The 108,626-nt window shown below is 51.7% G+C and overlaps 4 protein-coding genes and 1 long non-coding RNA gene across 7 annotated transcripts; 2 read left to right on the top strand and 3 right to left on the bottom strand.

Annotated features, from left to right (window-relative positions):
• Nucleotides 1–16,675: 16,675 nt before the first annotated feature.
• TF (transferrin) lies at nucleotides 16,676–31,077 on the top strand. 2 transcript variants are annotated; one of them, XM_013186329.3, is made up of 17 exons: nucleotides 16,676–16,873; nucleotides 19,002–19,165; nucleotides 19,367–19,475; nucleotides 20,651–20,842; nucleotides 21,055–21,190; nucleotides 21,593–21,648; nucleotides 22,978–23,147; nucleotides 23,272–23,458; nucleotides 24,120–24,274; nucleotides 25,449–25,542; nucleotides 25,956–25,985; nucleotides 26,723–26,881; nucleotides 27,874–28,018; nucleotides 28,965–29,029; nucleotides 29,295–29,479; nucleotides 30,204–30,390; nucleotides 30,837–31,077. In XM_013186329.3, exons 1-17 carry the CDS (start codon nucleotides 16,831–16,833, stop codon nucleotides 30,872–30,874), a joined length of 2,115 nt encoding a protein of 704 aa, XP_013041783.1. In that variant the 5' UTR covers nucleotides 16,676–16,830; the 3' UTR covers nucleotides 30,875–31,077. The 2 variants fall into 2 exon arrangements, with proteins under 2 accessions (XP_013041783.1, XP_013041782.1); XM_013186328.3 differs by having other exon boundaries at nucleotides 25,953–25,985.
• Nucleotides 31,078–33,736: 2,659 nt separating this feature from the next.
• On the top strand, nucleotides 33,737–41,499 carry SRPRB (SRP receptor subunit beta). Its single transcript, XM_048077304.2, has 7 exons — nucleotides 33,737–33,895; nucleotides 33,993–34,087; nucleotides 34,206–34,283; nucleotides 35,870–35,952; nucleotides 36,371–36,507; nucleotides 37,125–37,179; nucleotides 39,036–41,499. Exons 1-7 carry the CDS (start codon nucleotides 33,784–33,786, stop codon nucleotides 39,250–39,252), a joined length of 777 nt encoding a protein of 258 aa, XP_047933261.2. The 5' UTR covers nucleotides 33,737–33,783; the 3' UTR covers nucleotides 39,253–41,499.
• A 996-nt stretch (nucleotides 41,500–42,495) lies between these two features.
• Nucleotides 42,496–43,258, bottom strand: LOC125184458 (PHD finger protein 7-like). The gene is made up of 3 exons (XM_048077306.2): nucleotides 43,127–43,258; nucleotides 42,818–42,909; nucleotides 42,496–42,627 (listed from the first exon to the last, which is right to left on the bottom strand). Exons 1-3 carry the CDS (start codon nucleotides 43,170–43,172, stop codon nucleotides 42,496–42,498), a joined length of 270 nt encoding a protein of 89 aa, XP_047933263.2. The 5' UTR covers nucleotides 43,173–43,258.
• Nucleotides 43,259–49,839: 6,581 nt separating this feature from the next.
• Nucleotides 49,840–79,357, bottom strand: SLCO2A1 (solute carrier organic anion transporter family member 2A1). Its single transcript, XM_013186315.3, has 14 exons — nucleotides 79,059–79,357; nucleotides 68,309–68,446; nucleotides 65,843–66,005; nucleotides 61,330–61,545; nucleotides 58,781–58,879; nucleotides 57,033–57,166; nucleotides 56,197–56,278; nucleotides 55,333–55,497; nucleotides 54,794–54,983; nucleotides 52,485–52,644; nucleotides 51,619–51,788; nucleotides 50,989–51,053; nucleotides 50,712–50,832; nucleotides 49,840–50,589 (listed from the first exon to the last, which is right to left on the bottom strand). The coding sequence occupies exons 1-14, from the start codon at nucleotides 79,146–79,148 to the stop codon at nucleotides 50,469–50,471; spliced, it is 1,914 nt and encodes a 637-aa protein (XP_013041769.1). The 5' UTR covers nucleotides 79,149–79,357; the 3' UTR covers nucleotides 49,840–50,468.
• Nucleotides 79,358–81,555: 2,198 nt separating this feature from the next.
• LOC136791427 (uncharacterized) lies at nucleotides 81,556–95,570 on the bottom strand. Of its 2 annotated transcripts, XR_010833451.1 has the most exons (4): nucleotides 90,178–95,570; nucleotides 86,124–86,235; nucleotides 82,869–82,992; nucleotides 81,556–81,750 (listed from the first exon to the last, which is right to left on the bottom strand). It is a non-coding gene; the product is annotated as an uncharacterized lncRNA (long non-coding RNA). The 2 variants fall into 2 exon arrangements; XR_010833452.1 differs by lacking the exons at nucleotides 86,124–86,235; nucleotides 90,178–95,570 and adding an exon at nucleotides 83,606–84,451.
• Between the last annotated feature and the right edge of the window lie 13,056 nt (nucleotides 95,571–108,626).

The raw sequence follows: 108,626 nt of genomic DNA, 5'->3' as shown, positions 1-108,626 counted from the left end.
GGGGAGTGATGGAGCTCCTGGTGGAAATGGCTCCTTATTTTAAAGTCAAAGCAGAAGATCTGCAAAATAAATGAAAACCTCTTTGTGTCTAAAAGAAGCAGTCAGTGCTCCTTGGATTCCCTGAGGAGGGAAAAGCGACACCAGAGTGCCACAGGGCAGCCATACCCAGGGTTAAAATTCTCCTAGGAAGGGCCAGGAGTAAAAAATATTTATGGTCTCATGCTGGAGGAGCCTGGAAGCCCTCCTGGCAGTGCCATAGAACCACAGAATGTCCCAAGTTGGAAGGGACCCGTCAGGATCACCGAGTCCAACTCCTGCCAACTCTCTGTCACTGCACGCTCCCACCAGGACAGCCTTGAACGCGCCTCTGCCTCCCGGTTTGGGTTTCTAGTCCCACGGTTTTCCCTTGTCCCCCTGCCTCCTCCCGCCCTGCGAGAAGGGGCTGGGCTGTGGCTGAGGCTGGGGACCTGCAGTGCAGACACCTGCCGTTTTCAGGCATGAAAGCACGACTGAGCTGGTGCATACACCGATACCTTTGAGCAATGCCACAAGGCCTTTGCTGTCCTGAATCTGGCAAGAGAAAGGAGCGTGGCTGAGTCCTGCACGTTGCTAAGGCTGCCCCTGCTTGTATCATTTGGGGCATTTTTCCCCCTGTCTTTATTTCTTTGCTATTTTTGCATGCTTTGCTTAAGCAATGACTTTTCTGCATCACATTCTGCCTACACGCGGTCAGCTTGAACAAGTCATTTGTGCCCTAGTGGCCTGGAGCTTGCTTGCCCGGGGGGACTGAAAAGATGGAGAGGTGCATGTGTGGTTCCCCAGAAGTGGCATGGGACAAATCGGCCCCCAGGGCCCTATCGGAGAGGACATCAGGGTCTAGGACATCCCCTCTAGGACTGCAGTCCTTCCTGCAAAACCCCTAATGGGGAGAAACTTCAGAGAGAGAGAGAGGGAGACGAGATTTCCCCCAACAACAAACTCTTTGTGCAGCTTTGTTTGCTTTTCAGGCCAGTTTCCAGACAGACCTATTCATGAAACGGCTCGTGATAATTTCTACATGACTTTCCCCAGGGGACCCAGCACACTGTGTTATCAGCAGCGTGCAAGTTTGCTTTCCGAATCATTCTGAAATCTATCACCCGTGGGGCCTCCCCGTCCATTCCTGGGCAGCCACCATTTCATTAGTGCCTACTCAAAAAGTGTATTTATTCGAATCTGCACTCTTTGGAGTGAGTGAGGCGTCCTATTTTAATTGGTTTGTATTAACTTCAGCAGCTCTCTTGGGAAAATTAAGTCAGTCCGCGCTGCGGTGAAGTGCCCATCGATACTCCTTCCCTCCGAAAGGGTGCTGAGGGCCAAAGGGAGCCAACATGCCAGACTGGGAAGTGGACACTGGGCTGTGTGGGGCGGGATAGGAACAGGTTATGCTCTTGTGAGCATCTTCCCAACCTGCTGGTGTGAAGGGCCAAGCAGAGGGGACAAAGCAGGGCCTGGGCAGCTGTCAGCCAGAGCTTCTCTTTGGTGCAAAGGCTGCCCAGCAGCTGGATGTGCTCAGGTCGCGGTGAGAAGCACGCTGCTGCTTCTGGCTTTACGTTCTTCGGCTTGCGTTAGGACTTTGGCCCAAACAGTTCTCTTATTTGTTCTTTAATCTTGGTCACCTTATCAAAAGCCTTTGAACAACGAAATACATCTCCACGCACCTTGTGAACAGGCAAAGCTGTTTCTCTTTGCTTGGCTCAGTTTCCTGGCCAGGGACCTCAGAAATTGGTGTGACCCCTCCCAGACCTGGACTCTTCTCTGGAAGCCCTTGAAGCCAGGAGCAGGCAGAGATGCCTGGGACGAGCTCGCCCTCCTCAGCCCTGCTCTTCATCCCCATGGCATTCGGCAGCATCCCGCCTCGCAGGGCCGTGGTGTGGGTTCACCCTGCGGGTTACACCCAGTGTCCTGCCCTGCGTAGTATGGAAAAAAAAAAAACAAAAACACCAGAAATGGAGCATTGCTCCACTGGTGGCTTCAACCAGATCAACCAGAGCCTTGGAGGATCTGCGTATAACCTGGGAAAGGCTGAAGATGAACAGGGAGAGAAAAATGGGTAAGGGAAGGACTAAACACAGCATGGCAAAGAAAGGGGGACAGAGGAGAGAGTGGTGGTGCAGGAAAAGTAGGGTTCTTTTAGTCGGAGCTCCTTCCCCAAGGGGCTCTGGTGCAAACAGCTTGTTTTTTTTTTTTTTTTTTTTTTTTGGATCTGCTTCCAGGAGCTCTTTGGTGTCTTTCGGACTCTCCATGGTCAGCAGGACTTGGGCAGAGCTGGGTCTGACCCGCGCAGAGCTGGGTCCAGCCCTGGCCCTGCCCCAGCCAGTGCCTGGTGCACACATCAAAATAGTGGAAACGGTTCTCAGATGAAACCCAGCTAGAGGAGCTGTGTTGACCAAGGGAAACCAGGTGGAACAGGCATTTACGGAGCAAATGCCTTTTGAAGGAGCTCAGCGTGCAAACAGGGCGGGGGCCTCGTGCTCTGATGCCACCTTCTATTTATGGAAAGCGTGACAAGGAGCCCAGATAAATGTCGGTGTCTCACCTGGGAAAAGAAAAACAAACAACACCCTGAAATCTAGGAGAGATTGTATGGTTTCTAGGAAAGCTGCAGCATTGGTATGTGAGTGCTGCCCCAAAGGTTTGGGAGGGCACAGGTGGTCTGGCACACAGAGTGCTGGGGACATGCTGCCCACTCCGCTCCCTTAAGCGGCTCCCCCTGACCACACCTTCCCAGGGGAGCAGTAAGGCACGAATCGGGAATGTGGGTCTCAAAAACGCAGGGTGGGAGAGGTTTCTTGCAGCCAATTGTGTCAGGAATTGCAAGCAGCTTGCCTCTGGCACCCCAAGGTGGCAAGGGGAAGCAGGTTTTCTCAGTAGCGCAGACTGGCTCCTTATCTCAGCGGGTGTTTGGGGGCAGCCCTGGGAAATGTCTGCTCTTGTGGTGTCCTTGAAGCGCCCCCGTGTCAAAGCAGGGCAGTGGTGGGCAAAAGAGGAGCGCTGGTCTGCTGGGTCTCCCCGGGGAGCACCCCTTGCACACCTGCCCTGCCGACGGAGATGGCTTTGCAGGGTGATGCTGCAGTTGGCATCTTGATTTGCCGAGACGGGCGGAAGAAAAGCGTCGGCAGTGAAGGAGGGTGAACGGGGAATGTCTGCAGCACACCCCCGTGAGCACCCTGCAAGGAGGACATCGCACCAGGATGTGTGCTTGGGAGCAGGCAGCAAGGAGGGCTGGGAGCAGAGGGGGGGCGTCAGGAAGGAAACTGAAGTGTTGGGTCGGGAATCTGCACCACCGGGGAGCAGATAATCCCAGTCTGAACCCTGGGTGTGGGGAGTAGAATGGATGCAGGATGTCAGAAACATGCTTGAAACAAGTCTCAGTTTGGCTAGGTAAGAGCCCAGTAGTGTGTTCACTGCAAGAGGGCTTCCTTGATATTTGTTTCACAGCCCGCTGGCTGAGACCTCTTAAAACATTGGTTCAGTTTGCATTAGGGATACTTGCAGCCATCGTGAAATTTAATTATTGTGTGGGTCACTGTCAGCCAGTGCTGGAAGTGTCTGTGGTTAAATCAGACCTTTCCATCTCCTCTTCATGTGTTCCAAGTTGTGGGGCGTGAAAGCTTGCTCTGCTCTCTCCAAGTCCCTGTTGTACACTAACAAACGTCAGTTCAGTAACAAAAAGGACTCCGGTGTCACGGTTTTGCAGTTGTTTTGTGCCATAGATCATGACAGCAGAGATGCCTTCTTCTCATACACTGAGAGTGTCAGTTCTTGTGTGAGGTTCTGTAGGAGATATTGTGAATTTGATTAGGGAGTCCCATGAGCAAGGAGAACAAGAGGGCTGGTGCCAGTGCCTTTCAAGGACTTGGCGAACAAGGAAAGCACTACAGGAAAAGGGAAAAAGCAGTGGGTAGGTAGAAGGATGAACATGAAAAACCTATCCTGAAAGCCAAGAGTTTCAGGAGGGATAGAAGACCTCCCTATGTGAAAGGCAAGGGAAAGATGGAAAATATCAGGAGCTGTCATTGGACACGACCAGCACGCCTCCGTGCTGCTAGCAGTGTGCATAAACTCCTATTTTGGCTCTTCTGCAGCAATTTCCATGCGGCAGGCACTGCATCTTGTTCCTCTTTCATATGCAGCCACAGCTGGCCACAGCTCACTGCGACTCCTTCCCCGAGCAGAGACCTCAGAGGGCTTCCAGCAGGCGTCACGTCTCTGGTCTCTGCTCCCAGCAGCGAGGAGGAGCTGGCTGCTTTCACAGCCGTCCCTACAGCAGTGGCGATTAAAAAGCAGTGAGATTAAAAACTCGGGACTTTTTGGTGCTTGTCCCTGTAGGGGTCATCAAAGCAGCACGGAAATCACAGGTAGGTGCCCCTGGGGACCGCCCCAAAGCTCCACGCCCTGGTGCCATGCTCAAGATAACCCCACTGCCGTTTCTGCCTGTGCCCTTTGCCACACCTTGCCCCCACGCGGGTGTCTGGTGGGGTTTTCACAGACTATGTTTGTCTTCAGAGTGGCTGCTTCCTTTGATACTTCAGCCTTTCAGAGGGAGGAGTTCTTCCTTTGGGCAACACTTACAAATTTAAAAGTTTGAAAGTCATCTACCTTTTTTTTTTCTTTTTTCTTTCTTTTTTCTTTTTCAAAATGAGGGGCTTTATCATTCAGGTTTGTTTAAATGTAAAAAACAATGACAGCAACAATAACAAACCTTAGGTAGGTAACATTATAAAAATGGAAAGGAAAATAGCATCAAAGTTCTTCAGTGGCTCAACACAGTATCTCCAGACCAGAGCTGTAGGAGAAAAGCCCCTGAGATTTGCATTTCCCATCCCTGGCTGTGATGGAGGTACCATTTGACATGTCCGAAATAATTTCTGGGCAAGACAAAGAATCTGAGGGCCTTGGAAGCCTGCAAGACGTTCACAGGAAGCCCCACTTCGCCCCTCTGCTTTTCCTCTAGCAGATGCTGGTCTGGCTCCTTTGCCACCGACCTCTTCCCCCTGAGACCAAGGGCTTCTGGAGTCAAATCCCCAGAGGATCAGGGTGCTCGGACCTGAGCCCGGGGCTGTCTGGGGAGCTGTGCTGCTCAGCCGCGATGGCTGGGCACTACGCACCTCCTGCTTACCCAGCTCAGATCAACCCAAAGCCAAACTCTCCGGTTCAGACAGCTCTGGGATTTAAAAGGTATAAACCCTAAATCTCCCCAAATCCATCAGATGTTGCCGCAGTGTTCTGGTTGAAGGAGGGTCTGGGCTGTGCAGGTCCCACCAGCTTCTTGGTCTGGTCCTCGGAGCTTCCACCAGGGAGTCTGTGGCACCTCAAACTATGTATGATGAGCTGATGCTCTGTTCCTACAACCCACTCTGGTGCACTCACAGCGTGCCCAAAATGTAGGGGTCTGCTGCTTCTCCCCAGGGCCAGGACTGTGGACTTGATATTTTCCTATGAAAGCAATTGCTCCTTTTGGAGATGTGGTGTTTGCAGAAGTATTTTTATTTTATTTTATTTTATTTTATTTATTTTATTTTATTTTATTTTTTCTGGTTTTGCATGGAAAGATGCTTCTTTGGGGTGTGTGGGGGTGTCATGGTGCAAATGGGGAGCATTTGATTAGAGCCCCAGCTGTAGGTCAGGCTCCTGCTGGGGCTCCCAAGCGCTCTGCTTGGTTCTGCTGCAGCTGGGGCTGCAGATAAACCCAAATCCCATCCTTCAGCACGGTGTTGACACAGAACACATCCAGGGCTTGAACACTGGCCAAGCTGCTATTGGCTTCTCCAAGACCAACAAAACCTTACTGTACAACACCGTCTGAGGCTTATCCTTGATTACCACATACGACTGCAATAATTAACCTAATTCAGATGCCGGTGCCCTCCGAGACACCGTGGGCTGTGGTTGTAGGATGATGAGCCAAGTCGCAGAAGGCGGGTGAGCCTTCGGCCTCTGCAGCACCACTGTGGGCGCCCACCCTCAGGCCTCCACAGGCGCCGGGGCCTGGACGCGTGCGTTGTGGTGGTGCTAAGGCGGCGGTGGGCTGCGGCAGAGCGAGGTCGTGGCCATCGTGTTTGAGCAAGGGCTGTGCAAACAGCGCTACGTGCCGGGCCAAGGCTGCCGTCCAGAGGGACAGCTTCAGGTCCAGAGTCTATGTGTGAGGAGAGCCCTAACCCGACGGATACAGGAGAGGGTCGGGGCGCTGCGAGCTGTGGTCTCGAGTGAAGGAGGCAGAGTGGGTGCTCAGGGGCAGGCCGGTGGGGCAGGAGGAGAAGAGAAGGATGAGGTGCTTGCAGCAGCCCTAGGGATGTGGTGAGGAAGAGGAGCACGATGTGCTCATTTCCCTCCCGCACACCCATGCACAGGTGCTCTGCGCCCACACCATTTCTGTGGTTGCTTTTTTTCCTTCTGCCTCTCCTGACGTCTCTGATGTCCTTTCTTACCTTGCTCCTGGGCCTGGAGAGCTCTTTTACTTCTGGCGGGGTCTGAGGGACCAAGGGTGTAATCACCATGCGCTTGCTGTGCCACAGAGTCCTGCAGAAAGCCGAGGAGGGTGGGGATGGAGTCCCTTGTGGTCTGGACACCGGGGTTTTCCCTCCGGCAGGGTGAGGGCACTTCTGTTTGCATCTCTGCAGCTGCTGGTTCTGCGTGGGGAGTGGGGTGGGTGCACATGGAGGCACCCTGCAGGGCCACAATTGCTCTTTGCAGCTGTTAAAACATCCCCTCCTCCCCCTCCTCCAGAAACAGGCAGTTCAGAAAGGCTGGCCGGGGCTGGGGCAAGTGTATTTGCTGAGCAAGCACCGCTGTTTGCACACAGGGGGCTCATTAGGCTGCAGTTTGGTTGACCTTTGTTCCAGGGATCGTGTATTACAACCCGCACCCCCTCCTCTGATCCGCTGCCAAGCCTTTGGACCCCTTTCTCTGATATGACCTTCCTCTGGGCCGTTTATTTCTCTCTCTACTGCTATTCCTCGACATCTTCTGCAATATGCTGCCTCGGGGCAGTCGGCAGGGTGCCTTGGAGGAGCTGTAACATAAATGTGGGTATAGCGTCAGTGCGTTTGGTCTGCGTGGGTCTCAGCAGCTCTGCACAGCGCAGTAGGCCACAGGCAGGGATGAGCAGTGGGGGAGAGGGAGAAGAGCACTTGGCCCATCAGCCGTTGCCTGGCTGGGGTGCAGCGAAGGGCTTCCCTCCCCTTCCCTGCCTGGCGCATCAGGGGGTCAGCCCAAATTTACCTGCCTCAGGCAGGATCCCCCCTCTCATACCCCAGCTCAGATCCAAAGACAAGGATGTAAACCGAGGCTGAGAGGAAGCTGGGGTGATGGGGACAATTCGGGGTCTGGTTTCATAGCTGCAAGTCTCTGAGGTCAGTTGGTTGGTTTTTCTTTTCCCCAAAAATTCCCAGTGAAAGCCGATATTTAGAAAAACAGCTAATTCTCTGCAAAACAGGACTGCGGGAAGCAGTTTGCAAACTGGGAGAGAGCAGGGCACCCTGACGGCCAGCTGGTGAGGTGGAGAAATGGGCTCAAGCTACCTCTTCCCTCTCAGGAGATCAGCCACAGGAAAGTGACTTTGGCAGGCTCAGCACCCTGCTGAAAGCCTTCAGGGGATGGTTATACCCAAGGCGTGGGTTGGGACATTGCTCCCTGCCTGTCCCCTTGAGCAAGAGCTGGCCACAGCCCCGACCTGTCTCCCCATCAGGGTGCCCCAGCCTGGGGGCACTGCCCACCTGGGGCACATCCCCTGCATTCTCCTCCCCTGCCTTTCCGCCTCCCCTCTTTTATTTTTAAGCGGTCACCTGTGACCAGAAGAAACTGCACTGTGGCTGCTGGATAAATGAGTGACCTGTACTTTGGTGCTCACGGGTACGGTGGATTCAACCCCAATTTGCGCTGCGATAAATTAACCTCTGCTGGGTCTGGGCTGAACTGCTCCTGGTGCCTATGTCTCTCCATAAAATCCGGACAGCTTGACTTGTAATCAGTTAATTCTTCAATTCAGACCGCAGATATTGGGAACAACCCACTATCACCACTGTCATCAGGCAAGTGGGTGCCCTGAGGCACCACGTGTGTCCGCTGCCACAGGGTACGTCGTGCTGCCTCTGCTGAAGTGAGGTGGGTCGTCCTCAGGAGATGTCCACCCCCTTCTGCCCACCTGGGTGCCAGAGGAAGGGCAGATTTAACTTTGGAGGGCTCGAACCAAGTGAAAGGATCCCTTCTTTTTGCTTCTCCAGTTTATTACTTCCTCTGTCACAACACATTGAAGTTCTCCTAATCAAAATACTACACTAGTAAGTAAAATAAAAACAAAAATGATTGCTCTTCTGATGTAAAATGCTCCACTGCAATGTTTGCTTGGTGTGCACTGCTCTTACATGTCTGTTGTTATCCCTCATGGGAGACAGGAAAGGAGACGTGGGCTGGTGGTTCCAGCTTCCCTGGCACCCACTGTCATTACACAAGTGTGATGTCCTTGATGAAAGGCCAGCCTGGCCCTTTCATGGGGATTTCCCACCTCAAGGGGAATGTGCAAGAGGAACAAGTATGTTGTTTGCAATAGGATCTTTGCAAAACCTTTCTTGCTGTTTGTTCATGTTATTTCTCCAAGGCTTGTTTATAGAAGACGGTGGTGATGTCAGCTCAGAGCTGTGGAACGCCTTCAAGAGCCAACACTCAGCAGAAACATTTGGTTTGGTGAGCAAATCATTACTTCTGCACCCCAAAAATAACCACCCAGAATAAAGTGGGCCATAAAGGGACTGAGGCATGGTCTCAGTGCCCTACAGGAGAGTCAGGGTCTTGCACAGATGACTGCACACTGGTGTTTCTCCAAGGCTTTCTGCATTTTTCTGCCCCTGGGATGTGGTCCTGGTGCACTGTGGCCATGGTGTCTGACCAGGTTTTCAATGGTAGGACAGTGCCAGGGCTTTCTGCCTGCAGTGGACACCACTGGTGGGTGCAGATGGTGGGAGAGGGTGCTGGTGACCAGAGGAACGTGTGCTGAAGGACTGGTGGAGGGGAGAACAATCTCGGCTTGGGTATGGCAAGGCTATGGGCACAAACCTTATTCACTGCCAGCTCCCCAAATGGATTTAATTTCTCTTTTCCTCTGTGATTAGAAGATTAGTGGCATAAAGCCATTTCTCTCCATGCAGTGACCTTTGTCTATAACATAACCGATCATTATCCTATGGAGCAAAATCATGTTGCCCCCACCTTATGCAACTTCCAGTAAAGCATCCGAAGTAGGAAATTCTTCTGGTTCCTTCCTTATTCTTGCAACAGTTTTGGGGAGCTGTTAGGGCCACGTCGCACTTCAGCTGGGCTTTGCCATCGCTTTCCCCACTGCTGAGCCACCCACATCAGCAGGGCACGTCCCAGCTGGGAAGGGGACCGATGAATGATGCTGTGGGGGCTCTGCAGGAGGGCTGCTGCGTCCTACTCAAATCAGCCCAAGCCAGGGAAGCTTTCCTTGTAAGACAAAATCAATTGCCAAGTTGTTTTCTGTCTGAACATTTTTTTTTTCTGATTTTTTTTTTTTGGGGGGGGGGGGAGGGAGGGGCAGCTGGGTTTGAATGAAAATAAACAATGAGTCAGTTGTGAAGTGATGCCCCTCATAAGAGCAGGGATGAGGGATATGAGGAAGCAGGAGAAAATGCACATGGTGCAGAAAAAAGAAGAGAAATTATTGTCTTGATTCAGATCAGAGATTCGGGCAAAAGTATGCATGGAGGTGCCCCCTGCTAGCCCCAGCTCTACCTCTGGGGCAATCCTACCCCAAACCACCTCTGACTCTGACCCCAAGTCTCCTCTTTTCTGCTTCACCATCCTACCCCAGAACTCTCTCCCTGGTGCCAGCCCCAGCCAGACATGTGCCCTCAAGCCCCTGTACCTCTCTGTAGGATTTCTGCTCCTTTACTCCCACAGCTGGAAATGCCAAGAGGATTAAAATGCCAAGGGGGTCTAAAAGCCTTCAGGAGGGGATTTGAAATCTGCTTAGCTTGGCCTTCCGCTCCCTACTCCCTGCTCCTCCCAGGGCTCTTAATATTCCCAAGAGTTTTATTATTTACCATATTGCAAAACAGCATTTTCTGGAAGGGACGGGATGGTTTGAGAGCCAGGGTTTGGAACTAAATGATCTTTCAAGGTCCCTTCCAAGCCAAGCCATTCTGTGATTACATGACCTGGGAGCGTCGTGGTAAGGACAGGAGGAGCCGTTCCCCTTGCCTGCCTGTGCCAGGGTTTTATCTTGAGAACATCTTGAACGATGACCAGGAAACTAATGTCTGTGCCGTCGGGAAGAAAAGGGGGGATTGAAGGGTCAAACCTGCCCGTGAGCAGGTCTAACCAATAGTGACAGTCTGCCAGGAGAAGCTATTTAATACATAGGTCTGAACAAGGAAAGCACACGTTCCTGGAAGCATGGTTAATCTTGTGACGCCTCTTCAAGGAGTCTGGTCTCCCAAAGCAGCGCTGATGGTCTGGTCTCCACCGTGGGGTCTGAGCATCCCAAGCCAGGATTCCTTGCTTGCCTCTTGTGGCTTCACATTCCATCAAATGGAGCGTTTCCACGAAACCTCTTTCTACTTTGTATCTAGCCAATCTGTAAAATAGCTCCCAGCAGTTAATGAAATAATGAAGACCATTCCTCACTTTCTCCTTTGCGTCAGTTTTTCCAGAAGAAAAGTGCTGCTAGGTTTTCAGGGGCAAGTATTTAATCACTGGTGCCACATTTTGACTAGGCAAAGGGTCAGGTGTTTGCACAGCTCGTGGCTGTTGAACTGCTCTAACCATGTTTGAGAATCTCAAGCACAGAAGAAAAATTAATTTAACTAGAGTTCAGAAGGTTGCCAATAAAGGCTAAGCCTTGCTGTTATTCTGAAGCCAAATTTCCATTAATTCCGTTCAATGCTGATTCAAGATGACAAAATGGAAGGGAATGCTGGCCAACCTATTTTTTGTTGGTTTCAAAACCACCACTACTAATCAACAAGAAAATGGAGCGGCCGCAAGAGTCTTTACATGCAGCCAGGGAAGGTGGCTTCAACCAGGACACGCGTAACAGCATGTAGTGGCGGTGGCAGGTTAAAAATGGGCTATTGTGAGGCTTCGCGTACAGGCGGGCGTTTGGTATTAATGATTACCGTAAATTAGCTAACTGGAAAGGGCTTGAACAGCAAATGGTAGAGTTCATCTTGACCCATTGGTGACCTGACCCTTTTCCCATTCATTGGATGCCCAAACCTTGTTTCTGGCCAGAGCGGCTATCCCGTGGCTGAGCACAATGCCTGGGCCTGGCTCAGCCAGCCCAGCCGGGCTGCCCATGGGCTGCAGAGGGTGATAAGAGGTTCGGTCCTTGCTCCTTGGGCTGCTTCCAGCAGCGAGAGCTGCTCCAGCGGCCATTGAGTGCTGCCAGCCCTGGGATGTCCCCCTGCTCCTTTGGCAACCAAGGGAGCTCCAAAGCATGGGAGCCGGCAGGGTGTCCCCTTGTGCTGGCCGGGTTTCCCCTGGGAACAGCGTGGTCCTAGGCAAGCCGCTCTGCTTGAGCAGGGATTGGGCCAGATGGACCCAAAGGTGCCTCCAGCCTCAGCCATTTGGTGAGTTTGTGAAAGAAGCCGCTCTCCCTCATGCTCTTCCCTGGTTGCATCCTCCGTGATGGCCCAGCATCTCCTCATGGGTACCTGCCCCCATGGAAACAGGCTGCTGCCCTGCTTTGTGGCCGTGAGAGTTGTGCCACCACCTGGTTCATGCCCCAGGGCAGAGCCTGGGCACATGGGCTGCAGGAGCAGAGCCAAAGGTGGCCTTTCCTGATAGCGGTAGACTTTCCTGATATGGTAGTCTTTCCCGATTATCAGTATTTGCTGGTTTGTTCCCAGAGATCTTTGGAAACTACTCAGGAAACAGGGGTGAATGTTGTCAGGCTCCAGCAGCGTTTTTTGCAAGCAGGTCTTCACCAGGAACGATTAACCCACTGCACTTTTCTCTGCTCCCTTCCAAAAGCCCTCCAAGAATATCGCAGTTCCCAAGGTTGCCCGGAGTTGCTGTAACCCCTTTAACCCTTGGGTTAATCAAGCAAACTGGAATCTTTCATTAGGACGAATGTCACTAATTACGCATCCGAGAGGCTAAGAGAGTTTTGCATCGACCTCTGGCTGCCAGAGCTTAAACCACTGCTGACTTTAGCGGCAGGAGTTGCTGGTGGCGTGTTTGAGAGAGGAGGCAGCTTCTCCACCAAGAAAACCTTGTTCCTCCTGATGCTGGCCCGGCTGGCATTTGCTGGAGAGGAGCTGTGCACGGAGAGGCTGGAGGCACTGTCCTGCGGAGCTGCTGTGCAAGGCAGAAAGGGTTGAAGTGCTGGTATCTGCCAGCTGGGCTGGTGTTAGCAGCTAGCCAAAAATGCCAGCCTGTAATGGTATGACATGGTAAGCAGCTCTGGAAAAGAGGCTACAGCCCGTAGCTGGGTTTAATGCTCTGAGCCGGAAAGAGCTGCTTAAAATCGACAGAGAGCTCTTTGTTTGCTGTGTGCAGTTTAGAAATTAAGCAACATTTAGAAGCAAATATTGATTCAAAGAACATCAGCTCCCACTCTCCACTGGCCAGTTGAGCTCATCCCAGGTAGAAAACAGCATATTGCAACACAGTCCAAACCTGACACCAAATATTTCTCCTAACCAGTGGGGAAACTGGTTTGTGGTGTTTCTTGAAAATAAACTAACCACAATGACTCTGGAGCTGGAGCACAGCCTCAAAAGTGGCCCCTAGGTCCAGAGAGGGGCTGAAAGCATGTTTCTGGAAAGGCCAAAGGATTCTCTTGAGGCTTTGGGAGCCACAGGGAGCTCCAGGCCGGTCCCAGTCCACTGCTGGCCACAGAGAGGCTTGCAGGGCTGATGCTCACGTGTTGTGGTCTCCAGCTCCTGCAAGACCAGGGGGACAAGCGGGTGACCCCTCTTCCAGGAGGTGCTGTGGCGCTGGGCAGGAGGGCTGGGCTGTCCCCCAGATGCCTGTGCTGACCAGGTATGCCAGCCCTGGGGAAGATTTCTCCCTTCCCATTCCTGGTACCTGCACGTTGTCCCCACCTCCTGAGGTGGGCGCCTTTGCCAGCCCAGTGCCTGTCTCGGTCTCGTGTCCTACCCTGGAAACCAACAGAGGAACAGGGAAAGAAGGTCTGGAAGAATGGTTTCCCATCAGGCTACTCTGCTCACCTTCACCTGCTGTGACATGAGCTGTGGGAGAAGACAGATGAGAATCCGAGCCCAGCTTTCATGGTTGACCGTGTTGGTATCTTTGTTATGGGCAGGCTCCAGCCTTGCCTAAGCCACAAACTAGGTAACCCATTTCTAGAGGGAAACAGCCAAGCCCTCCAGATAAGCCTGAAGTCCTGGTGTATATTGCCCTCTGCCCTCAGCTGATCCCACCTCAGGGTCTGGATTGATTCCCTTTTTTTTCCCCCCCCCCTCATTTTCTATGCTTTTTCTCCTTAATCTTTCAAGGTGAGACAGGTCTTCATGCAAATGCCAGTCTGGTGACCCCTGGGAATGACTGCTTTAGCTCTGAAGGCCCCCACTGCTGGGGAGGGACATCCCTGTGGAAATAGCTGCTCCAAAGAGTCGGGTGGGCTGGCTGTATCGGTGTGGTTCCCCTGCCTGGTTAATGTTTTCCCCACATAGCTGCACAACCCGAGCTCGCGTCCAGCTGTGTTGGCTGCAGGGTGAGCTGTGCTGTGGGGAAGGGCCAGCACTGCAGGGATGCTGAGCCCTCTCCCAGCCAGTTGTGCCAGCTCTATCTTTATCCCAGCCCAATCACAACAAACGTTCTCTCCTCAGGACACAGCCAAAACTCCAGCCTGGCCTCATCTCAACCACAAACCACAGCATATCCATGTGGCCTTAGAGTAATAATTTTTTCCATGAAGGGATGTAGAAATAAGTGTTATAATTTTATCTTCAATTTTACCTAACTTGGGGCCAAGCTCACTTCTTCTCCTGGAGGTCAGATGTGTTTATGCATCACCAATTGCCTGCAGTTGGTCAGAGGCTGTGTAAGTTGGTATTTCTTCATCATTCATGTAATTTTTAGCAGCATCCTCTTTCTGAAAACAGAACAGTCGGGATCTGTAGAGTTGCAACACAACGAACTTGTGATGCGTAATAATAACTCAGCTTGTCTCATGAAGACATACTGTAGAAGACTTGATGCTTCCTGAATAACAAAGCTAAAGCCCAACGTGCACTGGCTGAGCTCTCTTCTTTCTGATAAAGCTGCTCCTGCTTACACGAGCCTGAGCCTTGACCTGTTACCTTGAAAGACAAAAAGAATTTCCATCATTAGTAAGAATTGGCCCTCACTGTTTAATCTCAGCTTAATTGGCCTTTCATACAATTAGGCAAGGAACAAGGCAAAAGTTCTCTTTTTGCACAAAACCATGCAACCAGGCAGTGAGGTATGCATCTAACTAGAATTTGTTGAAAGGTGTGTGTGTATCTCTGTACAAGAGAGAGGACTCTCTGTGTCAATAAGTGTGCATTTTCTAACACAAAATTTGGAAAGGCAGGGGTCTGATAGACTGTCAAGGGAAGAGGTTGGTTGCACCAAGACGTTTGCCCCTTCTGGGCTCCAAAGGGATGTCATTGCAGCTGGAGGCCACCCAGAGTATTTTGCTCTTTGCACCCAAGGCTTCCCTTGGTGGGAGGCACGCTCCAGAAAAGGGCATCTTAGAGGCCTGCTGGGACCTTTGGGGACCCAGGTCTGGGCCTTCAAGCCCAGGTGGCCTGGAGGACAGAGCACTAGCCTGCTGTGCCTCTGTCATAGGGCACCCTAAGGTGAGTTTCTTCTCCCCTGAGCCGCCCTGGGGCAGGCTGGGGCAGCAGATCTTGGCCGTGGAAGGCAAGGCCACCCAGGGAGCAGCCACAAGATGGAGAGTGGAAACCCAACATGGAGAAAGGTAGCATCCAAAAGAGGCGTAGAAGCTGCTCTGTACACGGCCAGTGACGTTTGGAGTGACTGGAGGCTGGATGTCTGGAAATCCAGGAGGTTACTGGCTAAGCAGTAAAGGAGTACAAGAGGTAAGCAATAAAATCTGTTGCAGTCCGAGCCTTTCTCCTGGATATTACCTGCAGCCACTCCCGTATGACAAGGGAAAGAGGTGTGGAGTGAAAACCACCCCGGCAGCACTGCCGTCCCCTGGGCAGGTACAGGGATCCTTTGGGGATGGAGGTGGGATGTGCGAGGCAGGGGGGGAGTAATGGGGTGTCCGGGTACAAAAAAATGCTGGGAACTGCTCCACTGAGCACGGAGCTATCTGAGCATGAGCAGAAAGCAAGGGAATACAGCCTTTTCCAGCAACTGCTCCTCTGCTGCTTGAATCGATCCTTTAGGATTTCCAAGCTTTCTTCTGCATCTTTCCACTTTCTCTCTCAGGTGGCAAACGCTCTTCCTATTGCTGTAACCACTTAGTTTGTGGAGTCAAGATCTCGAGCTTGCTGGAGTAAATACAGATGGGAGAGCACAGTTTTTTAACAGTGAAGGAAGCTGTTTAAGAGAGAAACTGCCCTGTCATGGGAGCAAATCCTTTCCCCCCTCATATATGGCATGTTGGAGAAGCTCTGGACACAAGAAGTGCTGCCCTTCTGGGAAAGCAGGGGATGAAGGGATGAGAAATGGGAACTAGCCAAGCTGAGGGAACCACTGCAGATGCTGCTGCAATATCCCTAGGCTGGACCCATGCAGGGGCATCCAGGAGACCACAAAGGGAGACTGGTGCTCTGGAGATCAAACCCCAGAGCCGGACCCCACCACGACAGCACTTGCGTAGCTGGTGTCTGGTGGACACAGCAGCAGGACCAGCCCTGGCCAGGGATGCTGCTGGGGCACGTGGGCCAGCTGGTGTGGTACAGGGGCTCCCATTTCGTGTGCATCTGTGGAAGTCATCCTGCAGCTGGTCTTGTAGTCTGTACCAAAGATGGAGACATGGAGCTTGTAGCAGCATCACGAAGCCAGACATTCATAAACCTAGCTGTGCCCCCCGATCCTGGCTGCAGAGAGGGAAACAGGGAGTGGTGCAATCGGGTAGAGAGGGTTTGCAGAGGAAGGGGACCCCTGAGCTCAGCATTTCTTCCCAGGATCATCACAACAACAGCTTATGGAAGATGAGGTGTGGTGTTTCCTGCTGGCTGCAGGGTGCTATCGAGCTATCCGGTTGCGGCCACTGGCTTTCTCTGCCTGTGCAAGGAGCTTGCCAGACCATCTGGGAGGAACATTTACTGCCTTCGAGCCCTGCTGCCACTGCCAAGGGAGTGCAAAGGAGAAATCAAGCCAAAGGGTGTTGGGCACAACAGTAAGTTACTGGCAAACACGTGAAACTGAGGGCTGGATCCAGCAGGGACTTTCTGAGATTAGGCTGTGCAAGGCAGGGGGTAGCCACCACAGAGAAAACAGTCCCTCCTGTGGCATTTCAGCCTGCAGGGGAATTCATATGTCACGACTTGGGAATTTTCCATTTGGAGCCCCTTGTAAAACAAAAAGCACCTTGCTTGCTCCGACTCCTGCCTGCGAAGGGGTTCAGTGCCAAAGAGTGAAAGGCGTCCTAAAAATGGGCTGATCCAGGGAGGGGGGCGATTTAGCAGCTATTGAGAAACAAGGAAGGACAAACAGTGTTAGGTCATTGCTTCTGCAAACACAGCCAGGGCTGCTCCTCTATAAAAAGGGGAGAAAGCAGCTCCAGAGCCATCACAGACCCGGAGGGGACGGTCTGTGACCACGACCACCGCAGCCCCTCCTCGGCACCCGACTTCCCACTCCAGCATGAAACTTGTGCTCTCCGCTGTGCTGTCCCTAGGGATAGCTGGTAAGTGTGTGCTGAAAGCAGGCTGGGGGGGAACGGAGGACCACAGGACCACAGGCTTTCGCCCTAGCCCAGGTTGTTTTACAGAGTCACCTGCAGCGTGTGCCAGACCAGGCAGCTCCTAAGTAAAACCTGGCAGCTGAGTAATTAAAACCTACCCGTTTTGGCAGCTATGGATACCTGTAAATGAGGATGCCTATTCTGAACACTGACGACAGCAGCTCAGTGCAGGGTGAGAGGAAAAGCCCCCCTCTCCCCCCCGGCAGCTGCTGTGCCAGGAGAGGAGCATCCCCATGCGTGGGGTTAAACCAGCGCCAGCCTGCCCGTGCATTGGGTTAAACCTGGGGCAGCTGCAATAAGACAGCTTAAATAATGAAAAGACCCCTGGGAGGAGCCTCCACAATCTCCCTCCGCTGCTCCCCAGAAGTTTGCATAGGGACTGCAAAGTGGCACCGCCGTTCCTCATCTCTCTGCTCGCTCCCAGGGTGCTGCTCCCCTCGGGGGCCTCCGAGGCTTCCTGCGGCCAGGGGGGAGGCTGGTGTCCCCCAACAGCTTGCCCTGTTCCCAGCCCTTCTCCGCTGGGCTTGGGAAGCTCCTGGACCGCTTTCAATAAGCGGAGCGCTGTCCTGCTGCTGCCGCTGTGCTTTTTCTCATGCATTTCACACGCAGAGCGTGCCGCTGCAGAGCTGGCACTGCTTGAAGCACGGATTCCTCTCCTCTCTCGATTCGGTCAGGCAAGCGGCAGCGAGCCATGGTAAGGATACTGCTGCTGCCTACACCCAACACGGGAAGGAGGGAGCAGCAGCTCCCTTCTGACCTCCCATAAAGCGCGGCGATGACTGATGTCCTCTTGGGGACATCCCTCCTCCCTGCTGCACGGAGGTTGCCCAAACGCTCTGCCACAGGGGCTGCAGTACTGGGGCTCCCCTCGCCTTCCCAGTGCTCACCAGTGCTGCCAGGCTGAGCAGTGCCATGAAGCAAAGCAGTGGTGTGCTGGCCGCCACCACTGCTCATGCCACGGCCACTGGCCAGCACCGGTGGAGGGGCCCTCAGGAGGACCCAGACCAGCCCCTGCCCAAGGCGGGATGGTTGCCAGCCCCACATTAAGCTGGCCATGGCTTTTTTTCAGCCAAAAGGTGAAAAATGTAGATTTAGGCAGAGAGAATTAGGGCTACGAATTCCCTGTGTGGCCAAAGTCAGAATTTCCACCAGGAGGAGCAGGCGGTGTCTGCTGGTGGAGTTATGGCTCAAAAAGTCGAAAAGAGAGAATGTTTCAGAGGTGAAAAAGAAAATGGAAACAGCATGGGTTAATTGGAAGATGCATGTGAACAAAATGTGCCTGCAGAAAGGGAAGTGTGCATGTCTTGGTCTGTACGATCCTGCCAGGAAGGGGCAGAGCTAAGGTGCAATGTGCAGCAGGAGCTGGCCAGAACGGCGGTACGGGGCCAGTCGTGCAATTTAACTGCAAGTTTCCAACATCTCTGGTGCTTAGGTTGCTGAAAGAGGCAAGAGTCTGCGTTGACCTGCGGTCTTTGCTTGATCAGCCTCCCAGCACAGCCAGGCAGCTGCATTTACTGGTGGGGCACCCTTAGAAGAGGGGTCTGTGGCTGCGTGCAGGTGGTACGGCACCTTGGTTGCTGCCTGTGCTGGAGGAGATGGGGAGTAGAGAGGTAAATATATCTGATCTGCTGGCCACCAGGGAAGCTGTGTGTGGCAGCATACTGAACATAGTCCGACCGGATGAGAGCTGCTCTCCCTCTGGGGTTATTTGCAAAGAGACTGCTTCAGGGGACAGTCTTTTCTTTTTGTTTGGAGTTTGGTTTCTATTGGATTTGTTCTCCTGCCCCTGTGGGTGTTGCCGTGAGCTCAGGCTGCTGGAATCACCATTCTGAGCAGGGACGTCCATTACCCAGGGACGGGGACAGTCCTTCCAGTTGCTCCTGAAGGTCCACCTGTCAGGTGAGAAGGAAACTCCTCTCCTGTGTGACTTAGGAGATATGCAAAGGAGATCCTGCTGCTCCCCCGAGGCCATGGCTGCAAGGAACCAGAGATGGTGTTTCTCCCCCATTGGTGCCTTTCTCCCTCTCTGAGATGACTTTTATTATTATTTTTTTTTATTTTTTTTCCACAGCTCTGTGTTTTGCTGCTCCCCCCAAAACAACCGTCAGATGGTGCACAATATCCTCAGCAGAAGAGAAGAAATGCAACAGCCTAAAGGACCACATGCAACAGGAGAGAGTTACATTGAGCTGTGTGCAGAAAGCAACGTACCTGGACTGCATCAAAGCCATCTCGGTGAGTGGGCAGCAAACAGCTGTGCTGGGCACTGAGGAGGTTGCAGCAGCACCTTCCACCTGAAGAAAGGGCTTCCTTCAAGTCACTGGTAAACCTGTGATCCTACTGTGGAGAAGGACTCACCCACAAGGATCCAGGAGAGACTGCCTGGATGTGTTTTCCCCTCATTTTGTTTATTGATTGAAATCTCTTGCTCTTTAGAATAACGAAGCAGATGCCATTAGCTTGGACGGTGGTCAAGTTTTCGAGGCAGGCCTTGCCCCCTATAAGCTGAAGCCCATTGCAGCTGAGGTCTACGAACGAAGTGGAGGTAACGTTCTCATGTAGCATTTTTAAGCCAAGTGGTGGTAGCAAACTGGTGGTGCAAAGGCCTTCCTTTCCACCTAGTGCTCCCATGTTGTCTCTGCTGGGTGTCTGAGCTATTGCCCCTGGCTTCCAGATCCCCTAGGGGAAGGGAGGGAGCCAGTTATGCCAAAATGTGAATCATCTGTTGCTGCCCATGACCACTGGGTCACTGCAATGGAAGGGGACAGAACCAGTGCCCTGCTAGTGCTGGTAGCTGTGCTGAAAGTCACCAGTGGCGCAGTGATGCAGTGGCCATGGATGGAGATCACCGTCAGCAGAAATCCCAACCCTCCCAAAACGTGGCATGAAAGTTGTTCGGAAGAGATCCCAGAGATATTCTGCTGTCAGAGACCTTGAACAGCGCAGGTAAAACACAGCAGTCCCCGCAGCTTGCTGTGCAGCCATTGACCAGACCAGCTTACAGCCGCAGCAGCACTGCCATTAGTGGTCGTGGAGGACTGCCTTGTTGAGATAACCAAGGCAAGAGGTGCAGGCAGTGCACAGAAAAATGTAGAGGAGCATAAAGAAATTCTTCAGCAGTCCTGTCTGATAAGAGTTTGCTCTGGCGCTCCATCTCTGCCAACTCCCTGTGCTGTCCTCCCTCTTTCCCTTGCTCCTCTGGGGAGCCAAACAGACACTGTTTCTCTGTTTTGTCTTTATCACCTCGAGCAATCCCAACATCCAAAACTCCCAATCTCTTTTGACCAATCTCTTTTCTCCCCCTCTGCCCAGGAGGTCAGTCTGCTTGTATGCAATATTCAGGATCAAAGCAACACGGGTGGGTCATTCCTGACCATGTCTAAAACTCGGTCACTTTATTCATATGTAATGTGATGGAGTTGGTATAATTTTAAAGACTAGACATGGAATTTCAGACTTGTAACACTTACATGAATGTTCCAGTGGGCAATGGTGTTTGAGAAAAGACTTGTTTAGGCAACCTTATATGTATATGTCCATAACATATGTCCAGTGACAGAGCATTTTGCATGTGATAGTGTTTTCAGGATGCTTACGGCTACTTGCTGTAATGTACACCGCTGGTTCAATATCGGCAGTGTAGCTCAACCCTGAGAAAATGGGAAGACCAGGCTTGTTCAAGCAAAGCTATTAATTACCTCCCTCCTTCTCGCACTGCAGGCTCCACAACCAACTACTACGCTGTGGCTGTTGTTAAGAAAGGAACAGACTTCACAGTAAGTGACTTGCGAGGCAAGACCTCCTGCCACACGGGGCTGGGCAGATCCGCTGGCTGGAACATCCCCATCGGGACGCTCATCCACCGTGGAGACATCGAGTGGGAAGGCATAGACTCAGGCTCAGTCGAGCAAGGTGACGTGGGGAACAGCACGAGAAATGGGCTGATGTTAAGCCAGGGGTGGTGGCGAGGTGAAGGTGGCGTTGCCTGATCTTCTGCAGAGGTTCAGAGGCAACTTGGAGAGCAACCGAAGCATTTACTTTCTTTCCATGTTCCCCCCCCCAACCCTTCCAGGTCCTTGTAAAAGGGAGTTTTAGAATAACCATTGCATGTTTCTCCCCTGCAGCGGTGGCCAAGTTTTTCTCTGCCAGCTGTGTGCCTGGTGCCACCACTGAACAAAAGCTGTGCCGTCAGTGCAAGGGGGACCCCAAAACCAAATGCCTCCGCACAGCGCCTTATTCTGGATATTCTGGAGCTTTTCAGTGAGTGAAAGTTATTTTTCATTATACCAGGGACCGCTGTGCTGTAATCAGGGGTCCTGATGAGGTGGAATTTATAGGACTGGGACTACTGGTAATTAAAGATCCAATTAGCAATAACTGGCAGGCAGTTAGCAGGAGCTGAAAGAAGGAGCTCAGCTGTCTGATTTTGCACAGACCTAAGGATATGTAGCATTAGCATTGTGGTAAGTCTAACTGGGTCTCTTGAGCATTACTTCTTTGCCATTATATTTACTTCCCTGCCAGCACAGCTTTTTTGGGAAGACTGCTGCTCTGCGGTTGCAGTTTATGCCAAAGTAATTTGCTGAAACAGGAGACAGGGAGCCGTGATGTCTGTTGTTTTTTGTTTGTTTTAACATTTCTTCTGTCTCCTCTCACCTACAGGTGTCTGAAAGATGGAAAAGGAGATGTGGCTTTTGTAAAACACACAACTGTTCAAGGTAGGCCTACAAACCACTTGTTTCTCCTTTGCATTCCAACCTCTTGCTTCCACTCCGTCCTGGGATTAGTCTACACTGTGCAAACTTTTGTTTCTCTCCTAGCTTACTTCATACTTCAGATCTTTTAAACTCCGGAAATACATTTTGCACACTGGATTAATTACAGGACTAACTTATCCTTGTTACTGAAAAATATGATTGTGAGCATTGTGGGGTCTACTTCTCCGTTGGGATTTTTCTTTGAGGAAGGAAAACCTGCTTAAGTTCAAAAGCATTACCATTGGTGCCATATTGCAGGGGCAGCCGTAGCGTTATGACAGCAAATGCAGGGTGAGCATGAGGTGGGTAGAGGAGCTCACCCATTCCTCTGGGAGCTTTGGTCCACAGCAAGAAATTACTACTTGCACCTCTCGGAGAGGGAACGTGGCCTGGCACTGCCAGGACTGGCAGCGAGCTCGGCGGAGGGCCACCAACAGGGCCACGTGGCAGGAATGCTTGTCTTGCGAGGAGAGGCTCGGGGAGGTGGGCTTGGTCAGCCCGGAGAAGAAAAAGCTTTGGGGGACCTCAGAGCAGCCCGTCTGTACCTACATGGAGATTAGCAAGGAGGTGGAGCCAAAATTGTTAGAGTTGGACTATGGAAAGATGAGAAACCATGGTCATAAAGCAGGGTTTGTGAACCAACTGAAAAGAGAGGTTCGGACCAGACGCAAGGAGAAATTGTTTCCCTGTAAGGACAGTCGGGCAATGGGACAGGCTGCCCGGGACAGCCGTGCAGTCTCCATCCTTGGAGGTTTTCAAGATCCAACTGGAGCAACCTGGTCTGCCCTGCTTTGAGCAGGGGTTTGGACCAGAGATATTCAGAGGTCCCTTCCCACCTGAATTCTCCTGTAATCCTGTGCTCTCTGACCTGGTCTCTGTTTTCAGCCTTGATACTGGCTATCTGCTGGCCTTCACAGACCATGTGCGGGGCCTGACCTGTGAAATCTACTTGTAAGGTGTTTGTAAATTTATTTGTATTCATATCTATATGCACGTGCCTGGATGTCCAGGCACTACTGCCACATAAATAAATACTGATGGGCTAGTTATGGCAGCAGCAGAGATCATCTCATGTGCATGCGGATTCTTTCCGCGCTGCCTTCGTATGACCACAGTGATCCCATCTCTCCTAACACCTTTGCATTATTGCAAAGAGGTTTGTGCAACTTGTCTGCAGTGAAGAATTCTTTCCTGATATTCAGCTGGAATAAATCAACGACAAAGTTGCCCCATGCTGGGCCGTTGTCTATTTTTGTGGAGATGCAACTCATGGTTCCCCTCTTCCTCTAGAAAATGCCCCAGAGGAGAAGGACGAGTATGAGCTGCTGTGTCTGGATGGCACCCGTCAGCCTGTGGACAGCTACAAAACCTGTCACTGGGCCAGAGTGGCTGCTCACGCTGTTGTGGCTCGGGACGATAGCAAGGTTGATGACATCTGGAGCTTTCTCTCAAAAGCACAGGTACCTGCAAGCTCTGCTTTCCTTCCCCTGCCATCCTTCTTCTGTCCCATGGCTTTGCTTGCTCTCTCCAGCTTTCCGAATGTTTTGGTGTAGTTATTGGCTGATTATTTTCTCCCTGTGGCAGAGCAACTTTGGCGTGGGCACAACCAGCGACTTCCACCTCTTCGGGCCACCTGGCAAGAAGGACCCAGTCCTCAAGGACTTGCTTTTCAAAGACTCTGCTATAATGCTGAAGCGTGTCCCAGCACTGATGGATTCCCAGCTCTATCTGGGCTTTGAGTATTACAGTGCCATCCAGAGCCTCCGGAAAGGTGGGCAGGATGTGAGATATGGATGTATTGCCAGTGGGAAATGCATTGAAGGGACATGATCATAAAACACGTCTGGGGAAAGGAAGATGACTTTCCAAGTATAGACAGTATTCTCCATAAAATATTTCCTGTGAAAGGTATTGGCTTGTGTGGTTGGTAGGGAATCGGCATGGTCAAAACTGCTGCTCAGAATAGCTGTTTCTGGGATGTAAGAGTACAGGATCAGGAGGAACATCCCAGGACATCAGGCCCAGCATTGGCCATTTGCAGGAAACAGGGTCCTTTACTTTCATCCGGACTCATCAAGCATTTACTGATGTCCTAGCTGGCTTTCTGAGTCAGATGTCCAACAAACGACCTCTGAAAGCCATTTAACATCCACAGTTGGGCAGAGGTCTCTGTGGTAGGCTCAGCCACCATGGCATTTATGGAAGGAGGCACATCGACTTCACATAGCTTCAAAACATGTTATTCAAATGCTGCCTCACAAAGCCATGACCAGGTGGTGCTTCTCCACCTCCCTCTGGTCCCAGTCCCGAGGCTGGCTGTGCGCAGATGGCTTCGTGGCAGAGTCCCCCTCACCCAGAAAGCCGCCTGCCCATGGCCCTGTGGTTCAGCAGAGCTCTGGGCTTATTCTTTCTTCTCTGGCCGGTTTTTGCAGATCAGTTGACTGTCAGCCCTAGAGAAAACAAGATTCAGTGGTGTGCAGTAGGCAAGGATGAGAAGAGCAAGTGTGACCGCTGGAGCGTGGTGAGCAACGGGGAGGTGGAGTGCACCGTGGCAGACAACACGGAGGACTGCATTATTAAGATCATGGTAGGGCTTTTTTCCTTTTCTTCTCCCCGGGATTCTTTCAGCTGGAGAGAGGCATTGCCTCTTTCAGCCTGCTAAGAGATCTAGGGGTGGGATTTTACCCTAAAATGCTGGGGGCTTTCTGAGAAATAACAGCAGGCAGAAACCAACCTTATCACAGGGAAAAGGCTCAACTAGCTCTTAAGATTAACATCTCAAAGATTAACATCTTTGAAAAACGTTATTAGACAGAGTTCTTCTTTGATGTTTCCTAAAAAAGAAATAATTTTCTGGTGTGAAGTAACTTTTTATTTAGAAAAGGAAGGTGACTATAGTAAAATATAAAAAGAAGAAAGTGAGAAATAGATTTTAAGTTCAAATAAAATGAAATGGTTGTACTGGCCAGAAGCCTTAAAAAACAAACAAACAAACAAACAAACAAACAAAAACATAATTTGTTGAGAAAGGTTTTTTAGACTGACTTGCTTGCATCAGTCAATCCCCTTATTTTCCTCTGTACTGAAAAACAAACAAGTTTCTGGGATCCAAACAGGGAAATCTTCTGCAGTCAAGAGGTCTTGTTCTCTGATGCAACCCAGAGTAGCTGTAATGTCTTGCTTAGTCTCCTGCCATTGGATCTGGCAAATCCTCTGAAATTCTTCACCTCTAACAACCAGTTTTCCCTCAGACTTAGAGCGTGCCCTGCTTGCTGATCCAGCCTGCAATGCAAGCGCTCTCACCTTCGAGTTGACTGTCCCAGCCTACAAAGAGCAGTTCTTCTTGCCATTTTGGGGTCACACAGAGAAAGGCCATTGCCTGCTCAGGAGAGGATGGGTTCCGTGGTGTAGATGATGTTAGTTCAGAAAGTTGGGTCAGTACTGTGGAAACAGCACAAAATGTAAACTCCAAAGGACAGGTGGGATAAGGAAACAGGCTGGGAGATGCACCCATGTGAGCCTGCGAGTGCCTGGAGGTGAGAGCTGCTGCAGGAGGTGGTTACAGCACACGTGAGAGGTAATTTCAGAGCACCCTCTCTTTGCATCAGCAAGAACTTGTCTGGCCGTGTGCTACCCTCTCAGGCCCCTTTGCCCCCAGCCTGTCTCCTCTCATTTACTGCTTCTTTTAAGATCCAGTTTCCAAAAAGAGCTGCTCAGGGGAAATACGGTGTCATTTCATCACCATGCGGTTTTCATTGCAGAAAGGTGAAGCGGATGCCATCAGCCTAGATGGAGGTTTTGTCTACACTGCTGGCGTGTGTGGGTTGGTGCCAGTGGCGGGAGAAAGCTATGAGGGTAAGTGCAGTCCTGGTGCTGGGGAAGGGGTAGGTGCAAAAGCATTGGGTTTATTCTGAAACCCAGAAAGCAGCCTCAGTGCTGCATCCCGCAGAAAACACGTGGTGTGCAGGGCAGCTCTGCTTGATGCTACATGCCTGAAAAATCAGGATTGTGATTTGGATTGTGCTCCAGCTCCTATGTTCTTCATTTTAATCACGATGCTCCTGTCCTTTAGCACTGGTCTTGGTGAAACTAGTTGTCTTAGCACTGAGGAATGGACAGAGGCTGTTCTTTGTTCTGTCAATTTGCTCAATGCGACCTTAAATAGCCACTTCTAGAATGAACTTTCTCCAGCAGATAGTGAGCTTGATTCATTTTTGGATTTGCCATATGTTTTATCTAATATCTTCTTTTTTTCCCTCCCCGAGAAGACGACCAGTGCAGCAAAGCAGGACAACCAGGTAATTACTATCAACAGAGGGATAGACAATTGTCCATTCAGATATAAGAAGAAAAATACATATACAGTCATGAGCTGAGAATTAATGGCCACTCTCCACACAAAGAGTTTTGTAAGAGCCACTGTGTACAAAACAGATGTGAAAAATTTGGGTGAGAAATTAACACTTAAATGGAAACTCTGGGTCTGCAAGCAGATACCAAGGCAAAGCATATGGCAGCAGCAGAGATTTGTGCAGGTCTCACTGTGACATTGCCAGGGCTGCTAACAGAGGAAGAGGGACTGGGCTGTAGCATTGGGGGATTGTTTTTTATAGAAATAGAAATTTGATATATTTTTTTATCAAATAATTTTTTTAAAATCAAATAAATTTGATATAATTTTTATAGAAATACAAATAGAGAGAGGAGGGAAGGTTTTGTCCTTTGCTGAAGAGGATATGAAATCCGGAGGCACGCATTCTGTACATCTTACCACAGCCTCCTTGCATACCTGAGTACCAGTTTTGTGGGGGAGAAATGTCAGGGGTAATAATTTCCCAGGAGCATGGTGGGAATAGATGCATCACGTCTACAAACTGTTCTCCTGTTGCTGTGTGGCCAGTCCTTCATAAGGGCAAAATATTTCTGCTACGCTGTGCATAGCTGCCCTCTCCTAAGTGTAGCTGACACTCTGGTAAGGAAGCACAGTGGGATCCTTGGGTCAGTCCTTAATTCTCCTCTATTTTCCTTCCAAAAGCATCATACTTTGCTGTGGCTGTCGTGAAGAAAGCCGACAGTACCATCACATGGAACAATCTGCAAGGCAAGAAGTCGTGCCACACTGCTGTTGGGAGAACTGCTGGCTGGAACATACCCATGGGCTTGATTCACAACAAAACTGGGAGCTGCAATTTTGGTGAGTCAAGACGTACATCCATTTGTCTGAGCTAGAAACCTGCAAGCAAAAAAGTTTTGCCGTGCCTCCTCTGATCTACAAAGCTTCTTGTGCCTCGAAAACTCTCACTTGGAGAAGGAAATGAGGATGAGTCTGTTATTTAAGGTTTCAGTGAGCAAAGTTTCAGGCTGTTGGTGACTGATTCTGACTAGGATATGGCACATCAGCTGCTTTAGCGGGGGGGGGCTTCGTTTTCTTTTCACCTTTCTCCCCTTCCCCTTTCAGCAGCCCAAAAGACATTCCCAAAATGGGAACATAGGCTGCCCCAGGTACAGGGGGGCTGCTCCTTGTGCAGGACGCTGTGCAGGAGTAAAGGATGGATTTCTGAATCCCAGAAGGGCTGAGAATAGGGGATAGAGGCTGCTCTCAGTTCAAGAAACTTTAAGGGACTGATCTGACTCCCTTGAGAATAGTGAGTAAAAAGTCTGCATTGCTCAGAAGATCAGCCTCTATATCCAACTTTCAGTCAGTGAGAATTACAGTCCAACAAAAATAATATGGAGATATTATGGACCAAGGCAAATTAAGCATGTAATTATTAACAGCAAATCTAATCTCAAGAACATACTATTGTTATTAAGATTTACACTCCGCCTCTCCATCCTCCTACCTGCCTTTCCTAATGTCCCTTCTTCTCCCTGAGTTCTCATATTGCTGCCAACTCCAGTCGTGCCTACCCAGAAAGGCTGGCTCCACGTGAGCTGGGAATGGTTTGCACAAAACACATTCTTCTTTCAATGCCAAGATCATCAGTCACACCAAGGGATGAGGTTCCTAGTCAATGCATGATGCGTGTGATGTGCTGTCTGCTGAGGCACACTCCTCCTCGCATCGCAGCCTGTTCCCAGTCCCCGCTGACTGCTCATATAAGATCACCTCAAGAATGTAATTATGAAAAGAAACCCCAGTTTTCCAGTGCAGGAAAAGTAAATTTCTTGTATTCCTGCCCTCAGATGATTACTTCAGTGCGGGCTGTGCTCCTGGTTCTCCTACCAACTCCCGCCTCTGCCAGCTGTGCCAAGGTTCAGGGGAAAACCTGCTGGAGAAGTGCGTCGCCAGTAGCCACGAGAAATACTATGGATATACTGGAGCTTTCCGGTAGGTGGGGAAAACGCTCAGGTACCTGGGGCTGATCAGAGAGGTGATGGGTAGATCGTGCATGGGATATAGCCTCATGCTGACACTAGTCCACTGACCTTCTCTTTTTCTCCATGACACTGCTGCAGGTATATAAGCCTGTAATATTACTTACGTACTCCATATGATTTTTCTATATGCAGCTGTCTTCCCACTGTCTATTCTCCTTTTCTTCAGTGTAGGTGCAAAATGTTCCCATTCTGTAAAAATTAATGTCCTGGTCCTTCCAGGCAAACTGAGAGAGACATGAGTGTTTTGGCCAGACCTCCTACAACAACAATGGTGCTACGCTTAATTACATAGCAAATTATGTAAAATAAAGAATGTTAAAAGATGGGAACCCAGAAACAATGTTGCCACTGGATGCTCCCTGTTAAAAATGCTGCTTGCCTTAGTTAAAATGAACAATTCCCTAAAAAGAGAAGGGACCAGAGGTCAACCCCAGTGCCATCTCCTCTGAACCAACCAGTAGCAGATCAAGTCTAAGTAATTTGTATTGGGCACAAACTTAAAAAGAGAATAAATCTTTTTTTCAGTTACATCTAATAGCAAAGAGACCCTGCTGCAGGATTTGCAGTCATTTTGGTGCAAGTTTGACTTTTTACATGTCTATTGAAAGGTGCAGCTAGGCACTGCAGAAAGCAACGCAAATTCTGAACTTGGCTGAACTACTTTCTGACAACAAAATACGTCAGTTACTTAGTATGCTAAAAGGATGCATGTGTTTTTCCAGGATGTGTTAAAAGACTATGTTTCAGATATCCTTAAAATATTCATGGCAGGGCTCCTAGACCTGACTGTGTTTAGAGACTAATTTCACAAAGTAAGATACAGGTCAGAATCCAACCTGTGGGAAAGGACCAGGACTCCGGCACCCACATCACTTGCCTTTCTTTGTACTTCACAGGTGTCTGGTCGAGCAGGGTGATGTGGCCTTTATTAAGCATTCAACTGTTGGCGAAAACACTGATGGTATGTGGTTATCCTCTTGCATGGGACTTGGCAGGACTGCTTCCCCCATCTGTGTTATTTTCATTTCCAAAACATTAACTTCAGCTGCACAATTATTCTGGTGGCCTATTAACTACAAACTCCATATGGCCTCTTTTGTACATGCAAAGTATCTAAGTGTCAGTGCACACACGTGCAGGGACAAATGCTTTGCTTGGGTGTTGAGAGGGTGATTATGCCTCTACTATACAATATCTCTGAATCTCCAAACCAATTCTCTTCATAGGCAAAAATAAAGATGAGTGGGCCAAAGATCTGAAAACGGAGGACTTTGAGTTGCTGTGCACTGATGGGCGACGGGCAAATGTCGAGGGTTACAAGACCTGCCACCTGGCCAAAGTTCCTACCCATGCTGTGGTTGCACGCCCTGAGAAAGCAAGCAAAATCCGTGAGCTGCTGGAGACACAAGAGGTTAGTGGTACTGACAGTGGGAGGAATGTTCTGGGGTGGTTTTTACACAACATGTTTGCGTTTTTAGAGCAATGATGCTCTCCAAGTCACTGAAATGTGGAAGATTTTGACTTACTGATATGGGGTCAGAGCCTTGACCCTCAGCTTCCCCCTCCCTCCATCCCTTCTGAACTGCTCTTACAGCTGTGTTTTGGAGACGCCTCTGGGGTGCCTGATCTCTGACCCAGCTGTGTCAGGCACAAAGTAGGCAGCAGGCCATCCAGCCCCCCTGGAACACACACAGTCCTCCAGCTACTGCTGTCAGCATAATCAGTTTATGTCAGCTCTTTTTGATTTCACACCGACAATGCTGAGATTTTCTCCACCATCTGGATCTGTTAAGAGACACTTTGGAAGTCAGCTCCTTTTGCTTTCAGCTCTTGGTGAAGGCACAGAACCTGCTGGCAGCTCCTGCCAACGGGATCTGCATATAGTGAAATACTAAAAAAGAAAAATTTTTTGTTTTGCCGGTCATGCCACAAGTGTGCTGCTTACCACTGAGAGCCCTGCCACCTAGTCACATGGACAGAAGATTCAGTCCTAAACTTTTGGAGCTTGACTGGGGGCTCCCCAGGACAAGGAGTTTGTGGTGAAGAAGTAGTACTAAAAGCGAGGCTTGTACGAGCTGAATCTTGCTTTCTTTCTACTTTTTACATACACTTACCTCTTCATGCCTTTATTTCAGAAACTGTTTGGAGCACGTGGAACCGAGACAGAGAAATTCAAGATGTTTCAGTCTCAAACCAAGGATCTTCTGTTTAAAGACATGACCAAATGCCTGGTTAAACTCCAGCAAGGAATAACACACAAGGAGTTCCTTGGAGATGAATACTATGCTTCAGTTGCTAGCCTCAATACCTGCAACCCATCAGGTAAACGTAACAGCCTCAGGACAAAGTCAGTGAATCGCAGTTCTTAGCATCAGCCATATGGACAGTTATTTCTGTTGCTGTCCATTCAAATTTTTTAAAGAAAAATGAGGATAACTCATAAAGCTGCCAGTATACTTCTCCCAGAGTTTCCTGAGCTAACTTCTGCCAGATTGGAAACTTGTTCTGGCACCAATGAGAATGAACAATTTTTAATTACCTTTAGAAAACATGGAGTTTGAGAAGTGGTAAAAAGAACCCACCCTGTCCTGTCAGCCTGTGTTCAGTGTGATCTGTGGTTAATGCACACTTCTGGTGGTATGGTGGATATGTTTTCCATGGTACGACAATGTTGGCATGGTTGGCTGTGCACTGGTAGGATGGGAGCGATGTTGCGTTTTCTGTTTAAATGCAAGGTCTGAATTCCTCCCTGTCCTTTCCCTTTTCAGATCTCCTCCAGGTGTGCACCTTCCTTGAGGACAAGTAACAGGATGGGAAGGGTCCTCATTGAAGGGGGAGGAAACCTAGTGCCGTGACTCCTTTCGTGCCCTCAGCTCCAACACCGACCCACAGAGGGCCCTCTGCCTTCGCTGCTTCCTCTGCCCTTCTTCATCACTCTGAAAGTGGCTATTTGAAATTTCACGGTTCTCTGCTGCTGTCACAGCAAGGAATAAAATCTCGAAGTCTAAACAGGTTTCCTGAGATTTATCAAAGTAGTTATTATGCCCACTCCTTCCCTGGCACCTCTTGCTGCAGGCCAGTGGCAGACTCCAATCTGGCTATTGCCATTCAAGGCTATTGCTGCCCAACAGAGAAAATCTTTTCAGTATTTTCTAAGGCTAAATGGATTAAAGGTGTCCTAGAGTCTTATTAACAGACATCTTTTATTATCTGTGCTTCCACTTCACCCAGATTATCCCATTATCTCCCCAGGAGACAACAGCTGTCCATTGTGTTTGGGATATAGGAAGAGAGTGTTTATGTGAGGGAAGCTGAAGGATAGAGTGTAAAAAACAACAACAACAACAACAAAATACAAAAATATAGTGGTTGTAAGACGGAAGGTGTGAATAGAAACCATTCCATCTCATATCTCGGCTGGGTGGATATGAATAGTGCAGAAGCAGAGTTATTTCCACCAGGCAGTACACTTAAAATGCAGTATATCGCTGTGGAGAGCCCAGGCTTAGACTTCCTTTCTGAAAAAAAAAAAAGTAGGACCTATTTAGAAAGCTGCATTTTGCTGAGCTTCTGCTGAGCTACAAAAAAAAAAAAAAAAAAAAAAAAAAAAAAAGGCCAGCAGGTAGTAACCCTCTTGTCAAGGTAGGCATAGAAGAACTGCTGAGGAAAAAAAATGCTGAATTCCCATCTTTGCAGAAATTAATATTTTGATGGACTTGCAGAGATGATATTTGAATGTGTATTACATGTATTGCAAGACATCCACTAGCCTAACTAAAGATCACTTTTGAAGACAGAAAGTTAAAGTGGAAGCAATGGTATTCAGTCCCTCACACTTTTGTAGGTTCAAGTATATTGGACAGATGGTTAGTTTAATCTGTTCTTAAGAACCAGCAAAGAGAGACAGTGTCCCTAAAAGAGCCTGTTTCTACAACTAACTCCTGCTACAGGTGGAAAGCTTTCCCCGAGAACAAAACTCCACAGCCTTCCTGGGCAGTCTGTCCCACTGCTTGCCTGTCCTGAGGGGAAGAGGTTTATCTCATATCCAGTCTGAACCTCTCTTGTTTCAATATGCTTCCCTTGCTTCTTGTTCTGCACCACTGTGAAGAGCCTGGATCCATCTTCCTGCCACCTGGAAAAATGTGGCAGCTGGTGCCAGGTCTGCCCTGAAGCCATCTCTTCTCCAGCCACAACAAACCCTGGTCCCTCAGCCCCCGGGATCATCCTGCTGGCTCTCTGCTGAATTTGCTTTTGTTCATCGAGGTCTTATTGAATTAGGGTCCCAAACCTGGCCACAGCAGCTAGGTGTGGTCTAACAAGTGCTGGGTAGAGGCCAGCAATCACCACCCCAAGCCGGCTGTGCTCCAGGGATGCTGCTGACATCTCTGCTGCCTGGGCAGATGCCGGCTCCTGCTCAGCCTCTCCCTGCCCAGAGCCTTGCAGCCTTTCCAGCAGAGCTGCTCCCCAGCCTGCATTGTGCTGGGGCTCATCCCTCCTGGGGCAGGACCAGGCCTTCATCCTCGCTGCATCTCGTTGGGTTCCTGTTGGTCTGTTCCTCCAGCCCACCCTAGTCCCCCAGCATGGCAGCACTTCAGCATGTTCCCAGTTTGGGGTAACTTTCAAACTTTCTAAGCCAGCACTCCATCATGTCCTTCAGGTCACTGATACAGCTGTTAGAGACAACAGCTCCCAGGATCGAGCCCCGTCGTCTCCACCTGTGACCTTTCTCCGGGCAGAGTGTGACCCCACCACAAACGACCTGCTGAGCCTCATCATCTAGTCAGCCTCGTGTCCTATTCTGTTCTAATTATTTTCACAGAATCACAGAATGTTACGGATTGGAAGGGACCTTGAAAGATCATCTAGTCCAATCCCCACTTTTTTCAGGTCCTTCTCCCAAAAGCTGGGCACAGGACTGGAAGATGGCTGCATGCCTCGTGTGCCTCAGCCCTACCCATGCCTACCACCGCTCCATCACCTTCTGGTGACAACCTGGGAGCGGGGAAAGCCTTCAGGGTGCCAGCAGCAGCTCTGCCAGGAGCGGCTCTGCCTGCAGCCACCCTCCAGACCTCCGGCAGAGCCGGGGGATGACGCTCCTTCAGTTTTAACCAATTTGGGATGCTTTTTGCCATCTCCCCATGGCAGCCTCTTCCCTCTGCTTCCCCACCTATGTCCCTTTCCCCCTCTGGGCATCCCTGCCCCTCATTGTGGCCTTCCAGTACTTGAAGGGAGCGTGTAAACAGGAAGGGGAACGCCTGTTTACATGTGTTGATAGTGACAGGACAAGGGGGAATGGTTTTAAACAAAGACAGGGGAGATTTAGGTTAGATATTAGGAGGAAGTTTTTCACTCAGAGGGTGGCGAGGCACTAGAATGGGTTGCCCAGAGCGGTTGTGGATGCCCCATCCCTGGATATCATAGAATCATAGAATATCCTGAGTTGGAAGGGACCCATAAGGATCATCGAGTCCAACTCCTGATGGAGATAGTCAAGACTAGGTTGGACAAGGCCCTGGGCAACCTGATCTAGCGGGTGGCAACCCTGCCCAGAGCAGGGGGGTGACACTAGATGATCTCCAAGGTCCTTTCTAACCCCAGGCCATTCTACGGTCCCAAGACTACAACTCCCAGGAGCCCCCGCGGCAGCGCGGCGGCTCAGCACCGGGAGCAGCGCGCGCGGCGCGGAAGCGGCGCGAGGCGGGCGGGCGGGCGGCCATGGCGGGGGCGCTGGAGCCGTACCTGGACTCGCTGCGGCGGGAGCTGCAGGCGCCCGGCCCCGCCGCGCTCTCCGTGCTGCTGGCGCTGCTCCTCGTCGCCATCACGCTCCGTGAGTCGCGGGGCGGGGGCGGGCCGGGCCGGGGGGGGGCGGCGCGGGGCGCAGCGCGGTCCCCGCGGGCTGAGTCCGGCCGTGCTGTGTCCCGCAGTGCTCTGGAGGCTCGCGCAGGCCGGGAGGAGCGGCCGCAGGGCCGTGCTGCTGCTGGGGCTCTGCGACGCGGGGAAGACGCTGCTGTTCGCCAGGGTGAGTGCGGGCCGGGGCGGCCACGCGTCCTCCGCGCTCGCTTTGCCCGCCTTTAACTTCCTCTCCTCGTTCGGTTGTTTTTTCTGTTTTTTTTTTTTTTTTTTTTTTCTCCTCGCAGCTGCTGACAGGCAGGTACCGGGACACTCAGACGTCTATAACCGACAGCTCTGCCGTCTACAGGGCCAGCAGCGACAAGGTGAGCCGGCTCCGGTCGATGCTGCGGTCTGCCCGAACCCGGCCTGGTGCTTGCTGGGCTTTGCAGGCCTACAGCTTGGAAGCAGTCCGGTGCTTGGCCTGAGTAGGAAAGGATTCCTTTAGGCAGTGTGCAGCCAGGAAAATATTGGCAGGTATTAGGGGCTCCTTGTCTGCAGAGGTGGTTTTTTTTTTTTTTTTTTTTAACAAGAGGAAAAGGAGCAGCTTTTAAAGCTGAGTAAAACATGCAGCACTGTGGAGAGAGGGCTCTGGCATGGAGCAGGAAGATTTGTGAGGAAGCGTTGTTCGGTTGTGTTGAGTTTATTTGCTTGGCCTTAATTTCACTCCCAAGAAAATCTGCCCTTAGAAGGTTTGCAGGCTTAAAAATGGCCTTCAGCTGAACTTCATCTGGCCCCCAGAAGGGGTTGGTTATTTCCAGATGCTAGGCTGCTGCAGTTATTTTCCATTTATGATGATCTCTTCAGTTTCAGAAGTGTTTCTTTTTCTTGCTGGGTGCAGACGTGGCAGCGAAAGCATGAGCTGACAGCATGTTATCTGCTGGTGAATTTTAAAGGTAGATGTTTTTCTGCCTTTTCTGTGGCAATCTGTGTTAACAGTGGTAATAATAAGGGGTTAAAAACTTAGTAAAAAGAATTGCAGGGCTTTTTAGTTTTTTAAATGTCTCTTTAATATTGAGCAGTCAGATATTTGGGGTGATGGAATGCTGTAAGACAGGCTGCTGTTTTTCTGATCAAAGGTTTCCATTAAAAAACGAAAGCAGTGAGTAGACAGGGTCTTGTGTAGCGTTCTTTCCCCTCTCAGAAACAGCACGTGTTATGCTGAGAACAGTGACGTGGCCCTCTGTGGTCACATCTGTCAGGAGCCTGCGAGAGGCATTCGTTCTCTTTAATGTCACTACTTTGGCTGGCTGGCTGCCTGTGGAAAGAGAAATGATTGCTGCTTTTAATTCAAGAAGTATCTTGCAAGGCTGCTTTTGCCTTATTTCCTAAGAAAGCTGTGTGTATTTAGGTTGGCTTGCAGTCGGGTAGTTTGTGTGCCTGAATAGATGTCTCAATTCAGAGATTGTGGCTGATTCCGTGCCAGGGACTGGCAGAGTGGGAGGCTGTGGTTTTGCTGTGCAGAGGTATACTTGCCAACAGAGGCGGTGTAAATCTGCCGGTGTACTGAGTGAGGCAGCCTTCCTAAAGCTCTGCCACTCGCACTGTACGCGTGGTGCTCGCAGGGAGGGTGCTCTGAAGGAGGAGAGGGTGGAGCGTGCTCGTTTCTGCACGGTTGTGCTCCGTCCTCGCAGCTCTGCCAGGCGGTTTGCTGGTGTCGCTCTCTCCTCACCGAGTCATGGCCATGAGTGTTGTTTCTCAGCAGTTCTAAGACAGCACCTCAGCCTGTCATAATTGTTTGGGCCAATGAAGAGACTGCACCCAGGGGAGAGTTATGTGCTTCTGTCCTGTAGGGGGTCACTCCCCACTCCTGCCCCAGCTGGAGCCCGCCACCAGACTGGTTTTCCCCAGGCTGTGATCGCCGGTCCCCCAGGTGCAGGGGTTGCTAACACCCTCTCACTTCTGTTCCCAGAGTGCTAATGTGACTTTAATCGACCTCCCAGGCCACGAGAGCCTGCGGCTTCAGTTCTTGGAGAGGTTCAAGGCTGCAGCCAGGTAAGGTGCAGGCAGTTGGCAGGGGAGGAGGAAGTGGGGGATGTTCTTTATTGCCAGGGATGAGCCAGGTGAGGGTGCCGTGAGCTGGGTTGTGTGTGTGTGTGTCCTGAGAGTCAGCTCTGCTTTGGGGCACTGGGGGTTCTGCTTCCCCCACTTGCCTGCCTTTGCAGTGCATCAGGAAGCAAAGCAAACGCAGCAGGGAGGGTTTGGGGATGCGGTATGTCTTTGGGACAGAGAGGGACAGGTTTCCTGCTGGGTGTGAACACGGGGTGTATATCAGCCCCCATGTCCTGACCCGCTTTTAGGTTGAATGAGGTTGGGTGTGGAAACAGCTGTCTTGGCCTAGGCTGCAATATCTGCAGGGGAAGGTGGTTGCAGAGGTTCATGCCCAGCACCTGTTCCCTTCTCTCTCCTCCAGAGCCATTGTGTTTGTGGTGGACAGCGTAGCTTTCCAGCGGGAGGTGAAGGATGTGGCGGAGTTCCTGTACCAGGTCCTGGTTGACAGCACAGTGCTCAAAAATGCGCCGGCGCTGCTGATAGCTTGCAATAAGCAAGGTATTGTGTGAGCCCTGAAGGTGGGAATGGTGGTTATTCAGTCCCTGAGTGACGGTTGGGGTTAACGCCATACGTGGTTGCGAAATCACGACTTAGGAGTCGTAATTTCAGCAAAATGAAGGCTGGAAATTAGTTGTAGACCTGGGCTACTCAGCAAGAACATTTCTAGCCGCCTCTGGAAGGGCTCTTAGGTCAGGTATGTCAAATAGCTTTTCAGAGAGGCACCGACTGGAGAGCTACAGCTCTTCAGACAGGTTTAAGTAAGGCACGTAGCTTTTTGCTTGTGCGGAAAGCTGCTAGATTTTCAGATCTCTACAGCTTTCCCCATTGAGGTGTGGATCCTCACAGGTTGATCAGAAGCTTTTTGCCAGAATCAGGTTTGGTGCTTTCAGATAATGAGAGAAAACAAATTCTCTGGCTTATATCAGGCACTCGACTTGCCTGCGGACACGAAGCTCCTCTCTCCGTTATCCTAGCACAGACACTGTTGTTGATGTGCCATTAGGTCTAATGACAGCACGGTATAAGCAGGCCTTGCCGTAACTTTAGGAGCCTGAAGCAGGTTCTGATCTCTGACAAAACCAAAGAGCTAATTTCCTTTTCTTTTCTCTGTCTAGATGTCACAATGGCAAAATCAGCAAAACTTATTCAACAGCAGCTGGAGAAAGAGCTGTAAGTGTGAAATTGGATCTTAAACCCTCTGAGCTTTTCTTTATTCTCCTCTCTGTCTCTTCTGCCAATGTTCAGTGAGGCCCTTGAGCCACATCTGTTCTTTGAAGATAAAGAGCATTCTGTTTTGTCTGTGTAGGTGTAATCAGGATGAGAGAAGATTGCTCCTTGCTAAGGCACTAAGATCTAGGACTGCTGCAGTCTTGACAAAAAAAAAGAAAAAAAAAGGCAGTGTGTTCCTTGCTAGAAGCTGTAGTGTGGAGAACATCCCAGTCCTTACCTGAAAGTCTCCAAACAAATGCGTGTTCCTGGAATGCAGTTGTCTCGTTGCCCCCCTCTTTGGCCAGTAGATGGCAGCAGGGTGATTTGTACCGCTTCCTCTTCACTGCTGAGTGCCTAACCTCCCTTCTGTAAGGCAGTTGAAATCCTGCGGAGAGATTGCTGTTTGTATCTGTGCCTGATGCAGCCTCTTGACTTCCCTAGCCTGGCTTTTGGGAACTTAGAGGCAGTCAAATCACAGTGCGTGATCCCTGATATCACGGTGCCTCCCTCTGCCCAGATGACCTGTTGAACTAGTGAAGGTCTTGAGCACTGTGGGCCTTTTAACTTCAGGCACTAGCAGTCAGACAAGCAGCTCTCACAGTCCGGCTTCATTCCCTAGCACGAGAACAGGTTTTTGCCTCTTCAGAAGTTCTGCTTCCCTCTCCAAATTGACGCTCGTGGTTGGAAGTCATGCCTCGCTGAGGAATTGAGCAGCAGCACTTCCATGTGTTAGCCCTTCCCACCAAGAGCACTGTTTCGCAGGGGACGTGTGCCCTGTGACAGCTGCTCTCCAGCCTGGAGGGCAGAGAATGGAAAACCCCAGGACTGTGCAGGCTGCAGGCTGTGGTAGCTGGTGTCCAGCCGCATCTGTCCTTTGAGGGCAAGTCTCCAGTTCCAGGATGTCGTTCTGATGGGGTTGTCGTGCAGGGAGGTGTCTCTTCTGGTGTGAGCGTGGTCTTGGGTCCCTGCATTGCCCCCACCCATTGCAACTCAAGAGTTTTTGACTTTTTTTTTCCCCCTCAGCATCCTAAATTAAGTCTAGTACAGTCTGCAATGCCTCCAGGTTCATGTTTGCATCAGATTCGCATGTTTTTGCTGAGGAGGGGTCAGACCTGGGAATGAATGAATTTACTAATGCACAGCTCAATAATTCTACTCCCGCTAATGTGCTTAGTTTGTATCAGTCTGCTCTTGGCAGGCTGATCACATTGATGGGTAAGATTCGCTTTGTGCAGAGAAAGAGTTGGGGCTGTTAAGAGATTCTGTTCCTGTTGGAAGGAGGAGGGAGACTGTTGGAATGCTGCTTTCTCTCTCAACAGGAGATTCTGGGGAGCCTGCATTGGCTCACAGCATGGAGGAGAAAGCATAAAACTCCCAGGAAGTGTGCGTGCAAGCATGTCTAGGTTACTTAGTGTTTTCTGACCTCCCACTCTGTACAACAGCATCCATCACTTGCCACCGTGCATGACTCCTGGTGTCTGCCATGGGGATACTGGGGAAATTCAGACGAGGACATCGATGTCCAGCTGTTGCTGTTATTGTAGAACAAAACCAGTTTAAGCACCCTCTCCTAGAGGGGCCTTCTGTCATTTGTCTTGATCTCTTGAGCCTCTCAGTTGTGTCTTCCGGCAGCTGTTTTCAAGTGGCTGAAGTTCCTGTGTCTCATGGGGCAGAGTCATGGGTGTGCCTCTGGGACCTTCTGTCCTTGGTGTTCCTGGTGTCCTGCTGACAGCTGAATCCCGAGCATCTCAGCAGCTGTGACATAGGTAATCTGTTCTGGTTCATGGTTCTTGATCCTGTCCTTTCTCTCTCTGCAGCAACACCTTACGAGTGACCCGCTCTGCAGCCCCCACCAGTCTGGACGGTTCCGCCGTAGGGGGCCCCGCTCAGCTGGGGAAGAAGGGCAAGGACTTTGACTTCTCCCAGCTGCCAATGAGGGTGGAGTTTGTGGAGTGCAGCGCCCGTGGCAGCAAGGGAGAGGAGGGGGATGCCGACTTCGAGGGCCTTGAGAAGTGGCTGGCCAAGATCGCTTGAACAGAGAAGGGCAGGGCGGTAGGGAGAGATGTGGGGAGGCTGGGTGGGTGGGACACTTGGAGAGTGAAAGGAAAGAGATGGTTTGAGGCACTTAAATCTCATCTTGTAGAAGATACTTCTGGAAGTTTCTTCTAGAAAAAGCTGGAAACGAGCATTGCGGTGTCTTCCTCTGCTGCTTATGGCCTTGGGAGTAACGTAATATCTGGTGTGATTTCTCTGACTGTGTCCATCACACTGCAACCTTTTTTTCCTCTCCCTTCTTCCTTCATCTTTCTCTGGAATGCTTACCCTATGGGCTTCTGTGTTTCCTTGAAATGTTTGGTCTTTTCATTTGGCAGCTGCCAGGCAAATTAGGGACGAGAGCACTGCCAGGTGAGTCTTCTAGAGACTGGAATCTTTGTCCTTTTCTGCCTTGGTTTAGCGTCGCATCCCTGTTACTTCTGCTTACTTACCTGCTGCCCTGGCAAAGTGCACAGACTCTCTGTTGGGCAGTTGCTGAGGCGAGTAAAAAAAGCTGTTTTCCTCTATCTCCTACCTCCCCATTCTTCCAGACTGGTGCAGTCCAGTTTCTGTGGGACTGGAGCGACTTAATAAATCCCAAAAGCAGGCTGGCTCATTTACCTCTGTCACTGTGCACTGCTGGTGTCTGGCTGCGGTGCCTTTGTCTTTGGGTGATTTCTGTTGGATGGTTCTTGGGAGTTTTTCTTTTAAATGAGGGCTACGTCCTGAAAGCTTGTTTCACTCTCCTCTGACAGACACGTATGCACGCTTTCCATATGACAGTTACAGAAGGGTCTTAGCTTCAAGCAATGAGGAAGATGCATTTTTAGATAGATGCCTACATTGTTGGTGAGATCTGTCATGCCAGCTTGTTTGTTGTGCAGTCCCCTGCCCGTCTCCTCCCTAGTGACTGCAATAAAGAGACTTTTTTGTGTTTGTAATCAGCAGTTGCAGCGAAGTGAGAGAGAACGTTGGGCTGATAGCACACTCGTGTGTGAGCGCGATTCCTCCCTGCAAAAAGATGCTTGGTGCAGAAGGAAATGTGATTTTTTTCCGGTGCTTGTTGTGGTTGAAGCCGAAGGTGCTGCTGTATGTGTGCTCTCATTCAGAGAGCGCTTGTTGCTCTGGCTCTTGCAGCGGCTCGGCTGGCTATTTGGAGGCTGGAAGTGATGGTGGTGGTATCTTAATTCAGCATGTGTTAGACCTGAACTTTCCAAAGGACCTTTGCTCTTCTTCTTCCTTGCTCTTGCCAGGAGTGTTGGTTATCAAAAGGGAAATTTTGCAGCAGCATTAGTGCTGGCCAGGTGGGAGATGAGACCCTGGTGTCACGCTGGCTATTCAGCTTCCCTTTCCTGAACAACAGCCTTAAAACCCAGGCAGTCACCCTGCCCAGCAGCTTTGTGCTCTGTTGGGGTGCTAGCTCAACATGGCTCTTCTGTGAGGATGATTGCTCTCCAGGATGCCCTACTGGATTTGCAAGGTCCTATAGCATTGAAGCTTTTCCTCCATTTTTCTTGTTTCCTCTTTTGTTTTAGGTAAGGAGGGACTGAATGGTTCCTGATAGACCTTTTCTGTCCTCTGCAGACATCTCTGGTTTGATGCTTCCTCAACTGATCTGTTGTGTTCTTCTCCCTTCTTTCTGGGCATCCTCTGCCTCCCTGTAGCATTATCAAGTGTTAGTAGCGATGGGAAGAGGAAGAACAGCCTTTTCTGCAAAGACCTGTGCTTGCGATGGAGCTGGGCCTGGCGTTTCTAGTCTTGTGAACCCGGTGTGTCTTCATGGGCACCTGGCCCTTTCCTCTGCAGCTGGGAGTGCTTGGGAGCGGCCCTGAGCAAGGGGCTGTGCCCTCCTGTGTAGGGAAACCTCCAGGCTGGCTGGTGACTGCAAGGGAGAGCTGAGGTGAGGCTGATCTCCAGATCAAGCCAGGAGGTGTCGGGTCCGTATGGGAGGTGGGGAGGGTTATATTTATGAAGTACCTTACATTCTTCTATTTGCAGCCAGACCATTGCTGCAACTTGTTTTGCTTGAACTCTCTCTGCTGGAGCCCTTTCACATGACACGTTATTTCAGTCCATAATGCTGAAACAAGAATATTGCTGTCTTTGGGTGGTAACTCTGCATAGACCCTTCTTCCAAAGCAGAGGCTGAGCACCAGCTTCTGGAAGGATAAGGTAGTACGAGGCCACAACTAGTTTTAAGTTATTCTTTAATAAATATATTCCTTAAATAAAAAGTGTTTGGCTAAATGTTTGTTCTCCAGTCCTGATTTGGTTGGTCTGTATTGGCCTCTGCCCTGACTCTTCTCAGAGTTGTTCAAGTGCACACGTGCTGAGGCTTTGCTTTTGCTCAGCACAGCACTGGAGGTCAGCCTTCCTGCTTGGTGGTCAGGTCTGTTTTGATAAATAACAGTTGTTTGTTTGTTGTTTTTTTTGATGGGTGGGTGTTTTGTGTATTTATTTCTTAGCCTGAGTGTTCAAGAAGCAATAATCATGTAGACAAAAAAAACACTTTATTTGTACAAATGTACAGGAAAATGCAAGCCAGCTGCAGCACACTGTGTGCTGAGTGGCTGAGGAAGAGAGCAGAATGGGAAACAACTGAGTTGTTTTCTCATTTTTGTCAGCTTTGTGCACTGTGTTTTTGTTCTTACCGGTAAACATTGTTCCCAGGCTGGGGGTTAGGCCAACCACCTGCCTCTGCTCTGTAGGGACAGTTTACAAACATAGGAGAACAGTGGTGGGTCCCTTCCAGCTGGGGAGGAATCATTTCCTGCCCAAGCTCTATCCCTACCAGCATGACTCTATCCCTCCATCCCAATTCCATCTCTCTGTCCTGGCTCCATTACCCAGGCCCATTTCTGTCCCTAAGACCCAGCTCCATCTCCCCATCCAGTTCCATACTTAGTCTCACCTCCATCTCCTATCCTGGCTCCATCAGTCCTCCTCTTCAGCAAGTCCCAGCTCCTTCGCCCTGTCTCAGCTCCATCCCCTCATCTTGGCAGGAGCTCAGTGCCATCCCTCGCCTGCCCTTGGGGATGGCTTTGGGCAGGGTGAAGGCTACGAACAGACCACAGCAGTTGGAAATAAGACCTTTATTAATATAAAAACATGATTCACCAGCCCGATGGCCTTCTGTGCTGAGAGGACTGCGTGCTCTCAGCCAACGGTCAGGTGCTGTGTGGCTGGGAGGTGCAGCTGAGCTGCAAGCAAGCCCTGCTCAGCACCCTCCGAGCCCTCAGTGTGTTACCAACGCTGTTTTGCCCCGAAACACATGACGGCGTAGCCGGTCTTCGCTACCCGCCTGATATCTGCGGGGAGGAATCTGCAGAGTCCCGCCTTGTCAGCGTCTCGCTGGGACAGCCCCTGGGCTGGATACTGGAAGACAGAAAAGCCCCGGAGCTGCTCAGGGCAAGGAGATAGGGACCATGGTGGGGAGGCTGTGCTGGGAGCGCAGCAGGAGGAGGTGACAGCCAGCGAGCACTGCGGTGGGGATGACACAGTCCTGTGGGCTCCAGGTGCCAGTTAAGGGGTCGGGGAAAGGCGCTGGCAGCCACGGGGAGCTCACCAGGCAGAACACGTGGGCACAGACCCCATCCACCTGCTCCATCGGCCCGCAGCTATCCATGTGGGAGTCCGAGCGGCGGCACAGCATGCGCTCTGGGGGAGGCAGGGCGGCAGCCATGGGTGCGAGCGTCCCCCCACTGAGCACCTCCTGAGGACCTGGCAGGTCTCCCCGAGGGATGCCCGCAAGGGCCTGGTCGGAGGCTCCTGGCAGGGCATCCCTGGGTGTCCCCAGCCATAGCGGCTCTGCACAGCCCCAGGGGGTCCTCAGGGCCCTCCACCTCCAGGGAGCTGCTGGGGCATCTGCTCTCACCGTCCTCCTGTGGCTCGGGGGCCTTCTCCTCCTCTATGGCAGCCATGCTGCGCAGCAACACCTTCTTGTCTCGCTGAGCTGCCAGGAGCTGCTGCTTCCATGCCTGGCACTCTCTAGAGACCCAAAGTCCCTCACAGACTCGCCTCTGTCACCGGTGTCATTGTGTCCCCTCAGTGACCTGTCACTATGATGCCATCAAATGGTGGATGTGGCAGTGCCCAGGAGCTCCCCCAGCCTCACAGACGCGCCCTGGGCTTCCAAGCCCATGGTGCAGCCTCTTCATCCCTGTGAATGGCCATGGTGGCTTGGCGTAGGCTGGGTGCCAGGTGCCCACCCAGCTGCTCTCTCGTTCCCTCCTCAGCGTGGCGAGGAGAGAAAATACAAGGGAGAAACCCTCGTGGGTTGTGATGAGGGCACAGGGAGATGGCTCACGAGCTGCTGTCAAAGACAAAACCATCTTGGTTTGGGGAAGACTTGTTTGATGGGCTTCCAATTGATCAGAGTGTAAAGCAGTGTGAATTAAAAGCAACCTAAAAACACCTTTTCGCCACCTCTATTCTTTGGCCTCCTCCCCTGTGCATTGCAGGGCATCAGGGAATGGGAGTTGTTTCTCTCCCATGATCTCAGCCCTCTCTCTCAGCTCTGTCACCCAGCACTTTCTCAGCCTTTCTTAAACTCGCTCTCCTAGAAGCGCAGCCACTTGCGCTTGGTGGCTCAGCTCTGGCCAGCAGTGAGTCCCTTTGGAGCTGGTGAGGACTGGTTCATCTTTCGCATGGGGCAGCAGCTGGACTCTTCTCACAGAGGCCACCCCTGAAGCCTCACCCCATCTACCAAAGCCTTGGTAACCACATAAAGTCAGTAAAGCTGCTGGGATGTGCCGCTGGAACATGAGGCTGGGAGGTGAGTCTCAGCTGTGAGAATGAGATGTTGTGGTGGTTTTACTCAGGTGGGCAGCTGAGTTCCACCTCAGCCACTCTCTCGCTCCCCCTCCTCAAAGGGAAAGGGGGAGAAAATACAATGCAAAGGGCTCAAAGGTTGAGATAAGGATGGGGAGATCGCTCAACAATTATTGTGACAGGCAAAACAGACTCAGAATAGGGAGACAGTAAGATTTATTGCCTATTACTAATAAGCTAGAGAAATGAGAAGCAAAGGAAAGAAACAAAATAAAACAAAAAAAAACACCTTCCCCCCACCCATCCTCTTCCACCTCCTCCCCCTGAGCGGCACAGGGGAACGGGGGAATGGTGGCTGCGGTCAGTCTATAGCACTTCGTGTCCACCGCTCCTTCTCGGTCACTCTTGTCCCCTGCTCCACATGGGGTCCCTCTCACGGGATGCCATCCTTCCCAAACTGATCCGGCGTGGGTTTTCCATAGGCAGCAGCTCTTCAAGAACTGCTCCAGTATGGGTCCGTACCACGGGGTCCATCCCTCAGGAGCACACTGCTCCAGCCTGGGTCCCCCACAGGCAGCAGCTCCTGCCAGACCCCCTGCTCTTGCATGGGCTCCTCTCCACGGGCTGCAGCTCCGGCCCGGAATCTGCTCCAGCAGGGGTCCTCCACAGCCCGCAGCCTCCGTCAGTGCAGGTCCACCTGCTCCACCATGGTCTCCTCCACGGGCTGCAGTGTGGAACCCTGCTCCACCGTGGTACTCCATGGGCTGCAGGGGGACAGCCTGCTTCACCAAGGTCCTCACCACATGCCGCAGAGGACTTCTGCTGCGTGCCTGGAGCACCTCTCCCCCTCCTTCTTCTCTGATCTTGGTGCCTGCAAGGCTGTTTCTCACTTGTTTCACTCTCCCAGCTGCTGTGTGACCACTATTTTTTATTTTATTTTATTTTATTTTATTTTATTTTATTTTATTTTATTTTATTTTATTTTATTTTATTTTATTTTATTTTATTTTATTTTATTTTATTTTATTTTATTTTATTATTTTTATTTTATTTTATTTTATTATTTTTATTTTATTTTTTTATTTTATTTTATTTTATTTTATTTTATTTTATTTTATTTTATTTTATTTTATTTTATTTTGTTTTGTTTTATTTTATTTTGTTTTATTTTATATTTTTCCCTTTCTTAAATGTGCTCTCACAGAGGCACAAACAACATCGCTTATTGGCTTGGCTCTGGCCAGCAGCAGTGCCCTTATCTAACATGGGGCAGCTTCTAGATTCTTCTCACAGAAGCCACCCCTATGGCCCCCTGCTACCAAAACCTTGCCATGTAAACCCACTACAGATGTAAGGCTGGGACACAAACTAGCAACAATATCAAGTCCGGGTCCAGTCCTGCCCAGCCTCTTCATGAATGATCTGCATGACGGAGCAGATCATGCCCTCAGCAAGTCTGCTGCTGATCCCAAGCTGGGAGGCGATATGGATGCACCAGAGGGTGGTGCTGCCCTCCAGAGGGCCCTGGGCAGGCCGGAGAAATGGCCTGACAGGAACTTCCCGGAGTTCAAGACAGGGAAGCTTGAAGCTGAGGCCCTGGGGAGGAAACCTGGAGACCGCAAGGCTTGCTGGAGTTCCCACAGCCGGAGAACTGGGTCCAGTTCTGGGCTTCCCCAGTACAAGACAGCCATGGGCCTACTGGAGGGAGCGCAGTGAATGGCAGCCAAGCTGGTGGAAGGACTGGAGCATCTGTCCTCTGAGGAGTGCTAGAGAGAGCGATGACTGCTCATTGTGGAAAAGGCCTGTGGGGATCTCGTTGAAGTATATAAATATGTGAAGAGAGGGTGCAAAGGAGATGGAGCCAGGCTCTTCTCAGTGGTGCCCAGTGTCCACCCGGCTGCAGGTGGCCCTGCTTGAGCAGGGGGGTTGGAGCAGGTGACCTGCAGAGGTCCCTTCCAACCCCAACCCCACTGTGTGTCTGGTGGTTTTGCAGGGACCTGAACCAAAGCGCGGCCATTCAGCCAGGCCCGAGCACCGGGGCAGCTGTGAAGGAGGCTGCCAGATGGGCTTGGCCAGCCTGTGGTCTGTGTCTGAGGCTGGACGAGCTCCTGGCTGCTGTCACCATGCCACCGGGGGATGGCAGGGTCCCCAGGTGTACAGACCACGCACACTGCCGTGCCAGGCCCCGCTGCTGGGCAGTGCGACCAGGCCTCTCCTGGGGACGGACTGGTGGCGGCAGCCACAATTATTACGTGATTAACTGTTTGGTGTTCCCGTTACAAGGCAACTGCCTGCAGTCATTCGTGCAGCAAATGGGGGGTTTAACACAGCCTGCTCTCAATTCATGTGCCCACCCCACAAATTGTTTGAGAATGCCCACTGTGGAAGGGAGAGGACAGATGGACAGGAACGGCTGCAGGTGGCAGGCGCCCATGGGAGATGCGGGGAGCGGTGGCAGGAGCTGTTCCCATGGCACAGGGAAGCGGTGGTGGCCAGAGCTGCTTTGCAGTCAGACAGGCACATACAGATCCGTTGCACGAAATCTCTCTTCTGACGCCACACTTTTCTGGTGCGGGCTGTTTTGTCCCTAGACAGGGACTCAGCCAAGCCTGTAGGTACAGGGCAGGATGTTGCAGTGGGCTGGCCCCAGTCCCAGTCCCCAGCCCCAGTCCCCAGGGGGCTGGTGGGGAGCAGCACCCTGTGGCCACCCATGTGCTCTAGAAAATGCTGCGAGCACCTCCAGCTTGGAGAAAAGTCTCTTGTCTGTAGGGGGAAACCACACTCTGCTGCAGATGGGCATCAACAGTGGGAGGACAGAAGTGACAAGGGAGGGCTGGCACAAATCTCCCCGGGGCGAGTGGTGGGATGAGCTCCTCCTGAATTAAGCTGTCTGAGGAAGGCAGAAGAGCAGTGACGACATTCAGGGCAGGGGAGCCATCACTCTGGTGTCGTCCATCCCCTCCAGAGAAAGGAGATCATCTGAGATGGCTGTGGTCACTAGGGGGAGCGGGAAGGATATGGTCCTGTGACCTGGGAATAATCAGGGCTCTTTGGGAGCTGGGGAGGAGAGGGTGATAGGACTGGGTGAACTGGGAGCACAGGGAGGGAGGGATAAGGCAGGGGGATATGGAGCAATGTGGCTGTTGGATCTCCGGGATATGAGAGCTGCATATGTTCTGCAGCACAGTTGGAGGAGTCACAGTTGGAGGAGTCACAGTGCAAACCTGCCAGTCACAGTAGACCCGCCTCTAACCCTAAGAGAGTAGCAGTACTAAACACCAGCCAGCCAGCCAGGCTGGCAGCAAAGTCCTGTGGTTTTTTTTTGTTTGTTTGTTTGTTTGTTTTTTGTATGTTAGTTAGTCAGGTTTTTTTTGTTTGTTTTTAAGTTGGTTGGAAACAGAAGTGCTGAGGTACTGACAGGCCAACTCCCTGTCATCAGAGTGGTTCCCAAGAGTGTTTATCACTATTGTGATAGGTACTGGGTATATAAATATAAATAAATAAATATATATATAATATGGCCTGGGAGCTGTGAGAGTGGGAGTGAAGCGGCTGTGGGAACTCTGGGACACGAAGAGATACGGCTGTGAGATGTCACAATGTGGGACTTGAGGTTGTAACATGAGGCTGGGACACGGGCCTGGGATTTGAGGCAGTGAGGTGAGGCTGGGACTTGAGTCTGTGATTCTCACCTTGTGAGTCTCACCTTGAAGTGAGGCCATGATTCGAAGCTGCAACATTATGCTTTGACATGATGCTCTTACGCGAGGCTGGAATTTGAGGCTGTGAGGTGGGGTTGGAACTTGATGTTGTGGCATGGGAATGGGACATGAGCTTGTGATGTGAGGCAGGGAGATGAGGCTGAGACACAAGGGCTCTTCCTCTTGCCAAGAGGACCAACTGGCCTGAAGGGAGGCGGAGGGTCAAGCTGGAAGACTTGCCTACCAGCTGTCACTGGGCCTGGCTGCCCAACGTGCCCTGGCAGTGGTGGCCTCTGTTTAGGACCTTGCCTTTCCTTCCGTCATGCAGCAAGGGGAGTGTTACCATCAACAGCTTGAGAGGCCCTCTCTATGTGCCCATGCTAACAAACAGGCAATTTCTCTGCGGGAGGTGCTCAAAACCTTTGTCCTGTTATTGAGAACCCATGTTTTCTGCTTGTCTGTCAACGGTGGAAGTGTTTAAGTGGATCAGCAGTCATTTAAGATGTCTGATTACCAGAGCCCTGGTTGTAAGCCTGAGTGTGAATGATGCCATGTCCTGTCTACCAGGCTGCAGGAGGAATTACATAGTTTCTAGCCTGGGAATGTGAATTACCATGACAGGACCAAGAGATACCTGCTGGAAACAATGGATTATTATCTCCATAGTTCACTGAAATCTGCCAAGTCTGCCAGTGGACCTACCCCACTCACTCCTGGTATTGTACATGGCCATGGTGGAGTCGCAGATGCAGCTGGAGATGATTCTGCAGAAGCCCTCCTGCCCTGCTGTGTCCCGAATCTGCAGGAAGAACCACAGAAATGCCGAGCAGGAACCTTGATGTCCTCCCCCCAACAACCCCCAGCAGGCCTCCAGCGGTGACCCAGCCCCAGCAACGTCCCCATTACTGCAAGCGCCTGCGGCTCCGTGAGTCAAAAGGGGTCCCACAGCTCTACATTGAGCATCCTGCTGGGTCTTTGCTTCTGTGGGTACGGAGGAAACAGGGGGTGCGAGGGATCCGGGGCAGGGATGCAGGAGATTTTACACTGACCCATCTGAACGGGCAAGTGTGGCTCCAAACCACCCGGCATCTCTGTGAGTTGGAGGTGACCTCCCTGAAAGCAGTGTGCACTGTGTGCTCTACCAGCAGGGTGGTACACAAAGCACTGCCCTCTGACCTGCCAAGATCTTTCTTCTTCAAGCTTTATGGAACACACCACCTTCCCCCTGGCTTAACTGAAGGCTAGAAAGCCTATCTCCAATCAGGGTACTGAAACGCCCCGTTCAGAAAATGGAGGCAAGAACTACTATTGTTTTTTCCACCCTAGTGAAAGCGGGGTGGGAGCCTCCAGAAATAAGGAGCGATTCTTCTCCCAGCGGTGCTAACAAAGTGACCCGCTGCAGCAGAACGAGCGCTCAGCCCTATACGTTGGATCAAGCAACAGCTTTGCTGGCTCACAGGATCCAGAGACAGCCAGCAAGTTTGGGGGTATCTTCCCCAGCTGCAGCTGTCCCCAAGGCAGGAGAGTTCCAAAGTCAAAGCCGTCCCTCATGCCTCCACCATGTTGGGAGCAGCAGGAACCACCCTGTCGTGCCTGGAGAGCAGTTTGGGAAGATTTCCTTCCCAACCCATGTCTTCCCTTCATCTCAAAGCAGTAGATCTTTATGCATGGGAAAAACAAACAAACAAACAAACAGGATTCTGTTTTGCACGTGTGACAAGTTCATGTGGTTTGGTGGCAGTAAAGCCCAGGAGTGCCCTGCCTTGATCTCACGCAGCAGGGAGTGAGCATCCCCCAAGGTTCCCTACTGTGCTGAAGCCCCCATCTTGGCTCCACCTCTCCTCGTCCCTGCCCTTTGGCAGTCTCATGACCAAAGGTAGCTTCCCCGCTTCCAGCCCAGCTCCATCCCCCATGGTGGCTTCATCTCCTATGCCCAGCTCCATTCCCCCATCCCAGCTCCATTTCCTGTCCCAGCTCCATCCCCTGTCCTGGCTCCACTGCAGTTCCCCTTCACCAAGTCCCAGCTCCACCCCATCATCTTGGCAGCAGCTGAGTGCCGTCCCTTGCCTGCCCCTGGGGATGGCTCTGGGCAGGGTGGGGGCGATCAACAAACCACTGCAGTTGGAAAAGTGACCTTTATTAAAAAACAAAACCAAACAAAACAAAACACAACACAATAACCAAACCCACCCCCAAAATGTTCTGTAGTAGACCGCAAGTGACGTCTTTTCACAATGCGTGTGCGTGTCCACGCTGACCTGTGCAAGAGGGGTGGGCAGGGACAGACAGGGAAGCCCCCAGGACTTGGCAACCATTCACCCTGCTCCTGTCCTTGCCAGGGGGAATCACCTGGCTGGAAAAGTCACAGTGGAGCAGGGCCAGGACTACTGCTGACATCTCTGGGTATACAGGATAGGGCTGCGCTCCAGTCCCATCTACCTCCTGCTCCCTGGGGAGCCTGAAGCGATGGGTGAGACTTGGATCAAGAGCCTGGGAGGAGCTGTTTCACGATGTGTCCCAGGTCGGCAGCCAAGATGGGACTGGCGAGGACCAGCCCTTGCCGGGAGCACAGAGATGCCATTGCCACGGGCTGGTCACCGGCTGCCGTGTGTGTCGTGAGAGGAGTTCAGAGCTGCTATCGTGAAGTTGCTCCCTTACAAAACAACAAAAAACCCCACCACAACTCCCCAAAAGACAAGGTAGTAGTGGTGAGGACGGGAGGTGCAGAGTCAGTCCTTGGGTGGGCTACACCAGTCCCGCTGCCTTCTCCTGTACATTGTACTCCTTGCTTCTCTTCACTTTCCAGCCGATGAGGGCGAGGAGCACGGTGCCCACCACTTTGTACCCCACCTGCAGCCCCAGATATCTGTTAAGAGAAGAAGATGGAGATGTCCTATCCGGAGGTGGCCCCCCAGCTGTGCGTGGAGCAGTGCCAGCTTGAGGGACTGTTCCGTGGCAACCCCAGGTACCGGGGCTGGGGACAGGTACCTGTTGCGTAGGAAGTCATTGTTGTAGTAGGCGCAGAAGCGGCGCTGAGAGCACTGTTTCTGCCAGTAGATGCAGGAGGAGTCGATGAGGGCACCAAACATAGCCGGAGCCGGCAGCCAGGCTTTGGAGAGGAGGGAACCAAGTTAGGCTGCCTGCGCTGCCTTGCTCGTGTGTTTTACTCTCTGTCCCCGTGGAGATTCAACACCTCCTGGGGCTCCAGCAAGCCTCTGAGCACCTTGCTGCCCTCCCTCAGCCTCATTAGGAGATGGACACTCACCTAGCAGCCTCATTAGCAAGAACTGAACTCCAATGGCAAATGACTTCTCCTCCTGGTTCACCACCCTGCAGGGGAGAAGCCACAGGAGGTCAGAGCTGGTGGCAGTGGTGGCTCAGCTCTCCTGGTTTCGCTGCCAGGTTTAGCCATGAAGCCAGTTCCTCCTCAGTTCCTCCATCTGGGGAGGGGGAGCGGAGGCACCCTGGGGTGGTGGGGTGAGCTCAGGTTTGCACCAGGGAGGTCTGCTGGGAAACTGGGGGTGGAGTGGGGAGGGTGGGTTGAAAATTCAAGATGATGAAGCATAGTGTTTTTTTTTTAAGGAATGCTCTGCTTTGTTCTCCCAGTACATCAAACTCAAGGAACAGCCTTGCTGAAATAGGAAACACTCTGGTTTTTAGGAAATTGCCCTGATTTCCAGGGGTGGTGGAGGAGAGTGGGGGGGTCTCTCTGCAGGAGCACTCAAAGCATTAAAACAAGGGGGTTCCCGCTTCCTGCAGACACTGATCGGCAAGTTTCTGATGAGCAGAGAAACCTGCAAAACTTGGTCAGTTGGTGAAAAAGCACCCTTCTCCTTCTCAGACATTTACGCAGCTCAAACATATTACTCTGCAGGCCCCCCTGTCCATTGCTCACCGTAAAACCATCATGTAGAGGGGGTTGTGGGACAGGCAGGCTACCAGGGCGGCGAAGGAGATGAGGAAGATGGCAGGAAGGAGCATGTGGGAGCAACTGAGGGGACAGGAACCGGTCTTGGCGGAGGACAGCCCATTCCCGGCAGAGATCTGGGAACAGTTCCTGTAGGTCTGTTGGAAACATTTTAAGAAAAACAACAAAAACACGTAAAACTCCCAAAGTCAAGCAATGCACCAGACCACATCACTTTGCATAAGAGCGATGAGAGCATCAGCTTTGATTTTAAGGCATGGCCACAGCATCCTGTTGAGCGTCCTGGCCTCCTGCAAGGGGACGTGCCGCTGTTTCCCATTTGTCCCAGCAGACGGCCAGGGCTTTCCAGCCATTCCAGGGCTTTCCAGCCATTCCCTGAGCAGGGCCGCCCTGCTCAATGGGAAGGTTGGCACAACTGCTGCTCTGAGCACCGAGGAATGCTCAGTGTGAACATCATATGCCTGCGGGCACTGGACTTTTTGCTCTACTTGGAGGTGTTTTATGGGCGACTTGTTCGGAATGTTAAATTGTTGGGAAAATGGCATGCTGGCAGTGCTCGTGCTCTCCAGCCAGCCCTTTAACAGCGAAAGGGAAGTTGGTCCCCTCCATCACAACTTTTCAGGAGTCCAGCCCTCCAGGTAGACACAGAGCTCCCTCCAAACAACTCTACCACATTACTACGTCCAAGTTCCTACAGCATTGCAGTAGCTTCTGCTGTGACCAGCAAGCAAAGTGCACTCCACCTTGCCAAAACTGAAACCTGGAAACGCTCTGGATCTTGGCATGGACACAATGGCTTGGCTTGGTGGCCACGCTCCCATACCACTACTCACCACCTGTTTGGGAGCAGAGGAATTAGTGCTGCTGTTGGTGCAGCCAGCAAAGCAGGGTGAGATGTACTCCACATTGTTTTCCCCGCACACCGGGTGAAAGATGTGCTCGGAGCAGTGGCACCCACTCGGCGCCTTAACCTGTGGCTGGGAACTCGATGTTCTGCCAAAAAGGAGAAAATAAATAAAAATAAATAAAATGAAGAAATAGGACAGGAGGAAAAACAAAACAAAACAAAAAAACATCTCCTCAGACCTCTTACTAGCTAACCAGTTTCCCTGTTCCTATGTGCGCTGGGAGGCTGCCAGCAGCAGGCTGGCCTTGTGCCAGATCCTGATCCCCTGCAGGTACCTCTGCAGTGTACAGTGAACTTAGCAGTCCATAATTATGTTATGTCTGCAAACAAGTGCTCACATTTTTTTTTAATTTTTTTTTTTCCCCCCAGCTGAAAACTAATCAGCAAATGCCTGGAGAAATGCTTTCTGGGCTTCATCCAAAACCACGCAAACAGATGTGCAAGGAGCCTCAGCTGGAAACGCCATCCAGATAGCAACTGGAAGCGGGCTCACTTCCAAACAAACCTGATGACAGTGTGAAAGGCAAGAGGACAAACTAAATTATCTGTTCTGTCTTGCCTCCCGGCCCCAGGGGTTTCACCTGCTGGAGCGGCACGGTCTGCCTGACCCTTCCTTGGGGATGGTGGGCATAGTCACCTAACTCCCAGCAAGCTGGAGCTCAAGGGGAGAGGGGGTTTCATGCTTAAGCATTGCTGCTGTTGCAAGGGGGGGGGATGTTTCTGCCGTGATACGAGGCCACAGCTACAAGTGGTCAGAGCAGCCTGCATGCTGAACTGGACTCTTGCAGGTGTTGCAGATGGAGAGGTGTGTGGGGGGGGTGGAGTGGAGATGTCAAAGCTGGGACTATGAGAAGTGGAGAACCCAGCTGTTGTCGGGAAGTGAGCCTCTAGCAAAGTCCCTGATGAGAAGGAAGGGTCTGCTTGGATGCGACGCCCAAGGAGACAACCCCCTCGGGTGTGTTAGGCAACAGTTTTGTGTTCCTAACTCCTTTCCAGCCAGCACAAGGCAGCTGCTGCAAGTGGGAGCACGGACAACTCCATCACAGGCTTTCCCAAGCAGCCCCGTGCCACTCGTGGACTGACTCTCCCTGTGTAGACACCAGCATCTCTGCAATTTCAGGAGCTGCTAGAGGTTGAAGGATCCACCTCAAGCTCCCCAAACCCTACAGCCTCGTCTCTCCCATCCCATGTGCTACAGAGGACTGCAGAAAAAGCAAGGGCTGAGCTAGGTCTGTGAGCTAAGGACACTGGCTGTAAATGTGAGACAAATCCCTGCCTTCCTCCAGCCTCCTTTTTTTCATGCAAGCCCCTCCACCAGCTCCCCATTCCACCTGCAAACCCCATAAGCACTGGTGTGTCCCAGAGGGGCTGACGCTGGCAGCAAGAGGTGAGTGCTGTGAGGCCAAGGTGCCTTCCAAAATTTAGCACATGTAGCACCTGATCCTGAGCTGAGGGTTCAAAGCCTTGCTCGCTCACAAAAAGCTGGGATGCCAGTGCCTCGGCAGATTTTCGTATGCTCCTGAATTAACAGTATATGCCGGTGTACTGTTAATTAGCAGTATACACACTGTTACATTAACAGCACACACCTCAGTGCAAAATAGAAACTTGCAGTTCATGTGTGAGTTTGTTTGCAGAGCACTGTTTTTTTTTGCTTCACTGTTGTTATTTGAGTGGTTTTTAAGTACGCAAGGGGAGAAGTGCGGGAACTGCCCTGCCCCTCACCTCTCCACCATACCGTGAGACAGGAGGCTTATCTCTGGCAAAGGGAAACATGTCCGAAAGCCCCTTGCTGATATGCTGGCAGTGCATTGAGAAATGGCCTGTGTACAATGTACTTGACAGCAAGCCTGGGCTGGAGTCTAAACGTTGTTTCAGTAAGTAAAAAGATGTGGTGAGAGCCAGAAGTTTCCACCCAGGCAAGCAGAAAGGTGATGATGGAGTGGAGTGTGCTCCTTGTGGACACGGTCACTAACACTTCTAATTTCCCCCTGGAAATACAGGGTTAGAATGAAAAAATATACCCTGTTTGTTTGGTACAGAACAATCAGGAATAAATGCCCTCCCAAACTTTCTGTGCTGTATAGTGCTTAGATCTCCTCCAGGCAGCAGGATTCAGGAGGAGGTGATGTCTACCACCTTTTGGCCTCCATCTACATGTATCCCACCCCACGGATAATCAGGTCAAGAGCTGGAGAAGGGAGGAATACAGAGCTGGAAACAACCCTGCGATACCTGGAGGGGTAGATGCCATCGATGTGCACCGTGGAGCAGCCCATGAAGAAAATGGGCAGGCAGATGAGGATGGAGAAAACAAGCACCACCACAGAGAACCGGGGGATGGCTCGGAGGGAGAAGGCAAAGCGTTTCATGACGATTCCTCCTAAGAGCATCCCAAGTGCTGCTGCTGGCAGGTTCACAGCTCCTGCAGAGGAACAAAGGCATCATCCAGGGGTCCTGCCTGCCAAGCTCCTCTCTGCTGGCAAGGGGTGGAAGTGGTGGCTTTGAGGCGCTCATGGTGGTTGGGAGAATCCACAGACTCCACTGTTATCCGGGACAGACCCAAACCCAAGGCAGTTGGCACCTATGAGACACTGCATCCTCAGGAGTCTGAAGATGCAACTTTGGTGTGAAATCACTTGCTTTTTGCCAGCTTCTTTCACCATCAGAGTGATCCAGACCTGCTTCAACTGTGTAGCAGGGCTGCACATTTCCAACAAGAGCTGTTCTGACCCTCAGGAGCAAGTGAACAAACATAGCCAGCCCCTGCTCACCAATGAGAAAGTTGGCGTACGAGGAGGTGGCACCGTACTGCTTCTCGAGGAACTTGTTGAGGAAGGTGGCGAGACCTGCGATGACCGAGGAGAAGCTGCACTGAGCAAGCACTAGGAGGATGAAGAGGGGGTTGAGGAGCAGCTTGAGGAAGACCTTTGGGAATCCTGCAGGGAAACAGCAGGAGAAATGTATTTTACCCTGATATCAGCAATTCATACTGCCAAATATCCCACCTTCAGACTATTCCCAGTGGGCTAAACAGGGGATGTGTAAGAAGATGAGAAAATTGAAGGGGAGACACCCTGATTTGGCCGGGCAGCTGGCAGGACCATGGCCAAACTGCCCTGAGATGGGAGGATGAGGGCCAGCTCTGCCCACTGCCCTTCCTGCCATGCTTTCCAAACCCACAAGCCCCTGAGCACTTATTAGCCCCAGTGCATTTATTTTTCTGAAGCAGGGGCCGTATCCCTGGGTGGTGCAAGCAGATGAAAGAGCAGGGATTGTATCCCCCTGCCCAGCCAGGACAACCCTGGCTGCCATCCATCACAGCCCAGGGAAACAGAGAAGAGGGAGCTGACAGTCGCGGGATGTGACTGCAGTGGCTGGGGAGGGAGGGAAGGGGTGAATTCAGCTGTAAAGAAGCCATTATGGGCCTAAGAAAAGTCATTAAATGGTCCCTCAGCGTTGGTGACTTTTAGCAAGAGGGAGGCAGCATCCAACCCCCAGTAGTCCTTAGGGAAGGACTCCGCAACCCTGGAGGTGCCTGAGCTGGCATCCCCACCCAGCGCAGTGGAGATAAGCATGAAAATGCGATGTGGTGGACCCTGCCCATTCACCCTCGCCTCTAAGTGCCAACACTTTACTCTTTATAAATTCCAGCAGGGAGGTTTCTTCAAGCCCTCTCTTCTCCATCTTCCTCAGCATGCCAGCCTCCGAGTTGGGGTCCTGGGAGGGGAGAGAAGAGCATCCTGCCTTGAGAGACGAGCACAGGTGCCTGGTGAGCGCTGTCCCGGTGCGCAGCGAGTCCATCACAGACGCCTTTGACCCACTGCTAAGACCGATAGTTTTCCTGCCCATTGCAGCAGAGGAGTGAGTTACCTCCAAAAATCACTGCAGCCCTTGAGTAGAGCTGCAAGACAAATGCTTGGGGACTTTTTAAGAGCGTGGAAAACGTTGAAGCCTGATGAAAGGGAAGATATCACTTCTTAAATTCTGCAAAAAGTCTGGAAATGGAAGTTGGAGACAGGCCAGTTCTAGTCTGATGGGTCCTCAGACTGTAATCCTGAAATATTTGGGTTTCATTTTGACCTTTAAAGAACTGATGATTACACAAGTTCAAAAAAAAAAAAAAAAACAAAACCAAAAAACTATTTTTTGAGGCTTAACTTGTGGGGCTTGGCTTTGAAAACACTGAAGTGGAATGTTTCAATAGCTTTCTACCTTTTTTTTTTGTTTTAATGGGAAACTTTTCTCTGCCACATTTTTTTCCAAAGAAAAAAGCCCGTGTTTCAAACAGTGAGAGTGACCTTGCAGAAGGTGTTGCAGTGCAGTGTTGAGATATGGCCATTGGCAGCAGACAGGCAGAGAAGCAGGTCAGACAGCCTAGGAGGGTCAAGTCACCGAGAACAGATCCCTACCAAGGTGGACTGCATGCAGGAACCCCGAGAAGATATTGCCCTGCCCCAGGGTGGGGTCTTACCTCTCCTTTCAGCATGTACCGAGGGAAAAAGAAGTAGGGAATGGACGTAAGCACCAAGCAGCCGGAGGAGATCAGCAGCCCTAGCCACCAGGCCCCGATCCACCGCTGGTCCTTTGGTGTCAAGGCCACCGTTGCTGCAAGACACAAAGACTCATCATCAGAGCTTTGCCTCTACGTGTCTAATGGCGAAAGGGGCAAATACCCATGGCCATGCAAATATGGACCGGTAGAGCACAAAGACATGTGGGTGCACCCCAAGGGTCTTCTCACTGGTGTGGCAAATGGAGGGACATGAGAGCTTGCACCAGCTCTCGTATCAAGATAAGCCCTGGGTGCGGGTACCTCCACTCCATGGTCAACTGTGGTCGACTTCCTTCTCTTCCCGCAGCCAGAAGCCAACCCCACCAGCCCCCACCTAAACAACATGGAGCCTCCCCAGTGCCCACAGGATGCACGTAGTCAGCATTGAAGCATACTGATGGCACAGGTTCAGGTATTCCAGCCAGCTGGTGATTATGGGGCCCTGGCTCCATCCTCCTCTGCCCGGGCGCACAGTTGGGATTGGACCACATTATCTGCTGGGGCTGCCCAGGTGAGATGGGGACCGGGAAAGGGCATAGCTGCTTTCCTGGAATCATCTCTCCCATTGTTCCAGGCTTGGTAACTCTCTACATGCAGAGCCCTGCGCTGGCAGAAGAGTATTTTTAATGATCGTGGTTTCCGAGTGGACAAAACTCCGGGTGCTCACACCCTTTGTCCGGAAAAAAGAGGAGACAAACACCGCTCCATCCCCGATGTGGACATCATCCGGCTGGGCCAGCATCGCTGGCGGGAGGTCGAAGGATTGCTTGGCTTGGCATGGCGAGCACATCTCCCCATCATCGGCACATCGTGGGTGGGAGAGGAACAGCTGTCAGGAATAGTGCCGGGTGTGGCACGAGGGGTCCCACGCCCCGCCGAAACAATCGCCCCGCTTCCCCAAACAGCACTGATCTGCTCCGGGCCTGGACGTCATCATGGAGCGACTGGGCACGGGATGCTAAATCGGTCTGCCGCCGCAGGGAGCGAGCCAAGGCTTTTTGCCGTTTCCTGCCTCGGGTTCATTTATTATTCTTATCAGGCACCAGACAAAAATGTCAGGCGGGCTCTGATCTCTCAGAGGAACACAGGAAAAGCCACATTAATGGTGGAGCTGGGGAGAATTCTTTAGTGATTAAGTTACCAGGAATAACAAGCACACGTCGCAGATAAAGAAAATAAGCCCTCCGGTGGCGCTGACCTGGTTCCATCTCTGTGGATGCTGGTGACGGGTGGTGGGGAGGAGGCTGAGCAGATTCGAGCCTCCCCATGCACACGCAGGGCAATGGCTGCCCCATGGTTGTCTTCTCCCTCCCTGGATGCCTCAGATGTTCCTGCTCCTCTCCAGCACTGTGCCAGGGCAGTGTGGCACTTCCTCAGCATGGAAGCGGTGGGCGGCAATGACCAACGCGGTGAGCTGGACATTGAGATGTCCACACTGCAGGACACTGCTCCCGCGGTGACCTCAGGTCCAGCTGTAGCCTTTCTCACAGGGAGATGGAGCAGAGAAGTGCACTTGGGCAGTCTATTCGAGGTCAGGGCTTTCCAGGAAAGCAGGTTTTGTGGGTCACCAGTGCAAGACATGCGCTCCTGCCACTGGATCTCTCACAGCAGACTTCTGATTCACAGAGGGCTTTTAGGAAAACCATCCCTACTTGGTAAATACTCACCAATGTCAACTCTTCCAATATCCACGAAGAGCCGCAGCACCACAGACCCCAACAGGTATCCAAAAGCAGGGCCGAACACCGCAATGGCAAAGAGGATGGCTGAAAAAAGGAGCAGAAAGTGAGGAGATAACAGTAGCTGCACTGCAAATAAGGCTCTGTCCTCCTGTGAAATATCCATAAAAAGTTCATAAAACGTCCACTGAGCTCCACAGGTGATGGAGACCTTCATCTCCCACAGAAGGCCCAGGAAGCAAAGCCATCATCTCGGTCTTTTAGAAATGAGCAAAAATGTTTGGTCAAAACATCAGGGGAAGTGAAATATGTTGATTCAGGGAGAGCAGAAAGATCATAAAATCACCCTTGGTTCTGCTGAAATATTCCTGTTCAAAAACCGGATAAGTTAGACCCATCCCATAAGATCAAAATATTTCCTTTTAAAGTCTTCAGAATGAAAATATTCAGGTTTTCTTCCTGGAAGAAATTCCTTGATTCAAAAGGAAACAATTTGCCTGAGACTCAATAACCATTTCTGTGCATTTTTCTGGTCTGGGGCTTATGAGCATGCTGGGTATGAAAGCACCTAGCCCCATTGCTGTGCCTCAGGCTGTGCTCCTAATTTTAACTTTTTCTTTTTTTTTCCCAAATAGGCAAGGCAGCTCATTTGTTTCTATGGCATAAACCTAGTTGTTTAAGGGTAGGGTCTTTAGAGAAGAATTTAACCTCATACATAATTAGCGTTCCCCCCTTTCATGGGAAGACACTGAGACCTAAAACATAACAAAACAAGCAATGGTATTTACATTGTTTTGAGGCAACCTAGATGCACAGGAGCCATACCCCCCATCATGGACATTCCCATGGCCCTAAAATGACCACCTATGCAGTCAAGACCAAACCAGCCCAGTTCTCCAAGACAGGGATGCATTGTGCTGCAGTACGCTAGGAACCAAGTCTCTCGTCTTCATCCACGGGAAGGGATGGCAGCCAGGACTTCAGAAGAGTCCCAGCTTTGTGTGACTGCTCACCTGAGCCCCGTGAGAGCTCAGTGTACCAGATCCTTTGTGGAAATGTCACCTAGCAGGTGCTGAGCAGAAAAAATGGGGTCATGTGGTCCTCAGCAGGGACGCACCGCCTACAAATGGGAACTCTGACTGTCCTTTCTTACTACCAAGGCTTTTTCTGAACCACTTATTGAGAAAAGGGGACAAAGAAAGAAAAAACTCTTTTTGCCAGTAGACATTTCTATATTTGAGCTGCAAGAAACAACTAATACCCATGTGGGAAACTTGCTCCAGAGCTTGCACATGGTGCAGCAGCCCTTTCCAGCAGGAGCCTGGAGCAAAGCATGCCTGGGTGGGTCTGGAGACCCTGCCAAGCCCTTCAGCACTTGTCCAAAGCCAGTCCTTGGGAGTCTAATCCCAAGGGCTTTCCCTTCTCCTGAAGTGCTTACCTTATTTTGGAACATCCGCTTTTGATTCCTAAATCACTCTGACACCTTTGGCTGCTTTAACGACATTGTTCATCACCGGGAGGAATCAGGTTTTTAAATAAACTTGTGAACCAAGCTCAAAGCTCACGTAGGCACACCAGCCCCAGCTGGGCTCAGCATTCACAGAGGAAAAAATGCAGTTTAACATGGACGCCAGCACCTATCTCTTTGTGATCTGAAGTCCTTCTGAGCTGGGGAGCCTGCACTGGACAGGGACTCTTGGCCAATTCCATAGCAAAAATGTCAACATTGCTGCAAAACCTGTGTTAATTTGCTCCTGCAGGTTGTCATACCTCTAGTTAAAGCATGATCTTCTCCTTGCCCTGATTCTTTGGCTTCCTCACGCTCACACCATAAATATAACCATAAAGGGAGTAACTGACTAACAAGGGGAGAGGCAGCCCAGCACCTTCACGGAGGCTGAGCTCATCCGAGTCCCACTGGGTGCTCAGCCTCTGCCCTGGAGGCCACGGTTGCTCCAGATGAGCACCTCTCCAGCTCAGCTCTAGGGCCTTAAGGAAACCTGAAGGATTGTGTCCCGTTCTGGGCTCCCCAATACAAGAGGGACATGGAACTACTGGAGTGAGTTCAGACGAGGGCTACAAAGATGATTAGAGGACTGGAGCTCCTGTTGTGCAAGGACAGGCTGGGAGAAATGGGCCTGTTTAGCCTGAAAAAGAGAAGACTGAGGGGAGGCCTCCCCACTGTATATAAAAATCTGAGGGAAGGTGTAGAGAGGATGGAACCATTCTCTTTTCAGTTGTGCCCAGAGACAGGGCAAGAGGCAACAGGCACAAACCAAAGCACAGGAGGTTCCAGCTCAATATAAGGGGACACTTTACTGTGAGGTGACAGAGCCTGGAACAGGTTGCCCAGAGAGGATGTGGTCTCCTTCCCTGGAGACATTCAAAACCCTCCTGGATGCCATCCCGTGCAAGGTGCTCTAGGTGATCCTGCTCTGTGGGGTGGTTGGACTAGGTGATCTTCAGAGGTCTCTTCCAACACTACCCATTCTGTGATTCTGTGAAAGTGATATAAGAGCAATGGTCCTTCCACTTACCAACATACAGCGGGGAATTGTTTGCTTCTGCAAAATCATCTACGTAGGATATCCCAAAGGGCTGGATGGGAACCGTCCCAATTCCAGCCAACAGCTGGGCAACGACCATCATTGCCCACACACTGCTGGCCTCCTTCTGGGGATCCTGGGTGGCATTTGGGCACACAAACTTGTTCTCTGCATAGCAGAGCTCAGCCTGGACCTTGGTCTTGTTACCTGGAATGGAAAAGGATGAGCATTACAAAGCTGGGCACTCTCCCTGCCTTCTCCAGCCCCTGCACTGCCACAGCTGCAGGGGCACGGGGTGAAGGAACCTGCTCAGGCTGACCCTAAATCCCTAATTCTTCTTCTGCATGGCTGGTTTTGCCTTGCTTGGGTACCATGTGGCCTGACGGGAGGAGTGACAACATTGCTGCCGTGGTGTGGAAGCCCACCTCCTCCTCTGCCCATCATCCCTGGCCAGGACGCTCCAGACACTGCACTACATTTGTAGGTACCAGGAATCTCTCAAACCTGCCAACTAGGAGCATGTTGTTGTCTGCTGGGTTTTGGATGGATCACCCCTTTTAGTTAGCACTTATCACTCCCTTCCCCGTCCTTTGGGGCACTCAGCTCAGCGAAGCAAAGAGACCAGCTGTGATTTTTATCAGACTTGAGGGCAGGCTGATAAGAAAAGAAGGAAGCAAAGTCATTTCTCTTGTCTGCTGCAACTGCGGAGGAGAAAGGTCGGCCCTGTAGCCCAGCTCCAGTGAGTCACATTCAAGCTGTCAGCAGAGGATAAAAACTCTTCATCAAAGTCACAGCAATGCTGGGCACAGCCAAGTGACAAAAGCCCTTGGACTGACAGTGTCAGAGTCGGTGGGAAAGTATAAATATTCGCCGATGGAAAAACCTGCTTTGCATGCAAACTGACGGTGTTGCAGAGCAAACAGAGTAATCCCTGCTCTTCTCATGTTAGCTCTTCCTATTCGGGCTTTATTACTATTACTATTTGTAATTGTTTCAACATTTCTATCACATCTTTCTTGTTAATATAATAACTGTGGATTTTCTATGCTTCTGAGCAAGCAGAAACAAAAGAGAAACAAATATTTGCCAGGTGATTAGGGGTTTTCACTGGCATAGTGTGGCGGCACATTCCTAATAGTAGGTCACCACAAAAATCCTGGTGTGTGTTCATTCGAAGCCGCGCTGTCGGAAGGGTCTGTGCTGCCAGACAGAAGGAGCCTCTTTAGCTAATAAAGATTTTACTGCAGCAGCAGTGAGAGCTGCAGAAGTTTAATGAGGACAAACCTAATCCGGGACTGGTTTTTCAGTGTCGATGGTCTTTGCTCCCCCATGGGACCAGGAGCAATGTGCCGTGGGGTGGCCAGGCTGCCCGAAGCAGGGCACCTTGCCCACCCAACCTTTGTTGTTCACAGTGCTCAGGAGCAGCCTATGTCTGTTCAAAGCCAGACCCTGACATCTTCATGGGGTCTTCACCCTCCTCAAGGCTGCAGTGCAAACTGCAGCCAGCACTGGAACATCTTCATGGGCTGCAAGACTGGGATGGGGAGGGTTGGATCTGCCCACCAGCAAGACCAGGGTGTCTGAGGGCACTGACAGACTGGCCATGGATGGCATCGTGGCAGGACCAAAGTGCTGCTTCAACTTGCTTGCATAACAATAAACAGCAGCCCTGCCCTGATTCCCGATGGGTCCATAGCCTGACTCATGAACTTACAGCCCCCTTTGTTAGGCTGTCAGAGACCTTGGTATGTGGCTCCTGATCCGCTCTCCAAACTGACCGATGCTAGGTGACTTCCAAGCCCGAGTCGCAGGGGGCCGGCTGTGAGCCAGCAGGGGGCTGGTTTGCACATTCCCACGGCGCTCTGTCAGCCCTGTGCTGGGCCATCAGCTTTAATCACGCTTCGTGGTGTCTCGGCGCACAGACCAGCTCTGCTGGCACCAGCTTTCCCAGTCTGGGAGAGCAGAGCATGAGGGCCCCCATCGCTCCCAGAGGAGCAGGGATGGCTGGGCACCTGCGGGCAGGTTCCCTGTGCTTTGAATCCCATTGTGCTGAGCAAACAGACCATGAATGCCTCCTGCTGCGGCAAATTTGTGGCCAAAGCCAAGGGAGCAACTCACCTGCGGCCACAAAGCAGCTCCCTGGCAGAGCCAAGGCTCCCTGGGCGCTGGGCCTACACGCAGCGTGGGGCTCCAGGCCCTTCCAGGGGAAGGCATCTGGCAGGTGAGCTCTGCCGTCCCCTCAGCGGCACAGGCATGGGGCAGCTTGGCACACGGTTGAGGTGACATTGGGTTTTCAGAAGAAGCAGTGCCCTAAGGCTTGGTGGCATCCTGGGGATCTAGGGGCTGAAGTCACTTTGGGAAGACCGGGGAGAGCCTGGCACGTGAGGTAAACGCTTCTGAGTGCTACGTTCTGAAACAGGAGCTGTCGTCATGCACACCAGCTCGTTCCCAAGCCTGCCCAGTTAAACCAGTAGCCCTCCTTAGGCTCACAAAGCTTACTGGTGAGAGCAGGGACAGGAGATGCTGTCAACCACATGCTGCTTAGCAGCAGGACAACAACCTCGCTTCTGCTTCCATACCTCTGTGACTCAAAGACCAAGATGCATTCCTTTCCAAAATGATCCTACAGATGACCCATCAGCCACATCTGCCCTCGGCCTGGGCTCTCCACAAGGCTGCAACAGGGGGTTTCTCTTCTCCCTGGCCCTGCCACCCTCAGCGGCCCGACCCGCAGCCACCGGGAGCAGCCTCCCTGATCGCAGGCGAGAACCGGGCCGCACACACATCAGCATTGTTCTTTCAAGCCTTCATGTCAGCCAGATAAATTCCTCTGCCCTCGAAGCATGTGAAGACTGACCACATGCCGTAGCTATTATTATCTCGAGTAGATAAGACCGATGTGACCGAGACTTCTGGTACGAACCCAGATCAGCTTTCAGGAAACCTCAAGGCACTGCAGAGCCTCTGGGCACCCCCAGGAAATGCACCATTGCCCCCAGAAAGCAGAAGGGAAGCAATTTGTCTGCACTTGCAGGGGACATAAGCAGCAGACCCAGCATCGCCTGAATCCCAGGGCTCCTGCCCCTGTCTGCTGCCCCACCAGCAGCTAGCTCCCTCTGCTCATCACCACTTTCACGCTCTCTCCCTGGATCTTTGGGTAGTCATTAGTGACGATGCCGTCACCACCAGCAAGCATTGCAGCTTCAGAGCTGTGGCTGGGCCTCTTCTGATGCCACAGAGAGCAAACCTGTTTCCAGCATGCTCAGGAGCAGGCTGGGAGGACATCAGCACCCATGCAAAAACCAGGGATGTGACACACTTAGAGATCTGGAGAGAGGAGGGTGAGCATAGCCAGGAGAGAAGTATGGTAAAAACATCATATTAAACAAGGTAAATAATTAGTTTTCCAGTATAACTATTTTATAGTGTCCTAGATGATACTGAAAGATACACTTCTCTTACTCAATGCAGAGGCTCCTTACAAATGTTCCTGGGGGTGGCATGTCCATGATGCCTGTCCGGGGGCTCTCATCTCCTTGGGAGGGAGAGGTGCCTTGGCAGCCTGTGGACAGCCCACGGACTCAGGCAGGGAGATGCTCCCTCTGGAGGCCTTCAGGAGCATCTTTGGGGAATTTGGATACTTCACAATGACCAAAACACTCATAACCTGGAACTGTGGCTCAAACAACATGTCCAGAAGAGGCAGAAGGGATCCCACATGTAATTATCACATTCAGAAGGGGTTGCAAATCTATACTGAAGTTGGGCTTAAAATAGTAAAACTCTGCCTTAAGCCTTTCCCTCCAAGCACTGTGTTTAAGTTCTGTGTGGGGTGGATACCACACTTTTGGAGGAGGCACGGGAAACCCAGCCCAGAGCCACTGGAGATGGATTTGTGATGGGGCAGGCTCCCAGAAGAGCAAGACTCAGCAACCATAGAGCCTTGCGGAGGCTGAGGTGAAGGTAAAAGATGAAGTGGATGATAGAAATGGGCACCTTCACTTGCATTAAAGGTTGCCTCTTCACTGATTGCCTTTTTTTGACTCTTGCAGGTAAGAAGGGAAGGTTTGAAATGTAGTCACCACCCAGAATGATGCAACAGATTGCTACATCCAGTGTTTGTGCTTCATATTTTGGTCTTGCGAGGCTGTCGGCCCTCAAACAACTAAGCACTTCAGATGTCCTACACATCTATCAGACTTGTTGGGAAGAAACAAGGAGCAGAGGAGCAGGGCCTCTGAGCGGGTCACATGAAACCTGGCAGAGCACAGCACTGGAGTGCCCTGGAGGAGGACACTCACATTGTACATCTCTACTTCAAGACCCAGGAGAAATGTTGGCCCTTGGTTGATGCCACTACTCTGTGTACTGGTGTAAGGAGAGGCCTCCCCAACTCACCCTCTCTGCTGCGCTACACAGGTGGCCACAGCTGAAGCAGAGGAAGCTCCTCACCTCTGTTTTCTCCTGATATCCTGCCTCCCCATGGAAGGGTGCGGGCACTTACCAGTGCTAATGGTGGTGTATTCGTAGGGATCTGAGAGGAAATGGGGAAGGGTCACCAGGAACGCTCCCAGAGCCAGCAGCAGCCCCCCGGCTCCGATCACCCGTGGGCGGTGAACTCGGCTGCCAAAGTAGCTGACAAAGATGATGAGGACCACATTGCCAATCTGGAAAGAGCACAGTGAGATGGGGAGGAAGTTAGAAGATGCCACAGAGGAGGTCAAGCCCTGCCCTGTACCTGGCCCCCCATGACCATGTCCAGGTGGGTGGAGAGCTCACGTAATCACTCACCAGTTGCGGTAATTGTGACCCCCACGAGAGTAGGAATGGGACAACCCTCAGCTTCACCCTGCGTATTCATAGCAATTCACTGCTGCCTTCTTATCAAAAGCCAGCAGGACAACTCCTTGTCTCTGGTAGCCTGTGTGCATCCCTTGCAATCACAGACTGCTTCACAACCTGCCCATGATCTGGCTGGGGCTTTGTTCAGCACCCACATGTGCTTCCCACCCCATAAGATGTGGCATAAACTAGTGATTCCCCCAAATCCAGCAAGAAACAAAGTGCATTGCCTTCATTTCCATGATTCTAAGCGGACGCAAGCCAAGCCACAAAGTACAGCTCATTGCAAATGTTTGTGACACTGGGCATTCGCAACTGCAGACATAATCTACAGTCCCATCCTCCTTGATCAGCTAAAAGATATGAAAACACACAGCCTATTCCATATATGAACTGAAGCTTTCAGATAAGAGGATGAACACCAAAAAAATTGCCATTACATGGATTTTTGTCAACTTGGGACAAGCTAAACATTTTAACCCTGGTGTGTATGTCTAAATATCCTTTTTACACATGTTTATATGGGCTCCCTTGTTTGTCTCTTTGTGGTTTTTGTTCTTGGAATTGCTGCAGACTAAATGAGAAAGGATTATAGTCCAAGGCATGCAGGGTTTTTGTTTTGACATTACATCTCCAGGCATAAAGTCAAATAAGTTTAAGTAACTTGGATAAGGAGCACAAGGGTTACTGATGCATCATTGTGGTGAGGGTTGGGATACTCTGCAGGGCATAATTACGCCAGCTCCAGATTACTGATGTTACAGCTCCCCATACTGGGTCTCTTCCTTTGCACGGTTTGAACCCAGACCCAATCAGTGGGAAGTCCTTCACTGGTCTTGAAGGGGTTTGAATCTGTCTTTTTAACCTCAGACATATGGACTGCTTGTGATAAGGCCTGGGCACCTGCTTCTCCAAGGAGCCAGAAGGATTCCCAGTGCCCAGCCTCCTGGTGGAAGATCACATGTGGGATGACCAGACGCATGCAAGGTGGGCAGCCACCAAGCACTTGGTCTGTGCCATCAAGAAAAAGTCTCTCCCAGCAGGTCTTTTCCTAGTTAGCCTTGAAGAGCTACCAGACAGAATATAATTCATGACACTAGGAACCAGAAAACCTTTTCCAGAGGAGTAAGCGATTAGTGCCTGGGAGAAACTCCTCCATTCAGGCACTTGTGTCCACACGTACCAGTATCCTTCTAGTGCCTTGCCAAAACAGCTCAGGTGTCACTTTGTCCTGAGCTGGGCTCTCCCCCTGCCCTCATATGATACCCAGTATGTCTCCATGCCTTGACAGAGCAGACAGGTGGCAATTTTGCTAAGCAGAAGGCATATATTCTTATGGCATATACCTCAAAGGGTTGTGTATCCCCCTGTGCATCCAGAACTGCTTAAAGATCTTGTCATTGAGCAACTACTCAGCAAGTGTCAGGTTTAAATCAGTGCTCTTGCCACCCTGAAGCTTCATAAGAAGCTCAGCTGCACCTTGGCCGCAGTTCAGATTGAGGCCAGCTCAGCAACAGCATGATGCCAGTGAAAGACAGTCCTTTGCCACAGGGCCGTCAGGAGCTGGGAGCCCTGGAGAAATGGGGTGGCTCTTGGAGAGCCTGCTGGACAGCATCTCCTTTTAGAGAAAGTTTGGAAAGACTCAGGCCAGGGCCATTCCTCAAGCTGATTGAAAAACCTGTGAAAACAGACACTTTTACTGGAAGTTGGCCACAGAGCGGTAGTTGTGTGGGTACTACTCATGATAAAATGCTCCTCTTCCTAGAGGCTGTAAGCACTGTGATCAGAAGAGAATCACACTGCATGTCTGCTCTCTCCCAGCCATGTCTCTGCTGGAGGTGGATGGCATCCTAAGGGTGGAAAGGTCTCCTCCAAAACATCCTGCTTGCTGCTGCCCTCCATGTCCATGTTCTCACCACATAACCCTACCTTAACCCTCCTGGCATGTGGTACAGCAGAAGCAAAGCAAGAAGAGGTGTCCAGGTACACAGCAACAGCTGTTTCATCCAGAACGTGTAGGCACAGCCAAGGAAACACTGAATGTGAACGACCCCAAGGCCCTATCCTGGGAAGTTCCCCTGTTCTGGACATGCCGTGGGGCCCCTGCACAAGCACCTAACCCAGTTACCTCGTGCAAGCTGGAGATGAAACCTGAAGAGAGACTGGAGAGCCCAAAGCGCTTCTCGATGGTGGTGAGGCTGCTCTTGAAGTTGGCGCTGTAGAGGAGCTGGGAGAGCTGCAGAAGGCCATGGCACAACACAAACACCTGCGGCCAAAAAAAAGTGTATCCCAGTCAGTACCCGTTGGCTGCCCAGCTGATGCGGTGAGCACGTCCCACCGGAGGGATTTCAGAGTCGCACACACGCAGACCCAAGCTAGCTGGCACAGCTGCACCTCCAGCACACAGTGAATCCAGATCCCTAATTCATTAGCTTTGCCAAACGAGTAACCTGGTGTTCAGAAGAGAGGGCGAGGAGCCCTCTTTTTCTTTCCTCTGCTCCATTGCTGCCAATATTCATGATTACTGGCACCACAGCAGCCCTTGGCAGAGGAAGGACGTGATGCTTGAGCTGTGTGACGGTGAGCCCAGGAGGAAGACCTGCCTGCGTAGGGCTGCTGGGTGCCCCTGGTGGAGCCGGCCCCACAGCTGCCGCACCGCAGCCGAAATGGAGCCGCGCTGCTTTCACCTACCTGAGCCCCAGCCTCTCCCATCCGCCCCTGGATCCACTCAGCTGCAGAGCAAATCGGCAGAGCCTGCTCCAAGGGTGTTGGCAGGAGAATGTTGGTGAAAGACTTTGAAAACCCCCCAGGGAGAAGGTGAAATATGCACCACGTCTTCTCACTGCTGGAAGCCCTCGGCAGTGTTCTAAAAACAGCACCTTTCCCTCGAGGTGGTCTCTCAGTCAGGCCAGAAACTAAACCAGATGGACACGGAGCATCCCAAGAGCAGAAGAGGAAATACATGGGTTTATGGGGCAGGAGCATGGTGCAATGAGCCAGGGTGGCCGCAGAGAGGAAAGCGTTCTCAGCCGGGGATGCAAGAGGCAGCTCACAAGTGTCTTTTGATCTATATTTAGTTGGAACAGTTTTCCTTTATTTTTCTTGGAATGGAATGTGTCTGCATGGTGCCAAAAGTATTTTAAAATCATTTTTTTAAAAAAGGAAAAAGTTCTTTTTAGTTAAATTCACAGGAAATCAAATATTTGCTGAACACCGGAAGTGTGTCCCACAAAGATAATGTCGGGAAGCCCAAGATGATGGATGGGGGGATCAAAGGTACTACAGTGCTGACAAATTCCTTATGTCCTTGGCTAGGGGAACAGCATTACTCCTTATTACTATTTATTTGAAATGGCGGTAGCAGCCAGGAGCCCGGACTCATCGCATGAAGTCCAGCGCAGAAAAAAAAATAAAAAATGAAATCGTCCACTTTTCCTTGTCCTTACGGCAAGGATGTGGCTTCTTGGGAAGCTTCTCCTGCAAGGTGGGATAGCACCAGGCAGAATACAGAGGTGGGCATCCAAAAGCATAAGAATCAGGAGAGAACCTGAGGGCAGAGATGAAGGGGAAGGAGAAAACATTGTAAATAACCTGGAGACCACACAGAAGTAGATATGATGAACGCAAAAAGAAGGACGAGGGGTCATAGGAATGAGGCCAAGCTCTCCATCCACATCTTAGCGTGGTGTCAGTAGACACAAAGATGCACCACATGCACGGCTGGCACTGCGGCAGCTGAGCAGGGGAGGACAAGGTCTGGACAACGTCTGGGACTCTGCCATGACAAAAAGTCGCAGAGTGACAACGTGGGGCACGACGTGGGAAACGCTGCCAGGCAGGTGACAAAATGGAAGTGAAACAGTGAAAAAGTGAAACAGCTGAGAGCAAGCAAGCTCTTGAATCTAAGCAAACACTAAACCCGCCAGCTATACAACCCTGCACCCAAAAACACCTCTGAGCACATGGTCCTGCCGGTGACAGCTGAATCTGTCACCTTCCCTTTCCCAAATCCTGGGCTCACGCATAGTTGATGAACACAGCTAGGCTGGCCTGGAGCAGAGAGGTGACTCCTCCAAGGAAGAGAAGCCGAGAGGGGATCGTGTTGCCAGAGAACATTAATTTTTGTTCCTGCAGCTCTGGCCAGACCTTACTGAAGTCATTCGGATAAGGAAGCATTAGGGAAACAGAGGAGGACCGGGACCGCCTAAGACGCAGAGCAGCTGGAGGGAGCGCTCTCCCAGCGCAAGGCGTTAGCTGCAGAAGCAGAGCTGTTTACCGGCGGGGCGGGAAGAGGGTGGATCGCCACGGCTGAATTTAGCGCAGCAAATGTCAGCCTGATCCCAGGGCAGATAGGAGGATGAGAAGTGTCGGGGAGAGAGATGCGCTAGGGCTGGCAGATGGACTCCAAGAACTGCTGGGTTTGGCAGGAGATGGAGAGAAGACAAAGGTGGAGGACCACGGGGAAGCCACGCTGACGGAGCTTCATGAGGGGATGCGGGGCAGGAGATGGGGCAGGCTGCAGTCAGAGAGGGCAGGCAGGAAGAGGCAGAGGGATGGGGAGAGCCAAGAGGACAGGAAGGGAAGGGCAGATGAGATTTTTTGTCGTTGTTTGGGAAGAAGCTGGGGTTGGACTGCCACCCAAAACAGCCAGAGCAAAGGAAAACAGCCGTAGCTCCAGGACTCATGCAGCTGTAGCTCGCCTCTTCCAGAGGCACTTTGGCTGTCCGGTGGTGAGAGACTGAGACCTTGCCTGCACTCACCAGGCTCAGCGCCAACCAAAATGTAGACTGCCCAAACCTTGAGGACTCTGAGCACAAATAGCTGTGATAGGGGAGCTTTCTCGGCTGGGGGCAGTGCTCTCCAAAAGGAGCCCATGCACCTCCTGGCCTTGGTACTAGCCAAGATGCTCTGGCAGGGAACAGCAAACCTCTGGTGCTGGTGGAGGTGTGGAGAACTGCTCTGTGTCCATCCCCATCTATCTCCCCACACGTTGCTGCTCACCGTAACCACCCACAGCCATCCGTGGAAAGCAGCATGGTCACAGCTGCTTCCCCCAGCAGCAACCTGGTCCCTGCCAGCTGCTGAGCGCACTGAGACTTGCCACCCCGGCCCCATGCGTCCACCGAGCACCCCAGCAGGGGAGGGAGCCGCTGTCATCTGTCTTTCATAACACTTCACGGGGAAGGATGTTTAAAGAAGAGCCAAGCAAAGTCCTTTGAAGGGAGGTGAAGGCGTGGTGGGAGGTGAAGGAGCTGGGGACACTCCTATGAAGAAAGCAGTGACCCCGGAGCAGATGCTCCCATCAGAGCCTGGTGGGGCTCTGGAGCCGTGGGCAGGTCCCGTTGCAGGCAGTCAGGGCGTGCGGCGTGCATCCACCCACACCAGGACACGTGCACAGAGCCCCCTCTTCATCATCCTGACGTTTCCTTCAGAGCGCCGAGCGGTCCTGACTCCAGGCTGTTTATACAAGGCACTTGACTCCTTTCCAAGACACACTTTATTTAAAAGGGAAGAAAATGCCTCAGGGTGGAGGTCTGCCTTGCGGACACCCTGCTCCCTGCACCGGGACCAGCACCACCCAGGGCAAGGCTTTTCCATAAGGCAGACAAACCTACGCCATCACAAGGAGCAGAGGGGATGATCCCACCACAGTCTGGACCATGGTTCAAAACAGGGACGTGCCAGCTCTGTGGTCGATCCCAAATCAGGGCTCTGAGAGGAGAGACAGGCTCGATCAGTCTCATGCTGAACCCGCTCCGATATCCAAAAAGCAGACAAGAATGAGTTGGTCAGGGACAGGGGGTGAGGTGAGCCTGTCCTTCAGGTGAGCTTCTGGGGACAGCAAGAGGTTGGGGCTGCTGGGGCTGGATGTGTGCCCCAGGAGCAGCCAGTTTTGGGGCACTGCTGGTAGGCAGCCTGCACTTGCACTGCCCTGCACCATGTACTGGGTCTGCTAAGCCATGTTCTCTTATCTCGTGGCACTCTCTTTCCATTATTGTTTATGTAAGATAACGCACTGTCAACACTGTCACTGGCCCTAATGAACAGCTAACTTAGGTACGTTGAGACTGGACTTTAAAAAAGCCTGTTATGAAAGATGGCTGTTTTGCAAGAGTTTTTTGGGGGAACATCACCAAGGCAGCCAGTAAAATGCTTGGCAAGAGGCTAAGCGAGAGAGAGAACATAATGTGCTTGGTAAGCCCAGCATGCATGTGCTGGATGCAGGTCAGAGTAACGGCAAGGTAAGGAAATTCTGGCCTCTGGATATTTCAGAGGAGTGAAGTGCTTCTACAGCACCTCCAGGAGGGAGCCCAGCACTGCTCTGCAGGGACCAGGGTTCAGGAAGACAGTGGACTTGATGAACTTAAAGGTCTTTTGACTTTATAGTTGGACTCCATAACCTTGAGGGTCTTTTCCAACCTAAATGATTCCGTGACTCTAAGATGCTGCTACATGCGGCACGGGCATTGCCCCTTCCTCTCCACTGCCTGGAGGATTGATTCAGGGGTTAATTCCTAGCTCTGCTTCCACAGCTTCATGCTTCAGTAGTGGCACCCATGCCCAAAGTCATCCCTCATCTCGTTCTTCAGTGTCTTCACCTGCCTGGAGATAGGGAAGGTGGAAGTCCTATGGCACAGGTCACCCTGCAATGAGCATTGGGAACACATGCCCTGGTGGAGTCTGCACCCACAAAATGCTTGGGGAAAACCCGGCTGGGGGGAGGAAAAAGAGCCGGCCACGTCCAATGGGACCCACGAATGGGTCCCACGCTCTCCTCTTCAGCCATGCCCATGTCTACAAGACAGGGACATAACAACAACCCAGAGAGGAGCAGGACAAGCAAGCATGGAGCTGGAAAATGCTGGAGAAGCAAAGGGTAAAGTGGGAGTGAAAGGAAGAGCTTTTCCTCCCAGAAGATGGAATAATTTGGGGAGAAACAAGACCATAGTGGGAGCAATGAATTTCAAAACAAAGCCAACTGAGCTGCTTTTTACTGCTTTTAAAATACCTACGACTGAAGACCCACACTCATGCCCTCCTCACAGAGCCCTGGGGCCCCCAGAAGCAGCCCCAGGGGTTCCAGCCTGTGCCACCTCCTCTTCCTGACTCTGCTCTCATGCACTCACACCATTGCTAATGTAAGTACAGAACAGCCACTAACGACATAGATAGAAAGAGCCAGAACTTAATTTATTAGACAGCCACAACAGCTGCCTGGGGAGCTGTAAAAAGCAGCGGAGATCCTCACAGAGGCCATCAAACTGCTCTCAGCTGATTGATGACACCGAGGTATGACGTGGCCAAGAGCAGTTGTTGCAGGGAGATGCACAATGAATCTGGCTAGAGTAAATATTTAGAAAGGACAAGGAGTAAGGACACTCTGTTAGCTCTTTCTGCCCACACAGTACTATTGGGCTTGTATTTGGGGCTCCTGAGGGCCAAACCAAAACCTTTTGACTTCATTGGAAAGCGTCCTACACTACTGAAGACCAACAGGCTGACTTTGGGGAATATTGGGCCATGAATTTGCCCTCATTGTATTGAAACTCAACCCCTTCTCCCAGCTGAAGTGTTGGAGGAGCTCCAGAAGTCATGACCCAAAGCAGGAGAACCCAACCTGCCCACCTCTTGGGAAGTGCCTTCAGGCTTCCTCCACTTTACTCTCCCGAACTTACAGGAGGAAAAAAATAAGGGAGGGGTGTGTGCATGCATGTGAGGCTTTAGGAAGTAATAAGAACATCCCCAAAATGATCAATACTCAGCTGTTTCCTTTAGAGCTTGTCTATGATCAACACTCACAGCACTAAATGGTTCTCCTGCAGCCGTGTGGCTGCAATCAGACATTCAGAAAGAAACACATCAGCTGGAAATGAAAACACATGGACACGCGTGGGGAAATACATCCCTCCTCGACGTCTCTTTCCTATATGCAGCTGCCTACATCTCTATCAGAAAGCACCAATGACAGATGGAAAAATAATAAATAAAGAAACAAATAAATTACAAAAGCAACATTTCTACCAAGGGAAACAACTACCCTGCCGCAGAACACATCTTAGCACAACACCCCACAGCCAGGAGCATGGTCCAATGGCAGAAGCTGGCTCCTAAAATTTTATTTCTCTTGCAAAAAATAAACAAATAAAACTGGGATTGTCTAAAGCAGGCTGCTGCCCACTTTATTAGTTGCAATAATGACTGCCTACTGCCAAGTAACTCGAGCTTTACAACCACAAACTGTCAAGTGCAAAGCCAATGTTTGCTCTCGTTTCAGCAAACACACGCGTGGGATCTGCAGGTCCCGATGCCCTTGCAGGGTCCCCACAAGCCCGGCTTTGCTCTGCTGCTGTATGGGGAACGCTGCAGGCGAGGAGCACAGCCCTGCCTCCCGGCGCAAGTGTCCGCTGCAGAAAGGAAGGGGCTTTTTGGCCAGGGGTGTTGCTGAGAGCAGACCTTCAGATGTGAGGTGTGCGAGCTGTCTCTGCTCCTTCCCGAGCTCCCGCTGAGAAAACCCTTCTGCTTGCACAACACGGGGCAGGTCTGTAAGCAGCTCTCTCTTCCCGCAGCCACGCCACGGTAGCAGGTCGGCCGTGTGGTTGGGTCTTTGCTTTCACTTCTTCTCTTTGTGCTGCGTCAAGTCCGATCGTGATCTCCCTGAAGATAGCTTCAGATTCGCTCCGTCTTCCCTGGCCCACAAACGTATGCAAACACTCCTCTCACACACCCTCAGCCCTGGCCATGCCTCGGGCTCCCTATCAGCGACACTCCTCTCCTATTTTGCTTGTGATAATCTTATCTTTGCTGACCACTCCTTGATTGTGTTTGGGCACAGAACCACCTCGCCCCTCATAAAATTAACTTGTTTCATGTCCCTAGACCTTGATCCCATTAACCTTTCCAACCTGATTTACCCTCTGGCTCTTCCTCATCTTTTTCCTCATCCTGCTGCTGATGTTCTTCCAGGCAGTCCTTCCGTTTTACAATCTGATCCCAACAAAAACAGATATAAATATAGTCTTGGATCCATCAAAGCCCAGCCTTTTCTTTCTGACGCCAGCACCATCAACCACAAATGTTGAAGACCCCAGTCACACCAGGTACTTCTCCCTGTGCCACCACACTTGTCCTTCGTTCTGCTTGTTTCTTTGCCACAAAGGTTTGTCCAAGTCCCTCCTTGCACAGTAAGAACCCAGTACTGAAATACCCTCTGATCTTCCTGGCTCATCTGATGGCCCAAACCCACAATGGCCATCTCCTCTCAATACTTCCCTCTCCGAACCTAAAGCCATACTGTGGGCCAAATGCCAATGGCTTGGTGCATCTTCTATTCTTCCTCACGTTTCAACAGCTACATGCAGCAATTCCTAATCTCTTCCAACAGGATGAGAGCATGACCATTATTTCTGCGGGCTTCTGAAATACAATCCTCTCAGCAAATTCCTTCAGTTCCTTTAAAGAAAAGGGCAAAACTTGCCCTGAGCTGCTGGGACCTCGGGCTCCAGGGCAAGGCTTCCAGTTCTGCAGAAGACACCCTGCCTCTCCAGAGAGGGCAGAGCACCTCACTGCGGGCCATTGCACCCATCTGGCCACATCACCTTCACCCTGGGCTCCTTGGAAACCTCAGCACCTCTGGGACTCCACAGTCTCCTCTTGGTCTTGCCATCCCCTCTCCTCCAGCCTCCGACACTGCCCACCTCCCTCCCCTTATCCATCATGTTGATGCTGAGACTGCTCGACCAGAGGCATGTTCAATGAGCTGTGTTTTTGTGGAGTGCCTTAAAGCAAAGTCCCACAGCCTTTTTCCCAAACAACCTGCCCCTCTGACCCTGCTGCTCCTTCTTCATCGCCATGTGCACCCAGCCCCTCGGTGCACACGCTGTTGAGGCAGCCCTGTCTTGGGCTCCTTTATGGGCCCCCAGGGCTTTTAAATCCCCCTCGCAGACTTCTTCCAGCTGACACGAGGGGCAATAACCCCCTGTTATCTTCCTGGCTCCCTTCCCACATCGGGCAGTCCGTGGGGTCGATACCTCCTGCCTGCACTCTCCTACCGAAACCACTGCAGCCCAGCTAAGTGACAAGGCGTTTATAAAGCTCTCCTTGTCACATCCCTGGGGATCAGGACAAGCAATTAGCTGTCAATTAAAATAGTGCAAAACCACGAAAGAGACAATAAGGGGAAAGAAGCCAGAATGTTTGACAGGGGAACGAGGCGCTGCAAATAGGGAAATCCTCAGCAAAAAACCTGCCAGTGGCTGTCCAGAAGGGCAAGGTGGGCATGGATGTGACAATGGGACAGCAGCTGGGACTCTGACCTGGGGTCATCCATGGCCATGCTCGGGTACCAGAAGGACTAACTGCCCATGTCTCCTCCACCTTTCCAGCCTGTTTCGGTCCTCTAGGCCATGAGCCCCAGGGTGTTACATTGCCACTAGCTGCCACCAAAGGTTTGGCCTCATCCTGTATTTGCCACTGCAACCCCTCAGGCCCCAGCACCTTCAGCATGACCCTGGAAGCTCTGTGGGGCTTCAAAGTAAGCGGCTGCCCTTGCTCATCACCCCCCTCTGCCACCACCGGGGGGTCACTGAGATGTCCGGGCATCCTGGGGGGACAGGGGCTCAGCAGCAGCCTCCAAGCCCCTCTTTGGGACTTTTGCTTACTCTCCTCAAGGTGACAAGTGGGCAGCCTCTGGAGGGCTTCAAGCCCCCCCACTGGGTGCTCAAAGCAATGAGGAGCTGAGCAGCATTAATCCAGCCAGGGGATATGGAGCAGATGGAACCCTGGCCCTGGGACCATCCTGCTCCTGACCTCCAAAAGCCTGCAGTAACCGGGCCAGCAATGACAAAGAGCCCAGAGCAATGGGAACATGGAACAGCAAGATGTTTTGCAGAAAATAAGTAAGTACATAAAAAATCATTTTTTTATTTCCAGCCTCAGCCCCGCAGAAGGCACTTTGAAAACAATGTGGGCACGTAAGCCCCTAGAACAAGCGCGAGCTGCAGGACTAGGACTCGGAGCCCACTACGACCGGAGGCTTGGGGTGTGTTGGAAACACCACCCTGGCCAGAAGCTGCCCTCACCTACAGGAGGGTGCCGGGGCTGGTTGATGCCATCCAGTGGCTGGCTCTGATGGGAGGGTGCCAGCAGCTCACGCGCAGCCAGGACGCCAACTTTTACGACGTGTTATCCGCGGCACCAAGGGCTTCTCATGCAAACGAGCCCTTTGCTGTACGCCTTGCCCTCTGAGGACCCACCCATAGCAAAACAGCTTCCCAAACCTAGAAATTCATTCACGACACTTTTATTTTCTGCCACTTTTCGGAGGGCTGAGAGTGCTGACAGCTGCAGTCAGGCTGCTGCCTGCCTTGCTACCTCGAAGCAGAGTTTGTTTTTTTAATGTGTATATATATATTTTAAAGCAAACCGCGCAACATGGGAAGAGTGAACAGGTCAGAAAAGGGTGGGAGGTGGCAATGCCTGTCCCTTTATATACATTTGCTCCTAAAAGCAAGAACCAGTCACATGGGTGGCTGTCCCAGCTCCATCCCAGACAGTACACATCACCCATCCGATGTCAGCAAGGGTACTTTGATAGAGCCCAAACTATTCCTTAATATCCTGCATGGTGCTGGCGTGGGGCTGCATTAAAATGAGGTTTATTCCTCTCCATTTAGAAAAAAAAATATATATATATTTTTCTTCAAAGAGCTTCTTTCACTCTCCAGCCTGCCCGTGGTGCAGCTGTGTTTGGACTGGGGGAGGCTCGGATGGCACCTCCTGCTTGTGGGGTCACCCTGCCTGTGACATCCCAGTGCCACCTGCCACTGAGGGGTCCTGAATGCAGCCCCTGACCAAGCATCCTTGGAGAAATGAATTTACATTTGGTGGCGGTGGGTTGTTTTTTTTTTTGTTTTGTTTTTTTGTTTTTTTAATCCCTGTAGTTTTATGGCCTCAGAAAAAGCACTGATTAGCAATGCTTTTACAGCTTCACCCACCTGAGCCATGGTCACTACCAGCACAGCCTGAAGGAGGCTGGGGCCACCTTTTTCACCAGTCCCCTCTGCCCCCCCCATACATGCAGCTCTCCATTATCCTATTTATAACCTGGGGTGATCTCGAGCTCTTCCTCCTGCAGCTCACAGCCAGAAAGGGCCATCAAGCCACCCGCTGAGACAGCAGCAGGGACCTTCGGGGATGTGGGACTGGATGGACTGGCTGCCAACGCACTCCTGGGGCGATCGCCCGCGAACCCAAAGCATTGTCACTTGGCAACAAATAAAAACCAAACCCATCCCGGGCCGTGACGCTTGCACCCCGGCTTCCCAAAGCTGTGCTTAGCTGAGAAGCGCAGACAAAGCCGTCCTCACAGCACTGCTGGCACGCTGCAAACCTACACCCGTGTTCGATAACGCCAGTGGGAAGCACACCCAGGCAAGGGGTCCCCCTCTGCCACAGCTTTCTCCTGCTGTGAGCCCCAAAATTGCGCCTGGCTGTCTCAAACACTGCAAGGCAAAGCAGGAAAGTCCCCCTCCCTGCTGGGGATGTGCCAGCCGGCCCTGCCGTTCACAAACCACCCTTCTCCCCACCAAGGCTTTTCAAGCGAATCGACGTTATTATAGGGCAGTGTTTTCCTTTAGCACCAGGATGTGGTTAATCATTCCCTAAGCGGCGGCACACCGTGTCCTGGATGCGACAGGCAAGCCCCGCAGCCCACGGCACACTGAGCCCCTGGTCCTCCACGGCGTTATTCGGGACCAAAGACGTGAGATTCGTTATCTGCACCTTTGCAAGCAGCCTTCGCTTTACCAGCAGCTTGCACCAGGGCTGCTCTCGGGGCCAGCCTCCTCCTCCCGCATCGCCGCTGGAGCACCGCTCCTTACCTTGATGTTGCAGAAGATACCGCGGGAGCAGGTGCTGGAGCTTTTGGGGACGTCAGCTGGGGACTTGCTGGCTTCGGGGTGGACTCCCATGGTGTGCTGGCCTCCCTGGGCTCCCCGAGGAGCTGGGCTCTGTGTGCAGGCTCCCGAGACGGTGAGCGCTCGCCAGCGCCGTCCCGCTCTGTCCCGTCCCGCTCCGAAAACCCAGCGAGCCCGTGAGTGAGCCAGGCAGCGTGAGCGCAAAGTTTTTATAAGTCTGCTCTCGGGAGTGATGATGAAACCCTTTCTCCTCCCTCTTTTCCTTTGGGTGTAGAGGGAACTTTAAAGCTGCAGGAAGCCAACACGAGCGCGCGGCAAGCCGCTGGGCGCCCACCGGATCTGGGCTTTTTGGGGATGAGGACTGTGGTGAGAAATCCCTCCCTCTGGCAAGGAGTCACAGAGGAAAAAACAAACACCACCAAAAAAAAGCCCCAAAACTCCTCCTGCTTCTCTCTCATGGAAAAAACTGCATTTGTGTGGTTCCTGGGCGCTGTTTTAAGTAATACCTCTCTGGGGCTTTGTTTATGCAAAGCACTGATTTATTATCATGAGAGAGAAAAAGTGTCAGAGGGAGAAGGGCGGGGGGAAGCCAGCTTCAAGCACTCTGTCAAAATTATCTTCTTTCCCCATATGAAGTGGGGAAGTGGGAGAGAGAGACGGATAGGTGTGGAGGACCCCCTGGGAAATGGGGTGGCCTGAGCCCGGAGAACCCAAATCTCACCTCCCTGAATGGTTTCTCTGCTGCGGGAGTACTGGTGGGTCCCGGGGAGGGGGTCCCCACCGAGCACAGGGTCCCACTGGCACCCCAAGGTCCTGCTCGGGTGGGTGGCTAGAGCAGAGCAGTGCCAGGGTGGGGGGCAGCACTCCCTACAGGATGTGGATTCCCCCAAACCCATGGGATCCTTGGCAAAGGAGGGCAGAGATGCCGAGGAGCTGGGTGAAGGGGCCCTGCTGTCACCGGGCGCCACCAACGGGTGGCTGCTCACCACGAGAGGGTGCCTTGCGCCCGTGGGAGAGGGACCCACATGCTCCCCTCTGCTGTTGGGGCGCAGCACCAGTCCCACCAGCCATGGGGCTTGAGAGCGGTGCAAAAACCCACATGGCCAAGGGAAAATGAGCTACTTTTCGGTGTCTGCTTCCTGATGGCCGGAGAGCACCAGGTACAGGGACAGGCGGACAGTCCCTGCCTGCAGCTGGCGAAGCAAGCATCCTTTTTTCCAATCTTTTTTCCCCGCTTTTGCTATTCCCATCCCCAGATTTGCTGGGTTTGGGGTCAGGATGCAATGCCAAGCCCTGCTACCCATCTCTCAGCTCTAAGAGATGTGATGGCACCGAAATGTCGACATCGCTGATAGGAAAGCTCAGCTCAAGAATGCAGACAGCTCCTCTGCTCACCCCCCTTGAGCCCCATGTGCTGCTGATCCCATTTTTCAGGGAATTCCTAGCCTGCTGGCGAGCAGCTCCGTCATTTCCGTTTATTCTGCAGAACCATGACGCTCACTTTGTTATAACAACCAGCTCCAGCAGCAGCTGCTGTCGCCTTTCCCTGCAAAATCTCCTCTGCGCAGCGAAGTGGTGCGTGGGGCTGGCGTCCCCATGCCAAGACCCCCACCAGAGGCAGAAAAACGCCCACTCCACACACTGCCTTGGTCCATTCCCACAGAATTAAGCTTCCAGTGAGGTTTTTCCCAAGCAATGAGCATTGCCCAATACTTGGCAGCTTATCTAGATATAGGGTATAAGACAAGCAAAGCTGGCAAATCTAAATTGAAAAGGCCAGTTTGGGGGTTTCAGCTATTAGTGGCATGCACGGCTTAAGGACTTCGTCTTGCAGCGAAAGCCCCGAGCTAGCTCTGCTCTAACAAGGTGCTGGAATGGGGTTCCAAGTCCAAAGGGATTATTTCTGTGCTTAAAAACACAGCTTAAGTGTGAATTCACATGACTGACTTTTGCGCTTCATTTACACGAGGTGTTTACCCATTTAAACATATATTTATAGCTTACATGGAAGCATGCAGCATCTTCCCCAGTGTCCCCAAAACTGCATGGGACCATCACAGAGCATCATCACATCTCCAGACTTCATCCTGCTGGAAGAGAAATCCCAGCCCTCGGACACTAAGTTAGCTCCTGTAGGCACAGCTCTTTTACTTCAACACGGCTTTTAAATGACGGACCTCTGACAACAGATGGTGCCACAGAGGTGAGAAAATGAGACGGACACAAGAAAATAAGGCTCTTGCCTCTTTTTGAGGCTTCTCCACTGCATTTTAGTTCTTCCAGTGCAAAAGCCTTGGCAAGAAGTGGTATGGCCTGCAGATGAATGCACAGAAGGAAAGTGATTTATGGCACTGAGAAGGGGAGGGGAGCTTGGTTTCAAATTCGTGGTGCTTTGTTAGGCGTTACCGCCAACGCTCAGTGCCTGGCAGGAGAAATCGCACATTGATGGGGTTTGGTTCGTTTTACACGGCTCCTGGGGCTGCCTTTCCTCCTTGGCCTTTGAAACGAGTTCCCAGTGCCAGAGGAGCACATGGGCCCAGCCAAGACATCGGCTGCCGCCGGCCGGCGCGGGGCTGCTTTTCATCGCCGCAGTGATGGATGGCAGCAGCAAACTGCGAGGTAGGTCCATTGCCCAGCTGGGAAGGCCATCACAGATCTGGGGAGACAGCAGCAGGAGGGTGTTAATGATAACCCCAACTCAGAGGACTTGGGTCCACTTGGCGGTGTGAGGTCTTCTCGTTCAGCAGCCACATGGCTCTTCATACCTCTCTCTGCAGGACGTCCCCGACCCGCAGGGCCCGGCAGCTCTACAGCTCTACATCCTCTCCCTCATCCATAAGCTGCCGACTGAAGCACACCCCTCAAGCACATTTCTCATGGGCAGGCCAAATTTACTGTGTCTTAGGAGCTAAGGCAGGTCCCTCTTCACTACCGAAGAATGCTCACCTTGCTTGCAGAACATCGGAGTCCTCAAGCTATGTTACTTCTGCTGGAAAGGAGACTTGGTCAAACTCTTTCAACATGACCACAGCTTTTCTCTTTCCCTGCATCAAACACCTTATTTCTTTCCACCAGGCCTGGGCTGTTGCTTTCATGGGGTGAGGCCCACACTGCCTTTCTGTCTTTCTGCTTTTCTATCCAGCAGGAACCAAAATCTGAAGTTCACATCTCAGTGTTCCTCCATGGTATCCCCAATGTGTTCTTCTCAATGATCCTTTGCCCACTGGGCTTTAAAAGGCAGCAGTGCCTTCACACACAGGAATGTACACAACTCAGCAGGAAAGATTGCCCTGATCTCTAGAAAAACCTTTTGCTAAAAGAGGAGATTCTGCACTTTATTCTCTGTGAGGGAGCAGTCTCCATCCCAGCTTGGAAGATGGTCTCTTGCAGGTGCAGTGGGATGGTCCCTGCCAGAGGAAGCTCGACCAGCAGATCTTTCTTAAAGGCGGGCATTTCATTCCCAGCAACCTCCCCTACGAGGACTCAGTGACTCAGAAGTTGTTCCCCCAGATCCGAAGATGTGGATCCAGAAGACTCAAGCAGCTTCCCAAACCCCTTGGTGGACTTCATGTGATCCAACAACAAGAGCAAAGCCTGTAGGCACGCCTCTATGCAGCCCCCAGCCTGGGACACCCTCCATTGCTGCATAAAACCACAAGTTGGAGAAGGGGCCGGACATCAGCACCTGGCTGGGGGGCATGTCCCAGCCACCGTCTGAGCCCCGCACTCTCCCAGCAGACAAGATGTGGCCACAAAACCCTCCTTGCTCCTCACCTGAAGCTACAGCCCACGCTCTGGCTCGTCGCAGTGACAGCATCTTGCTGCAGACCTCAGCAGCGGGAGGAGATGCAGAGATGGACAGGCGCTGTGGGAGAAGTTGGGAAGTCCTCGGGAGGCTCTGTGAGAGAGAGGAAGGAACAAAAGCAGGATTAGGGCCCTGCTTAAGGCTCACAAAACAAGCAGTCCTCGAGGTTATCACCCAAGACGTGCTGGGTCTCCTGCTTTGTGGGTGGTGCTGTTGCAAAAGCAGGCTTAGGAACGGAGCAAAAGGCAGTCCCTGTATTTACTCAGGAACCTTGCACAGCTCAAACTTCCTGGAGCTGCATGACCCCCAGTTTTCTTGCTACACCTGAGTACCAGGGCAGTGCAAGCCGCTGCAAAAGCAAACGTAAAGCCCCCAGGCTCCCAGAAGGTTTCAGACTTGCAAGTACAAGCATTGTTCTAGGAACGCGGATTAAGAACCACTGCTCCCAGACCCAGTGCCCGGGGCTGCAGGCCAGCGTGCCCCGTACAGCCCCTGGAGACCTGGGGCTGATGGTATGGGGTGGGGAGGACAGTCCTCCTCCGATGAGGATGGGTGGGAGAGCAGAAATCCCCCCCCGCCCTGCAGCCAGTGCACAGCAGTGGTTTCACTGGAAATTACAGACTGTGACAGGCTGGGTTTAATTTACCAGCAATTTATGCTTGATCTGGAGCAGAAATACTGGTCGGAGGGAGGTGGATGGCCATACCTGAAGAACAGGCTTGGCTGACGTGAGCACCCCGACGGCGCCCACCCTGCGGACACCGCCCGGGGACTGGGAGTGAGGCCAAGGCTGGATGAAGGAGAAGGTGGCAGGAGCTGAGGTGCCAGCACCAAGGCATCCCTCCCAGGGCTGGCTGCCTCAGTCTGCTGCCCCGAATCAGAGGACATTCATCCGTGCTGGTGACTGGCTGATGTGCATGAAGCAGCTCCGCTCTGCTCTCCATCCCCTACGCAAACCCGGTCAGTTGGGCAGAACACCTGCAGGGCAGTGGCAGATGCGTTATGCTGCAGGTCTTCAGCAGCCCCTTTTTTTTCCTCTGCCTCCTCTGTTTCGAGGAGCCTGGTTTACAATTGGGCCCCTTGGGTTTCCCCACCAGCTGAGTCCCTGCTGGAATATACCAAAGGCTCTTTGGTCAGACTGGAGAAGACCCACTGCATGGATTGTTTTGGTGGGTCCAGCTGGGCCAGCAACCTCTTTCACCTCTTCTTTCCCTGTAGCAGCTTTTCGGGGTGCCATTCTGCAGGCTTCAGGGCTTTTTGCTCAGCATTTTCCAGAGAAGCAGTGCTGATGGTTGGCAAAAGGAGGTGAGAGACGGGAGTTAAGATATTTCACCCTCCAGCTTCTGTCATTTGCATGGCCACGGCCGAACAAACTCACGATGGATGATGCCTCGCCATATACAAGAGTAAAAGCAAGGATGGAAGCTGCTGTGCATCACTCAGAGCAATGTGGGTGCTGCGAATAGCAGGGGCCAGCACCCAGCAGGGATGTGCCATGGAGGTCCCCACGTCCTTCGCACCCTCTGGGCACCACTGCAAAGCCCTCCTGGCACTCTCCAAGTACAGTTCTCAAAATAACCAGGTGTTTGTAGTCGGGCCAGGGCCCTGGCCTTCGCTGCAGGATGCGTTCAGCAAGCCCAGAACAAAGAGACAGTCCCTGCCTCAAAGGATATACAATCTAAAGCATCAGTATCCTGTAGTAAAAGCAATTAAACGAGGCAGACAAGAATCTGTGCCATTCAAAGCAGGATTGCATTTCCTTGAAATTGCTTCAAGTGAGCACGATGAGACAGTCTGATTTAGCTCTGCCTGCTGCCAATAAACTTCACAGTCACTAAAAATTTCAGGAACTGTGCCCCTAATCCAGGCTTCTGCAGCTGAGAAAGGTAGAGCCCAATATTTTTGTAAAAATCCTAAACCCTGCTTCTTCCATGGACTCACAGACCCAGGAGAGGCAGACAGATGCAGGTTAGCTTTGGAGACTCTCCTGGGCCTTGAAGTTGGTTGGGCAGGGCAATCCTGCTATTTCACACTGAAAAGACACTGTTCAGCAGCAAAAATGCCAGCTAACACCCGCTGGTGCTCGCAGGGATGTGGTTAAACCCCTGGGAGCAGGTCTACAGGGATGCCATCCTGAGGCGCAGGGGGAAGCAGCGTGACTGAGCCAGACCTGGAGGAGCCCCCATCCAGAACAACATCCCACATGCAGCTGCACAGCCCAGCACGGGGAGGGGGCAGGTGACACACGGGTTTCTGCAGGGCCTCTGGGACACAGCCACACGCTCTGTCTGACCCTGAGAATAGCTTGCCTCTCTGCCTCTCCTTGCTTCATCCCAGCATCATCCATCTCAACAAGGGCTCTCAGGTGCAGTCCAGAAGCAGCAGTCCCTCCAGCAGAAGGGCTAAGGAAGCTGATGGAGGGTTAAGCTTCAGCCTTCTCCTCCTGTTGTGAAGATACCCCTGGCCATCACATAAAAATGCCTGGTGCTCATCCCAGCACATCAGGCTGCTGCCTGGACATGCTGCTGCGGGATGGACGCGGCAGTGATTTTGCAACTGTGCACTGCCCGCAGGGCAGCCCTCCTGCTCTATTCAATGCTGAGATGCAAAGCTCGCTAAAAATATTGTCTCAAAGGAGCAAGAAATTCATCTTCCCCTTGCTCCTGAGCTGGGGCATCAGTACCGCTATTTCCAGTCAAGCCACCAGGGAAAAGAAGACCTGCTGCTAGGGCTGCCATTGCCATCATCATGGTTTTCCTCCTAAAACAGAGAAAAACCTTTTGCCCTATCTTTCTTCCCCCTTTTTCCCTTTTCTTTGCCTTTTCTGCAGGAGAGATGCAGACTGAGTGTGGCAACAAGACTCCTGGCTCAGGAATGAACCTGGGAGCCCTCAGCTGTGTCCTGTGAAAATTTGAGTTTGTAGAGAAAAAGCAGCACCACCTCCCTACTGAAAAACAACATCCAAAAACACTCGGAGAAGGAATTTTCCCTTGGTCTCAGTGAGATCCATGTGCCCATACCTGTCATGTCCCACTAGAAGTCTTCACCTTCTTGAAGGGCTGATGGTTGTCGGATATGTTGACATTTTACCTTGGAAATTTATTTTTTAGCTGCTCTGCCCCTTATAAAAGACCTCAGAGTGCTCATGTAGCCATTTGAATGAAAATTTAAAAATAAATAAGTTAATTAAGTACACAAAAGCTGTAAGATCATTATCGCATTACCTGAAAGGAGATAGTCCAATGCTGTGTGATGATCATAGCTCTGATTAGATCCCTCCTGAAGTCATGGTAAGGACAGTTAAACCAGAGCATTGGGATGCTTGCCCGCTTCCCTCTGGAGAACGTCACATTCAATAAAAAGAGGATAAAAGAGGGTGAATTCAACACATTTTTCCTAATATATGGCCACAAGACTGTCCTCATACCACTGCACGTCCTGAAGCCCTGGGCACTGTTAAACACGGAGTGACAGTCACGCATCAGAGAAGTTGAAAATGGTTCAGTCTCCATTAAATATTTTTATTATACTATATACCAAGTTATTTAACAATGATGGCAATAAAAGTGCCAAACAAGTTGCATAATCATCTAACTTGCACTTTCAGCTGCTTGGAAGTTTCATAAAATCTCCTTGTTTGGTTCAAAACCTTACAAATTTTCCTCTGCCAGAGAGAGGTAGTGTGTGTGTGTGCGTGTGTGCATGTGGTTTGGCCATTACGGTGTTAGGATCGATTCACTAAATAAAACAGCTTGAATTTCAATAAGAGGCAAACCAAAACAAACTAATAAAACCTGTTCTCCTCGCGCTGGATGTAAGCAAAGGCAGTGCCATAGCAGTCGTGAGTAAGGCTGGGATTTGGCAGTCACCAGCCCTGCTGACGTGTTTTGCAGAGCTCTGCTAGAAATTGGTTTTGACAAACCCACTTGTGCATGTCCAAATCGGTTCAGATCTTTTCACTCCCCTCCTCCTCTGGAGACATCCTTTCCTCCTTCTCCCTTGTCCCGAAAGGAGCCAGGATCCTTCTCACAGGGCTTTGCCATTGACCTGCAGTCCCATTCCCCATTGCAGAGGCTTTTTGGATTCCTCCTGCTCCTGCCTAAAATAAGGTCACTGCATCCACACACCAAAGCAGCTTTCCCAGGACAGACAATGGCCACATGCACCTCACGTCCCCACATGAAGCACCTTGGTGGGGTGGTTCTTCCCATGGGGCTTAGACATTTGTATTTCACAATACTTTCACGCTTTTCATTACAAGATCCTCTCCTAACTCTGAATGTGCAGTAGACAAGGCTTGGTTTGGGTTGGCCATTTCAGCATCAGCCATTTCAACTCAAAATCTATTTGTTTTCCTTGGAACGTGCAAGTCAAACTGGAACAATGGCTGGAACTGACATTTTGCAAGGAAAGATTTTGTTTCATCTTGAAAGTCTGAAACACCTTGAAATACTTTCCGATGGAAATGACATTTTGTTTCTGCTGATGCACATCGGAATCACCCCATCACAATTTCCATCCTCCCCTGGCTGCTCCCACTTGGGCAGCAGGGACCCAAAGAGCCACCAAACACCGGCACGGTGTGGAGCAGGAGGGACGTGTCCAGCTGCCACGTCTGGGGTGACAAGGAGCAATCCAAGCTGGCACCACAGGCACAGCTCACAAAAGCACCGTTTTTAACGGGTAAAACAGAGGTGTGCAGGGCATTCCAGCAGGATCCATTTCATTCTGTACAAGCAAATTGTGAAAGGAGCCAGGAGACCTCAAGGGAAGGAGAACAAACAAAGGTACCAGAAGAGAGAAATACTTTCCTATCAGTTTTTTCACAAAGAACTGGGGAGGGAAAAACAAAAACAAAACAAACAAGCAAACAAAAAAAAGCAGTAAAAGATAATAATTTGGAAATCCCAGCCCTGCTGTGCTCAGATTTCTCATACCTGCAGAGCCTGAGAAACTTCAAACCACTCCCATACCAAATTCAGATAAAAAGCTCTGTTCTTGGAAAGTTTCATTTGAAGAAAAAAAGTTGAGGTTGACCAAAACATTTCCCTTTCCCAATTTCAAAACATTTCCTTTAGATCATGGCTTTTTAGTGCTATGGGATTAGCTCACGTTCCTAAACAATCATTTCAGCGAAAAGTTAGCTGCCACTGTTAATAATTAAAAATAACCTTTTGCAAACAGGATCCTTTACTTCCTGTTCTCCTTCATTTTATGGGGACAAACTAAAGGGTCCCCAGACATGCCTCTAGATACTTGGGTGTCTATCTGCTAAAGGGCCCAAAGCCAGCCTGTTCACACAGCCAGCACTTTCCTCCCTTTAGGGACCACTTCACTGGAATTAGACGTGACTTTGCTGCAGGTGAGCATCAGAGGCAGACCATGGTCCTCTGAGCATGGCGTGACACTGTGCAGAGAGGATCAGGGCTGGGGGTGTGAGCCTTGGTGTGCTGCCATCCTCGGCACAGCACCAAAGATCCATGACACAGCTGGGTTTCTTTTCCGGCTTTGGTTTTCCCTTTCTAACCGCAAAACTGAGATTTTGGCCAGCATTTAAAGTTCTCGGTACTCCCGAGAAGCAGCTACTCTGAGTCTTTCCCGAAGGCCATGAATGCTACCACACTCTTAAATTGCTCCAAGAAGTCTGTTGGAGAACACGCTTTTGCTCTCAGACCATCCCACGCCTTGTGGACAACTGTCCTCACCACTGCTGGAGGCATCGACTGCCAGAGCGAGCATTTGGACCAAGCCCAAACACACTTCTCTGCCTCCTGGGTTTCAGCACTACCAGGCAAGCCTAGGTTTAACTCAGATCAAGGAACTTGATTATTTATAGCTCCCCCAAGAAGAGCAGTGATCGATTGACACACAAACAAGGAAGCAGAGCATCAAGAAATAAATACATCCTGTGAAGAGCTGTCAGCTCCGATGATGTTCACAGCATGCCTTTACACTTCATGGGTGCATGCTTCAGAGCCATCCCATCAGACAACAGACAGACTTCTCAGCTAAGTATGCCTCTGCCCCTCGGCTGATTAACTGCACCCAAAAAATGAGACATTAACAAGGAAAGCAGTTGTGACAGCCACGACGGACCACTCCGACGAAAAAGAAACCCTTTGCCCAAGACAAACACTGTGTTCTTGACGAGGCTGGAATTTCTTACCTTAAAAATTCACTGTTTTGAATCAGAAATGTTGTTTACCTAGTCTGCATCTGACAACTATATTTTACGTTAGCTAAAGGACCTGATGTTAAGTTTCAACCCCAGAGCAAAAGGCATGGCTGAGCTCCACCAGCAGGAGCCACGCTGGCTGGCTGCACAGAGGCCCCACTTCACCTCTGGCATCCCAAAACCAAGCCAAGGGCACGAGGAAGCATAAGGGGGAGGTATGCTGAAACATGCAAAGGGCGTGATGGACAGGACAACAGCGGTCCACTGAAGCTCACCCAAGAGCAATCATTTCAGGAGTGGCTGACAGCTCAGGGAGCAAGCTACCTGTTGTCCCTCTGACCAAAAGGAAAGCTTCAGGAGATGCTGCTGGTCTCTAAAGAAGAAAATCCCCAAAACTCCCTGCTGGAAGTTGGAGCAGCCTACCATGTGGGTGGGATGGCAGAGGCCAAGGCCTGCACAAGGGGGTGTTGCTTGGCAATTTGGAAGGCAGGGTCCTGCAGTTCCTTTCTTTCCTCAGGTCTCCTTGAAGACCTCATTTAAGGAAGAGTAGCCTCATCTAGCAGGGTTGGTCAATGCCAAGGAAATCTCCGGTAAGAATGATGAAAACCTGCACGGCCACCAATGTACTTTTTGGGATCAGCTGCGAAGCTCTCCGCAAACTGCCTTTGGTATTAAATCAGCGAGGGATGTCAAAGCCATCCCTTTCTGAGAGCTGTCCTCCTTTCAGCAAGGAACCACCAAAGTCCTCCCCTGATTCGGCACAGACCCCCTCTTCTGGGACACCCGAGGGACGAGCAGAAAACCCACACCCCCGTGCCCACACTGCCCTAAGAACCATGAAAGGAAAAGCTCTGACTCATGCCGAACGGCATGTTACTCTTGCAAGGGCATTAATTTCAGCTAGGGATCATTTCCTCAATGCCTGTTCCTGTTGTTTGACCCCTGGCTTCACTTTTCTTTCTTTAGGGAGAACAGTTTTCGTTCAGGTCACACCAATAAGAAATGTTAAGCCAGTTCTGGGAACCGCTTCCTGAAACGCGTCTGCCTGTGTTATCTGTGTGTCGACACTCTTTTGAAAGGGTGTCTTGACTGGAAACACTCACCACAGCTAAATGGGAAGAGAAACAGGTCATCCCGCTCCTGTGCCTTCCCACTCCTTTGGGAAACCATGGTAAGAAACAAAAGCGTGTCCCTCGCAGAAAGGATGCCTACAGGGGGATGGGGCCTTTCTGGCACGAGGTCTCCATCACGCAGCGGCGCATCTCGCCGTGGCACCAAACATCGGACAACACCTTTCCTCAAGTAGCTTCTTGGCTACTGGCTCCTGCTTTAAAATAGGACACAATGAGACAAAAATAGCAGTTTAAATTTAGGTGGGATAGACTGAAAGGCACCATCGGCACTTCGCCTTTGGGCGACAGCACACCGCGCGGAGCCAGGAGGAAGCAAACAAAACAGGAGAGGCAGCAGCCAGGCCAGCTGTGGGATGCAGTCGCTGAGATGGCGGCCAAGGAAAGAAGATATGATGATGTCTGTTCCTTGGAGACTCTCTGGACAATGACTGACTCATAGCTTACAGGCAGTATCTCTGGGCTTCAGCAGTCTCGATGCTAGCCCAGGCAGTTGTAACATAGCTGCAATAGGCGGAGTCCAGCAACAATTCCTCTCTCTCATGACTCAGACTGCAAGACTTATCTCCTCCCATCCCCAGAGGTCTTGCATTTGGGGTCTTCCAGGGACCCAAGCAGCCCTCTGTGATGTCTCCAGCTGCCAACAGAAGGCCAAAGGCATGAGGAGACCCCTCTCCTTTCCCAAACCCACCAGGAGATCTGTTCTCAGAGGGCTCAGACCGAGTCTGGAGACGAAAGAAGCAGCAGTGGCAGGAGAAGAAGATAAATTAAGACTGAGCCAGTCCCCATCTGCTTCCACAAACGGCAGCAGACACCTCATTTGGTCCATCCAGGTGGTGGGGAGCGGGTTCCTAACTCACTCAGAGAATAATTACAGAAAAAATTAATTCCTGCAGAGGTTGCTGAAATGGGCTGCTGGTGGGGAGAAGCAAGCTCAGATCAGTGTTTGTGCTGAAAGAGAGGGGAAGGTGTCCGCTCCTCCAGGCCCCTGGAGCGGCAGCTGACCCTCGCACACGCATGGTCTGAGCTCTGGCTGGGTCTCAGGCACCTGCTTCTCTAGTCCTGCCCGCAAGGGAGGGCTGTGCAGGTGAGCCAAGGGGCAGAACACACAATGCCATAAAAACAGCAGCTCCTCTCCTGCTTTTGTTATTTCCACCGCCTGTCAAACAATCTCTGTGCCTTTTCAGAGCAGCGATGGAGCCAAGCAGTCAGCACTGACCCTGACTCACTCCTGGCCTGCTGCAAGCCCCACGCCTTTCACGCAAACACGCGCCTGCCCTGCTCTGCACACATGGCCAAGCACCAGCACCAACCCCTGCTCCTACCATGCAGGGCTGGTGGGGACCCAAAACAAGGACCAGGCTGCCAAGAGCTGCGGGATGTGAAGGGACAGTTGTCCAAAGCCTGAGCGGTGCTGGGAGGTCATCTTTGGTCAGGTTTGGCATTGCAGCTGCCCCTCTAAGAGGTGAGAGGAGACCAAAGTCACCCATGGGACTCACCTTGCTAGCTAGGAAAGCTCTCAGAGAAGAAACAAAGGGCACAATCAAAAACCGGGGATAAACAGAAATTATAGAGGTTTTAAAAAAAACTCTTTTCCATTACATCTGTGAGAAAGAGGAAGAAGGTTATAGCCTGGCATGAACACAACCCATTGCATAAGCCTCTGCGACGGGTAGAGGCAGCAGGTCCCCGACACTGGAGGTGGTGCCACCGGGATGGCCGAAGCAGCTGGGGACAGCCGGTGAGCTTTCCTGCTGTTCCAAGGCAGTGGTGCACCCCGCTCTGCCACGTAATGGTCCAGAGCGAAGGTTGTTTGGAAAAATAAGTACTACATCCCTGATACAAGAAACTGGGCATCTTCCTCACAGGTCACCCACACAAGAGCTATTGATATAGCCAGCAGGATTTCGTTGATCAGCCCCACAAAAATCATCAGAGCCATGTGCCCCAGTGCTTCCCCCCCAGTGCCAGGCCAATCATCTCATCCCCGAGCAGCACTGCCGGGTACTCACTGCGAAAACTCAGATGTTTCTGACCATCTTTTGCAACCCCTGTCCCAGGAAGCCTTACCTGTGCTGCTGGCATCTTCCAGGCCCAGCAAAGTGCCAAGACAAGGCCTCGTTTCAACCCTTCCTTGAGTAATTCCCCTTTTCCCTGGGCCAGGTGAAGCCGGGACATTGCCCACATTCTCCAGCAGCCTGTAGAGTCCCGGAAGAAAGGTAAACAGGACACTTGTCAGGCTCAAAAGAAGGGCGTGTGTGCTCCCCCATCATAAATATTTTGGAAAGACTGACTGGAATGCCGGTAGGTTTCCTTCTGTTGTCTGAGCGGGGGATTTCCCCTCATCACTGATGGGGCTTGGAGTGGGACCAGGCGAAGAGGTGCCAGGGTGGTTAACACAGCTGGAGGCGTGCGTCTGGGTGTTTTGTTCTCCACAATAAACACAATAAACGTTTGTGAGAAGGGTGCTCCTGGGTAAGGGTTCAGCACTTGGGATGAAAGTCAGCAGCTGCAACAGGCCATGCTCCAACCAAGCACATGATCAGGCCAGAGCAGGCCTGGAGAGGCTTCTCCTGCCCCCAGTTAAATGGGAATTGTGCTGGGCTGCAACACGATGGAGAACTGCAGAAAGGAAATAGAAAAGGCAGAATTTGAGGAAACCAAGGTGAGCCCAACTAGTTTGGAAACAAGTGCCCTGGATTGAAAGGGGGAAGGAAGGAAATGGAAACCAGCGGCCCAGAAGTAGGACAAGTGAGGACTGAGGACCTGCCACCATGGGGCTCCAGCTCTTTCTGCTCCTCCTCCCCAGTGGTGGCCCTGGCCAGAAACATGACCCTGGACCCTGTCCGGCCTGATCCCGGCCGTATCCCACCCAGCTGGTCCAGCACAACGTGAGCAATATGCAGGCCAGACACTGCGCAGGGGACACACAAAGACCTTCACTCCTGAGGCAGAGATGGAACGACAGGGACACCACCACACGTTTTTGGCTGTTTCACATGCCAAGCGATTACACCCCACAGTTCTTATGTTATTTATGGCTTGACTTGAGCTTTGGGGAATTTCAGCTTTTCAGAAGAAAACCTCACTAATGGTGGGCTGTTATCTGTGCTGACACTCACTGCAGACCGTGGGCGGGTGGACCACTTCCCCATCCTCCCTCTGTTTACTGAACAGGCTGGGGAGACGCACAGGAATACGGTAAGAAATGCCCACGAGCCATCAGTGAGATCTGGGCTCGCCTTTGCAACTAGTGGTAGCCACACTGGCCACGGGCCACTGCTTGGCCCTGGCACAGGGGAAGCCACCCCTGCTGCCTCCCAAAGTGCTGTGACACCACTGCCTCTGGGAAGCAATCTGGAAGCAATCCCAGCTTTTTTTTTTTTGAGGGAAAAATGAAAACACATCGTAGGGATGGATTACTTTAAACTCACTGTAGCCTCCCTTGCCAAGTCTGGAAAGTAATTGCATAGCCCATGCAGTCTGGTAGTCCCTTTCTTTCACGTAGCGGATGGAAATGAGCATGATGCGAGTAGGATATTCTCCCTGCTTCATTGTTTTCGAGCCTTTTCAGAAGCTAAGTGAGTTTCCATGCAGCTAATAAAGGGACAGGTTGGCATCACCTTAATGAAAACTAATTGAATATAATTATTTAGCCTGACGAAAATATTTGTGCTCCGCAGGGAACACCCTGCAGTTGGCTATTACGAGGCAGGAAGAAAGAACATTTTACAGAAACAGGTTTTCACATTGGTTACTGCTACAGTGTCTCATCAAGACTTTTCCAGCAAAGATGAGGTTGGCAAACAGTCAGCTTAACTAATCCCATTCTTGAATTTGTTTTTCTCCTCCATAATAGGGAGCAACTTCCCCCCCCAGTTTCATGGGTTTTGGAAATATGTCTGAGAAAACTGGAGAGCAAGGGCTGCAGCCTCCATCCGTGGTCTCCATCCATCGCCCAGGGCTTTGGCAGTGCTGCAATTCCCAACACGTGTGCAGTGGGGGACAGGCAGCCAAGTGGAAAGCCAGAGAGGTTATCAGATCCTGATAGGAAATGCTTCCATGGGGATGAATCCTCTTTAAACAAATAAAAGAAAATTCCTGAAATGGAAATGCAACATTTTCCCTGCTCTTGTTTTGTCCTTGCCTTTTTTTTTTTTTTTTTCCTGAACGCTGCTGGATTTAGGGAGCTTTTTTTGTTTAAAAAAAGAAAAAAAAGAATTAATTATTCCCCAAAATACAGTCTCTGTTTAAAAAGCACTCCTAAACCATGCAGACTTACAAACAAGCAATGATGGAGTCATTTCACTGAATTAGTAAATTTTATCAGATAATCTCAGTTTACAGGGAAGGTCATTTCTCAGAAGCAAACTGTTGGGGAGCTGTCAGCCTAGTCTGGAGAAATGAAGCCATTCTGGTATTAGGAGGATTAAGCAGCCCAATTTCCAGTGAATCTACGTTTGGGTACATTGCTTCCCTCCTCCGCTGTATCACAGCACTGCCCTTACCTCCCCCTGACACCGGGCTCAGGGGTAGCAGTGACAGATTCTGATGCCCCTCTCTTCTCAGTACACTTCTCTATCTCAGTTTTGGGAAGCTGAATTATCCCCAAGCCCTTCACAATTCTGTCAAGGGGATCACTTGGTGGTGATGGGCTTTTACAGGAAGAAAGAGCTTGGGTGTTGCATGACACACAGTACTAACGAAATGGGCTCAGCTCTTCACCTGGATTAATGCTGTGGCACCAACCTCCATCGCAGTCAATGAGGATTTATTCCACTGTATTCTGTGCACAGCGTCTCCCCCAGAAGCTCTTGTCCAAGACCGTTTCCAAGGGCATTCAGTCGCACCATTCCCCTTCCCACCAAGGCCACCTGCACCCCATCTCACCACCCTCATGGCCAGTGCCTCCTCCTGTCCATCTGATCTTGCCCCTGACGCAACCCACCCTCTCCAGGCTACAGAAATAATGCAGATCCATGCTGTTTTCCCATTGTTTCCTCCTCGCCTGCCCAAAGAGGCTTTGCAACAGCCATGCACAGGTGCAGTCTCATCTTCCTCATCTTCCTCTTGGAAGAAGAGAGAAAACCATTCCCCTTCCTTCCCTCCTCCGCTCACTCTCCCTCATTACGGCTCCCAGGGCTTTCAACTCGTTGATATCCGTGCTTATCAACTGCTGGCTGAGCTTCTGCAAAACCTGGGAGTTGGCTTGCAACCATGTGCTGGGGCTGGAGGTAACGCAGAAGGCTTCAATTCTGCCCCAGGTTCCCCCCGGGTCAAAAGCAATCTGCATTGCTGAAGGATGAGACAGCCTCGTCCTCCTCCTCCTCCCACGGCATGGGGCCAGGACACCCTCAAAGGCATCGTGTGCCCTCCAAACCCATCACGTCACTGCCGGGCGCAGAAACCACACAGCTTTCATCCAAACTTGGATTTATCAGAAGGACAAAAAAACAAAACAAAACAACAAAAAAAAAAACAATAGTTTAGGCTAAGAGGAATAAAGAAAAGCCTGTGAAGGGCAGATCAAGAATGGTTCAGAGATGGCAACAGCTTCATTCTTCTCACAAAGCCTTTTTAAAAATTGGGTGAAAATGACTAAAACAATTATGTTTGCAACGCTATTAAAAACAAAAAAGTCCACCTGGCAGTCAGAGCCTTTCAAATCCCTCTGTAGGGCTGGCTGCCATATCCTCCAAAGGTAAGGGAGCTCTTGAGGGTACGGCTAAGCCAAGCCTCCTCTTGGTCTCTGCGCATCTCCTCCACCCATTGTGCTCCCAGCAGCTCAGCATCCCTCCAAGTCACCCAAACGGGGCTTGCTGGTCCTCCAGCAGCCTCCAGGAACTGCCTGGAGGCCCGCTAAGGAGGCCTCTTCCAAGGCAGGTGGGACTTGGCCAGCCACCACGTGTTGCAGGGCCCAGCGGCTTGCCTGCACTAGCTAGCGCCCTCCATGCCAGCGCCCTGACTCCCAGCCACCCACCCACTCTCAGCCAGACACTCCCTGGCTCCTGGGGCAAGCGAAGCCATGGGAGCTCCTCCACAAGAGGAGTTGCAGGCATCTCAGTAGAGCTTTTAGGTAAGCCAGCATTTCAAAGAGGAGCTCGGGACCTCCAGTCCCTGGCCACCAGGGAGGTGGCACCTGCCAGCACAACTCCAAGAGAAAGCCCCATCCCAGTAAGACCCTGATGGTCAGGGGTGGGAGTGACCAACCAGAGTAATTAGCAAAGGAAGGGTGAGCTTTTCCTCTCATGCAATCTTCTAGCCAAGGCTGACAGCTCTCCTGCGGAAGGTGTAGGCTCAGCACAAACCCAGGCTGGGGGCTGTTTTGGAGAGGGGAGGGTCCAGGATCCCCCCAGCCTCAGCAAACCCAGCTGTACCAGCAGCAATTCAGCCCCTGCAAGGTTCCAGGCACTTTCAGAAGGCAAGCCAAGAAGACAATCCAAAGCACAGATCTTACTTCTTAATGGGACAGAAGGATGACAGGGCTGAGGGGGATTCAAGGGAAGACTGGACAAGTCCACAGAAGGGGAAACAAGTCTAAAGGCAATCACTAAAAAAAATAAAATAAAATAAAATACAAGAGCAGACAAGCAGTATGAGAGTTGGGGAGAGAACAGGGAAGAGCACCATGGCCCCTGGCTGGCTTTGAAGAGCAGCACCTCGGAAAGGAGTGAGGGGCAAGCAGGAGGACCCGGTCTGATCTTCCATGGTTCCCCCACAGGCAACTTGGTGGCCCTGAGAGACTGCAGCCAGAAAAAAAAGAAGCTCACTGTCCCTGCTGTGTGGAGACTAAGCATGCAGATACCATAAGCATGGCCTGAAATCCAGCAAAAGGTACATTTAAAAAAAGAAAAGAAAGCACCACATCAACTGATCCCTTAGTCATGCAGTTTTGAACCCGCCTTTCTCACACTTCGTTCCTGTGCCATGAGACTGGCCACATCTTCTCAATGTGATTGCTCAGTTTCCCATATCAGCTTCCCTGATGTTTCAGTTGAGAGCAAATTGTATGTCTTGGATAACATCACTGGTTTCATTACAGCAGTGAGGTCAAGTATGTAGAAAAAAGCATCATCTTTCATCAATATTTACGAACAGAACATCACCTCTCCTCTAAACCTTGTCTTGCTGATATTAGTAGGCCAACGTGGTGCTGAAGGTGTATAACTGACAAAAAATCCTTCTGCTCTACTTTCTGGGGGAGCTTCTGGCACACTTACAGTAATTTCCTCCAATCTGTTAATTATGCCAGGAAATTCTGCAAAATGTTTTCTGAGCAGTCAGAGCCGGTCACGGGTCTGATCAGGTAGAGAGTGTCCTACACACGATGTTCATCCTCCCCAGCACACGGGAAACCTCCGCGTGGGCACCACGGCCATACCCTGCCTGTTGGAAATGGGTTGTGGTGGGCAGGGAAGGAGAGGCATGAACCCAGCCTTGGAAAGCTATTTTAAACATTTGGGTGAATATTAACTAGCAAATACTGCTTTCTGCCACTGGCCTTGGGGGTGAGGGACAAGAAGATAACAATACACAAGAGGATGCTGGGGGCCTGTGCTGTCTTTCCTAGAGCTACGAACTCACATGCCATTATTTTCACTAAAGTCTGTGAGTTTAAGAAACACATCCAAATGACCAAAGGAGTTTTTTGCTGATCAAGTGCAGTTTTTATGTCCACAAATAAATACACAGCCCCAAATATAAGAATAAATATACAGCCCCAAATATAAGATCAGAATTTCAAGCGACAGGAACTGCATGCATACCTCTGGATGCCTCATTTGTCGGGGGAGGGCTGACGCATAGCATTTGACTAATTGCACAGAGGAATCCAGCTTTCTCCAAAAAAGCTCACCAAGGCACAACCTCTGCTATTTCCCCTCCTCCAGACCAAGAAATAGTCCATATTTTTCCCTGGAGAGATGAAAACTCAAATGTTTTGCTAAAACTCTTGCTTGGTGGACACCATCCAACTTTCAGTTTCCAAGATCTCAAAACTATGTGGTCAGGAAGGAACACAGACCAATGCCAGTAATGCTAGCATAGCGCAAAGGCAACCTAAGTCAAGTAATTTGCTCCAATGGCTACTTGTATTCTTTCACACTACCTAGGGGTGGGGGCAAAAGAAAAGAAAAAACTTATTTTGTGGATCTGCTGCTCTGGGCCCTTTGACCCTCCTGGCTGTGGGGTTTCAGCTCCACGCATGGAGCCAAAATGGCTTTAAGGGTTTCCACTTCCTAGGCATGACACGGGTTGAGCCTCAGGACAGTTCCAGCCAAGTTGCTTTCTGAGCCAGGAAAGAGAAAAAATCCCTTCAAAACTACTTATGGTGGCTCCTGGATTCCTCCTCTTTTGTCTCCTCAGAGTTTGCTTTTTTTGGATGAAAACTATTTAAGGCCATTAGAGCTCGTTGTGCTGAGAAGACAAGCCCAGGGAGGGGAGCCGATGGAGTCAGAGGTGTCCTTCCGGCTGGCAGCGGGAGCAGCTCCGGCCTGGCTGCCGCCAAGCAGAAGGGCGAGAGTCATTTCCCTTGCGGGAAAGGTTGGCCGTGTTGACCAAAGACCTCAAGCCACTTGGGAGCCTAAGTCCCACAGCAGAGCAGACAGGATTTCCAGCTCAGGAGAACAATTGCCATCAGGATGTGTTTTTTAAGGTCACAAGTGGAAGCAGAAGCGCCAGCGGTGCAGCCTGGAAGCAGCGATCTCCACGCCAAGACTCCCCAGAGAGCCCTGTCCAGGCTCCGAAGCCAAACTGTGAGGCTTTGCGAGTTGGCCGCAGAGGAGCTGGACTGCTCCTGCCGGTGGTGACCAAGGATGCTCAGCTTTTTCTGGAGCAGTGAGGGCAACACAGATCGCCCTTTCCATCCTTTGACACGTGGAAGAGGGGTCAGGCCACAGGACGGCCAGGGTGGTGCTCCCATCGCTTCCAGAGCTTATTCTTCTGGAGGAAAGCAGCAGAGCTGGGCAAACATTGGCCAACACCAAAAGCAACCTGGGCATGGCTTCAAGGCGACATCCTGAAATGATCCCATGAGGCAGGACAATGACGTCCAGAGCTGGCACAACCCAGAGACGAACAAGATACCTAACAAAGGAAGCTGCATCTCTACCCTGGGCCTCCAGGCGAGGACAAGAGAGCAGCAGAAGATACCCAGCAGTACAGAGACAACATTCAGGTCCCAACATCAGCGGTCTCCACTGGCTGAAGGAGATGGAGAAGGACCAGAAAGGCAGGTGAGATGCTGATGGGACACGTACAGCCCCTCGGTGTGGACAGGAGGGAGCTGAGCAGCACTTCCTGGCCAGCTGGAGGTGTTTGGTGGCACCTTCCTCCCTGTCAGGGATGGGACCCACACAGGTAGGCCCAGGCATGAGTCAGCCAGCAGCTCCCGGGGCTGGGCTGCGCTGTGAAGGAGCAGCAGCTCTCATGCCACGCTCCCCTCTCCGTTCCTTCTTCCCCCCCTCGCCCTCTGTGGTTTTAGTGCTATGTTTTTCTGGTAAGCCTACAAGCAGGCGTATGCGGAGACTTGCCCATTCCTCCCCGAAAAGCCCCCAGAGCCATGGGATTGACGTCAGCAGCGCGCCAGCTGTCAAACAATGGAGATTAAGGCTTGGCAGGCTGCGCAGAGCCATGCGAGCGCCTGTGCCTCCCCGGGCAGGTGAGCAACATTCCCCACCGAGCACGAACAGGCACATTGCATCAACCGGGCCGTCTGCACCTGGACACAAGACCTAACCTGATCCTCAGCAGCGGCCAAGGGGCGCCTGGGGGCAGCCGGCACCAGGGATCCGCGGTCCCCCCATGTGCAGGGACCCTGCGGGGCGAGGACCCCCTGGGAGGGCTGGTGGGGGGGCAGAGGCAGAGCCCTGAAGCTGGCTGCAGGGGCCCACGTGAGGCTGGGCCCGCGTGCCAAGAGATGTACGGTGCTGGGAACAAGCCCCGGGCACCATCCCTCCCTGTTCTGCCCAGCGCAGGGACAGAGGCAGCGACATGCTACCTCTTGCAGAGGTGCGGCGCGGCTCCACCCAGATCTCGGGAGGTTCAGCCCTTGGGGTCTGGACCAGTGCTCCTCTCCAGAAGGAGAAGGCTGCGGGACATGGTGTCCCAGCCTGCGGCGAGAGCAAGGGCATTTCAAGAGCTGTGGGGAGCAGATGGGCTGGCACCGGCTCAGTGGGGCTGCTGGAGCCTTGAAAACTAACTTACTGCGTAGGTGACCAAGCACTGGAGCAGGTTTCCCAGAGAGGTTGTGAAGTCTCCTCCTTGCGGATCTCCAAAAGCCGCCTGGACGTGGTCCTGGGCAACCTGCTCCGGGCACCTGCTTGAGCAGGGGTTGGACTAGACGGACCCAGAGGTGCCTCCAGCCTCAGCCATTCTGCGATTCTGTGAAAATGGGACAGCAATTGCTCCCGGCCATTGTGCTTGACCATCCTGTGGTCAACCATCCCCTTCCTACCCATGGTGCCCTGCTGACGGGACCTGCCTTTGTCAAAATAAAGGCAGCAGAGCCACAAACGCGGAGGTAGCCCTGCACAGCTTATGTTAACTCCTTTCCTCACCACAGCCTGGTGCACCCAGCTCCCAGGCTGGGCTTGGCCCAGATCTGCCCAGAGCTGGTGGTCCTCAAACACTGGGACAGCAGATGTGCAGCTACAGTCCTGTAACCAAAGGAAAGAGCACAGCACCAGTGCGTCTCCTAACCTTAACTCCTAACCAAACAAGCAAACCCAGGAGGGCACCTGAGGTTACGGAAGAAATACGATCTACAACGCCCAGAGATATAACGCACAAGGATTTGACAGCTCCAGCATGAGCTACAAATCCTGCTGGGCTTGTGCCCTGCTTAACTGGGAAGATCTTTCAGCATCCTGCAGCGCAGCAGGAAAGCGCTGGCTCACCCAGGAGACAAACATCCCTGCCTGGGACAAGGGCCTCTCTCTTCCAGGCTAGCACTGCCTACCTCCAGGGACCTGTACGGAGCCACCAGGCTCACTACACACTGACCACGGTAGCTGGAGCCCTGGAGCCCCTGCCCTACAGCCCAGCTGGGGTGGGCTGCAGGAGGTCACCGAGCCCAGAGGGCAGGCGCCCAGGGCAGGAGCTGCTCCTGGGACAGCAGGAGGGACTACATCTCCCCACAGGCTCCGTTGACACCTGCTCCCCAGCACCACTCCATGGCCTGATGGGATTCAGAGGCCAGCACGCTGCCCCTTCTCACGCCCTGGCAAGCCAAGGCTCCTGGCACACGTTGCCTTTCACCCAACCTTATCGCAGAGCCTGGCCCAGCACAGCCGGATGGGAGGGGAGCAGATGGCCTGTTCAAGTCCTTCCCATTTGTTCTCCCTCAAGACACTTTCAAAGGAAAATTCTTGAGGTCATTGTTCTATTTTCAATCAAGCAGGGGTATCCAGCACGACTCGTGTTAGGAGGGGCAGTGCTGAAGGCACTTCCAGGAGAAGGAGCTGACCAGAGAGGTTCCGATGGAACAAGTGAGCTCAAGTCCTGAGAACAGTGACCACAACTCTGCCCGCCTGTAGGACCTGCCGGAGGCTGACAAGACACCTTAAATGCTGCACATCATCCCCAGAAAGAAGAGCTAAAACTTAATTTGTATTTTCCCTCCACAACCCATCCCGGTGGACTCCTCATCAGGAACCAGCTCCTGGGGGAGATGCTGCTGAGTGACTTGCACGTGGGGAGCGTTGCAAAGAGCTCCACTGGGCCACCAACCCAGCTGGCTGAGCGTGCACCAAGAGATATGATTGCCTTTCCAACCCACATATGCGGCAGCCCAAAGCACCGCAGCGTGCACAAAGTGGGCAGAGGACCAACCTCTGCCACCCCCGCTCCCCCGTCGTGGCTGCCACCACCCTCCCTGCGGAAGTGGCTGGGACAAGATTGGCCTGCAAAGAATGAGGAGGGCAGTTTTAGCACCATTATTTCACCCTGGACTTCTCAGTCAAGGTGCTTCCAGCTAGGTTGGGAATTTCCTGATGGGCTTTGCTGAGACCACCAGGTTGAAGTACCTATACTGACCCCCCCAGCTTATCTGGCTGTTTGGTACCACACTGCTCCTCCTGCACTGAGATGCTGCCAGGGTCTCCTCTCTGCAGGAACATCCAGGGCCACCACCACCGCCAAGAGGAGGCCCAGCAGCAGGAGAGTGGAGTTGCTGACACAGCTACAACTGCCAGCCCTTCCTCCAGAGGTGGTGCAAAGGAGCACCACACAACTTCTAGGGTGCTGGTCCACCAGCTGCAGGGACCGCCAATGAGATACGCAATAAGGACACCACCAGCAGTGGCATGGCAAGACATGCAGCTGCTAGAATTGGCCACGGGAAGAGAGAAAACTCATCGGGGCCACGAGTAGGGGGTCCAATAACAGCCTGGGGCACGTGGGACCATCAGGCCTGCAGGCCATGACACCTCCAGCGCAGGGAAGAACAGCTACCGCTGAAAGCCCAGGGTGAGATTTTTCAAAAGATGCAGCAGACGTGCCAACCCATCTCCAGGGCGGAGCTGCAAGCGAGACCCGCTGCGCCCACAGAGCCACCGTGAAGACCCCAGCTCTGCCCTCCTGGCTGGGCTTCAGCTCCTCGCAGTGTCCTCTGCACCCCGGGAGACCAGGTGCCACCACCATTGCCGTGGCTGAGGGCTCCCCATGACCCCGCAGCTCCCCGCATGGGGACACCTCCCCGAGCAGCAGCCATGCCGGGAGGAGCGAGGTGACCCATCCCCGGCACGGCAATCTCGTCCTGCACCTCAGTAAACACGAGGCTCCATCTCTGCTTCGCCGGCTCCAGGGGTGCGGTGCAGGCAGGTGGCAGATTGCCACCGAAACCCTGACGCCGTGGCAGCCTGTTTGCTGCTCCCCAGCCCTCCACGTGTCCTCTGTGCTATCTGAGTTCCTCCCAGACCCAGTTCTGCGCTTCCCTCGCGTGATTCCCCACCAGGTTTTCTATCCTTTAAAGACAGACCAACAAATGTTTTGTGCCCATTTGAGTTTTCCTCAGTCTTCAAAGGCTGCAGTTTCCCTGCTGGCCCCAGGAGATGGACCAACTTCTGCCCCTGTGGATATGTACCACCACCTCCTCCTCCAAAGCACCTGCAGATCCCAAGCCTTCGCTGCACTCCTTTCTTCCAAACACACAGCTTTCCAGGAAAAAGCTTAGCCAAAAGTCTGCGGTAACACTGACCTCTTGGTCTTGTCGACCTTTTGGCTGACAAAAGAAATCAACATTTCCACTAAATGGTGTGGATGAGGACAAAGGAAAGAGGAAGGAATAGTTTGTTTTCATGCACCCGGGAGTTGCGCAACAGTCCAATGTCCTCTGGGCAATTGTAAAAACCCCACGTGCTCCACGCTGGTGAGCTCACACTAGACTTATCTCCGTCAGCAAATAAAAGAAAATAGTCACCCGACAATTTAACTGGGAGGACTTTCTGTGGCTCTGCCTTATCTTTGAGCACAGAGTGAAACCATCCCGCTGACGTGAGCCCTGTCTCCCCGCCGGGGAGCCGGGACGCGACACTGGGCGCGCGCCTCACATGCTGAGGACCACGCTGCCGTGACACATCGGCCCGTGTTTGCCGTGTGGCTGACTTCTGCCAGCTCGTGCTGCAGCCCAAGCCTGACCATCCTTAGGGCTGCCAGGCAGGAGCATCCCTCTGCCCGTGGGAAAGCTCATCCATCACCTCTCTGCACGGCAGGGTGCCTGGGACAGCTGAGAGCACAGGAGAACATTGCTCCTGCTCCACACAGATCACCGTGCTGTCTCCGTGCACTTCTCCTTCTCTCCCGCAGAGCAGGACAGGGGTTCTCGGGTTGTGTTTGTGGTGGGGGCACTGCACCCAGCTCTCAGGCCACCACAGATGGGAGAGATGTCTGACATGGTCCAGGACGTCGTGTGCAGAAGGTGCTCTGGTCCTGATGCCACCTCTGCCAGATCTACCTGGCCACAAAGCAGTAGAGACAGGCAAGCTGATGCTCTGCTGGAAACCTGGGGAAGATGAAGAAAGCAAAGCCAGGTACCTGGAAGCAAACAGACCACAGCGTGAAACGAGCTCTGCTGCTCTTCATGACAGCACTGTGAGCATGGAAATTAGCTGCCTGCTGCCTCCATCCAAACCCTCTTGCCCCCACGCTGCCCTCCCTGAGGCTGCCACGTCACTCATGCTTTGTGGCCAGGGCACAGGGCACCCCCAGCACCCTCTCTGGGCTGTGGGGAGCTGCCCTGTGGGTTGCCAGATGCGTGTCAGCTGCTCCGACCTCTCGCCAGGACCTGCCCCAACAAGCTGGTTTGTTTCTGGAGCCCTTACCGTAAGCATGACAGCTCCCATCCCTCTGTTTTCTTTAGGCTGACCTGCAAGCATCGCTAACACTTCCTTCACCCATCGCATCAGCCATCTGCTGTTGTTTAAACAAGCCAGGCTCCGCAGGTCTGATGCGTGCCACCCGAAGGAAGAGCCGCCTGGCAGAAACTGCAAAGGGGAAACACACTTTGAAGGACATCAAGCAAGTTCTTGTCCCTATGGGGCCACTCAGCCCCTGGCGGTGGGAGCAGGACACGACCCAGAAGTGCCCTGAGCGGCCCCAAGGAGCAGGGGGACTTGGAGAAGCCCAGCTTGTGCTCGTGACCCTACCCCAAAAGGGGTGGCCAAAGTGCTGATCTGTGACCTGGGATATTCTGGAGCTCTTTGGGAATCAAAAATGTGCTCACACAAGTGTTTTCCTCTCTTTTGTCAGCTTTAATTGATTCAGTTGGACTTGATGATCTCAAAGGCATTTTCCAGCCTAGATGATTCTAGAAACCATAAAATAACTTCCCCTGAAGATGCCTGATGAGGGAAATCTTGGTGGAGGGGAGATGCCCGTAGCCTGCAGGAGATGCACACGGGTCAGGAGGAGACCTCGCTCTGCACCACCTCCCAGCAGCAGGATTCAGGCCTGGGGGCACACACCAGCTCCCCCCCTTCTGCCCGTCCTGGCAGCAGAAAAGCCCTAAGGGGACAGCCCCTGGACAAGCATCCTGCAGCAGGGATGCTCCTCTCGCAGTTTGGAGTTGCTGCGGGATTTCGCAGCCCCCAAGGGACACGCGGGGCTGCCGCAGAGCGGCCAAAGGGAGCGGGCGACTGAGCAGGGGGCTGGGGAGAGGATGAAAACTTGAGGTTGGGAAATTGAAATGCTCAAGACAAAAATAAAAACTAATAATAATAATAATAATAAATGACTGGGCAATTAATCAACACTTAAAACCACTTCCTCCACCAAATGGTTTCAGAAGATTACAATATTTGTACAGGCAAGCACCGAGCAGCGACAATTTCCTGATTTCCTGTGCTCACGCTGTCCAAGCGACCTGGGCGCTGCTAAAGGATTTACGTCTTACCGGTATTTACTCTCCGTGCGCCTGAAAAACACTTTTTTTCCTCCAAAAGGAGAGGAATAATCCTTTTTCTTTTCCCTCACATGGGTAAAAATCAAGAAGTCTCTGGCGCCCGATGCCGAGCACGCCCAGGCCATGTGCTGCAGCCCCGAGGGATGCTCCCAGCCCCGGCTCCTGGGTGGTTCCTGCTCCTCGCCCCCATGCAGCCCCCGGGGGCACTCGGCTCCCCACGGAGAGAGGGAGGAGAGTGCCTTTGCTCCCGTTACAGCCTGGGTGCTTTCTAGTTTTCAGTTCTCCAGGGCCAGGAACTTGTAGGTTATTCGATGAGATATTCACATCAGGATGTGATTCCAGGTATCAAGATTTTTAAGAAAGCAGATTTTAAAGAATCAGATTTTAAAGAATGCTAAAAAGCATAATTTGGCAGTTTTGTGCTATGTATTCCTTTTGCTCCTTGCAGAGCTCACATGGTTGCTGTGACAGTCACCAAAGCACCACGAGGTCTCTGGCAGCAGCAGCAACTCCTCACCTCCAGGCTCTGTCCCTGGAGCTGCCCGACCCCAGCAACTCGGCAGCAGGGCAGGAGAGCCAGGAACACTCCAGCTCCTGAGCCGTGGGGACTGGCTGGCACCGACTGCCAACGGAGGAGGAAGCCCCCTGGGGCTGGAGATGCTGCTCCTAGCTGGGGAACGAGCAGGGGGTTACTGCTTGGGCTGGCGTGAATACGGAGGAGATGCTCTGCAAGTGCCAGCCACGTATCTGCTCTGGGCACAGTCCAGCTGCGAGTCCCCCACCCGGTCCGGCACCCTTGGGTCCGCACCAGGCACAGGACAAGCCATGGAGGTGCTCCACACCACCACTAAGCTACGGAGCAGCAACCACCAAGGCTCATGTTGCAACCAGCAGAGCCCCACGCATGCCCCGAACACCAGCAGAGCAAGTGGGGAAGGGCTCCTGCTCCACGCAGTTAGGGGAAGACACAAGCCCCACACCAATTAATCTCTGATGAACTTTGCCAGGATGCAGGAACAAGAAAAAAAAGTGGCAGCACACAAGCTCTCTGCGACTACACGGCATCTCATTAAGGGCTACAAAGAGGAAATATATTTGTGGGAGGGAAGGTGGCTTAATGCACTCTCCCACCCACCTCTCCTTCCTATGGCTCCAAATTCCCCCCCTGGGACTCAGCCTCTATTGAGCAGGGATGCTGAGAAATAGGATGTTATCCATAAAAAGCTAAACACTGGAGTTCAAACTGCTCTGGCCCCACTCAAGCAGACATGTACGGAGGGGATAATAGTAACAGATTTCTGCTTATGCAGTGGTCACTGGGCTGGGAGAGAACCCAGGAGCATCTGAGGGAAGTTTCCCTATCCTGTAGCCAGCTCCATAGTCCTGTGCCACACTAGGAAGGAATACATGCAAAAAACATTTCAATTAGCTTGATTTTTTTCCTTTAAAGCTCACAGATTTCAAGATTAGAGAAACACACCCAGAGTGGTTCCTACTATCCAAAGGAACAAAAGAGCTTTGAAAGAGTTATGTATTTTTAATAAAGACTCAGAGACAATATCCACAAGTCCCTTCTTGTAACAAAATGTGGAGCTTTGCATGTACAACTAAGGTCATTAAGCTTTTCTTCTTATTATTAATTTATTTTTTTAACTTGTTTGGGAGTCATACTTAAGCTTCCAGTAGGGGTAATTGTTGATGATGAGATGTACTCCTCATTACATGAGTGCTACACCAGGAGAAGGGGCAATCCTACCGGGGCTATGGGGCCGGGCACTGGAAGCAGTGTTCTGATTTCCCCGTGCTGAGGTGGCACGGTGTGCTCCAACGCCCCACGAAAGCATCAGCTCACTGCTCAGCAGAAAAGCAAGTGTTAGATGCTGCGTAGAAAGGAGCAGAGAAAATAGAAAGAAAAAGAAAATATTTCATTCCACCACTGGGTAAATTGATAGTTTACCCACACCAGGAACCACGCGTGCACTTCTGGTCCCCAAAAAAGGGGTGACTTGCAGGGGACATCCAGAGCTCTGCACACTTGAGAGATGAGAAGGTATTTTTGGAGTAAAAAGGCAACAAAAAGGAGACGGCTCCTCTCCCAGCAGTCGAGCTGCAGAGCTCCTCACTGCAGGACATCGGGGCTGTTTAATACCCACATGGTTTTAAGAGAAGATTGCACAAGAGAAATCCCCATCTTAGAAGACAGAAGCATTGCTGGGCTTGGAAAATCATCCACGCTGGAAAGGGCTGGGGACTGAAAGAAGACCCAGGGGGATGCGATGCCTCTTCCCTCTGTGCCTCTGCTCTGACCAGTGCTGGAGAGAAGACAGGGACCCTTGATCTGACCCAGTACGGCTGCTCCAAAATCTTTAACTTGGACAGGCAGTAGCTCATAACTAACAAGGGAAGGGAACTGCAGTGGGTAGGGAATGCTAACGGAAGGAGCAGAACAGCTTTGGCTTCACTACTGGCCTAAGGCAATCGAAGCTGTAGGAAGTCATGCTGAAAGATGACTTTTTATCATGGAGTTTTCCCAAAATAATTAGGTCACTCTCAGCTAAGACTCCTCATGTGTCTTGGTAGGATTGTAGTTTGCTTGGTAAAGCCAAGCAATAAAAGGACAATACTTAGGGGGTGGAAATGCCTGAGTTGAGCTGGCATAGCCCCACAGGGAGGGTGGTGAACACGTAGCCACACCAGTGTTGTGACTGAACGGAAATCCGAGTTCTTACAGAAGATGCAGCACCGAGCATCTCTTCTGCACGGGCATGAAACCCACTGTGGTCCGCTACAACTGGAAGGAAAAGTCAGCTACAGAGATGGTCCCAGCCTGAGCAGACCTGAGGATCTGTAACATGAACGTGAGGGCAGTGTGTTCTGCCCCAGAGAAGTCCTCTTGTTTCTAAGAAAGAAGTATTCAAGTCACTCCCAAGTATTCAAGTTGTTCTTCCTGGCTGAGAGACTTTGGAAATTGCAACTGGAGAGCCAAACCCCAAGTTGCAAGCATGGTCAGATGTTCTGCGAAGTT

This window comes from Anser cygnoides, chromosome 9, assembly GCF_040182565.1.
Source record: "Anser cygnoides isolate HZ-2024a breed goose chromosome 9, Taihu_goose_T2T_genome, whole genome shotgun sequence".
Classification (NCBI taxonomy): domain Eukaryota; kingdom Metazoa; phylum Chordata; class Aves; order Anseriformes; family Anatidae; genus Anser; species Anser cygnoides.
Note: the sequence above shows the minus strand (reverse complement) of the source record. Positions and strands in the feature narration are given on the sequence as shown.

Bases quoted from the DNA above. Each gene is read 5' to 3' on its own strand.
- TF (XM_013186328.3), top strand. From the start codon at position 16,831: ATGAAACTTGTGCTCTCCGCTGTGCTGTCCCTAGGGATAGCTG. The intron at 24,275-25,448 runs GTAGGGCTTTTT...TTTTCATTGCAG, and splicing joins ACTGCATTATTAAGATCATG to AAAGGTGAAGCGGATGCCAT. The intron at 25,986-26,722 runs GTAATTACTATC...TCCTTCCAAAAG, and splicing joins CAGCAAAGCAGGACAACCAG to CATCATACTTTGCTGTGGCT.
- SRPRB (XM_048077304.2), top strand. From the start codon at position 33,784: ATGGCGGGGGCGCTGGAGCCGTACCTGGACTCGCTGCGGCGGGAGCTG. The intron at 34,088-34,205 runs GTGAGTGCGGGC...TTCTCCTCGCAG, and splicing joins AGACGCTGCTGTTCGCCAGG to CTGCTGACAGGCAGGTACCG. The intron at 35,953-36,370 runs GTAAGGTGCAGG...TCTCTCCTCCAG, and splicing joins AGGTTCAAGGCTGCAGCCAG to AGCCATTGTGTTTGTGGTGG.
- LOC125184458 (XM_048077306.2), bottom strand. From the start codon at position 43,172: ATGGCTGCCATAGAGGAGGAGAAGGCCCCCGAGCCACAGGAGGACG. The intron at 42,910-43,126 runs GTGAGAGCAGAT...TGCCTCCCCCAG, and splicing joins CCCCGAGCCACAGGAGGACG to AGCGCATGCTGTGCCGCCGC. The intron at 42,628-42,817 runs GTGAGCTCCCCG...TCTGTCTTCCAG, and splicing joins GTGCCCACGTGTTCTGCCTG to TATCCAGCCCAGGGGCTGTC.
- SLCO2A1 (XM_013186315.3), bottom strand. From the start codon at position 79,148: ATGGGAGTCCACCCCGAAGCCAGCAAGTCCCCAGCTGACGTCCCCAAA. The intron at 57,167-58,780 runs GTGAGTATTTAC...TGTGTCTTGCAG, and splicing joins TATTGGAAGAGTTGACATTG to CAACGGTGGCCTTGACACCA. The intron at 54,984-55,332 runs GTGAGCAGGGGC...GTTCCTCTGCAG, and splicing joins GTACGCCAACTTTCTCATTG to GAGCTGTGAACCTGCCAGCA.